A 144,179-nucleotide genomic window follows, 5' to 3' on the forward strand; every position below is an offset into this window, starting at 1 on the left:
ATGCTTATGGGGAAGGACACTCAACGAACACAGCACTTACACAAATGACTGATGATTGGCTGAGAGAAATTGCTGATAAAATGATTGTGGGGGCTGTCTTGTTAGACTTCAGTGCAGCTTTTGACATTATTGATGATTGTCTGCTGCTGGAAAAACATATGTGTTATGGCTTTACACTCCCTGCAATAATGTGGATGAAGAGTTACTTGTCTAACAGAACACGGAGGGTATTCTTTAATGGAAGCCTCTCAAATACAGTCCAGTTAGAATCAGGAATTCCCCAGGGCAGCTGTTTGGCCCCTTGCTTTTTTCAGTTTTTACTAATGACATGCCACTGACTTTGAGTTAAGCTAGAGTGTCTATGTATGCGGATGACTCAACACTATACACGTCGGCTACTACATCGGCTACTACCGCGACTGAAATGACTGCAACACTCAACAAAGAGCTTTAGTTAGTTTCAGAGTGGGTGGCAAGGAATAAGTTAGCCCTAAATATTTCTAAAACTAAAAGTATTGTATTTGGAACAAAACACTCACTAAACCCTAAAACATCAACTAAATATTGTAATAAATAATGTGGAAATTGAGCAAGTTGAGATGACTAAACTGCTTGGAGTAACACTAGATTGTAAACTGTCATGGTCAAAACATATTGATACAATAGTAGCTAAGATGGGGAGAAGTACACTGCTCCAAAAAATAAAGGGAAGACTTAAACAACACAATGTAACTCCAAGTCAATCACACTTCTGTGAAATCAAACTGTCCACTTAGGAAGCAACACTGATTGACAACAAATTTCACATGCTGTTGTGCAAATGGAATAGACAACAGGTGGAAATTATAGGCAATTAGCAAGACACCCCCAATAAAGGAGTGGTTCTGCAGGTGGTGACCACAGACCACTTCTCAGTTCCTATGCTTCCTGGCTGATGTTTTGGTCACTTTTGAATGCTGGCGGTGCTTTCACTCTAGTGGTAGCATGAGACGGAGTCTACAACCCACACAAGTGGCTCAGGTAGTGCAGCTCATCCAGGATGGCACATCAATGCGAGCTGTGGCAAGAAGGTTTGCTGTGTCTGTCAGCATAGTGTCCAGAGCATGGAGGCGCTACCAGGAGACAGGCCAGTACATCAGGAGACGTGGAGGAGGCCGTAGGAGGGCAACAACCCAGCAGCAGGACCGCTACCTCCACCTTTGTGCAAGGAGGAGCACTGCCAGAGCCCTGCAAAATGACCTCCAGCAGGCCACAAATGTGCATGTGTCTGCTCAAATGGTCAGAAACAGACTCCATGAGGGTGGTATGAGGGCCCGACGTCCACAGGTGGGGGTTGTGCTTACAGCCCAACACCGTGCAGGACGTTTGGCATTTGCCAGAGAACACCAAGATTGGCAAATTCGCCACTGGCGCCCTGTGCTCTTCACAGATGAAAGCAGGTTCACACTGAGCACATGTGACAGACATGACAGAGTCTGGAGACGCCGTGGAGAATGTTCTGCTGCCTGCAACATCCTCCAGCATGATCGGTTTGGCGGTGGGTCAGTCATGGTGTGGGGTGGCATTTCTTTGGGGGGCCGCACAGCCCTCCATGTGCTCGCCAGAGGTAGCCTGACTGCCATTAGGTACCGAGATGAGATCCTCAGACCCCTTGTGAGACCATATGCTGGTGCAGTCGGCCCTGAGTTCCTCCTAATGCAAGACATTGCTAGACCTCATGTGGCTGGGGTGTGTCAGCAGTTCCTGCAAGAGGAAGGCATTGATGCTATGGACTGGCCCGCCCGTTCCCCAGACCTGAATCCAATTGAGCACATCTGGGACATCATGTCTCGCTCCATCCACCAACGCCACGTTGCACCACAGACTGTCTAGCAGTTGGCAGATGCTTTAGTCCAGGTCTGGGAGGAGATCCCTCAGGAGACCATCCGCCACCTCATCAGGAGCATGCCCAGGCTTTGTAGGGAGGTCATACAGGCACGTGGAGGCCACACACACTACTGAGCTTCATTTTGACTTGTTTTAAGGACATTATATCAAAGTTGGATCAGCCTGTAGTGTGGTTTTCCACTTTAATTTTGAGTGTGACTCCAAATCCAGACCTCCATGGGTTGATAAATTGGATTTCCATTGATTATTTTTGTGTGATTTTGTTGTCAGCACATTCAACTATGTAAAGAAAAAAGTATTTAATAAGATTATTTCATTCATTCAAATCTAGGATGTGTTATTTTAGTGTTCCCTTAATTTTTTTGAGCAGTGTATATCGATAATAAAGCGCTGCTCTGCCTTAACACTATCAACAAGGCAGGTCCTACAGGCCCTAGTTATGTCGCACCTTGACTACTGTTCAGTCGTGTGTTCAGGTGCCATAAAAAAGGACTTGCAATTGGCTCAGAATTAGGGCAGCACGGCTGGCCCTTGGATGTACACAGAGAGCTAATATTATTAATATGCATGTCAATCTCTCCTGGCTGAAAGCGGAGGAGAGATTGACTTCATCACTACTTTTAGTTATGAGAGGTACTGACATATTGAATGCACCAAGCTGTCTGTGTAATCTACTGGCACACAGCTCTGACACCCATGCTCCACAGTCCCCAACTGACTATGGGAGGAACACAGTACTACATAGAACTCTATTCCACATAAAAACATTTTTTAACCTTTATTTAACTAGGCAAGTCAGTTAAGAACAAATTCTTATTTTCAATGACAGCCTAGGAACAGTGGGGTTAACTGCCTTGTTCAGGGGTAGAACGACAGATTTTTTTAACCTTGTCAGCTCAGGATTTGATCTTGCAACCTTTCGGTTACAAGTCCAACACTCTAACCACTAGGCTACCTGCCACCCCAAGTAACTGACGCAAGTAGTAAAATTAGATTTAAAAAAACAGATAAAAAAACACCTTATGGAACAGCGGGGACCGTGAAGCAACACAAACATTGGCACAGACACATGCACATACACACACACGCACGCACGCACACACACACACACACACACACACACACACACACACTCACACACACACACACACACACGATAACATAGGCATTGTACATACACATGGATTTAGTACTGTAGATATGTGGTAGTGGTGGAGTAGGGGCCTGAGGGCACACAGTGTGTTGTGAAATCTGTGAATGTATTGTAATGTTTTTAAAATTGTACAAACTGCCTTAATTTTGCTGGACCCCAGGAAGAGTAGCTGCTGCTTTGGCAGCAGCTAATGGGGATCCATAATTAATACAAATGCAAAACATATAGCATAGTAAGGGCTTGCTTACACTTATCCAGACCCTTTAGATTGGCAGACATGGAAGGTATAGATGCATGAGGGTTGTTTTTTCCATAGGGAATCACTTTTTCTCACACCTTCAGTAATAGTATCTCTCCAATTTCCATGTTATTTGTATTAGGTGGGTTACATCGACCTCAACCTGTCTGAGTATGCAGGCTCTGGGTGTGTGACCCGACACTGCCTCCTAGAGGGATATATGAACAAGGACAACAAGCTGGACAACTCCCTTCTCAAGATCAGTCACAATTATTTAGGTCCAAATGGGACCCTACTCCCTTTATAGTGCACTCCTTTTGACCAGACCCCCTTAGGTCCTGGCCAAAAGGAGTGCACTATAAAGGAGAATAGGAAAAGTAGATTGTCCTCAGACAGCAGAGCTTAAGTCATAGTGAAAGAACAAAAAGTGGGTGCTCTTAGAGTAATGGAAGTTTGCAGTTGATAAGTACATTTGGTGAAAACAAAGTCTTGTAACAAAACCAATCCTGTGTAACATGTTTGATTTATTGGTTAGACTTAGACTTGTGTGGTTAACCTAACGATCTCTGTTTAATATGCTTGTACTTATCAGGCAAACACACCAACTCAAAGAGATGCACCAATTAACTATCCTCATCAAACTGCAACCACCAACTGCTTCATCGCCAACTGCAACCACCAATTTGAAGTGAACCCCACAATGTATTTCAGGTTCATCAGAGGACACCCTGAGAAGGCAGCTGGCGATGAAGCGGGGGCTGCTGCTGGATGCCATGCTCAGTTAGAACCCGGAGGCAAAGGAGAGAGCCAGAGTTGCCGGTCAGTTGACTCGGGTCGGGAACACACGGCTGGATGGCCAGGATGTGTTTGAAAATCTCTGCCTGGAGAGCTTGGGCTCAGTATTTGAGCTCCCTCCTCCCATGGAGGGTACTTTGAACTTGATGCTGGTTTCAAGAACACAGATTAATCCTAGCCTATGTAGGATTAAAAACATGACATATTACTCAATAGAGAATGCTAATGCTTAGTATCTATATCTATTACAGAAGCTGGACTTGCACTCTTTGTTGGTCAGGATGGCAGCACAACCCTTGGTGTCACTCACATACAGAACAGGTAGCCTCTTGAAGATGGATCTCAACTGATCCTTTAATTGTCATATGTTGATTCCAATGTAATGAGATTCTGATTCTAAATTGGATTTCTAGTGATGCTCAACGGGGACTCCCATGCTGAAAGTTAAGAGAATGTCATCATAATGAAATAAATATATTGAAATAAAGATGTTTCGCACCCAAACCACAAGAAAATATTATTTTCTTTGCTCCTAATACTATATCAGAGACCTACTGTAAATGACTATTGTTTTAATGCAAATGCACTCATGAAGAATATTAATAACACTTTAGTCAAATTGGAAGCTCTTATTTGCTTATTAATTGTGAGTGCATTTGAACACTTTTCTTGCTTTGATAAACTAAGCGGAAAAATCGGCAACAAGGAAGTGTCAAGATGGCTCCAAGCGGACTGAAGGCGGTAGTCGGAGAGAGTAAGTCAAGAAACTTGTTCATTTTATAACTATCAAATCTCTATTGTTCGATGGTAGAAATATTGAATGTTTTATACCATCAAGCTTTTAGCTTGTTGTCACGAAAATTAAGAACAGAAAACATCCAAACAAACTGCCTGGTTTAGTTAGCGATACATAGTTTTCGTCACTCAAGCAAGTTGCTTCCTAGTAATGCCTGGCCGTGGTTGATAGCTAGCTGTCATCAGGCTATTTACAATTGAAATATAAAATGTGACTGGGAAGAGTATGCCTTATCACTAGTTGTAGTATTTCAAGCTCTAGAACCTGAGGGTTTTGCTGACAAGAAACGTTTGGTCATACGCACATCCTTAAAAACATAGGTGCTGGGCTAATGAAGAATACTAAGTAAAGAACAAGAAGTCCCGCACACTGTTAAAGCTCCCAATTCACAGATTCGAAACGGATCCTCGTCATGTCGAACAAACTGAGTGCTCACATCCCAAAATATACAAATTTCATCTCACATGACCATTGCGGACATGACGCATGGTGGATGCAAAATAATTTATCTCTAATAATTTAATAACAATGAGATGGGTACATGTAGTAGTTCCAGAAAATAATATATATGACCTGGAAGGCAAGACAAATCAAAATGGCATTCATGTAAAAAAATGGTCTGATATCAAACTCCTGGTTCAGACCTCTAGGAGACATCAAGTTGGGTGTAGCTAGTTGATTGTGGGTTGCCTTGTGATCAACTATGCATGTGAAGGAAGTCAATGTGTACCTACTACCTGTATAAGTTCCTTTGCCTTTTACTACCCAATTAGTTACTGTTTGACACTGGATAACAAATGCCATCTGAAAAAACATAGATCAATTGGGTCAACTTTAAGAGATCTCTGTATGGAACCAGGAAAAAAACAGATTCCAGACCCTAGACTACTGTTGTCTATTTCCTTATTTTTTTTGCCTCTTGCCAGGCCGTCATTGTAAATAAGATTTTTCTTAATTGACCGCCCCCAGGTAAAATAAACACCACTACGTATTCTAAATCTAAAATGCAACAGAGTTGTTGGACACATTTCAGTTTTGGTACTGTAATATTTCATAGTTCCTTTGTCTGTCTTTCCTCATCTCTTAAGAAATCCTGAATGGAGTTATCAAAAGTGTGAAGAAGGATGGAGAATGGAAGGTATTGTAAAAAGTATTTAGTGTTGCTCTGAAAAGATCCAGGTCAAAATGCATAATGTCTGACTCTGTCAAATTGTCTATCATGATAGCCTAATGATCAATTGAATATTAATTGATAACGGCCATCTCTGTTTGTCCAGGTGCTCATTGTGGACCACATCAGCATGCGAATCCTGTCCTCCTGCTGCAAGATGTCAGATATCATGGCAGAGGGGGTGACTAGTAAGTGTTGGGATGGCCAGTGGGATAGGCTACTTGTATTTGTCAACAACTATTTATTATATCAAGGGACACCCCAGGCATCATTCTAAACTAGGGTCAGAGTAGACCTGGGTTGAAACAGTGTTTGTTTTCTTTCAAATACTTAAGCTGTGCTTGACTGAGCTTGTCTGGTGCAATGGAATAAAAAGCCCCAAAAGTACAAACCCAACCCCTCCCATCTGGCACTCGAGACAGGCTCAATTAAACGGTATTTGAAAGAAAAACTATTTGAACCCCGGTATGGGTCATAGTGTGAGGAAGTGAGTGTCTGTGGAGGTGTTCTTCAGTTAGGATGTACAGTGACTAACTTATCTTCCTTTTCCTCCCACAGTTGTGGAGGACATCAACAAGCGCAGGGAACCCATCTCCAGCCTGGAGGCCATTTATCTGATCTCTCCTTCAAAGAAGGTGAGAAGTGTTTCCCCTGTCATTCCCACTTTCACTGTCATCAACTGCCATATCCTGTACTGCTGTAAAGCCATCTCACACTCTTCATCTTCCTCTTTTTCTCTTTCTCCTGTGTGTGTGTGTGCGGATGTTCTCAGTCAGTTCATGCGCTTATCAATGACTTCAAAGAGATTGCATTCACCTACAAAGCAGCGCACATCTTCTTTACAGACAGTAAGACCTTTTGTTTTAAAGTATTATAAAACTTCATTTAAAACTATACTCTTCCCTCGTCTGATACAAAAAATGTAGTGTTTTGTCATTCTGGTCATGTCTCTCTTGAATGAGATTTTAAATCTTAATGAGATGAACCTTGTAAATTGACTAAAAGCATGAATGTTTAGCAAACTGTTGGTTTTGTGACAATCACCTATCCTGCAGATTGCCCAGATGCTCTGTTTGCTGACATTGGCAGGTCCAGAGTTGCCAGAGTCATCAAGACTCTGAAGGAGATCAACGTGGCTTTCCTGCCGTATGAATCCCAGGTGGGTACCTACCTACAGCACCTTCTTTGAACTTCACTCAACTCTGGTCGCATGGCCAAATTGGAAAAAGTCTCATCTTGCCGCCTCCCATTGAAAATGACACATTTTATGGTAGTTTGATCGCTCTAAGGAGTATCCAGTGAAAATGCCCAGTAATTGTAAGCTCTCGGTCTCACTCCTTCATGCCCTTCCTCTCCCTTCACTATTCTAGGTATTTTCCTTGGACGATCCCAGCTCCCTGCACTTCTTCTACAGTCCAGTTGGAGATGGGAATAAAGACAGAATGATGGAGACTCTGGCAGAGCAAATCGCCACCCTCTGTGACACCTTGAAGGAGTACCCTGCCATCCGCTATCGCAGGTACCTATACACACCATACCCTAACTTAGACATGTTGGATAAATACAGGCATGCAAGTGCTACCAGAGGTTTCAGTGGCAATTGGGTGCTCATCTGAGTAAAGAGATACTTTTGTTCTCCAATAGTGGAAAAAGATAGCAATACCCCAAATCGATCGCGAATTGTCACTTTTTCAAAGCTCATCACACAGGTCTTAAATAGAGAGCCTGTCTTCAATGGTCTTTTTGCACGTCTTTTTCTCTTGGGTAAAGTGGCTTGCAAAAGTATTCATCCCTCTTGGCGTTTTCCCTATTTTGTTGGATTTCATGTAATGGACATACACAAAATAGTCCAAATTGATGAAATCAAAAAATTATCAAATTCAAACAAATAAAAAACAGAAAAGTGGTGCGTGCATATGTATTTGCTATGAAGCCCCTAAATAAGATCTGGTTCAACCAATTACCTTCAGTAGTCACACAATTAGTTAAATTGCATGCAGGTGGACTAAGTGTCACATGATCTTTCACATGATCTCAGTATATATACACCTGTTCTGAAAGGCCCCAGAGCCTGCAAGGGGCACCACCAAGCAAGTGGCACCATGAAGACCAAGGAGCTCTCCAAACAGGTCAGGGACAAAGTTGTGGAGAAGTACAGATCAGGGTTGGGTTATAAAAAAATATCTGAAACTTTGATCATCCCACGGAGCACCATTAAATCCATTATTAAAAAATTGATAGAATATGGCACCACAACAAACCTGCCAAGAGTGGGCTGCCCACCAAAACTCACGGACCAGGCAAGGAGGGCCTGGTCCGTGCCAACAAAGAGACCAAAGATAACCCTGAAGGAGCTGCAAAGCTCCACAGCGGAGATTGGAGTATCTGTCCATAGGAACACTTTAAGCCGTACACTCCACAGAGCTGGGCTTTATGGAAGAGTGGCCAGAAAAAAGCCATTGCTTAAAGAAAAAATAAGCAAACACGTTTGGTATTCGCCAAAAGGCAGGTGGGAGACTCCCTAAACATATGGAAGAAGGTACTCTGGTCAGATGAGACTAAAATGTAGGAAAACGCAATGTCTGGCGCAAACTCAACACCTCTCATCACCCCGAGAATACCATCCCCATAGTGAAACATGGTGGTGGATGCATCATGCTGTGGGGATGTTTTTCATTGGCAGGGACTGGGAAATGAGTCAGAATTGAAGGAATGATGAATGGCGCAAAATACAGGGACATTCTTGAGGGAAACCTGTTTCAGTCTTCCAGAGATTTGAGACTGGGACGGAGGTTCACCTTCCAGCAGGACAATGACCCTAAGCATACTGTTAACCAACACTCAAGTGGTGTAAGGGGAAACATTTAAATGTCTTGGAATGGCCTAGTCAAAGCCCAGACCTCAATCCAATTGAGAATCTGTGGTATGACTTAAAGATTGCTGTACACCAGTGGAACTCATCCAACTTGAAGGAGCTGGAGCAGTTTTGCCTTGAAGAATGGGCAAAAATCCCAGTGGTTAGATGTGCCAAGCTTATAGAGACATACCCCAAGATACTTGCAGCTGTAATTGCTGCAAAATGTGGCTCTACCAAGTATTGACTTTGGGGGGGTGAATATTTATGCATGCTCAATGTTTCATTTTTTTGGTCTTATTTCTTGTTTGTTTAACCAATGAGTATTTTGCATCTTCAAAGTCATAGGCATGTTGTGTAAATCAAATGATACAACCCCCCCCCCAAAAAAATTTAATTCCAGGTTGTAAGGCAACAAAAATAGGAAAAATGCCAAGGGGGATGAATACTTTCGCAAGCTACTGTACTTGAGTGTGTCTGCTAGTTCAGTTGCAAGTTACCCTCTCTTTCTTTCTCTCCCTCATAGCGGTCCTGATGAGAATGCCAGACTGGCTGAGGAGGTGTATCAGCGTCTGAACACCCATAAAGCAGACAACCCCAGCATGGGAGAGGTGAGGGGACACCAACGCCTCACCACCTCTCGCAATACACAACACTTCTTTACAGTACTAATAGTACCATGTCTGCTTGGCTCAAAATGACCATTCACTCCCTGAAAATACACTGCATTGAATGACTTCTATCTGAAACCATCAAATGATTTGTCTTTGTGATACTAGTCTTATGATAAGATTATTGAAACATTTTGAAAGTCTTACGTCCTATGGGAGTTTCTCATAGCTACTTCTACTTTCTCACTTGATTTCCTGTTAATTATCTTTCACACTCTCTGCTCGGCTGCTTTTTCTCTCCTTTTCTGTCTTTCCTAGCTGGCATTTCCTTAAGCCTGTGTTGGACTTCTGAAGGCATGTATTCATTTGATATCATTTCTGCTCTTATCTTCTCCATGGTGTCTCTACCCAGCACAGTAATACCATTTTCACACTATCGTGCAGAACCGTACGGTTTATGTTTTTTTCACAACAAAATATCCACTGTGGTGGGTGCATAAGCAGGCCAGCGCAGTACAGTGTGAGAAGGGTATTAGAATACACAAGGAATATATATTTTCTTGTTATTGTGGTTGTACTTTAGAAGAAGAAGAACTATTCTGAATGTGGTAAAGTCTGATAGTGGCACTAACTGGGTGACTTGTTGGTTAAACCTGTTACCCAAAAGCATTCCTGACATTCTATTGTGGAGCTAGAGGCAATAGATTTGATATAAAACAATATGTCCTTTCTGCCAAAGCAAGGAAGTGGTTAACTGGTAAATAATAAGTTACATTTCTAGGTATCATTTCTTGCCCTGACATGAAATGTCTGATGCGTTTTCAGGGTCCTGACAAGGCCAGGTCACAGCTATTAATTGTGGATCGTGGCTTTGACCCCATCTCTCCCATTCTGCACGAGCTGACTTTTCAGGCCATGGTCTATGACCTTCTGGACATCAAACAGGACATCTACAAGTAGGCTTAGTTTGGCAACCTATTCCCAATATAGTGCACTACTTTTGACCAGGGCCTATGATGAACATATGGAAAATGCTATACAGATACTCCTGACCTGCAAAACGATTCTTCATTTCAGAATTGGTTAAGGGTTAGTTTTACATTTCGGTTAGTCATTTTACAGGTATAACCTTTCTCCGACATTATTATTGTTAATGTAGCTATACATAGTATGAATGTATACTTGCCTTCTTCTACTTATGGTATGATCTGTATCTGTCATATGGTATCCCTGTATAATACAATCCCTGTGTGTTGTAGATATCAGACGACTGGGATCGGGGACTCCAAGGAGAAGGAGGTTCTCCTGGACGAAGATGATGAGCTGTGGATCCAGCTGAGACACATGCACATAGCTGACGTCACCAAGTAAGACACACAATCATTAAGATTGCATACAACTAGTGTTTTTAACTAATCTAACCTCAACCAATAAGAGATGATATGATCCAGAGTTGGTTGAGGTAAGTTTAGTGTTCTATTCAGGAAGTGAATTATAAAAATTAATATTGTGAATACGCTTTCTTAATTGAACACTGAATTGAACCCAACCCTGGTATAGTCTTTGTCAGATGTTGATGCTCATTGTTCGTGTTCCAGGAAAGTGACGGAGCTGCTGCGTGTGTTCTGTGAGAGCAAGAGGATGTCCACTGATAAGGCCAATATCAAAGACCTGTCTCAGATGCTGAAGAAGATGCCACAGTACCAGAAGGAACTCAGCTTGGTGGGTATTCCTTGTCTTTCCATCTAAAATCAGTCGATTGGTTGAGACTGGCATTCATGTCTCTTTAGTGATCACATACTGTCCGTCTAAATGTCAACACGTGTTCTATTCCCATTAATAGCATATAGAAAAGCACCTGGGTGTTTTGGCAAAGACATGGGCCATGTTCCAATGTCCATACTAGCAAACAGTATGTTCTTTACCTGCAACGCTGAAAGCATAGTGCAAGCTACTGTCGTGTCTTGACTATCATTAATGTGTTCGGCTGTTATTTTATAAAATGATTACGTACCACGTTCAATTATTACGCGATTAAATTAATCCTATAACAATTAAGTAGTAGTCTGGGGCACCACGGAAAGTTATTTAACGCGTTACTATCTCCCGACTAAACTCTAAAGATATAAATATCTCTTACATCAGTCAGTCAGTTCATTAATTCTTATTTACCGTCAGTCTCGTTCTGAATGTCGCCTATGATCCTCACCCAAAAGGGCAAGTCATTGTTCTCGGGCGTGAGCTGCACGTAAAAAAGCAGTGAATTTTACCCTCAAGGGGTGCGAGCCTGATTTTAATTTAAATGAATAGGAGAGTATTACCCTCTGCAAACGTTGCGCATCCAGTGTAGCAGGCCACTTTTATAATGCATGTCCAGTAGTATTTCTTCATTCTACTGTGCCTTCAGAAAGTATTCACACTCCTTGACTTTTTCCACATTTTGTTTTGTTACAGCCTGAATTTGAAATTGATTAAATTAATGTTGTCACTGGCCTACACACAATACTCCATAATGTAAAATTGTGTTGAATCAATAAGTATTCAACTTCTTGGTTATGGCAAGCCTAAATATGTTCAGGAGTAAACATTTGCTGAAGTTACACAAGTTGGATTCACTCTGTGTGCAATAATAGTGTTTATGAATTTTGAATGATTACCTCATCTCTGTACCCCACACATACAATTATCTGTAAGGTCCCTCAGTTGAGCAGTGAATTTCAAACACAGATTCAACCACAAAGACCAGGGATGTTTTCTAATGCCTTGAAAAGAAGGGCCACCTATTGGTAGATGGGTAAAAAAAATAAAGAATACAGACACTGAATATCCCTTTGAGCATGGTGGTTATTAATTACACTTTGGATGGTGTATCAATACACCCAGTCACTACACACATACAGGAGTCCTTCCTAACTCAGTTGCCGGAGAGGAAGGAAACCGCTCAGGGATTTCACAATATTACAGAAATGATTGGCTGTTTATAGAAGAAAATTAGGGATGGATCAACAACATTGTAGTTACTCCACAATATTAACCTAATTGACAGAGTGAAATGAAGGAAGCCTGTTCAGAGTAATCTTTAAGGACTGGGTAATTTTTCAGGATACAACAATAAATGGAATGGAGCTAAGCACAGGCAAAATCCTAGAGGAAAAGCTAGTTCAGTCTGCTTTCCACCAGACACTGGGAGGTTAATTCACCTTTCAGCTGGACAATAACCTAAAACACAAGGCCAAATCTACACTGGAGTTGCTTACCAAGAAGACAGTGAATGTTCCTGAATTGCCGAGTTAGTTTTGACTTAAATCTACTTAAATCTGTCAAGACCTGAAAATGGTTGTCTAGCAATGATCAACAACCAATTTGACAGATTTGTTAAATAATAATTGGGAATTTCAGATTTGGAAAGCTCTTAGAGACTTACCCAGAAAGACTCACAGCTGTATAATCAAAGGTGCTTCTACAAAGTATTGACTCAGGGGTGTGAAAACTTGTGAAAATGAGATACTGTATTTCACCCCCCACACACAATTAAATATTTCTTAAAACATGTTTTGATTGTGTCATTATAGGGTAGTGTGTGTGTGTAGATGGATTAAATTCTAGTTTCTCATCCATTTGGATTTCAGGCTGTAACAACAAAGTGGAGTATTATTATAGTGTGGAGTGATGACATCAACTTTTTATTAGTTAATAAGTCATGTTTGATTGCAGTACTCCACTCACCTGCACCTGGCTGAGGCCTGCATGAAGAAATTCAAAGCCTCTGTGAACAAGCTGTGTGAGGTGGAACAGGTCAGTGTTACTACAAAAGTCCCAAATGGTACCCTATTCTCTATATAGTGCACTACTTTTGACCAAGACCCACAGGGATCTGATCAAAAGTAGTACACTATATAGGGTGCTGTCAAGCTCCCTCCCTCCCTCTCTTATGAAACCATATGCAAATGACCTGGCAGGTACTCCCAGGAGCATGTTTTTGATTCTCGGAAGTGTAAAACACAGCATGTTTTTATTCAACCTTTTAACCAGCAAGACCCTTGAGATGAATCATCTGTTTTTCAAGAGCGACCTATAGCATTTTAATTATGTTTGTGTTCTGTGATTTTTTTTTCCCATCTTTCCTTACATCCGTTCTACACTGAAATGTTTATTTTCCCAAACCGATATCCTCCTCCTTCCTTATATATATATATATATATATATATTTTTTTATATATATATATATATATATTTTTTTTTATATATAGAAAACAATCTTGAATAATCACATCCCTGGTTGTTAGCCTTAGGTGGTTAAACCATGAATGACCAGGTCACCATGATGTTGTGTAATATATTTTAATATTTAGAACTATCGTGTCATATAATAATGCTCGCCCACTCACCCCATCTAGCCTCCACTGGGGTGCTGACCCCCCCCCTCCCACATTCCCATCTCTATTTTTACCTCTGAGTCTCATAAAAGCTTCATAGGCTGCTTCTTCCCAAATGGCACGCTATTCACTAGTGCACTACTTTTGACAAGCGCTTACTTTTGACCAGAGCCCTATGTGTCCTGGTCAAAGGTAGTGCACTATATAGGGAATAGGGTGCCATTTGAGACTCAGACATTGTCTGATGCTTTCTGGCGGCCTAGTGGGCATCCACTTCACTAATGTTGTGTAAAGGGCTTGAGACGAGACGTGTCGCACACCTGGATCAACTGTCCCTCTCTGAACCTACAGTAATGCACAGGAAGCTGTTATGTCATGCCTAGTCTTTTAAAGACCATTCATGTTGCCAGGCTGTTATTACTCCATCCATCCATCCATCCACGTCTTCCAGAAATCTTACACCATAAGGCATCAAACATCTGACTATAACCCCTTTCCCTTCCTAGTTCCCAGAACAGCTCCTACTTTCTCCCTCAACACAATTACTACATCTCAAATGGCACCCTAGTCTTTATTTAGTGCATTACTAATAGCGTGCCATTTGGGATGCAAGTATTTTTTTGGTCTTAATAGTTCCAATAGCTCCGCACAGGTTTGTTTTTGATAGTCTGTAATATAGTAGGTTTAGTGGTCGATCATTTGAGACATTCCTAGCATGACCAGGAGTGATGTAATCTGGGTCTGGTTGTGGGATTATGATCTGAAGTGTTAATGCATTGATGTAGATGAGGAGGACCTAAAAGCATCATTCTCTGATTGTTGTTTTCCCCTTATATGTTTCCCAGGACCTGGCCATGGGGACTGATGTAGATGGGGAACCCCTGAAGGATGCCATGAAGAGCATCGTCCCTGTACTCCTCAACACCGACATCGAACCCTACGACAAGATCCGCATCATACTGCTCTATATCTTCCACAAGAAGAAGGGTAGGTCAACAGAATGGCACTGGCTGCATGATCCCACTGTGTCTGCTTTCTGTCAGTGCATTGTCAAGATACACACAGCAGGTACAGCAATATGAGTGTTTCTAATATGATACGACACAGCTACTACACCACATGACTGCTATTGAAATTAAAGAGGAGCAGATGGTGATCTTTAGGTTGAGCACTTGGCTCTACTCTGTATATAATGTTGGTCTCTGTAAGGATATATGTGGTTACTGTTGATCCTCGTGGAATGACAACAGGCTAGCTAATGAATCAGTTTTGATTAGGTTAACTTGGTGATGAGTCGTCATTACCTTCTCCAGCTCTACTCTGTATAACAGTGGCCTCCTCACACACAGGCATTGGAGAGGAGAACCTGACCAAGTTAATCCAGCATGCCAACGTGCAGGCAAACAGCAACATCATCACCAACCTACAGCACCTGGGCTGCCCCATCATCGCTGGGGTCAGTAGGGCTCTGTCTGTCCGTCCCTCTCTCGCTCCTCCAACTGTCTCTCTGTTGCTCTCTCTCACACATTGAACAATTGCATCTCTTTACAGTGAAGCCTTTTTTCCCTTGTTTATATTTGAATGATGTGAAATGTTGTTTCAGGCTCCCAATGCTGGGAAAACACTGCCTGAGAAGAAAGAGCGCAAGGAGAGCACGTACCAGCTCTCCCGATGGACACCCACCATCAAAGATGTGATGGAGGTATGGAAGAGAAGGATAGACAGACAGTGTGGTAGAGGACTTCACGTGTCCAAATTGTTGGACCTGTTCCGAAATGGGCCTGGGGCTTTCCCACCCGGACCCGATATATATATATATATTTTTTTATACATATAGAGACACTTAACGAACGGACCCGGGACAAGTAGACCCGTTCCATATAGACCTGGTCGGATCCAGACCCGGTCCGATCTGAATGAGGGAAGCAGCAGAAAAGTACATTTTTAAGATACTTTATTAACCAGAGCTGATAAAGTGTGAGGAAGAGAGGTGGCTGTCTAGCAGGGGCCGTGCTGTGTGTCTGAACTGTGAGAGCGAGGGAAGGAGAGACTCCAAGAAAGACTTGTGCTATAGTAGACCAATAGCTGCTATAGTTAGGTTATTTATTATTCAATATGATTACATAGTGCCTGTCTTGACTGCATCAAACATGAAGCTAGTCTAATTGAGGCTGCATGCACTTTCTTGTCTTACACAGTTACAAATAACACCATTCAGATTATTACGTAGCAGCCTACCTCTTGGTTGTTGTAGCCTTTCGTTCTCCTTTAACAATTAATTCCGTCATTTTAATTCCATTGATTTATATATCTCCTAACTTTTGCCAGACACGGAGGCTCTGACTGTAGCCTATTGCCGCTTTGATTACTTATGCTTGGCCAACAACAAGCTCCAAGCGCCGCTCTCGTGAAAAGCAACATATATTATACAATTTCTCTCCCTCCCTCCTGCAGCCGTCGCATTTGGACCTGTATGAGTCCTTCTGGACAAGTCCGTTAAAATTACATATACCGTGACAATAATATAAGACGCGGGACATTATTTAGAATTCTGGATCCAGATCGGGTATTTTGGTACAGGTGGATCCGTGAACAGCTGACTTAAGCCAGGACTGCCGGGCAGTCCGTTTTGGCGGTAACATGGACTCTAAACAAAGTGATTAAACTTTGTTGCTCCTTGCTGAAACATGCAACAAAAACACCCCCCACAATGCAGCAGCACACAGAAATAGAATTGGCTTGGAACCTATAACCCTGGCAATTTGACTGGTAAACTCATGGGTACACTCGCAATGGCTTTCTGATATAGAACCAGTCAGTATTAGATAGAACGTCACGACCCTGCCCGTCTGTGGGGAAGACGACCTGTGGTTACCCCAGTGGCTCACAGCAAAAACTGTTTTCAACCACAATTTCCTTGTTTTAGTCAATTACAAAAATACATTGAAGAGAAGTACAGGTCTAAAGATTACGTTTCAACGTTGCCTACTCTCTAGCATTCTCACTACTTATTAAAAAAAAACCGCAAGGCTTCCCACATCCCCCTTTTCTGTTTGCTTGAGTGAGCGTGCTAGCTACCGACTGGAACATTAAGCTAGCCAAGACCAACAACACAAACAGACTATACAAGTAGTGAGTGGAGTTAGAAACGGACTGTACTAAACAAGTTAAATGTCAAACACATAGCTATGTGTAGCCTACTTTTTGACCTGGCTACCTGTATATTAACAACACAGCAGCTTTTCTGCATGTTTTGTTGTTTCTGTATAACCAAAAAAATCTATCACAGTTTCCTCTACAATGGGGAATAACAGGAAAGAAGGTTGGTTTTCCCCAATTTGTGGGCGTGGTCGAATTCCTTATTACATGAGAACTGACTGGGACTATTGTGAGGCAATATTTCTATGATAATAAAGAATATTCATTCAAAAAATGTTAACTGATGTGGCTTATGCAATGGAATGTGTTTTTGTAAGGTCAGTTGAGTTGAATCAACAAATCACAGCACATATTGATGGGTATACTTCCTGCTTTGCTTCTATGGGTACATTCGCAATGGCCGCCAATCCACCCATTATGCCATCATTGACTTGAATAGGGACGCCTGTTCTATTCATTCTATTTCTATGGCAGCACATGTAGTCAGGAGGAGTGTATTAAAAGTATTTTTTTATGTTTTGCTATTTGAAAGGTTATTACGAAGACTGCGGTCATTTCGCTTGGCAATTACTGTCATCCAAAATTCCATGACTGTCACAGCTCAAGTCTGACCAACCCTGTCTGTCTATTTTCCCAGAATGCCATAACAGACATGCTGGACAGGAAGCAGTGGCCATTCATCTCTGACCCTGCCCCCATTAACACCACGCAGATGACTGTCAGGTGTGTATACTGTATACACCACGGAGGGGAGGGGGGGGGCGCAACATGGAAGGGGTGGGGCTGAACCAGAGACAGAAGGGTCACATACATTAACACTTTAACCTCACTTGTCATCTTGAAAATAGAGCTTTGTTGTAGTTATGTGAGCTGGAGAGGTGAAAAGTTAGTTGATCCAAGCTGCCATTAGACAGCCTGTGAATAATCTCCCTTGCCCCATACCAGGAGTTATTTTATTTTTAGTTTGTTGACATAGCTTGTTCATGTTGTTCAGTGCATTTGGAAAGTATTCAGACCCCTTGACTTTTTCCATATTTTTCTAACGTTATAGCCTTATTCTAAAATGTATTAATCAAAACATTTTTATCATTCTACACACACACAATACCCTAAAAGGACAAGGCAAAACAGGTTTTTAGAGATGTTTGCTAATTTATAAATAAAAAAAGACTCCTTATTTACATAAGTATTCAGACCCTTTGCTATGAGACTTGAAATTGAGCTCAGGTTCATCCTGTTTTCATTGATCATCCTTGACGTTTCTACAACAAATGCTGATGCTCCAGATACTCAACTAGTCTAAAGAAGGCCAGTTTCATTGCTTCTTTAATTAGAACAACAGTTTTCAGCTGTGCTAACATACAGTTGAAGTCGGAAGTTTACATACACTTAGGTTGGAGTCATTAAAACTCGGTTTTAAACCACTCCACAAATTTCTTGTTAACAAACTAAAATTTTGGCAAGTCGGTTAGGACATCTACTTTGTGCATGACAAGTAATTTTTGTTTACAGACAGATTATTTCACTTAATCACAATTCCAGTGGGTCAGAAGTTTACATACAGTAAGTTGACTGCCTTTTCAACAGCTTGGAAAATTTCAGAAAATGACATCATGGCTTTAGAAGCTTCTGATAGGCTAATTGACCTCATTTGAGTCAATTGGAGGTGTACCTGTGGATATATTTCAAGGCCTACCTTGAAACTCAGTGCCTCTTTGCTTGACATCATGGGAAAATCAAAAGAAATCAGCCAAGACCCCAGAAAAATAATTGTAGACCTCCACAAGTCTGGTTCATCCTTGGGAGCAATTTCCAAATGCCTGAAGGTACCACGTTCATCTGTACAAACAATAGTACGCAAGTATAAACACCATGGGACCACGCAGCTGTCAAACCGCTCAGGAAGGAGACGCGTTCTGTCGTTTAGAGATGAACGTACTTTGGTGCGAAAAGGGCAAATCAATCCCAGAACAACAGCAAAGGACCTTGTGAAGATGCTGGAGGAAACAGGTACAATAGTATCTATATTCACAGTAAAACGAGTTCTATATCGACATAACCTGAAAGACCGCTCAGCAAGGAAGAAGCCACTGCTCCAAAACCGCCATAAAAAAGTCAGACTACGGTTTGCAACTGCACATGGGGACAAAGATCGTACTTTTTAGAGAAATGTCCTCTGGTCTGATGAAATAGAAGTGTTTGGCCATAGTGACCGTCATTATGTTTGGAGGAAAAAGAGGGTTGCTTGCAAGTCGAAGAACACCATCCCGTTGCTGCAAGAGGGACTGGTTCAGAAAATAGATGGCATCATGAGGCAGGAAAATTATGTGGATATATTGAAGCAACATCTCAAGACATCAGTCAGGAAGTTAAAGCTTGGTCGCAAATGGGTCTTCCAAATGGACAATGACCCCAAGCATACTTCCAAAGTTGTGGCAAAATGGCTTAAGGACAACAAAGTCAAGGTATTGGAGTGGCCATCACAAAGCCTTGTCCTCAATCCTATAGAAAATGTGATGGCAGAACTGAAAAAGTGTGTGCGAGCAAGGAGGCCTACAAACATGACTCCATTACACCAGCTCTGTCAGGAGGAATGGGCCAAAATTCACCCAACTTATTGTGGGAAGCTTGTGGAAGGCTACCTGAAACATTTGACCCAAGTTAAACAATTTAAAAGGCAAAGCTACCAAATACTAATTGAGTGTATGTAAACTTCTGACCCACTGGGAATGTGATGAAAGAAATAAAAGCTGAAATAAATCACTCTACTATTATTCTGACATTTCACATTCTTAAAATAAGGTGGTGATCCTAACTGATCTAAGTCAGGGAATTTTTTGTAGGATTAAATGTCAGGAATTGTGAAACTGAGTTTATTTGGCTAAGGTGCATGTAAACTTCCGACTTTAATTGCAAAAGGGTTTTCTAATGATCAATTAGCCTTTTAAAATGATACACTTGAATTAGCTAACACAACGTGCTATTGGAACACAGGAGTGATGGTTGCTGATAATGGGCCTCTGTATGCCTTTGTAGATATTCCATAAAAAATATGCCGTTTCCAGCTACAATAGTCATTTGCAACATTAACAATGTCTACTCTGTATTTCTGATAGACATTTTTGTCCATTAAAATAACAAAATTTAAGTGACCCCAAACTTTTGTACATGTTTTTATTTTGCCGCAGCAGGTAATTTGTACATAATTAGGAATGTACATGTTTTATTATGTTAACATTTATATCATACTGCAGCAGTGCTCGGTTTGGACAATGGCATAAGAACAAGTCTCCAACGGAGTATCGTTCCGGCCCTCGGCTCATCATCTTCATGATCGGAGGCGTGTCCCACTCTGAGATGCGCTCCGCCTACGAGGTCACTCGAGCCACCGACGGAAAATGGGAGGTCCTGATTGGTAAGGAACACAATAGTTGGACTGAACCTTAATAGTGTACACTTTTATATTTCATTTAACATTTTCTTTAACCAGGCAAGGCAGTTAAATTAAAAAAATTATTTACAATGATGACACACCATGTACCCTTGTTTGGAATTCCCCTGCTGGTGGCGCTAAAAGATCCTATAGTGCCTTCAGAAAGTATTCATACCCCTTGACTTATTCCACATTTTGTTGTGTTACATGTAATCCATCTTGAATTCAGGCTGTTTTTTTTCTTCTTTAGACACAATACCCCATAATGACAAGGTGAAAACATGTTTTCAGACATTTTTGCAAATGTATTGAAAATGAAATGTATAGAAATACTTATCTAATTTACGTAAGTATTCACACCCCTGAGTCAATACTTTGTAGAAGCACCTTAATCCTCTGGGTAAGTCTCTAAGCGTCTTCCACACCTGGATTGTGCATTTTGTACGTTTATTCTTTTCCAAATTCTTCAAGCTCTGTCAAATTGGTTGTTGATCATGGCTAGACAACCATTTTTCAGGTCTTGCTGTAGATTTAAGTCAAAACTGTAACTCGGCCACTCAGGAACATTCACTGTCTTCTTGGTAAGCAACTCCAGTGTATATTTGGCCTTGTGTTTTAGGTTATTGTCCTGCTGTCAAGTTGAAGCAGACTGAACCAGGTCGGGCACAAAAAGCTTATTTTGTTTACATCCCTGTTAGTGAGCATTTTTCCTTTGCCAAGATAATCAATCCATCTTACAGGTGTGGCATATCAAGAAGCTGATTAAACATGATCATTACACAGGTGCACCTTGTGCTTGGGATAGTGAAATGCCACTAAAATGTGCAGTTTTGTCACGCAACACAATGCCACAGATGTCTAACGTTTTGAAGGCGTGTGCAGTTGGCATGCTGACTGCAGGAATGTTCACCAGAGCTGTTGCCAGAATTTTGTTAATTTCTCTACCATAAGCCGCCTACAACGTCATTTTAGAGAATTTGTCAGTACGTCCAACCGGCCACACAACCGCAGACCATGTGTAACCACGCCAGGACTTCCACATCCGGCTTCTTTACCTGCGGGATTGTCTCCGGCCAGCCACCTGGACAGCTGATGAAACTGAGGAGTATTTCTGTCTCTAATAAAGCCATTTTGTGGGGGAAAACTCATTCTGATTGGCTGGGCCTGGCTCCCAAGTGGGTGGGTCTATGCCTTCCCAGGCCCACCCATGGCTGTGCCCAAACCCATTCATGTGAAATCCATAGATTAGGGCCTAATTAATTTATTTCAATTGACTGATTTCCTTGTATGAACTGTATCTCAGTAAAATCTTTGAAATTGTTGCATGTTGCATTTATTTTTAATCAGTACACAATGTTGTTGATCCATCCTCAATTTTATCCTATCACAGCCATTAAACTCTGTTTTAATGTCACCATTGACCTCATGGTGAAATTCCTGAGCGGTTTCCTTCCTCTTCGGCAACTGAGTTAGGAATGACGCCTGTATCTTTATAGTGACCGGGTGTATTGATACGCCATCCAAAGTGTAATTAACACCATGCTCAAAGGGATGTCTGCTTTTAAAAAAATATATATATTTTTTTACCCATCTCCCAATAGGTGCCTTTCTTTGCGAGGCATTGGAGAACCTCTGGTCTTTGTGGTTGAATCTGTGTTTGAAATTCACTGCTCAACTGAGGGACCTTACAATTATCTGTAAGTGTGGGGTACAGAGATGAGGTAGTCATTCAAAAATCATGAAGAACACTTATTGCACACAGAGTGAGTCCATGTGACTGATTTTTACTCCTGAACCTATTTAGGCTTCCAATAGCAAAGGGGTTGAATACTTATTTACTCAAGACATTTCAGCTAAATATTTTTAATTTGGAAACATAAAAAAATAAAAATAATAATCCACTTTGACGGGGTATGGTGTGTAGGCTAGTAACAAAACATCTCTAAATTCAGGCTGTAACACAACAAAATGTGGGAAAAGTCAATACTTTCTGAAGGCACTGTATATCCCCCAGCATGCATGTTTTTTTATTTTATCTTTGTCTGGTAAATGCACCGCTAAGTCTGTCTCTCTCCATACATTTTTGTTGTGAATCTTCACAACGAATATATGCCTCCTTGGGTTTCAGAAAAGCACTACTATTGTGTTAATGTTTCTGTATTGCCTGTTCACCTTCTCTCTATAGGTTCGTCTCACATTGTCACACCCACCAGCTTCCTAAATGACCTGAAGAAGCTGGACCTGGATCCAACTCCTGAAAGCTAGATATAACCCTCCCTTCACTCCTCGGCCTGGAAGGGAGCTGGCCTGAGTCTGCAGGGAGAATGGCTCTGAACACAAACCTGGATTCAAATTGTGCTTGTTTTCTTTCAAATATGTTGAGCGAACAAATACTATTTGAACCCAGGTCTGCTCATTATGAGACGCTTGTGTACTCGTCTAACTGTAAAACAAAGTGCCGTTTTTAAGATGTAGTCATCATTAAAGGATAGTGTCTTTTGATTCTCAATCTTTTATTGAATTTCTCTTTAGTTACGGTTGAAGTAAAATAAATTATGTACATACGTATTAATGTAATGCTGTGATGGACATTTTTTTTTGCTCTGAATATTAAATTAAAACAGTCCTTATATTATGAGGATCATTTTAAGCTGTCTCTGTCTCTGTCTTCAACTGTAATTGAGTTACAAATATGGGCTGCATCTCAACAGTCTAAAGTAGCTTCCTCTCCTTTTGTCCTGTTAGTGCAGATGAACTAAAGGACATAAGGAGCAGTGGCCTCTTTAGACTATTGAGATGCAACTTTTGTGTGGGGAGCATTAAATACTTGTGCCTTTCTCAAGTTACAATTGTTTTCATATGTCTTAATGTCTTTACCACTGTAGTGTGCCTCGGAAATCATGCACTTTCATGTTTGGGCCTTTTGTCTTTTGTATTTTAGTCAATTATGAATAAACAATATGCATACATTTTACTTTTTGTACATTGTGTCTTATATTGCAATGTCATATGTTCTAGCTGCCATGAGAATGCCTAGAGAATCTCTGGTGTTGAAGCCAGGAGAAAACAATACTAGTCTGGGCACCGGGTGCAGATTAAGCCTGGAAAAACACTTTAAATTGAGATTATTTTTAGTCCAGGACTAGGCATAATATGTGTCCAGGAAACTGTCCCTATATTTATTGCATACATTAATTCTAATGTCCATTTCTATGGCAAACAAGCATGCTTTATGTATTGTAGCATGTATTCTAATTTCCATTTCGATGGCTTTCACAATCGATGCTGAAGGTCTTTGTTTAATGTAATTGACATTGACCATAAGCCTGTTTAGAATTAGAGACCTTAGGACACTGAGCTTAATTACTTATGCATGCTTAACCTCACCTCTTAGTACTGCATTGTCTCAGTCTGAATAGCAAATATTTGTCCCACTTGTTTTAATGTATAAAGGCTTAGAGCATTCATGAGGTCTTCATAAACACCACATGATTCTCAAGTCATTTATAGCATTTCTAATTAGATAAAGGGGATATAACAGGCCTATACATCTGGCTTTACATCTGGCATTTGCTATGGTCCACTGTAGCTCAGCTGGTAGAGCATGGAGCTTGCAATGCCAGGTTTGGGGGTTCGGTTCCCGGGACCAACTCTTTGTTATTGTCCAACAGGGAGCACCAGCTGAGCAGGACAAGTTCCTCACCATGATGAGTCAAATCAAATCAAATCAAATTTATTTTTATATAGCCCTTCGTACATCAGCTGATATTCTCAAAGTGCTGTACAGAAACCCAGCCTAAAACCCCAAACAGCAAGCAAAGCATGTGAAAGAAGCACGGTGGCTAGGAAAAACTCCCTAGGAAAAACTCCCTAGAAAGGCCAAAAACCTAGGAAGAAACCTAGAGAGGAACCAGGCTATGAGGGGTGGCCAGTCCTCTTCTGGCTGTGCAGGGTGGATATTATAACAGAACATGGTCAAAATGTTAAAATGTTCATAAATGACCAGCATGGTCAAATAATAATAATCATAGTAGTTGTCGAGGGTGCAACAAGCACGTCCGGTGAACAGGTCAGGGTTCCATAGCCGCAGGCAGAACAGTTGAAACTGGAGCAGCAGCACGGCCAGGTGGACTGGGGACAGCAAGGAGTCATCATACCAGGTAGTCCTGAGGCATGGTCCTAGGGCTCAGGTCCTCCGAGAGAAAGACAGAAAGAGAGAAAGAGAGAATTAGAGAGAGCATATTTAAATACACACAGGACACCGGATAAGACAAGAGAAATACTCCAGATGTAACAGACTGACCCTAGCCCCCCGACACATAAACTACTGCAGCATAAATACTGGAGGCTGAGACAGTCAAGCCCAACGTGGTCGTATGGAAGAGCAGCACTGTCTTGAACCCTACCGGGACCACTCCCTCTACCCCCAAACACACCACTACTATACCCTCAGGTCAGTACTGTACTAACCTAACGTAGCAGGCGTTAAAGAAATACCCTTGCAGGATCCTCACATCAGATTGGTTCTTTAACCTGTTGGCCAACACCCAGGGGCATCGGTTTGACGACCTGCAAGGGACCCTTCCCTTGTTGCCAGGGATACTGCTGGTCATCAGGATGGGGTGAAGACAAAGGCTGGACCCGGTCCATTTGTCACACCTCAGGTAGGCCCTATTCTGACTTCCAAATCAACCCCTAGCCCAGTGTTTTTCTTCCCAAAGGGGTGCACATTTTAGCATCTACTTCCAAGAGGTAGGAGGGGGACAAGGAGAGCAGGTAGCTGACTATTGGTGGCTATTTAGCAGCCTGATGGTCTGGGGGTAGAAGGTATTGGCCAGTCTGTTCGTTTTAATCATAATAATCCTGTACTGCCCGTGTCTGAGTGATGGAAGCGGGGAGAACAGGCCGTGGCTCGGCTGAGGAACCTGATGATCTTCGTGGCCTTCCTGCAACACCTGATGTTGTAGGTGTCATGGGGGGCAGGCAGTGTGCACCCAATGGTGCATTCGGCTGAGCATACCGCCCTCTGTAGTGCCTTGTGGTCAGCTGCAGTGGAATTGCCGTACCAGGCTGTGATGCAGGCCAACAGTATGCTCTCGATGGTGCTCCTGTAGAACACTATGAGGGCCCTCGGGGACAGGCAACATTTCTTCAGCCTTCTGAGGTTAAAGAATCGCTGTCGTGCCTTCTTCAACACAGTATGGTTTGACCATTTCAGCTCCTTGGAGATGTGTACGCTGAGGAACTTGAAGTTTTTGACCGTCTCCATGGCGGTCCCATTGATAAGGATGGGGGCGTTCTTGAATTCCACAATCAGCTCCTTTGTTTTGCTGACGTTGAGGGAGAGGTTGTTTACCTGGCAACCTCCTCCCTGTAGGCTGCCTCGTCGTTGTTGGTAATCAGGCCTACTACTGTTGTGTCATCAGTGAACTTGATGATGGAGTTGGAACTGTGTGAGGCCACGCAGTCGTGGGTATACAGGCAGTACAGGAGGGGACTGAGGACGCACCCTTGTGAGGCCCCCGTGTTGAGGATCAGTGTGGAGGAGGTAATCTTGTCTAACTTCACCACCTGGGGTCGGCCCGTCAAGAAGTCCAGGACCCAGTTGCTTCGGGAGTTCAGTCCCGGAGCTGTGAGCATTGTGACGAGTTAAGACACGATGGTATGCATTCCTCTTGTCCAGGTGGGTGAGGGTAGTGTGCAGTGCAATGGTGATTGCGTCGTCCATGGATCTATTGGGTGGTAGGCGAATTGGAGAGGGTCGAGTGTGTCGGGGAGGGAGGAGGTGATGCAGTCATTCAGTTCAGTTACTTTCCCTTTCTTGGGCACTGGGAGGATAGTGGAATTGGGGATAATGGCCTGGGCTAGAGAAAGATTGAAAATGTCTGAAAACACAACAGCTGTTCATGCTTTGAGGGCGCGCCTTTCCTGAACCAGCAGACTCCCAGAGAGACACACCAAGGTCAGCCTCCTTTAGCCCTGGCTCTGAATAGACCATAAAGGATCCCCCAGCTCAAGTAAATATATTCACTTGAAATGTTTATTGCTTTTGTGGGATAACATCACATGCACATTTAAAACAAAAAGGAAAACAAATTCAGAGGTATTCATATGTGTGGTAGACAGGCAAGTCACTACGCAACAGGGAAAATCAAGTAAATATATTAATGTTTTTATTTGTTTTCTTATATTTCATTTTCATTATATATTTTAATTCTCATTTTGATAAACAGATGTCTATTGATTATGGATGCATGTTGATTTATTCACTTGGCTTCTTATACATTCCCACCATCAGACGCTTGTATTTTGAAAGCATGATTAAATCAGTTTATTCTATGCTTGCTTTACTCAACATCTGAACTCTGAAAGAATCGTTTTATTGTTGTCTGTATTGTTTTTTAATGACAATAACTGTGATATTTTCTCCCTGAAGGTAACATTGAGGTTGCTCATGTGCTTCACTCCACAACAGGTAAGCTCATGCATGATGTTGGTGACAGTCTGCTTGTTTGAAGAATGTGGTCATACAGTATGTCAGTATTGTGGTCAACAAGTAAAATGTCAACCTACAACACTGTGTTGATTACTCATTTGGGAACTCATAAAGGCAGTTACAGAATGCAGTTATATAAGACTAAGAACGCAATAGAATTCACATTACAATTAGTTTTCCGTTTCTTTCACTCAGGGACGCAAGGTCAACAACAAATGCCATGCTCCTTACCAGAAATGTTCTTCGATTTGGGACCCCCAGGAGAGGCTCTGGTGGTCACTCTGAGCTTAACCCCAGGAAGACCCCTATCCCTCAACATGGATCCAGAGAGTGAGCATTGCACAGCTCCAGAAGGGTCTGGGACTAGTGGGGGAGAGGAGATCTAGAGAAGGGAAAGGTCAAAGAGGATCAAGGAAGGGGGGTGGAAGAAAAGACAGGAAGGAGGGAGGTAGGAAAAGATAGTTGGCAATCAAATGTGGAATATCTGGAGATGTGATAGGTTGAGCTGCAGTACAGAGATGACAAATTGCAAGTTGTTTTTGCAGGGGTTGATATAAATACAATCTTTGTTCATTGTTTTTTATTTATCATTGTCTGTTATTGTTGTTTCTGTTTGTCTTTGCGTGAAAGTGAAATGGGCCAAGCAATTCCTGACTTTGTCATGCTCAGGGAGGTAAAGTTAGGGTGGAAAATGGGTCCGTTCCAGGTCGTGTTTATTGCAATCATGTTGCAGATGATCATATCTCACAAAGCCTGGTGAAGTGTTCCTATGTGTTTTAATCTTCCAAGATGTGTATCCCCATTGAAAAAAATGGCTGTCTGGAACAACACCACCATATCAAAATCTCAAATGTCTTGCAAATGTTTTATGATATATAGTCATATTTTTCAGCCATGTTATGTATTTTATGATGAGCTGCAGGCGAGAATGCAGCATTATGTGAAACTTCTTGTTTTGAACAGCAAGTTGAAGTTGTAAGTCAGTGTAATTCTTGTTAATAGCTATTCAATAAAAAAGACATGATTGGTTGAAATTCTATTGCTTCTCATTGAATTTTGAATTCATGTCGAGTCCTTTTTGAAGAATGTCCTAGTGTGTATTCAGTCATGTGAAATGTTCAGAACATTGCAGATAATGGCTTTGGTTCAGTCTGCAGCATCACAGTCAAAGACCAAATGTGCCATGGAAGTCTCTCAATCACCAATGGGAATGGAGAAAAGCAGAATAGCACACAATTGAATCACTAGTTGAAATTGAGACCAAAAATGCTAACTTTATTCAGAATGTTGAGAAGATAATTTTCATTCCCATCATAACAGGTCAACATTAGCTCTAATCTATACAGATCACTTCTGTGGTCGGGTTTACGTAGGCCTGGATTTGGGCTGTCCGGATCCAGCATCCCAGCCAATTAAATGCGTCCCACTGTGGATTTATAAAAATAAAATAAAAAATGAGCGTGGCTGCCAACAAGATACAGAATGCGACCCTTTATAGAAACACATGCACATAAATAACCTGTCTGCTATTTGCGGTTGGTAAACTAACTAATGGGTAATGGATACTACTGTGCTGATTCCATAATGCAATGCATTTGTCCTGAAGGGCTGTTCTCCTGTCCAATGTTGGTTAGAATGCACCTCAATCTTCTGATACCATAACCCATACAAGGCATTGTCATGTTGCATTCTCCTTCTTGTGAACACTCATGTGCCTTCTTTGGGATTCAAGCGCGTACCGCAATCAGTGCACACATACGGTCATTCCTCCTTGTGCATTGTCTGGTGCTTATTCAGTGAAGCTAACGTGGCAAAACATTTATAGCATTCAGAACACATATACGGTCTCTCCCCTGTGTGAACTCTCATATGCACTTTCAGGTTATCTCGTCTGTTAAAACCACGATGGCAAACCGGGCAAGGAAACGGTTTGTCCCCTGTGTGAATCCTCCTATGCTTTGTCAGACAATCACTCGACCTGAAGCCTTTGCCACAGTCACTGCAACAACGGGGTCTTCCCCCTGTGTGTATCATCATATGTCTTTTCAGATTACTAGTCCAGTTGAAACATTGACCACATAAGAGAAAAATATTTTTTGTGTGAGTTTGGAGATGGTCTATAAGAATTTCTTTGGACTCAAAGTGTTTTCCACAGACACCACAAAGGCAATCTAGGTCTATATCATCTGTGTGTTCTCGTGTATGTTTTATTAAAAAACTCAGTAACATTTATTTCCACACACACCACACCAACAGGGTGTGGCTTTGACTGTTTGAGGCTTTGACTGTGTGGGCTCAAATGGAATGACTGTGGATTTCCTTCCTTTTTTCCAGATGCCGGAGATTTGGCTTGTTATTTTCTGTGCCTTCTTTGATTTGAGTGGCTTAAACCTAATCCAAGGTTCTGTTTCCTCTTCTTTGACACCTTCCCTGTATTCACTTGGGATTGGAGAACAGTCTGGATTTACTGCAGAGAGGGGCTGAGAGCCACTCGTTAGCTCTAATACTCTGTAGCCCTCTACATCAGGTTCAGCTTTGATCTGTTCCGATGAGGGGCTAGGTAGAGAGGCTCCCTGTTCATATTCCTCACTTTGGGTTTGGTAAAGATGTGAGGGCTGACATAAATCCTCATCCTGATCATAGTCACTTTTCACAGTCAGAGCTAATTATGAAGGTGTCATTATGAAACTCTTCCTCCTGACTGGTCCTGTGTTGCACCTGTTGTTCCTCTAATCTGTGTGGGCTCTGGGTCTTCTTTCCCCAGATTGGGGCTCCACTCCTGCTCACAGTGTTGCTGTTCAGGGGGAACCTCCTCTTCGAAGACAGTGAGAGAGAGCTGCTGAAGGTCTGGAGAGGAGAAAGGATTCAACAAAAAAGTAAAAGCTGACATGAGACCATAATTACATTTCCATGTATGCAACATTATACAAAATGTGTCCTTCAGCAAGACATGATGTGTATCGTGCTCGAATGTAATAAAAAAAGATGGCCAATGTCGCATAATATTGATGTCAACAGGAAAAAATGTAATAGCTAATGACAAACCTGTCCTATGTAATTGTATCTCTGGTGGTTTGAGAACGATATAAAGCTGCCTCTGTAGACGGCCATTCTCCTCTTTTGGACACACTTCTTCCAGGTACTCTGCTATCGTTTTCTCAACAGCCACAAATGTCTCCTCAGCAGCTGATGTTAAACGCTGGTTGAGAAACATTCTCAACAACTGTATTTTAGCCATTTGAAATAATCCAATTGGATAGTCTGTTGAGTGGCTAGTCTGCGCCTGGCTAGCGCTTTTGTGTTTGTCGACGTTTTGATAACCTTTCACCTATAGGTTTGGCCATGCACGAGCATATCAGATTTTCCACTGTCGCCACCTGCTGGGCTGGAGTGCTAATAATATGCTGTTTTCTTTGTGACTAATGATTGGATAGTCTGTTGAGTGACCGTTGTACTACCCAATAATATTTCCACATGGGGCGGGGTTTATATTCTACGTTCTGAACACGTTGGAGGAGTCAGGACGTTTAGTAACAATACATACATTTTTGGGAACTTTTGACACTACGGGCATTTATTTTGGTCTTAAAATCAAAAATGCCGTCTCTAAATGGGAAACCGGACGTCATGTTTGTAAGTTATTTCATGAATATTGATATTTTCTTGTGGAATTCTCTCAGCATGCTGTAATATTTATGCGGCCTCCTCGACCTCGGCTGTGTCGATTTGAATGCCCCGGCAAACTGTTCCGTCTACTGTGTGTGAATTTACAGCATATTGTAGCCCTTTCTATTCTTCGAGAAACGTTACACTAGTTTTGAGAATAGTGCAGTGTTTTTCGAATGAGAGAAAAGTGTCCAACGTTCGAAGGAGAGAAGGCTTCCTGTTGACTGTTTTGCTGGGTTGGTGATGGTATTTTTCAGGAGGAAGATGACTTGCCTTATGAGGAGGAGATCATCAGGAATCCGTACTCGGTCAAGTGCTGGATGCGTTACATCGAGTTCAAACAAAACGGCACAATGTCCATCCTCAACATGATATATGAACGAGCTCTGAAAGAGCTACCTGGCAGGTAGAGGCAACGTTTCTGCATCTAGATGGCTGCAGTGTTTCCCAATCCTGGTCCTGGGGACCCAAAGGGGTGCCATACATTATTTTGGGGCAAAAACAAAACTCACCCCCCTTGGCCCCCAGGGCCAGAATAGGAATACACTGCTAAAGGTTCATGGAAAATACTGTAGTGTCCCAGACTGTTTGTAGTCTGTCTCTAACCAGAGACAGGAACATTTTCACAGACAGTTACTGTTGCACATACACTGTTGAAGTCGGACGTTTACATACACCTTAGCCAAATTCATTTAAACTCAGTTTTTCACAATTCCTGACATTTTAATCCTAGTAAAAATTCCCTGTCTTAGTTCAGTTAGGATCACCTCTTTATTTTAAGAATGTGAAATGTCATAATAATAGTAGAGAATGACTTATTTCAGCATTTATTTCTTTCATCACATTCCCAGTGGGTCAGAAGTTTGCATACACTCAATTAGTATTTGGTAGCTTTGCCTTTTAAATTGTTTAACTTGGGTCAAATGTTTCAGGTAGCCTTCCACAAGCTTCCCACAATAAGTTGGGTGAATTTTGGTCCATTCCTCCTGACAGAGCTGGTGTAACTGGGTCAGGTTTCTAGGCCTCCTTGCTCGCATACACTTTTTCAGTTCTGCCATTACATTTTCTATAGGATTGAGGTCAGGGCTTTGTGATGGCCACTCCAATACCTTGACTTTGTTGTCCTTAAGCCATTTTGCCACAACTTTGGAAGTATGCTTGGGGTCATTGTCCATTTGGAAGACCCATTTGCGACCAAGCTTTGACTTCCTGACTGATGTCTTGAGATGTTGCTTCAATATATCCACATAATTTTCCGCTCTCACTGATGCCATCTATTTTGTGAAGTGCACCAGTCCCGTCTGCAGCAAAGCACCCCCACAACATGATGCTGCCACCCCCGTGCTTCACTATTGGGATGGTGTTCTTCGGCTTGCAAGCGTTCCACTTTTTCCTCCAAACATAACAATGGTCATTATGGCCAAACAGTTCTATTTTTGTTTCATCAGACCAGAGGACAAAAAGTACAATCTTTGTCCCCATGTGTAGTTGCAAACCGTAGTCTGGCTTTTTTATGGTGGTTTTGGAGCAGTGGCTTCTTCCTTGCTGAGCAGCCTTTCAGGTTATGTCGACATAGGACTCATTTTACTGTGGATATAGATACTTTTGTACCTGTTTCCTCCAGCATTTTCACAAGGTCCTTTGCTGTTCTGGGATTGATTTGCACTTTTCGCACCAAAGTACATTCATCTCTAGGAGACAGAACGCGTCTCCTTCCTGAGAGGTATGACGGCTGCGGGGTTCCATGGTGTTTATACTTGCGTACTATTGTTTGTACAGATGAACGTTGGTACCTTCAGGCGTTTGGAAATTGCTCCCAAGGATGAACCTGACTTGTGGAGGTCTACAATTGTTTTTCTGGGGTCTTGGCTGATTTCTTTTGATTTTCCCATGATGTCAAGCAAAGAGGCACTGAGTTTGAAGGTAGGCCTTGAAATACATCCACAGGTACACCTCCAATTGACTCAAATGATGTCAATTAGCCTATCAGAAGCTTCTAAAGCCATTACATTATTTTCTGGAATTTTCCTAGCTGTTTAAAGGCACAGTCAACTTAGTGTATGTAACTTCTGACCCACTGAAATTGTGATACAGTGAATTATAAGTGAAATAATCTGTCTGTAAACAATTGTTGGAAAAATGACTTGTGTCATGCACAAAGTAGATGTCCTAACCGACATGCCAAAACTATAGTTTGTTAACAAAAAATTTGTGGAGTGGTTGAAAAACAAGTTTTAATGACTCCAACCTAAGTGTATGTAAACCCCCGACTTCAACTGTAGGGCCGATTTCCAGGACACATCTTAAACTAGCCTTTCAAAGAATCCGAGAGTGGAAGACTCCTCTTTCTTGTCTCCAACATATAGGCTCACTTTTGTGACCAGTCCCATCACAAGTCAGACTGTTGAATAAACTTAATTTGAACCTGCTTGACCTGTTGTCTGCTGATTTTGTCTTAATGTAGGAGTTACTCTGAGACAAAATATCCAGAGTAGTGTTATTAACCCGACTTTCAGTACGCTGGTCTGTATGTCGGTTTGTAATTCTGTTTTGTATTTTCAATGCTGACGCAATTTGCACGCAACTTACACAATATGTCAACAATGGCCGAGTTTAACCGAAGCACAGACCAAATGTTGTCCCACGCAAAGAGCTGGCAAATTTCACAAGCACTTCCAGCTGACTGCGAGGGAACGCGCTTTGGTCGACAACATTCGGTTACATTCGGCTATTGTTTACATATTGTGCATCGCGTGAAATGCATCAGGAGATGGAAAATGCAAGCAACAGAACCTTCTGGCCCTGCAAAAAGTGAGGTAAACAACACTTTCCTGTGGTTACCCTATCTCCACTTCCTACCACCAAAAGAACCAACAGCATGGACAACCGGTAAAGTATGTTAAAATATCATTGTATTCAACATTCTGGCTTGTCGAGACTATTGCGTCTTTACAGCAACTTCTTTCAGACTGATATCCATGGAGTAACCATGGTAACAGTCTGATGTTTAGACAAATCTTAGACCTAGTCCTGGACTAAAAACATTTGTCAATCAGTCTCTGGAAAATCGGCCCAAAATCTAGGCTTATTTGAAAACCGTACAATGGTTGTTATCGAATACCATACCAGTGTCTGGGCTAGGGTTTTAGGCATTGCTAAATGTTATGACTGGGTGTTCACGGATTGTTCATACGTGACCTTGCAGTTACAAGTTATGGTACAACTACCTGCGAGAGAGACGGAAACAGGTCAAAGGGAAGTGCATCATGGAGCCAGCCTACGAGGAGATCAACAACTGCCATGAAAGAGCTCTGGTTTTCATGCACAAGGTAGGCTTATGCTTATGCCATGTCTGTCCATCCCCTGTTAAGAGAAAATACTCACACAAACTCTGAGGAATATTATTGTCCATTCATTGGCACAGACTATCACAGAGTACGTTTATGTGTGAGAGTATTTTTTACTTGGAAGTAGATTTTGTCGTCTGAGATGTTAGGAATAGTATCCCACATAACTTGTTCTTCCCGTGGCTGTCCTAGATGCCGAGGATATGGCTAGACTACTGCCAGTTTCTGGTGTCTCAGTGTAAGATCACCAGGAGCAGACGCACATTTGACCGAGCGCTCAGAGCCCTTCCCGTCACTCAGCACCCTCGCATCTGGCCCCTGTACCTCCGCTTTGCCCGGAACCTGCCCCTGCCTGAGACCGCCATCCGTGTCTACCGCAGGTACCTCAAGGTAAGAGGACATTTTTAGAAGATTTGCTCCTCTGTGATTGAACTACAACCAAAGCTGAAGCCACACTTTATGGAAGATAGTCACAGGATTAAAAAGGAAATAAAAACAAATCAGAATACACATTAATAAACACTATTCATTTTCAACAATGGTGATAAGACTTTGTCTTAGTTATGAGATTATAACAACACCAACCACACATCACATCAGAAACCTACAAGATATCACTTAACATAGAAGGTAGGCCTGGAATAGATGACAGTGCTACCAATAAATGTGTGAGCAGAAAACTATTAAAGGAAGTGTGAGAAGCCCACACGTGTGCATTGGCCCTTAGGCGTAAGTAGACCTGATCTCCCACCTCCAGCTGTAGAGTAACTGCATTACCCCCATCTAGACTTGTGATCAGATGTAATAGGCATACACTCTTCATTCTTGAACAGGGATGTGTGGGAGTCTTCATATCCTCCAGCATGAAAGAAGAAGCTGAAGTAGTAGACCCGTCTTACAGGGGCTGTAGCATGAGGGTCAACATGTAGCATGAGTTCTATAGTTCTGCAGCGCATTCCACTTCATGTTCAGTCATTGGGGTGTCGTCCTGTGCCATAGACAGACTTCAGCTCAGAGACACCATCAGAAATGCAGTAGTTTTCATCCTTCACCTGGGTTCTGATACCTCTCTGAGTAACCTGTATTGGTCGGCCTAACCTTTTTTTGATTCCAGAGTTCTCTCAGCTTCTTTTCATACAGCCAGGTTTGACGCAATCCAGTTCACTGGAAGTTAGTCCTTGTTGGTTTTATAGTTAACTATTCAACCTTATAGTCCATAAGTCAGACCCCCAAATTTGATCTGTCGGTACCATCTGGGGCTGTGATTTTTTTGGTTGTTGATTTGTCTGTGATTTTGTACCCAGAGTGTGCTGTTCTGGCTTGGACAAGGCTTACTTACTGGCCCTGTCCCTAGAGTTGCCTAACGTGTGATAACATTGCAGCAATGGTAGCTTTGTATGTGTTATCTCCAAATCATGTATCATTAGAAATCTGAAACATTTCCTGAATATTTGGGTCAAGAGTCCTCTGACCTCTAGGGTTCATATTGGAATTACCTGTATGCATTACCCTGATAACCCTAGATATTTATTTAGCTCTTGTAATTATTTGAAGGAATGGACAGGACAATATACATGCGTTCAAAAGATTTTGTCTCTGCTTAATACGTTTTCTAGTCTTCCACACAAGCAGCAGTGTGGTATTCCAGAATTATTCTACATTGAGCCCTTTTTTCTCCCCAATTTCGTGGTTTCCAATTGGTAGTAGTTATAGTCTTGTCTCATCACTGCAACTCCCGTACGGACTCGAGAGAGAGAGGCGAAGGTCGAGAGCCATGCGTCCTCCGAAACGCAACCCAACCAAGCCGCACTGCTTCTTGACACAATGCCCATCCAACGCACCAATGTGTCGGAGGAAACACCGTACACTTGGCGACCTGGTCAGCGTGCACTGCGCCCGGCCCGCCACAGGAGTCGCTAGTGCGTGATGAGACAAGGATATTCCTGCCAGCCAAACCCTCACTAACCCGGACGACGCTGGGCCAATTGTGCGCCTCCCCATGGGCCTCCCGGTCGCGGCCGGCTGCGACAGAGCCTGGACTTGAAACCAGAATCTCTGGTGGCACAGCTAGACCACTGCGCCACCCGGGAGGCCCATATTCCAGAATTATTAGATACATGGTTGATAAAGAAAGCTATATATTGGTTGTCAAGTGCCAAAAGTCTATATTTCTCAAAATGACAAAGTTATTTCTGCAACAGCCCCCTGGATTTGACTATCCCCCTCTTTCTCTGCAGCTGTCCCCAGAGAATGCAGAGGAGTACATAGATTACCTGCGTTCCTGCGGCAAGCTGGATGAAGCAGCAGTACGTCTGGCAGCCGTTGTCAATGATGAGAGCTTTGTGTCCAAGGAGGGCAAGTCTAACTACCAGGTAAGACCACGTCTGGCTCATCCTCCTTATCCCCATGTTGTTGTGTGGTTGATATCTAATGTTATCCCCGTGTTGTTTGGTTAATATCTAACAGCTATGGCACGAGCTGTGTGACCTGATCTCTCAGAACCCAGACAAGGTGAACTCTCTGAATGTTGGGGCCATCATCCGTGGAGGCCTCACTCGCTTCACAGACCAGCTGGGCAAACTCTGGTGCTCCCTGGCTGACTACTACATCCGCAGTGGACATTTTGAAAAGGTACTGGTCTGGATAGATGCATCCCAAATGGCACCCTATTCCTTTTGTAGTGCACTACTTTTGACCAGCGCCCTATAGACAATGTCATCTTATAGTCCACTTTTGACTTTGTCGTCATGCATCAGGGTCATTAGAAATGATGTAGGATTATAGGGTACCTCACCACCATAACATTGTCATAATATATATTTGACACGTTTTGATTAGCTATCATGCATGTTATGAAGCTTTACAACATTGTTATGTAGTGCAAGTAAAGTGTTAGTAAATATATTCACCGTTTTTGGGATGCACACACACACAGACTAATTTGAATGCTTGTGTGTTGTGGCCCACCAGGCTCGGGATGTGTATGAGGAGGCCATCTTAACGGTGGTGACGGTGAGAGATTTCACCCAGGTGTTCGACAGCTACGCCCAGTTTGAGGAGAGCATGATTGCTGCCAAGATGGAGACTACCTCCGAGTTGGGGAAAGATGAAGAAGGTGGGTGCATCTCAATAGTCTAAAGTGTCTTACTCTCCTTGTCTCCTGCTCAGATCTCAAATAACTCTATTAAGGGAAATCGATTCCTGATCTAGGTATCCATGTTACTGTTTTCCCAATCCTGGCTGGCTGCGACTTTGAGTAAAAAAAATCAAATGTACACAGTTTACAGAAATGCTTGTGCTCTAGTTCCTTCAACATAAATGTAACTGAAGAGAGTAGTCTTGGGAAGCCAGCCATTTTAGAGTATTGAGATGCACCCAGTGTGTCTGGATTGTAGAGTATCACAATCTCTCGCAAAAATAGATTTGATCTCAACGAGAATAACCTGTGTAAATAAATATTACAAGGGGGGAAAAAATCACAGCCGCAAGTCAATGCTTTGCCTTTGTCGTCATGCTCAACTCGTGTTCCCTTTCCCTCTCAGAGGACGTAGACCTGGAGCTGCGTCTGGCCCGCTTTGAGCAGCTGATCGCCCGCAGGCCCCTCCTGCTGAACAGTGTGCTGCTGAGACAGAATCCCCACAACGTCCACGAGTGGCATAAGAGGGTCAAACTGTACGAGGGGAAACCACGACAGGTAGCAGAAACCAGAAGTGGGCACGTAGTAGAAGTGCTGACCCAGGATCAGTTTAGTCTGAATATGATTATATGAACAGATGGGACCAGATCCTAGATCAGCACTCCTACTCTGAGACCCTTTGTGGATACAGGCCCTGAACTCTTAGCCCTAGTCTTACTTGTGCCATCTTTTTGACACTGTCTCTAATACCCATTTTATTCTACTGAACTGAGGTGTACTGCCCTGGCCTGGTTCCGCTCTACTGTTGTAGCTGGAACCGTGATATGAAATGAAAATATCCGAGCCAGCGCAGTACTGTTCAGGTTGGAATTATAATGTGAAAAGGGTTTGAGAAAAATCCGAGCTAGTTTACATCTGTGTTATTGGTAGAGAGTAGCAATTAATACATGTTTACAGATTTCACATTTAACATGGTTTCTTAGTCTTTCTAGCTGGCAATAGGTACCTTGCATGCTCTTCCTCACATACATGTACAGTGTATAGAATGTGTGTCTTAACCCCTTTTTCAGATCATCAACACCTACACAGAGGCAGTTCAGACTGTGGACCCTATGAAGGCTACAGGGAAACCCAGCTCTCTCTGGGTCTCCTTCGCCAAGTTTTACGAGGAGAACGAGCAGCTAGACGACGTGAGTCTCAAACTAAGGTTTCCCCATCACACGTGGGTTGAAATTGTATTTTAAACCTTTCAAATCCTTATTTGAGCCTGCCTGGAGTGCCATATGGGTAGAATTTGCACGTTTGGGACCATTCCATTGCAAGCTCAATCAAGTCTTCTCCCTACTTAGGGTAAAAACAACATAGATTTACTCCTTCAACCCAAGAGGAAGTTAAGTTTTAATTATTATTTTAAATGTTCTTTTTCCACTTTTCCCCACTATCAGGCGCGGACCATCTTTGAGAAAGCCACCAAGGTGAACTACAAGCAGGTTGACGACCTGGCTGGCGTGTGGTGTGAATACGGAGAGATGGAGCTACGCCATGAGAACTACGAACAGGCGCTACGTATACTGAGGGTGAGACGGAGACACAGGCACAACAAATACTGACCCACTGTCTGTCACACACTCCAAAGACATGTACATTTTGTTTTTACTTTTCTGTCATCCTGAATTATTTCTTATGCGTTTAAACTGCTACACATTGCTGTGTGGGCGGCTGACATGTACTTGCTTTTTTAATGTATCTATTTAATAACTTCAATAAATGAATACCGTGATCTAATCTCAAATTCTATGATGCAGACTGCTCTTCTCATAGTTTCAAATATTCTTTCTATAGATGTACATTTTTTTTATTTTACCAGGTAAGTTGACTGAGAACACATTCTCATTTACAGCAACGACCTGGGGAATAGTTACGGGGGGATGAATAAATACTGGATGCATGTCTGTGCAAATATCCCTTGACTTTCTCTCTTTCCAAATGTGTAGAAAGCAACTGCCATCCCGTCCAAGAAGGCGGAGTACTTTGATGTGTCAGAGCCCGTGCAGAACAGAGTGTACAAGTCTCTGAAGGTCTGGTCCATGCTGGCTGACCTGGAGGAGAGTATGGGAACCTTCCAGGTACTTTCTTCATGTTTCTCTCTACGGTGTCTGTCTTCGTTGTATTTCAATTGCACTGATTTAGAAAGGAAAAGAAGGTAGCTTTGATGCAACACATCTAAGGCTGCGTTTACACAGGCAGCCCAAATCGGATCTTTTGCCCCATTATTGGCAAAATATCTGATCTTATTGGTAAACAGATCAGAATTGAGCTGCCTGTGTATACTCAGCCTAACAATAGTCAACTAACGTTTTGGCTGCAAGAAGCTTTCATTTAAAAACAAAATATGTAACATTTATTTAACTAGGCAGGTCAGTTAAGAACAAATTCTTATTTACAATGACGGCCTACCCTGGCCAAACCCGGATGACCCTGGGCAAATTGTGCGCCGCCCTATGGGACTCCCAATCATGGCCAGATGTGATACAGCCTGGATCCGAACCAGGGAGTATAGGGACGCCTCTTTCACTGAGATGCAGTGCCTTAGACTGCTGCGCCACTCGGGAGCCCAAAAATCCTTCATTAGGGTTTCTGGATTGGATTGATTAACATTGTTTAGGTTTGTACGGTTTATGTATTCCGTGAGCTCTTCTTCTCTCAGATGAAATGTTGTTAGAATAGGAGAACCTGAAAATTGCATCTTGTGCATAGTGATGACCCAGTTTTAGGGACCAAACATGTAACAACAATGCATGTAACGACCATACGATGTAACTAACAACCCTACCTTTTGTCTTGGTCGTTTCTCCCCGTCAGTCCACCAAGGCAGTGTACGACCGCATCATTGACCTGCGCATAGCCACGCCCCAGATAATCATCAACTATGCCATGTTCCTGGAGGAGCACAACTACTTTGAGGAGAGCTTCAAGGTGACACCAACCACCTGCCCTGCTGCACACATCTCACTAGCCTGGTCCCAGTTCTGTTGTGCTGTCTTGACAACTCTTATTGCCATTGTCACGATGCCTGAACTGGGACCAGTCTAACATTTCACAGCCTAGCATATAAACTCTAACTCATACTGCGTTCAAACTGTTACTTTACAACTGGGTCATGTTCAGGGCCGAGTTCCCTACTGAACACGACCCTAACCATACCTTCACCCTTAAAACTACAGCATTTTGATCAGGTCTAAATCCCTGTTGCTGATGGTCTCCATGCGCTCTCTGCAGGCGTACGAGCGCGGCATCGCCCTCTTCAGGTGGCCCAACGTCTATGACATCTGGAACACCTACCTCACCAAGTTCATCGACCGCTACGGGGGCAAGAAGCTGGAGAGGGCCCGGGACCTGTTTGAGCAGGCGCTGGATGGCTGTCCAGCCAAGTTCGCCAAGAGTAAGGGACATTGTTGTCTACGTGACTTCTTTATGTCTAATGCATGTTTGTGACGTATGGCATGTCTGTCTAAGCTGACATGCTGTACGATGAAAAAATAATTTCCTGACTGATACAATGAAGTCATCATCATCACAGTTGCTTTTTAGGTACTGAGAAGCACCAAGGAAAATACAATCCTTTTCACACTACGAAAACAAGCTGTACTGTGCTCAGTACGGTTCAGGTTGGCATGATCGTATGAAAAGGGTGTTCAAGTATCTTTCAGCCTCTGTTAGTTTTTATAATCAGTTTGCTGCTGGGTTCTATTTGTAATAATGGCCTTATTTATGTGGTACTATCCCCCCAGCTACAGGAATGACGAGTGATACGTTAACTATTTTATGTTGTGATTGACAGCCATCTACCTGCTCTACGCCAAACTGGAGGAGGAGTTTGGGTTGGCGCGTCACGCCATGGCGGTGTACGAGAGAGCCACGCAGGCGGTGGACAACACGGAGAGGCATCACATGTTCAACATCTACATCAAGAGGGCTGCAGAGATCTATGGCGTCACCTACACCAGAGCAATCTACCAGAAAGCCATCGAGGTAAGAGTGTAGTGTCTCATTTTGTTATGCACACACACACACAGGTGCATCTCAATAAGCTAAATCAGTGGCCCGTGAGGGGCGTCCAATCCGGCCCGTGGGTGGTTTGAGTACATATAAAAAAATATAATATACACATACATACAGTGAGGGGGAAAAAAGTATTTGATCCCCTGCTGATTTTGTACGTTTGCCCACTGACAAAGAAATGATCAGTCTATAATTTTAATGGTAGGTTTATTTGAACAGTGAGACAGAATAACAACAACAAAAAATCCAGAAAAACGCATGTCAAAAATGTTATACAATTGATTTGCATTTTAATGAGGGAAATAAGTATTTGACCTCTCTGCAAAACATGACTTATTACTTGGTGGCAAAACCCTTGTTGGCAATCAGAGGTCAGACGTTTCTTGTAGTTGGCCACCAGGTTTGCACACAATCTCAGGAGGAATTTTGTCCCAGTCCTCTTTGCAGATCTTCTCCCAGTCATTAAGGTTTCGAGGCTGACGTTTGGCAACTCGAACCTTCATCTCCCTCCACAGATTTTCTATGTGATTAAGGTCTGGAGACTGGCTAGGCCACTCCAGGACCTTAATGTGCTTCTTCTTGAGCCACTCCTTTGTTGCCTTGGCCGTGTGTTTTGGGTCATTGTCATGCTGGAATACCCATCCACGACCCATTTTCAATGCCCTGGCTGAAGGAAGGAGGTTCTCACCCAAGATTTGACGGTACATGGCCCCGTCCATCGTCCCTTTGATGCGGTGAAGTTGTCCTGATTTCTTAGCAGAAAAACACCCCCAAAGCATAATGTTTCCACCTCCATGTTTGACGGTGGGGGTGGTGTTCTTGGGGTCATAGGCAGCATTCCTCCTCCTCCAAACACGGCGAGTTGAGTTGTTGCCAACGAGCCAGAAATCTTTCTGATTGAGAGGGGGTCAAATACTTATTTCCCTCATTAAAATGCAAATCAATTTATAACATTTTTGACATGCGTTTTTCTGGATGTTTTTTTTGTAATTCTGTCTCTCACTGTTCAAATAAACCTACCATTAAAATTATAGACTGATCATTTCTTTGTCAGTGGGCAAACGCACAAAATCAGCAGGGGATCAAATACTTTTTTCCCTCACTGTACATACACAGTTGAAGTCGGAAGTTTACATACACTTAGGTTGGAGTCATTAAAACTAGTTTTTCAACCACTCCACAAATGTCTTGTTAACTTCTTACATCTAGGGGTTCCGCTGCCGATTTTGCAGGTTTTCCTACTTACAAAGCATGTAGAGGTCTGTAATTATTTATCATAGGTACACTCCAACTGTGAGAGATGGAATCTAAAACAAAAATCCAGAAAAATCACATTGTATGATTTTTAAGTAATTAATTTGCATTTTATTGCATGACATAAGTATTTGATACATCAGAAAAGCAGAACTTAATATTTGGTACAGAAACCTTTGTTTGCAATTAGAGATCATACGTTTCCTGTAGTTCTTGACCAGGTTTGTACACACTGCAGCAGGGATTTTGGACCACTCCTCCATACAGACCTTCTCCAGATCCTTCAGGTTTCGGGGCTGTCGCTGGGCAATACGGACTTTCAGCTCCCTCCAAAGATTTTCTATTGGGTTCAGGTCTGGAGACTGGCTAGGCCACTCCAGGACCTTGAGATGCTTCTTACGGAGCCACTCCTTAGTTGCCCTGGCTGTGTGTTTCGGGTCGTTGTCATGCTGGAAGACCCAGCCACGACCCATCTTCAATGCTCTTACTGAGGGAAGGAGGTTGTTGGCCAAGATCTCGCGATACATGGCCCCATCCATCCTCCCCTCAATACGGTGCAGTCGTCCTGTCCCCTTTGCAGAAAAGCATCCCCAAAGAATGATGTTTCCACCTCCATGCTTCACGGTTGGGATGGTGTTCTTGGGGTTGTACTCATCCTTCTTCTTCCTCCAAACACGGCGAGTGGAGTTTAGACCAAAAAGCTCTATTTTTGTCTCATCAGACCACATGACCTTCTCCCATTCATCCTCTGGATCATCCAGATGGTCATTGGCAAACTTTAGACGGGCCTGGACATGCGCTGGCTTGAGCAGGGGGACCTTGCCTGCGCTGCAGGATTTTAATCCATGACGGCGTAGTGTTTTACTAATGGTTTTCTTTGAGACTGTGGTCCCAGCTCTCTTCAGGTCATTGACCAGGTCCTGCCTTGTAGTTCTGGGCTTATTCCTCACCTTCCTCATGATCATTGATGCTCCACGAGGTGAGATCTTGCATGGAGCCCCAGACCGAGGGTGATTGACCGTCATCTTGAACTTCTTCCATTTTCTAATAATTGCGCCAACAGTTGTTGCCTTCTCACCAAGCTGCTTGCCTATTGTCCTGTAGCCCATCCTAGCCTTGTGCAGGTGTACAATTTTATCCCTGATGTCCTTACACAGCTCTCTGGTCTTGGCCATTGTGGAGAGGTTGGAGTCTATTTGATTGAGTGTGTGGACAGGTGTCTTTTATACAGGTAACGAGTTCAAACAGGTGCAGTTAATACAGGTAATGAGTGGAGAACAGGAAAAACAAACAGGTCTGTGAGAGCCGGAATTCTTACTGGTTGGTAGGTGATCAAATACTTATGTCATGCAATAAAATGCAAATGAATTACTTAAAAATCATACAATGTGATTTTCTGGATTTTTGTTTTAGATTCCGTCTCTCACTGTTGAAGTGTACCTATGATAAAAATTACAGACCTCTAGACATGCTTTGTAAGTAGGAAAACCTGCAAAATCGGCAGTGTATCAAATACACTGCTCAAAAAAATAAAGGGAACACTAAAATAACACATCCTAGATCTGAATGAATGAAATAATCTTATTAAATACTTTTTTCTTTACATAGTTGAATGTGCTGACAACAAAATCACACAAAAATAATCAATGGAAATCCAATTTATCAACCCATGGAGGTCTGGATTTGGAGTCACACTCAAAATTAAAGTGGAAAACCACACTACAGGCTGATCCAACTTTGATGTAATGTCCTTAAAACAAGTCAATGAGGCTCAGTAGTGTGTGTGGCCTCCACGTGCCTGTATGACCTCCCTACAACGCCTGGGCATGCTCCTGATGAGGTGGCGGATGGTCTCCTGAGGGATCTCCTCCCAGACCTGGACTAAAGCATCCGCCAACTCCTGGACAGTCTGTGGTGCAACGTGGCGTTGGTGGATGGAGCGAGACATGATGTCCCAGATGTGCTCAATTGGATTCAGGTCTGGGGAACGGGCGGGCCAGTCCATAGCATCAATGCCTTCCTCTTGCAGGAACTGCTGACACACTCCAGCCATATGAGGTCTTGCATTAGGAGGACCCCAGGGCCAACCGCACCAGCATATGGTCTCACAAGGGGTCTGAGGATCTCATCTCGGTACCTAATGGCAGTCAGGCTACCTCTGGCGAGCACATGGAGGGCTGTGCGGCCCCCCCAAAGAAATGCCACCCCACACCATGACTGACCCACCGCCAAACCGGTCATGCTGGAGGATGTTGCAGGCAGCAGAACGTTCTCCACGGCATCTCCAGACTCTGTCATGTCTGTCACATGTGCTCAGTGTGAACCTGCTTTCATCTGTGAAGAGCACAGGGCGCCAGTGGCGAATTTGCCAATCTTGGTGTTCTCTGGCAAATGCCAAACGTCCTGCATGGTGTTGGGCTGTAAGCACAACCCCCACCTGTGGACGTCGGGCCCTCATACACCCTCATGGAGTCTGTTTCTGACCGTTTGAGCAGACACATGCACATTTGTGGCCTGCTGGAGGTCATTTTGCAGGGCTCTGGCAGTGCTCCTCCTTGCACAAAGGCGGCGGTAGCGGTCCTGCTGCTGTGTTGTTGCCCTCCTACGGCCTCCTCCACGTCTCCTGATGTACTGGCCTGTCTCCTGGTAGCGCCTCCATGCTCTGGACACTACGCTGACAGACACAGCAAAGCTTCTTGCCACAGCTCGCATTGATGTGCCATCCTTGATGAGCTGTACTACCTGAGCCACTTGTGTGGGTTGTAGACTCCGTCTCATGCTACCACTAGAGTGAAAGCACCGCCAGCATTCAAAAGTGACCAAAACATCAGCCAGGAAGCATAGGAACTGAGAAGTGGTCTGTGGTCCCCACCTGCAGAACCACTCCTTTATTGGGGGTGTCTTGCTAATTGCCTATAATTTCCACCTGTTGTCTATTCCATTTGCACAACAGCATGTGAAATTTATTGTCAATCAGTGTTGCTTCCTAAGTGGGCAGTTTGATTTCACAGAAGTGTGATTGACTTGGAGTTTCATTGTGTTGTTTAAGTGTTCCCTTTATTTTTTTGAGCAGTGTACTTGTTCTCCCCACTATACATACATACATACATACATACATACATACATACATACATACATACATATTGTACAAGTCCAAAGTTTGGACACGCCTGCTCATTCCAAGATCTTTCTTTATTTTTACAATTTTCTACATTGTAGAATAATAGTGAAGACATCAAAACTATGAAATAACACATGGAATCATGTAGTAACCAAAAAAGTGTTAAACAAATCAACATATATTTTCTATTTCGGATTCTTCAAAGAAGCCACCCTTTGCTATGATGACAGCTTTGCACACTCTTGGCATTCTCACAACCAGCTTCATGAGGTCACCTGGAATGCATTTCAATTAACAGTTGTGCCTTGTTATTTTGGGGAATTTCTTTCCCTCTTAATGCGTTTGAGCCAATCAGTTGTGTTGTGACAAGGTAGGGGTGATATACAGATGGTAGCCCTATTTGGTATAAGACCAAATACCTATATTAGGGCAAGAACAGCTCAAATAAGCAGCGAGAAACAACCATCCATCATTACTTTAAGACATGAAGGTCAGTCCGGAAGATTAAGAACTGTGAAAGTTTCTTCAAGTGCAGTTGCAAAAACCATCAAGCGCTATGATGAAACTGGCTCTCATGAGGACCGCCACAGGAAAGGAAGACCCAGAGTTAACTTCTGCTGCAGAGGATAAGTGGATGAGAGTTTACATTTACATTTAAGTCATTTAGCAGACGCTCTTATCCAGAGCGACTTACAAATTGGTGCATTCACCTTATGATATCCAGTGGAACAACCACTTTACAATAGTGCATCTAAATCTTTTGGGGGGGGGGGGTTAGAAGGATTACTTTATGCTATCCTAGGTATTCCTTGAAGAGGTGGGGTTTCAGGTGTCTCCGGAAGGTGGTGATTGACTCCGCTGTCCTGGCGTTGTGAGGGAGCTTGTTCCACCATTAGGGTGCCAGAGCAGCGAACAGTTTTGACTGGGCTGAGCGGGAACTGTGCTTCCTCAGAGGTAGGGAGGCGAGCAGGCCAGAGGTGGATGAACGCAGTGCCCTTGTTTGGGTGTAGGGCCTGATCAGAGCCTGAAGGTACGGAGGTGCCGTTCCCCTCACAGCTCCGTAGGCAAGCACCATGGTCTTGTAGCGGATGCGAGCTTCAACTGGAAGCCAGTGGAGAGAGCGGAGGAGCGGGGTGACGTGAGAGAACTTGGGAAGGTTGAACACCAGACGGGCAACTCTGGATGAGTTGTAGGGGTTTAATGGCACAGGCAGGGAGCCCAGCCAACAGCGAGTTGCAGTAATCCAGACGGGAGATGACAAGTGCCTGACTTCTGACTTCAACCCAATTGAGATGGTTTGTGAAGAGTTGGACCACAGAGTGAAGGAAAAGCAGCCATAAGTGCTCAGCGTATGTGGGAACTCCTTCAAGACTGTTGGAAAAGCATTCCTTGTGAAGGTGTTTGAGAGAATGCCAAGAGTGTGCAAAGCTGTCATCAAGGCAAAGGGTGGCTATTTGATTAATCTAAAATATATTTTGATTTGTTTAACACTTTTAACACTTATTTTATAGTTTTTATGTATTCACTATTATTCTACAATGTAGAAAATAGTAAAAAGAAAGAAAGATCCTTGAATAAGTAGGTGTGTCCAAACTTATATAGATAAAAAAAAAAATGGGGGGAGACGACAAACTCAATATACTTTCAAATTACTAAAACCAAATAGAAATGTTGTAAAAATGATAAGGGACCTATATTCATTCCATTTCTTGACTGTCTCCAGCTCGCTAATAATCACTGAAATGAAAGCTAGACAGTCAGTGAGCATAAAACATTTCCCAAAAGATGGATGTTGGAAAATATTTTGCTAATTCTGACGGCGAAGAAAGATAACACATTTTCTGTTTCGGACCTCGTTCAAGAACGAATGCAGCCCCCATGGCAAAATGAGTTAGACACCCCTAAATTAATCATGTGATTTTTATTTATTGAGATGGTGTATATGGTTATGCAACTAATATATTCCAATATATAATATCATATGTTGTTTTCTTCCAGGTGCTTCCAGACGAACACTCCAGGGACATGTGCCTGCGCTTCGCAGACATGGAGAGCAAACTGGGCGAGATCGACCGGGGCAGAGCCATCTACTCCTACTGCTCTCAGATCTGTGACCCAAGGGTGAGCTCTCACACTCTGACCCAGGGTCCTCTTCATTAGTGCACACTAGAGCTGGGCAATATGAACAAAAATCCGTATTGCAATAAATTGCCTCAATTGATGTGATAACAATAAATAGAATGATACGTTTATAACATTAATGTGCTACCACTACTACTAGTTTGGTGGTTGTAGCCACAAATTATGCCATTAACAATCACTCGGCAAACTTATTTAATTTCAAACTTCACATTTCTCTAGTGTAGGCTACTTATCATAATTAATAATATAAGCAAAATGCCTGCGCTAAGTTATTGGTATGGTCAGTGTCGATAATTTGTAGTTTATCGTCCCCGCTGTAACGCACACCGTAGGAAAATGTTATTGAACAGAAAGCTAGCTGTTCTTATTGGACAATCCACGTACTCCTTCCCTGTTTCAGTCCTTTCCTCAATTTGTGGAAACACAGGTTTGTGCACAGTAGCGATAAAAAGTTTTACTTCCTGTGTGTGTGTGTGTTTGCTTCAGATGACGGCCACGTTCTGGCAGACGTGGAAGGAGTTTGAGATCCGCCACGGGAACGAAGACACTATCCGGGAGATGCTGAGGATCAAGCGCAGCGTCCAGGCCACGTACAACACACAGGTCAACTTCATGTCCTCACAGATGATGAAGGCCACCACCAACGCCACCAGTAAGAACACACACACACACACGCATACAAACATATACGCACCCACACCTTCGGTCTCTAATGACACAATCTTGTAATCAAGCATGACATGTTTTTCCTATAAGTGATTGATTAATTGATTAATCTTCCATGTTGATTTTTAACATGATTTGGAAGTGTCATGCTTACAGCTGTAAATGTTTTTCATGAAAAACACAGGCCAGATGGGGCTTGGTTAGGGTGTACCTCTGTATCGAACTCTGTTATTCTGTGTCTGTGCAGTCTCAGACCTTGCCCCGGGCCAGCTGGGGCTGGATGATATGAAGCTGTTGGAGCAGCAGGCCCAACAGCTGGCCGCCGAGGCTGAACAGGACAAACCCAAACTCAAAGAGAAGATCCTCTTCGTCAGGTCTGTCATCCATCCACCCACCCATTTAGCATCCTTTCCATTGACCTCTGAAAACCCAACTGCAGACCAGGGCCCGTATTCACAAAGCGTCTCAGAATATTAGTGCTGATCTAAGATTTTAAATTATAATGAATAAGATAATATGGACAGATCCTAGATCAGCACTCCTATTTTGAGATGCTGTGTGGATACGGGCCCAGTAAGTAGCCAGTCATTTAATATAAATACAACAATGCAGAAATGGTTCAATACTGGTCTTAACCACTCTGTGTCATTGTGAATCTGTTTGTTTAGGAGTGACACATCTCGCAGTGAGCTGGCTGAACTGGCCAAACAAGCCAACCCTGATGAGATTGATATTGAGGATGAGGATGAGGATGGTGATGATGAAGACCAGGGCCCAGAGGGTGAGTTACAACACCACCAGGGGGCGCTGTTCAGGAGGGAGCAATGCTACAGAACATTCACATAGAAATGGACTGTGTAGATTACAGAAAAGTATTCTGTCATATAATATAGAAGCATGACAACTCTATACATTACATTTCTATCTGCAATGTTTTGAGTGTTTCACTTGATAGAATATGTTCCAGCTGTTTTCTTGACAACCCTAATAAAAAAAATATTAATAAATATATAAACACCCCTTCAAATTAGTGTATTTGGCTATTTTAGCCACACCTGTTGCTGACAGTTGTATAAAATTGAGGATACAGCCATGCAATCTCAAACATTGGCAGTAGAATGGCCTTGCTGAAAAGCTCAGTGACTTTCAATGTGGCACCGTCATAGGATGCCACCTGTCCAACAAGTCAGTTTGTAAAATTTCTGTCCTGCTAGAGCTGCCCCGGTCAACTAAGTGCTGTTATTGTGAAGTGAAATCATCTAGGAGCAAAACGGCTCAGCCGCGAAGAGGTAGGCCACACATCTGTCCTCGGTTGCAACACTCACTACTGAGTTCTAAACTGCCTCTGGAAGCAACATCAGCACAAGAACTGTTGTTGGGAGCGTCATGAAATGGGTTTCCATGGCCAAGCAGGCGCACACAAGCCTAAGATCACCATGCGCAATGCCGAGCATCGGCTGGAGTGGTGTAAAGCTCGCCAACATTGAACTCTGGAGCAGTAGAAATGTGTTCTTTGGAGTGATGAATCACGCTTCACAATCTGGGTTTGGTGGATGCCAAGAGAACGCTACCTGCCCGAATGCATAGTACCAACTGTAAAGTTTTGTGGTGGTGGAGGATAAATGGTCTGGGGCTGTTTTTCATGGTTTGGGCAAGGCCCCTTAGTTCCAATGAAGGGAAATCTTAACGCTCCAGCATGCAATGACATTCTAGACGATTCTATGCTTCCAACTTTGTGGCAACAGTTTGGGGAAGGCTCTTTCCTGTTTCAGCATGACAATGCCCCCGTGCACAAAGCGAGGTCCATACAGAAATGGTTTGTCGAGGTCAGGGTGGAGCCCTGACCTCAACCGCATCAAACACCTTTGGGATGAATTGGAACCTAATCGCCCAACATCAGTGCCCGCAGCAATGTTCCAACATCTAGTGGAGCGCCTTCCCAGAAGAGTGGAGGCTGTAAATAGCAACAAAGGGGGGGACCAACTCCACTAGATGTTGGAACATTGCTGCGGGTACGGATGTTGGCTGATTAGGTTCCAATTCATCCCAAATGTGTTTGATTTTGGAATGACATTTTGGAATGAGATGTTTGACGAGCAGGTGTCCATATACTTTGAGAGAGCAAGAGCGAGAGATGCCTTGCAGCACAGCGTGATGGCTGCAACAAGCATGTGACCTGTTTACTTTGAGAGTGGTGCCAATGTTCCAAATGGCACCCTATCCCCTATATGAAAAATGGTAACCCTGTTTTTAGTTTCCAGAAAATAACCGAAGCAGAGGTTCTAGCTGCCCTGTGTGCCATTGATACTAAGAAATCCTTAGGCGCTGACAATTTAGACCCGTACTTACTTAAGTTACATTTACATTTAAGTCATTTAGCAGACGCTCTTATCCAGAGCGACTTACAAATTGGTGCATTCACCTTATGATATCCAGTGGAACAACCACTTTACAATAGTGCATCTAAATCTTTTAGGGGGGGGGTTAGAAGGATTACTTTATCCTATCCCAGGTATTCCTTAAAGAGGTGGGGTTTCAGGTGTCTCCGGAAGGTGGTGATTGACTCCGCTGTCCTGGCGTCGTGAGGGAGCTTGTTCCACCATTGGGGTGCCAGAGCAGCGAACAGTTTGGACTGGGCTGAGCGGGAACCGTGCTTCCTCAGAGGTAGGGGGCCAGCAGGCCAGAGGTGGATGAACGCAGTGCCCTTGTTTGGGTGTAGGGCCTGATCAGAGCCTGAAGGTACGGAGGTGCCGTTCCCCTCACAGCTCCGTAGGCAAGCACCATGGTCTTGTAGCGGATGCGAGCTTCAACTGGAAGCCAGTGGAGAGAGCGGAGGAGCGGGGTGACGTGAGAGAACTTGGGAAGGTTGAACACCAGACGGGCTGCGGCGTTCTGGATGAGTTGTAGGGGTTTAATGGCACAGGCAGGGAGCCCAGCCAACAGCGAGTTGCAGTAATCCAGACGGGAGATGACAAGTGCCTGGATTAGGACCTGCGCCGCTTCCTCTGTGAGGCAGGGTCGTACTCTGCGAATGTTGTAGAGCATGAACCTACAGGATCGGGTCACCGCCTTGATGTTAGTGGAGAACGACAGGGTGTTGTCCAGGATCACGCCAAGGTTCTTAGCACTCTGGGAGGAGGACACAATGGAGTTGTCAACCGTGATGGCGAGATCATGGAACGGGCAGTCCATCCCCGGGAGGAAGAGCAGCTCCGTCTTGCCGAGGTTCAGCTTGAGGTGGTGATCCGTCATCTACACTGATATGTCTGCCAGACATGCAGAGATGCGATTCGCCGCCTGGTTATCAGAAGGGGGAAAGGAGAAGATTAATTGTGTGTCGTCTGCATAGCAATGATAGGAGAGACCATGTGAGGATATGACAGAGCCAAGTGACTTGGTGTATAGCGAGAATAGGAGAGGGCCTAGAACAGAGCCCTGGGGGACACCAGTGGTGAGAGCGCGTGGTGCGGAGACAGATTCTCGCCACGCCACCTGGTAGGAGCGACCTGTCAGGTAGGACGCAATCCAAGCATGGGCCGCGCCGGAGATGCCCAACTCGGAGAGGGTGGAAAGGAGGATCTGATGGTTCACAGTATCAAAGGCAGCAGATTGCTCTCATCCTTCTAGACCTGAGGAGAGAGAGTTAGCTTTAGCAGTGCGGAGAGCCTCCGTGACACAGAGAAGAGCAGTCTCAGTTGAATGCCCAGTTTTGAAACCTGACTGATTAGGATCAAGAAGGTCATTCTGAGATAGCAGGAGAGCTGGCCAAGGACGGCACGTTCAAGAGTTTTGGAGAGAAAAGAAAGAAGGGATACTGGTCTGTAGTTGTTGACATGGGAGGGATTGAGTGTAGGTTTTTTCAGAAGGGGTGCATCTCTCGCTCTCTTGAAGACGGAAGGGACGTAGCCAGCGGTCAAGGATGAGTTGATGAGCGAGGTGAGGTAGGGGAGAAGGTCTCCGGAAATGGTCTGGAGAAGAGAGGGGATAGGGTCAAGTGGGCAGGTTGTTGGGTGGCCGGCCGTCACAAGACGCGAGATTTCATCTGGAGAGAGAGGGGAGAAAGAGGTCAAAGCACAGGGTAGGGCAGTGTGAGCAAGACCAGCGGTGACGTTTGACTTAGCAAACGAGGATCGGATATCGTCAACCTTCTTTTCAAAATGGTTGACGAAGTCATCCGCAGAGAGGGAGGAGGGGGGGGAGGAGGATTCAGGAGGGAGGAGAAGGTAGCAAAGAGCTTCCTAGGGTTAGAGGCAGATGCTTGGAATTTAGAGTGGTAGAAAGTGGCTTTAGCAGCAGAGACAGAAGAGGAGAATGTAGAGAGGAGGGAGTGAAAGGATGCCAGGTCCGCAGGGAGGCGAGTTTTCCTCCATTTCCGCTCGGCTGCCCGGAGCCCTGTTCTGTGAGCTCGCAGTGAGTCGTCGAGCCATGGAGCAGGAGGGGAGGACCGAGCCGGCCTGGAGGATAGGGGACAGAGAAAATCAAAGGATGCAGAAAGGGAGGAGAGGAGGGTCGAGGAGGCAGAATCAAGTGTGCTGCACCTATCATTGCTGGTTCAGTGACACACATTTTTAATCTAACATTAAGCACAGGAAATATCCCTAAGGTGTGGAAAGCAGCTTTTGTTCTGCCATTACATAAGGGAGGTGACGGTAGTGAATTGGATAACTATCGACCCATCTCTAGGCTCCCTTGTCTGGCAAAGATCCTAGAATCTATAGTCAACAAACAGTTACAGTCTTTTCTTTCTGCTAACAGTATTATTAGCACCAATCAATCTGGTTTTAGATCTAAACACAGTACCACATCGGCAACTATGCTTGTTGTAAATGATATTGCAAATGCCTTAGATGATTGAAAGCACTGTGCTGCGTTGTTTGTAGATTTGTCAAAAGCTTTTGACACTAGACCATGCTATCCTTTTGAGTAAGCTGTCATCTATAGGACTGGGCACTGATGCCTGCCGATGGTTTTATGACTATCTTAAAGATAGAACTCAGGCTGTCATGGTCGACGGGGTCAAGTCTGACCCCTTACAGTTACTTAAAGGGGTCCCTCAGGGTTCAATAATTGGCCCACTATTGTTCTCACTTTATATAAACAACATTGGTGATGATGTCAGATATTGTAAATTCCATTTATATGCAGATGCCACAGTGATGTACTCTATTGCTCCAACAGCGGACCAAGCTTTAACCTCTCTGGGCTAGGCGGGACGAATTCGTCCCACCTACGTAACAGCCACTTGAAGCCTGTGGCTCGATTTTCAAAACCTTAAAAATCCTATTACTTCAATTTCTCAAACATATGACTATTTTACAGCTATTTAAAGACAAGACTCTCGTTAATCTAACCACACTGTCCGATTTCAAAAAGGCTTTACAATGAAAGCAAAACATTAGATTATGTCAGCAGAGTACCAAGCCAGAAATAATCAGACACCCATTTTTCAAGCTAGCATATAATGTCACAAAAACCCAGAAGACAGCTAAATGCAGCACTCACCTTTGATGATCTTCATCAGATGACAACCCTAGGACATTATGTTATACAATACATGCATGTTTTGTTCAATCAAGTTAATATTTATATCAAAAACCAGCTTTTTACATTAGCATGTGACGTTCAGAACTAGCATACCCCCCCGCAAACTTCCGGCGAATTCGCTAACATTTTACTAAATTACTCACGATAAACGTTCACAAAAAGCATAACAATTATTTTAAGAATTATAGATACAGACCTCTATGCACTCGATATGTCCGATTTTAAAATAGCTTTTTGGTGAAAGCACATTTTGCAATATTCTAAGTACATAGCCCAGGCATCACGGGCTAGCTATTTAGACACCCGGCAAGTTTAGCACTCACCATAATCATATTTACTATTATAAAAGTTTGATTACCTTTTGTTGTCTTCGTCAGAATGCACTCCCAGGACTGCTACTTCAATAACAAATGTTGGTTTGGTCCAAAATAATCCATCGTTATATCCGAATAGCGGCGTTTTGTTCGTGCGTTCCAGACACTATCCGAAATGGTAAAGAAGGGTCGCGCGCATGGCGCAATTCGTGACAATTTTTTTTTAAATATTCCATTACCGTACTTCGAAGCATGTCAACCGCTGTTTAAAATCAATTTTTACGCCATTTTTCTCGTAGAAAAGCGATAATATTCCGACAGGGAATCTCCTTTTCGGCAAACAGAGGAAAAAATCACAAAGGCGGGGGCGGTCGGGTCACGCGCCTAAGCCCAGAGTCCCTTGATCGGCCACTTGAGAAAGGCGATAATGTGTTTCAGCCTGGGGCTGGGATGACGACATTCAGGTTTTTCCCGGGCTCTGAGCGCCTATGGACGACGTAGGAAGTGTCACGTAGAGCAGAGATCCTTAGTAAAAGATAGAGATGGAAAAGAAGTTCAAGAAATGGTCAGACAGGCCACTTCCTTAAAAGGAATCTCTCAGGTTTTGACCTGCCATTTGAGTTCTGTTATACTCACAGACACCATTCAAACAGTTTTAGAAACTTTAGGGTGTTTTCTATCCATATGTAATAAGTATATGCATATTCTAGTTACTGGGTAGGAGTGGTAACCAGATTAAATCGGGTATGTTTTTTATCCAGCCGTGTCAATACTGCCCCCTAGCCCTAACAGGTTAATGCAGTTGGAGTCTGATTTTAGGATACTACAGGGGTCTCTTTTACAGCTTAAACTTGTTTTAAACGCTAAGAAAACAAATGTCATGTTTTTTTCTAGGTCTAAACTCTCAGTTAGAAACACTTTTGTAATCACTAGCTTGGATGGTACTCAAATCAAACAGGTCTCTGCATATAAATACTTAGGGGTATGGTTATATGATAGGCTTTCTTTTAAAGAACATGTTACTGAATTGGGAAAAAAGCTCAAATTCAAGATAGGGTTCCTTTACAGAAACAGGGCTTGTCTGTCCTCCGTAAATAGAAAACAAATTGTGCAGGCTACTTTTATGTCCGTTTTAGATTATGGTGATATTATCTATATGCATGCATCGGCAAACACATTAAAACCACTGGATGCTATTTACCATTGTGCACTCAGGTTTATCACGGGTGATAGTTACAAAACTCATCACTGTATCATATATCAACATGTGGGTTGGGCCTCTATCTGTGAGGCTTCTTTTAAAACTACCTCCATATATATCATCATTAATTTCCACTAGATATACTAATTTTAAAACCAGATCACAGATGTGGATTACATTAGAGACTCCTGCGGTCTCCACAGAGTTGGGTAGGACTGCCTTTAGTTCCTTTGCACTTTATTTATGGAACAAACTGCAGATCCAACTTAAGTTAGACACTCTGGTGTCCCTTGCCCATTTAAAAAATGTTATGGAGGATCAATATGATGTTGTCTGTGATTGTTTCTGTTGAATTGTGTCTTTGTTTTGTATGTTTGAAATGTTCTTGTCTGTATGCCTAAAACTGTACATGTCAACATGTTTACACACGGCACAGCCATAAAAGAGATCCAGGTCTGTCTGTTTTCCCTGTTAAAATAAAGATATATAGTGCACTATATATAGTGCACTATATATAGTGCACTACTTTTGATCTTGTCAAAGGTAGTGCATTATATAGAGGACAGGGTGCCATTTGAGACACTGCCATGGTGTTTATGTAAATGTGTGCTTTGATTATGTTTGTCTCCAGAGGTGCAGCTGGAACAAAAGACTGTCCCCACTGCTGTCTTTGGAGGGCTGAAAGAAGGAGAAGATTGAATACAGAATGTTGGGATGGTATCTGTCCCATAGACATGGCATCACAGACGAGCTCCATGGTCTACGAATGGAGCCTTTTCAACCCCTGTAAAATGTATGATGAAAATAGATTGTATGGAATGTGAACTTTGTCATTGATCTTTTCTACAGTGGCAAGAAAAAGTATGTGAACACTTTGGAAATACCTGGGTTTCTGCATAAATTGGTCATAAAATTTGATCTTCATCTCAGTCACAACAACAGACAAACACAGTCTGCTTAAACTAATAACACACAAACAATTATACGTTTTCATGTCTATTGAACACACCATATAAACATTCACAGTGCAGGGTGGATAACCTCAACCAAATGTTTTCTGTAGTTGCGAATCAGACCTGCATAACGGTCAGGAGGAATTTTGGACCATTCCTCTTTACAAAACTGTTTCAGTTAAGCAGTATACTTGGGGGGTGTGAACTGCTCTCTTGAGGTCATGCAACAGCATCTCAATCAGGTTGAGGTCAGGACTCTGACTGGGCCACTCCAAGAAGGCGTATTTTCTTCTGTTGAAGTCATTTACTTCTGTGTTTTGGGTCGTTGTCCTGTTGCATCACCCAACTTCTGTTGAGCTTCAATTGGCGGACAGAAAGCCCAACATTCTCCTGCAAAATGTCTTGATAAACTTAGGAATTCATTTTTCTGTCGATGATAGCAAGCTGTGCATTCCCTGAGGCAGCAAAGCAGCCCAAACCATGATGCTCCCCCACACACAACACTATGTGTGGAGAAAAAAGGCACAGCACACCAACATCAAAACGTCATCCCAACTGTAAATACTTTACAGTTGGGATGACGTTTTGATGTTGGTGTGCTGTGCCTTTTTTCTCCACACATAGTGTTGTGTGTTCCTTCCAAACAACTCAACTGTAGTTTCATCTGTCCACAAAATATTTTGCCAGTAGCGCTGTGGACCGTCCTGGTGTACTTTTGTAAACTTCAATGTGCATGAATTATTTTTTTTTTTGGACAGCTGTGGCTGCTTCCATGGTTCCTTCCATGAACACCATTCTTGTTTAGTGTTTTACGTATCGTTGACCCGTCAGAGATGTTAGCATGTTCCAGAGATTTCTGTAAGTCTTTAGCTGACACTAGGATTCTTCTTAACCTCATTGAGCATTCTGCGCTGTGCTATTGCAGTCATCTTTGCAGGACGGCCACCCCTAAGGAGAGTAGCAACAGTGCTGAACTTTCACCATTTATAGACAATTTGTCTTACCGTGGACTGATGAACTCAAGGCTTTTAGAGATACGTTTGTAACCCTTTCCAGCTTTATGCAAGTCAACAATTCTTAATCTTAGGTCTTCTGAGATTTTTTTATATTTTTTTATATATTTTTTTACTACAACTACTAGGGCTTTTTCTCAATGGTCCTAATGGAAGGTACCACTCCACCATGATCAACGAGGGTCCTGATGGAAGGCACCACCCCACCATGATCAACGCGGGTCCTGATGGAAGGCACCACTCCACCATGATAAACGCGGGTCCTGATGGAAGGCACTGAGATCTCTTTTGTTCGAGATCACTTCTGAGATCTCTTGTTCGAGGCATGGTTCACATCAGGCAATGCTTCTTGTGAATAGCAAACTTTGTGAGTTTTTTTTATAGGGCAAGGCAGCTCTAACCAACATCTCCAATCTCGTCTCATTGATTGGGCTCCAGGTTAGCTGACTCCTGACTGCAATAGCTTTTTGAGAAGTCATTAGCCTAGGGGTTCATATTTTTTCCAACCTACACTGTGAATGTTTAAATGACGTATTCAATATAGACAAGAAAATACAATCATTTGTGTGTTATTAGTTTAAGCACACTGTTTGTCTATTATTGTGACTTAGATGAAGATCAGATCAAATTTGATTACTAATTTATGCCGAAATCCAAGTAATTCCAAAGGGTTCACATACTTTTTCTTGCCACTGTATGTTGTCGACTGTAAGTGTTTTGCTCTACATTCATAAATTGTCAAGTCTGCACTAGATCAGTGAATAAAAATGAGATTTGTGAATAAAATTTAAATACTCCTTATTCTAGAAACAATGTAAATGCTCCATTTCCTTCTAAACATGAGGACCAAGGCACACTTCATAAAGTTAAAATGTTTAAGTTACGGTGGCATGTTCAATAGAACAAAATTGTAAAAACTTCTGACGTGTTTTGGCACAAGTTTTGTCAGGTACTGTAGTTTTTAAGATTTTCTATTGAACATGCTCTGTATGAGGGCCTTGGTCCTCCTTGTTCTTTATGTCAAATTAACCCCTTAACCAAAGAGCGCCTTCAACGTACAAAGATCTAGTAGTGCTCCTTCTTGATGTAGTGATGCATTAAAGCAAAACTAGCATTGGCAACACGGTGGCACTCTTTCTACTGTTGAAATTACTGTTTGCTACAGTATTGTATTTTTATGGATCCCCATTAGCGCAGCTACTCTTCCTGGGCTCCAGCAAAATTAAGGCAGTTCATAGAATTTTAAAAGCAAAACAATGCATTCACAGATTTCACAACACACTGTGTGCCCTTAAGCCCCTACTCCACCACTACCACCCCACACTTGTGCATATTTTTGAGTCTGTTGTATGTCTTGGCATTGCGATTATTTCAACCCGCATGACATTTGAGTCTGTTCACAATGGTTCTATGAAATTGATGTGTAAACTGCTGACATAACTCTTACTGTAAGTCCAACACCATGACTGACAGGATCTGTGCAGTAGTGCTTTGCTGCAGAAAGAGAAAGAGGAGTTTACTGCCCTAGAAAAACAGAGGGATTAGTTACGCTGGGTGAATAGGGAATATTTAATTGATACTGGAACTGGGAGTTGTAGTAAGCAACAAGAGCCATATTTTACAGCCTTGTCATGCTCCCTGGTTTATTGTTTTTGATTAAAAACTGTTTAGCACTCGCTCTAGCGGGCATTCAAAAATTCTTAGGAATTAGGAAAACACGTCGCATCTAAGACTGGATCTGAGCAGTATGTTGTGTATTCTAGCCCAAAGTTATATAGTTTAAACTTCTGCCTAAACTAATCCTTAAGCCAGTTTTTTACTGATTAGTTTGTATTGTTATGGAGGGAAATGAATAACCCTAGAACGGAAAAAGAAATAGACCTAGCATTCTCTTCCATCTTCTGTTTTTAGTGATCGATTAGTTATTCAGAGAAGGGAATAACCCTGGAATGGAAAATAAATAGGCCTTAGCATTCTTCTCTACTATAATTAGATTAAAATAGTTGAGGTAATCCTCTCACAGGCTACGTCCCAAATGACACCCTTGTCCATACATAGTGTTTTACTTTTGATCAGAACCTTATGGGCCCTGGTTGAAAGTAGTGCACTATATAAGGAATAGAGTACCTTTTGGGACACAGAACAATGTGACTGCTGAGGGATGCTGAAAGAGCTCTTGGAACTTTCAAGGCCGTGATGTGATTGGGAGATCTGTGTGCCTGCTGAGAATTCTGTGTTTTCTGTGTGGTTTGCAAAGCTTGAGCGTTGACTGGAAAGTGGAAAGAAAAGAAATCAAGGCATAGTCTCCTATTTCACATGTTTATTTTAGTACAATGTTTATTTTAGTACAATTTTGGGGTTTGTGGCAGTCCATGTGTTTTATTTTGATAAAAGTTGCTTATTTGATGGGCTACTTTTTGTTCAACACCCCACAGAGTAGGCCTACTTGCATTATAATTTATCGCACCTAGGCCAATTATGCACCTGTTTAATTAAAACGTAAAAGCCTACATGGCATATAATTCTAAAAATGCATCGTTGTTGGCGTTTTCTTTTACCTGTATGGTATGTTTCATGGTCAGAGGACAATATTAGGAGACAAGTGTATGAAAACCTCCTGTAGCTAAAACCTCCTGTTGGCTACTTGCTCAACTCAACACGGCAAGTTTCACCAACCTAATGCACCTGTCTCGAGAGCTGTCATCATACCTCTACCTGCTGGTCGCGTTCACACGACTAAGATCCCGCCCCTTCACTCTTCCTCAAACACGATTGGCCAGTGGGCTGAGTGAGTGATGCCATTGTGGAGCACCTGGAAATCAGTCATCGGCCGGGCTCTGTAGCCTACTGTAGAGCGCTAACCAAAAGTTAGCAATGCGGACGGCGAAACGGGAAATAATATGCTTTTTTTTAAAAAAATGTATAACCCGATGTGTTGGGAACTTCTGTAGGGCTTTAAGACCGCGCGCGCCTTCATTTTATGACCATTTTTTTTTGTCTGGAATCAGGAGAGAAACGGGATATATCCTGAGCTGGGGCCCATAGTGTCAGGATAGTTCCTGAGAAAACGCTTACCCACATCCTCAGCCCCAGTGTTATGAAATAGGAGAAATAAAATAATGAATGCTTGATTTGAAGCTTATTTCGCCACCAACTATTTTTCTAGGTCTCTATCCCCCTCCCATTATCACGGCCTGTCTGCGGACTTGCTATGGTGGACTCCAACGCGACGAGGAAGACTTTTGTAGTCCCGGACATAAAACCTTTGGATCTGTATGATTGTACCAGGGCAAAAATATGCGCAAGTGTGGGATGGCTCTTGGCTATATCTTACGGCAATGCAGGTATGTGGCCTAGGCTATTGTAGCCAAACGTTTATAATGTGTTGTTCTATGTTTTTCCTACATCCCCTCCCTCCTATGTAATCCAGCATTGTTCCCTGACTGTCAGTGTAATGAAAAGCGTGTGCGTGAAGGTGAACTGACTGCGCGCTGTGTAAACTCAGCGATTTTGGCCACACAAAGAGTAATAGCCTACAGTACATGAGGTGGGACAGCGCGTGTGTGGTATGTAGTCCTATTCAGCACCCCATTTAACCCGAATAGCGGTCCTTCCTCAGATTCACGTGTTATACCTGAATATTGTATAACTTCGAAAATATATCCTTACAACATCCTAAAAACAGACGCACTGTTTTGTTTGGATCACAGCAGCCTATTTGATCTACAGTAGTTGATTTAAGCCGATTTAAGATCCAGCTCGCTGCTTGCCAAATTCGACTGGTGCATTGAGGCCCCCCCCCCCTAGCGAATGGTGATGAGGCATCGGTTTTGACAGCTTGCCTAATTTCAATCACAAATAATGTATCGAACCAATTTCATTTTGGCTGGCGAGCAACTCAGGGACTGGGCTGTAAAATATCCTGACCTGAACCGAGTGTTCACCACTGACAAACGCATAGGCTATTGTCAGGTCAACTGCTGAACAAATAACGTGAGATTTTAATAATGTATCCAAATATAATATAACAGGAGGTATAGAGGAGGGTCTATTTCTCTATAATAATGGTAGTAGACTGGGAGCGTGGAGGCTACTGAAACCACCCGTGCGATTTCGATGACGCGCATACACACCCACTTAAAGACAATCCTTTTGTTGGATTTACGCCTACTACACAATTTAAACGAAACCCGTTTTAGTTTCATTATGTTTTATATAGGCCGCCTACCCTCCCCTGAACAAAAATATATAAACGCAACAATTTCAACGATTACAGTTACAGTTCATATAAGGAAATCAGTCAATTGAAATAAATTCATTAGGCCCTAATATATGGATTTCACATGACTGGGCAGGGGCGTGGGCCTGGGAGGGCATATGGAGTACTCTCTCTTACTATACATAAGCTCTCTTATTGGTCAAACCTAGCCACAGCCCAGGACACTTGATTAATTCATAAGGCATAGTCCTACTACACAAGACATTTTACTACACATAGTAAACAGTGAAGAACCAGGCCCATCTTGGTCAAAAATGGCTTCATTTGGAAACCATGTAACGATGACCTTCCTTCACATTCCTTAAATGTAAACAAAGGTCCCCGATTCCCCGGCTAGCCAGGGATAATGAAATGAGCTTGGGAGTACACACACACAGGGCTTAAATTTGGTTATGGAATGACACACACAAGCTTGATTGTACTTTAGCAACATGGCGTATGTGTCATGTGTTCTGCAATCTGTGGCCTTGGGTACAGGTTGAGGCTCCTGCTGCACTGTTCTGTTTGTCTCTCTGCCTCCTCTTCATGCATCAACAGCCAGCCTGCTCAACCAACCAGCCACGCCCTCCCACCCTCTGGTCAAAGTCACACACACGCACTCTTGACTGTGTTCCCCAAGGCTGGATGGGGAGCCTGAGTGAAACAATTTGGGAACCCCTGATTTAACCTGCTGATTGGTAGAAAGGCTCCTCTGGCTCACTGTTCACGCAATGGCTGCTCAAGTTTGTGTGTGTGTGTCTGCAAGCAGCTGAGGTTTGACGAGTTCATAATCCCCGACGTACCCTGACTGAATTAATGCCAATAAGCGCACACACACACACACTAAGATGTCTATAGTTTTGTCGGACATCTAGCAAACTATTGATATCTGTTCTCTCTGTAAAAATTGAATAATAGCTAAATTAGTTTGTGTACAGAGGGGTCATATCATACAAGAGAGCGAGAGAGCAACTCACTGGAATGGGTGAACAGAGAGCATGGGGTTTTGTCTTTCAAATCTATGTCAAACTCAATGTGACTTCCCTGGTTAAATATGGAATTCATGAAAAATATTGATTAGCCTACTTCTGCTTTCCTCTCTCTCTCAGAATTCCTAAGATAAAACAGAGATCCCAGTGAACAAAGGTTATAAAAACATATCTTGTTTGTTCAGTGCGCTTGAAACCTGTCGCTGCTTTATAGCTCTGTAATTCTGCCTTACTAGAGCTGGGGCCTGTTCATAATTATGACTCATGTTCTTCTCCTCAGTGTGTCTTGGGTTGGGTGTGAGACTGAGTCAATAGGTGTGGAGGATCTAGCGCTGCATCCTGACTCTCTACCCTTCTGCCCTAAGTGTGCACTTGCCTCTAGCTAGCACATGCTTACACCATGTAAATGCAGGGTTGTGTTCAGTGAGGTTGAAAATGTTTTCAAACACAATAAAACAAAGTGCTACTACCTGAACTTGGCCAAACAGACCGATTTTCATTTTCCGTTGCAAAACATTTTGCTACGGTGTGCCCTACTGAACCTAACCTTGGTCTATGATGGGAAGGGTATTCATGTTAAAGCTTAGGATGTCATTATGCTGTGGCTCTGTGGGCACTTATAGGTCAGTAGATGATCCCTGCTGTGATCTGTTCTGGGATGGCCCCTGGTCCACCATAGTCCCTCTCTCTTTCTGTCTCTGTCTGAGGTAACTGTTGCACACAGATGGTAGAATCAGGACCACCTACCTACCCGTTTTACAGATCCTTCATGAGCTATACAAAATCAGGTCATAGCATTTATCTAAAGCGACTTACTGAACTCCTGACATTCACACTATACAGTGCATTCGGAAAGTATTCAGACCCTTTGACTTTTTCCACACTTTGTTAGAGCCTTATTCTAAAATGGCCTAGAAAAATGTTTTCTTCTCAATCTACACACAATACTCCATAATGACAAAGCAAATAACGGTTTTTAGAAATTTGCAAATTTATAAAAAATAAACTATCACATTTCCATAAGTATTCAGACCCTTTACTCAGTACTTTGTTGAAGCACCCTTGGCAGCGATTACAGACTCGAGTCTTATTTGGTATGACCCTACAAGCTTGGCACACCTGTATTTGGGGAGTTTCTCTCATTCTTCTCTGCAGATCCTCTCAAGCTCTGTCAGGTTGGAAGGGGACCGTCACTGCACAACTATTTTCAAGTCTCTCCAGAGATGTTCGATTGGGTTCAAGTCCGGGCTCTGGCTGGGGTACTCAAGGACATTGAGAGACTTGTCCAGAAGCCATTCCTGCGTTGTCTTGGCTGTGTGTTTAGGGTCGTTGTCCTGTTGGAAGGTGAACCTTCGCCTCAGTCTGAGGTCCTGATCATCAAAGATCTCTCTGTACTTTGCTCTGTTCATCTTTGCCTCCATCCTCACTAGTCTCTCAGTCCCTGTCATTGAAAAACATCCCCACAGCATGATGCTGCCACCACCATGCTTCACCTTAGGGTGAAAAAGCAGGCTGTCATGTGCCTTTTACTGAGGAGTGGCTTCCGTCTGGCCACTCTACCATAAAGGCCTGATTGGTGGAGTGCTGAAGACATGGTTGTCCTTCTGGAAGGCTCTCCAATCTCCACAGAGGAACTCTGGAGCTCTGTCAGAGTGACCATCGGGTTCTTGGTCAACTCCCTGATCAATGCCCTTCTCCCCCGATTGCTCAGTTTGGCCAGGCGGCCAGCTCTAGGAAGAGTCTTGCTAGTTCCAAACTTCTTCCATTTTAAGAGTGATGGAAGCTACTGTGTTCTTGGGGACCTTCAATGCTGAATACTTTTTTTGGGTACCTTTCCCCAGATCTGTGCCTCGACACAATCCTGTCTCGAACCTCATTGCTTGATTATTGCTCTGACATGCACTGTCAACTGTAGAACCTTATATAGATGGGTGTGTGCCTTTCCAAATCATGTCCAATCAATTGAATTTACCACAGGTGGACGCCAATCAAGTTGTAGAAACATCCCAAGGATGATCAATGCAACTGAGCTCAGTTTTGAATCTCATAGCAAAGGGTCTGAATACTTATGTAAGTAAGGCATTTCTGAATGCACTGTATGTGTGTCTCATAACTGATGCTTTCAAAGCTTGGTGGATGTATATCAAAATTGTTATATTCAAACCCCAAATGTAAAATTTCTTTCCCAGTGATAGTCTTTGAATGTAACATTTTTATTTAAATGTATTCCTTAACCAGGGATGTCACATTGAGCTTGACGTAGAGCATGGCGCCTGCAATGCCAGGATAGTGGGTTTGATTCCCGGGACCACCTGTGCGTAAAATAACTAAACTCATGACTGTAAGTCCCTTTGGATAAAAGCGTCTGTTAAATGGCATATTATCTTTTTCAGTACGCCGTAGTTTTAACAATTGACAAGAATGCTGTTTACCCATGATGTCTGAAGTGTGTTTAGTTAACCACAACCTGTAGACATCAAGGCCCTGAGGTCTGGAATTATTTCGAAGGGTGTTTCAGGCGATCAGCATATCAACCTGAACCAGAGAGGGGTCATGTGGAACATTAGCCTAGGCCACAGGATAACAACATGTTCACCATTAGTCTTAAAACAAGGCTTGTCTTTGTCCTAAAAACAGAGCATTTAATCAGCCTGCTAGGTCTCTCCCACTGTATGATGAAGGTTTTAATATCCCTCCATAGCATGTTCACAGGAATATCACCACAACAACGGATCAACAATTGTCGACAACAACATGTTGATTCATGTTATATAAATTATTTTGATATGTTCAAGGATAATCGTTGTAAGTACATCTTACGAATTTGGAAGTTCTCACTTAAAGCAGACATCTTACCATGTGCTTCCTCCCTCCATCCCTCTCAGTGCTTACCTTGCACAGTTGAGCATATGAGTTCTTTCTGAAACACGTGTTCCTGAGGGTTCTTCGCAGGCCAGCCTGAGTACACCGGGCCCTGACCCTAATCAGAAAATGTATTGGCCTCTCTGTTTCTGGCAGCTGCTTCGCTCAGCCTTTAATTAAAATAAAGTGGTCTTAATGTGTAACGCTGGTCAGCCAGTCAGCTTGTCAGCCAGCTAGCCAGCCAGTACTCTACCTGGTCTACAGTAAACTGGAATGGAGAGGGACAGAATTTGATCCTTACAGATTCTTACCCACAATGATGGTTCGATTGATACATTGCCCAGCCTCTGTGTTTGTGTAGTCCTATTTCAGCGTTTAATTTGTCTGTCCATTTGTGACGGCCACATATCTGATGTTTATGACAAGACTGACCGAGGCGGGCTAACTCAACCGATCAACTATTAATAGGATTACATGGCCTCGGCTCTGGCGCGTCCCCTTGCCACTCCCAGTCAGTAGGGGGGATGGTGGCAGAGCTGGAGTGTAGTAGACAACACACAGAGCAGAGCTCTTTTATATTCCACTCCATCACTATCTTTACCTCCAATTTACCTTAGTTTTATTCACTTATGGTGCTTGTGTAAGTTGTTTGAGCCTTTGTGTATTTCTCACCAAATTTGCATAATGTTTTGTTACAACCCAGCTCCCACAATTCCCTTGGTGTGCAGCACGAGTATGACCTTTGACCCCTCACCTAGACCAATAGATATGCCCTGTCCTGTTAGGCTGCTTCCCTGTTGCCCTGTTAATTTTTATTTCACCTTTTATTTAACTAGGCAAGTCAGTTAAGAACAAATTCTTATTTACAATTACGGCCTAGGAACAGTGGGTTAACTGCCTTGTTCAGGGGCAGAATGACATTTTTACCTTGTCAGCTCGGGGATGTGATCTAGCAACCTTTCGGTTACTGGCCCAACGCTCTAACCACTAGGCTACCCACCGTCCCAAATACACTCAGTTTACACAAAGACGGACAGGTTAGTGTTTGCTATCAAAATACTATCCTCTTGAGAGGGTATGGATATCAATGTCCTGGTGACATTGTTATCCTCCATTTACTACTGACTCATTACCCAATTCCTGCTTTCCACTCGCTCTTTTTTTGTCTCTCATATTCAATTTCCTTTCTGTGTCCTAAGCATTTTTTTCTAACAAAGTGTGAATGGTTGTGTTGTGTTACTTGAAAGAGAGCAGGTGTGCTGCAGACCTTTTTAAAACTGCGGTTCCCAATACCTGAAATCCCATTTGCAAAATGTCTATTTCTAGCCATTGCTGCTCCCCTGTCTGTCTGTTTCAACCTGGTGATGTGTGTGACACAGACTGGTCATTCATTTTGCTGGACCGTCCCACAGGGAAATGATGCTTGTATCGACGGCATCCATCTTGCTTTGCATCCTACTTTGCATTATGCTTTTTTTCCCCCCTCCACGTCCTATAGTGACTGCATGGTGGAACTGCATGGAAAAGCCTCATTATTATTCCTTGTGCGGTGTCTGAAAATTCCTTGTGTGTTCCATGCGGTATCTTATGTTGCAGTTCAATAGTCTAGCAACTTGGCGGGTCAATGTGTTTCCTTCCATCAGTCCAGTTATTTTGAATCAGAGTGGATGAGAGAAAGGAGATGAGAAGGTCAACTGCTTTAGACTATTGAGATGCTCCCGTAGTTTACCTCCCTCACTTGGTCAGTCAGTTTGCCTGAAATGTTTATACGGCTAACAATGCTCTGTAGTTTAAACACAATGGAACATTCACACACCCCAATGTAATCTTTCTCTGTTTGACACACTAGTATTCTACACCAGGGTTGTGTTCAGTTGGGAGAAAACCTTTTGAGAAACAGAGTGGTACTTCATGACTTGTCCCATAAGAGCGCAGATCGTTTTGTTTTCTGTTGCAAAACATTAGTTGTGAAGTCAGTGAAAGTACAGAAAGCCGGAGAGAGGTATATGGAATGTTGTTTTTGGGAAAAGTATCCCATGCTATTGTGTGCCCTAAATATAACCATTAACTTAATTCAAGGAACCGTAATGATAAAACGACAACATGGTCGGGTGACTCCCTTTATCCTTCAATCTTCTCTGATCTTCTTATGAGTCGGAGTTCACCACTGAGAGAGCCATGTGATGTCCCTTTAAGTCTCCTTTCAGATACTAACCTAACTGTTCCTTTTTAATTGGTTTCAGCCGTCCAACTGTTTACTGTGGTGTTTGAAAATGGGTCTGTGTGTAGGCTACGTTTACTGTCCACGAATAGGCCTAATGGGCCATGTGGGTCTCATCTAGGGCTGTGGCAGTCATGACATTTTGTCAGCCGATGATTGTCAAGGAAATAACTGCTGGTAATTGACCGTTAATTATAAAATAAGGGAAAGCCGCACACTCTAAGAGCTCAGATGCAAAAATTGAATAACCAACGTTTCGACAGCAAAGCTGTCTTCATCAGGGTATCATCACAAACACTCGCAGTGTTTGATGATACCCTGATGAAGACAGCTTTGCTGTCGAAACGTTGGTTATTCAATTTTTGCATCTGAGCTCTTAGAGTGTGCGGCTTTCCCTTATTTTCTAGTTTTCTACTCCGCTAGCCAGCACCTCACCTTTATAGGTGTGCGTTTATTTTTTCTAAATTGACCGTTAATTAACATAAACACATTTTAGAATTTCCTGGCTTCCACACACAGCCTACAAGCCACTAATGCACACATTTGGAACATCTACATTTAAACAGTTTAATAAATCCATATAATATAGCCTACACCATCACAATAAATCCATTAATTTTAAACCGGTGTAAAGAAACATGATATGAAGAAAATGTAGTCTATTTCAGAAGAACAGAATAGCATACGCTGAGTTGTCCTTATGTTAGGCCTTGATCTTGCTATGCCATATGGCTGTTAATTAACACTAGTTCATTTAGCAGTCAAGATTTTCTTTGAATACCGTGCTATTAATTTATATAATTTATTTCATATAAGAATATATGAAGAATACAATTGAACATAGCTTAAGAAAATAGAAAGGATATTTTCTCCAAACTATTTGAGGGAGTGCGCACATGTGGCTATTCTGTGTTCAGCAGTTAACAAAGAAACAGACCTATGCTTAATTTAGAGTTATTTATGTAACTTTAGTTGTGATACAAAGGTTGGGCTATATGTTTTGATTTTTAATACCTTCTAAGGCTGCATGATGCGACTCTAATGATGATTTGCATGAAAAAGTTGCATGAAAGTCATGAGCTCTGCTTTATTTGCGCAGGCTGTACACACTTCATCAGTCTCTCATTCACAATTTCACAAGCACTTGATTATGCCTCGAATTTCCCAGCTGCATCCCCTTTGTGTGGCTGTAATACCCCCTAAAAAAATCCTGCAAATGTCCTTATCCAATTCCGAGGCATACATTTAAGATATTGGAAGAACTGTCCACATTTACTTTTCGTCAGCCAACAAGATGAGTAGGCCTAACAAACAGCAAAAACACTAGCCTATCAACTTTTGTACAATGGGGGATAGTAGATTGACATAGCAGCGTATGTCAATCTACTATCCACCATAGTACAAAAGTTGACCTATTCTGTGTGAGAAAGTAATATTCCAAACATATTCTGGGACAGTTGTGGGATGCGATAGATCCCAAATTAATACTACCACTAGCATCCCAAAAACGTTTACAACTTTTTTAAGCAATTAGGCTGATGCAACAGATCAGAATGTTTAGCTTAAAATGTTGATAAACTATTAGGCTATTTCTTCACATAAGCGCAGCAATGCGCACACGGCAGTAGGCTATAAGGGTGAATGTTCCATAATGCAATCAATTAACAGGAAAACACCCTTCTCAAAAGGTACCGCAAATGTGATTATGCATGTTATGCTTTTATTCTAAAGGTGCATTTTTATGGTGAAAATTATTTTCCCCAAACTTGAATCCATGCCAGTTAAGCTCTACACCTGTTGTAAAGCAGATGAATGTGCTTAATTTTAAGAAGTTATTTGGCCACTTTTTAGTTGTGATACAAACCTTAATAAAACATTTAGGCCAATGGGTTAGGCTACATGAGGTGTGCGACTATGATTTGAAAAAGGTGCAAAAAAATAGGCATGTGCTGTTTCTTGCCTCGCTGGGCATCATTCATAAGTGATAATATATCATTCACAAGTGATAGGCTAATGTTGTCACCCATCAGACTGTTCCTGATTTAATCTTGTCTTTACATATACTAAATAATATATGTGAAATTTGTTTTGATTTAGAATGGACCATTATCATGCAACTGTCTCGAAACAGGCAGGGGGAAGAAAATGCATGACATCTATGCACTTAAATAGCGAATGGAGGACGCTTTTCCCGTGATTCATTTTCATGCCAGCCAGGCTTTACTCCTGTTGTAAAGAGAAGCAATGTGCTTAATATTAGGAAAGATAAGAAATAAATATAGTCGGCCTAGCCTCTAGAAACCTGATGGGATCCTCCTATTTTTAATAGAGGCCATCACTCTATTTTCTCTCGCAATTGCGTAGCCTATAGAAATGTTGCGCAACATGAGCTCATGGGCTCTCATGAAGTGTTTGATTAGATTTTCGATTACATTTGCATTGATGTCAAAATGATTAGAGGGACAATGGAGTGCTGAGTACCAGGCAGTTAGCAAGTTCAGTAGGCTACGCATGACCATCAGCAGCATCAGACCTCGTGATTTAAACGGTCTCGTGGAATTTGACTACAGTCATGACTCGTGACCGCCGGTGTGGCAGTAATAGGGTCACCGTAACAGCCCTAGTCTTTAAAAAAAATTGCTAGTTACAGTCTTGTCATATGGCTGCAAATCCCATACGGACTTGGGAGAGGCAAAGGTCGAGAGCCGTGCGTCCTCCGAAACACAACCCAACCAAGCCGCTCTGCTTCTTGACACAATGCCCGCTTAGCCCGGAAGCCAACCGCACCAATGTGTCGGAGGAAACACCGTACACCTGGCGATTGTGTCAGCGTGCATCGCGCCCGACCCTAACCCGGACGAGGCTGGGCCAATTGTGCGCCGCCCCATGGGTCTCCCGGTCGCGGCCGGCTGCGACAGAGCCTGGACTCGAACCAGGATCTCTAGCTAGCACTGCGGTGCAGTGCCTTAGACCACTGCGCCCCTCGGGAGGCAGAGCTAGTCAAAAGTAGTGCATTATAAAGGGAATATGGTGCCATTTGGGATGCAGCCAGTGTTTTGGTTTGCCCCTTCACAAGGTTCAGGTTACTTTCTTGTCTTAGCTGCTCTGGAAGAAATGTGCCACAAAGCATAGGTTTCCATCAACTCTGTCCAGAAGTCGCCTTAAAGATAATTTCCCACAGACTACCTTCAGCTAAAAATAAAACACCGGGGTCGTGTTCATCGGGGCACACAATGGAAAATGAAATTGAGCTTTTCTTAACCTCTATGGGCTAGGTGGGACGCTTGCACCGCAGTGCTAGCTTGCGTCCCACCTACTCAACAGCCAGTGTAATCCCGTGGCGCGATATTCAAATACCCTAGAAATGCTATTACTTCAATTTCTCAAACATATGACTATTTTACACCATTTTAAAGACAAGACTCTCGTTAACCTCTATGGGCTAGGTGGGACGCTTGCGTCCCACCTACGTAACAGCCACTGCCAGCCTGTGGCGCGATTTTCAAAACCTTAAAAATCCTATTACTTCAATTTCTCAAACATATGACTATTTTACAGCCATTTAAAGACAAGACTCTCGTTAATCTAACCACACTGTCCGATTTCAAAAAGGCTTTACAACGAAAGCAAAACATTAGATTATGTCAGCAGAGTACCAAGCCAGAAATAATCAGACACCCATTTTTCAAGCCAGCATATAATGTCACCAAAACCCAGAAGACAGCTAAATGCAGCACTCACCTTTGATGATCTTCATCAGATGACAACCCTAGGACATTATGTTATACAATACATGCATGTTTTGTTCAATCAAGTTCATATTTATATCAAAAACCAGCTTTTTACATTAGCATGTGACTAGCATTCCCACCGAACACTTCCGGTGAATTTACTAAATTAATCACGATAAACGTTCACAAAAAACATAATTATTAAAAAAATTATAGATACAGAACTCCTTTATGCACTCGCTATGTCCGATTTTAAAATAGCTTTTCGGTGAAAGCACATTTTGCAATATTCTGAGTAGATAGCCCGGCCATCACAGGCTAGCTATTTTGACACCCACCTAGTGTGGTACTCACCAAACTCCGATTTACTATTAGAAAAGTTTGATTACCTTTGCTGTTCTTCGTCAGAATGCACTCCCAGGACTTCTACTTCAATAACAAATGTTGGTTTGGTTCCAAATAATCCATAGTTATATCCAAATAGCGGCGTTTTGTTCGTGCGTTCAAGACACTATCCGAAGGGTAAAGAAGGGTGACGCGCCCGACGCGTTTCGTGACAAAAAATGTCAAAATATTCCATTACCGTACTTCGAAGCATGTCAAACGCTGTTTAAAATCAATTTTTATGCGAGTTTTCTCGTAAAAAAGCGATAATATTCCGACCAGGAGTCGTTGTTTTCGTTCAAAGAGAGAGAAAGTAAACATGGTGTCGGCTCGTGCACGCGCCTCCAGTCTCATTGTCCTCAGATCGACCACTATCCAAATGCGCTAATGTTTTTCAGCCAGGGCCTGCAAAGCCACCATTCATCGTTCTGGCGCCTTCTGAGAGCCTATGGGAGCGTTAGAAAATGTCACGTTATGCCAGAGATCCCCTGTTTTGGTTAGAGATGATCAAGAAGGCCAAGAAATAGTCAGAGAGCGCTTCCTGTTTAGAATCTTCTCAGGTTTTGGCCTGCCAAATGAGTTCTCTTATACTCACAGACACCATTCAAACAGTTTTAGAAACTTTAGGGTGTTTTCTATCCAAATCAAACAATTATATGCATATTCTAGTTACTGGGCAGGAGTAGTAACCAGATTAAATCGGGTACGTTTTTTATCCGGCCGTGCAAATACTGCACCCTATCCCCAACAGGTTACTTGATAGGCCAAGGTAGTCCGTTTTCTGCCGTTGATGCCTAATGAACACAACCCTGGTTATCTATCAATACGACAGGGCTCTGGTCTGGTAATTGTCATATGTTAACCGCTAAGGCTAACCTCTAGGCATGGATGTTGTGTAATTTCACTCCTCTTGACACAGACTGATAATGTGGTTCCATACTGTCCGCATCCAAAATGGCCCAGGTAGTGCACTATATAGGGAATAGGGTGCCATTTGGGACGCAACCACGGACGGACTGACTGACATGTGTGGTGTGGGGTTTGAAATGGAATGCACCACAGTATCGTTCCCGTGGGGGGAGAATGACACTGTCACCATGAGACCTGAACTGCCGAAAGAACATTTAGACAGGGAAATGGAGGGAGGAGTTGATACTAGCCCCCAGAAAATATCAAATTGTAACCAGTGTATCGTGCCTATATCTGTAACCTTATGACTCCTGCAGGCCCTATGATTGGCTGGTTGGATTTGCTGTGAAAAACACAACACCGAGACGCACGTCACACGCACACACAAATGCACGACAAGCGCACACAAACGCACATACATGTACCCTGCTCAGCTCATTCACTCAGATGATTGTAGTTGCTTAGGCAGATGCCTAGCATTGCCTATCCATATCTAACTATGCCCATAGTACTGTCAAGGTAACCAAATGCTATACCTTCACTATACACTGCATGTACAAAACATTAGGAACACCTTCTTAATATTGAGTTTCACCTCCTTTTGCCCTCAGAACAGCCTCAATTTGTCAGGGCGTGGACTCTACAAGGTGTTGAAAGCATTCCACAGGGATGACGGCCCATGTTGACTTCAATGCTTTCCAAAGTTGTGTCAAGTTGGCTGGATGTCCTTTGGGTTTGGACCATTTTTGATACGCACAGGAAAAATCCCAGCAGCGTCGGAGTTCTAGACACACTCAAACTGGTGCGCTTGGCACCTACTAACATACCTCGTTCAAAGGCACTTAATGGCACACATACACAATCCATGTCTCTTGGCTTAAAAATGCTTCTTTAACTGGTCTTTTTCCCTTCATCTGCACTGATTTTGAAGTGGATTTAACAAGTGACATCAATAAAGGATCATAGACTGACCAGGTGAATCCAGGTGACAGCTATGTCATAGGAAGAGCTAGTGTTCCTAATGTTTTGTATAATTGATGAGGAAACACCCACTTCTTTGTTTGTTTCTATTAGATACCTAGCGATAAACAGAATGTGTGTTTATTTGACAATAGGACTTTAAACTGTGTTTTGTCAATGATCTTGTTAGGACTTTGAACGGCGGGTTTCGTTGATGTTTTGTGTAACCTATATCCACAATACCCTGCTGAGAGATTGTGGTTGCATCTGAAATGGCACACTATTCCTTTTAAAGTGCTCTGGTATTAACCTCTCTTGGGTTAACCTCTCTCTTTCACCTCCGGATGAAAAGCATGCCCAAAGTAAACTGCCTGTTACTCAGGCCCAGATGCTAGGATATGCATATAATTGATATATTTGGATAGAAAACACTCTAAAGTTTCTAAAACTGTTAAAATAATGTCTGTGAGTATAATAGAACTGATATGGCAGGCGAAACCCAGAGGACAAACCATCCAGGGGAGAAAAAAGATTGAGGTCATAGGATCTTCCATTTGTTTTCTATGGGATACCCTTATTATTAGGAACCTGGTTGCAGTTCCTATGGCTTCCACTAGCTGTCAACAGTATTTAGAAATTGTTCGATGTTTTTCTTTTGAGAAATGAAGAAGTAGTGCTATTCATTGTAAGTGTCACTCCAGGTGGACTCTACTGTTTTGATAGGCGTGAACTATAGGGCGCTTCACGTTGTCTTTATCCGGTATTGGAAACAGTTTATTCCGTCTTAAATTTGATCAATTATTTACGTTTTAGGATACCTGAGGTTGGATTAGGAACGTTGTTTGAAATGTTTGGACCAAGTTTACAGGTAATTTATTAGATACTTTGTAGGCATGTTGGGCAAGTTCAAACCGGCGTATTTCTCAATCAAACGTGCCAAATAAATGGACATTTTTGGGACATAAGGACATTATTGAACAAAAGGACCATTTGTGATGTTTCTGGGACATTTTGGAGTGCCAACAGAAGAAGATCTTCAAAGGTAAGGCATGAATTATATCGCTATTTCTGACTTTTGTGGCGCACCTGCCTGGTTGAAATATTATTTTCATGTGTTTGTATGCGGGGCGCTGTCCTCCAGATAATCTCATGGTTTGCTTTCGCCGTAAAGCCTTTTTGAAATCTGACACAGCGTCTGGATTAACAAGAAGTTAAGTTTATTTTGATGTATAACACACACATGTGTGTAAATATTTGAATTTGGTATTTTTGAATTTCGCGCTCTGCAATTTCACCGGATGTTGGCCAGGTGGGACGCTACCGTCCCATCTGCCCATAAGAAGTTTTAAGGGTGTGAAATGTTAAACGTTAAAACGAAATTGGGATCCTTAATGTTAAGAAAAATCCCTAACCTAATTATAATTGTTTTTGTAAATGCAGAAAGTAAACAGCATAGTGGGTACATTTTTGCAACAACTAAGAGCGTTGGTACCCTTGCTACCACACTGTGAACAGCTTGAAGTGAACCTGTGCACATGCGCAGATACTTTGTATTGCATCTTGCTCATCTCAATATCCTAGCCTATTCATTGATGATAGGCCCTGATTTATTGAAGTTACGAGACATGGCAAGCCAAGAAATCTGCGAGATACAGTATGCCAGTGTGGGATACAGCTTTTGATTGCAGATAGTCCACGGTTCTGACTCTGTCTGGCTGGTAGCCGACATGCCCATTTGGGCCGGGATTATACCAGTATCGCAATATTTTTGTTCCATATCAAAAATGTAAACATGAAGCAGATCAAACTGAGTGGAGGCTGTTATAGCAGCAAAGGAGGGACCAACTCCATATTAATGCCCATGAATTTTGGAATGAGAAATTCGACGAGCACGTGTCCACATACTTTTGGTCATGTAGTGCATCATGATAATAGTATCGTTCCCGGCCCTACTGCCTGTATTGTGCCCCTTCCTTCATTCTCCGTCCTCGCTAGCATGCTATGAAAGATGCGAGTGTTTGATTAGTTGCTGTACTTCGAAGAACTTCGTACTTCTTTCCAAAAATACTGAATCCTACCGGAATCGAATCTTGACACTCAGAAATGGGAGTCAACGTATAAGGAGCCGTGCAAGGAGTCTACTCTCCACGACTAAGTCATTGTCGTTAACAGTTAGAAAATGGCAGCTGTGAAGTCCTGTATGGCAACACTTTGAGAAGTTAAATGAGAATGAAATACAAACTTTCCGAGGTGGAATTGAGGTACAGTAATGGTGGTACAGGTGCGATGCTTAACCATCTGAAAGCGACGCACCGTGAAACCCAAAACGTTGCATGCAGCAGCACAGCTGCATTGTGAATTCACATGTATATTGGATGCAGTCTGGGTAACTTTTTTTTGTATTTTCTTCCTCAGTGGAAACACGTTCTATTGATGCGCTTGTTTTGCCTATTAATAGTGTACTCGTCTCCCACAACATGATTATTTCACTCACTGTTTTTGTCCCTCTTCTCCGTCCGTAGAGCATGTTCCAGTGGAGTTGCGGGAGCCCTTCTACTGTGACCAGTATGAACAGGAGCACCTGAAGCCCCCCGTCACACGCCTCCTGCTCTCCTCTGAACTCTACTGCCGCACTTACGGTCTGCTGCAGGGGGACCAGGGGGGGGCAGGGGCCCCAAAAGACAACGCCAACCTGCTGCAGCTCCTCGCCAACAGGGGCATGGCCCCCAAAGATCAAGACGTCCCCGTGTCTGATGTGGACCTCCGGCATATACCAATCAAAATGGTAAGAGGTGGGTGTGGCATATGGCATGTTGACATGGTTTAGTCCATTGTGATTTTGGGTAATCTTGGCGCCCAGAACCAAGTCTCGTGTTATGTTTGGTCTGACATGTGAGACTATGGTTCGAGTTATGGAAATATGTAAAAGGAGGAGGATTTCTGTTTTACTGTTGGCCACCAGTCTCCCAGTATTAGTAATGCCCCTGGGATGGGATTGGGCTGACTGCCACAACACACAGGTTCAATTGAGGGAAGATCGAAACTGCACTGGAAACTGCCACTGGATCGGTCCTGGTGTCACAATAATCCATCCAGCAGTGATCGATCTGGGCATACGGTCTGCCTCATAGGGACACACACAGGCATTGTCTGGTCACCCTCAGCCATGACTGCTGGCCATGGGGGAGTGGGGATGTTAAAGCTGTGGAGGTGATTGGGGTGTAGGACTTGTTTATGCTTTGATTCCACGGATTAGACGACATTAAAAAATACCCCCTTTCTGGACCCATTCCCTGGTCCTTCCCAACCCCCCCCACCTTCACCCAAGCCGATCTCCTGAAGATGAGTGGATCCAGCTGTGAGGACCAGGGGGACGTCAGAGCAACTCCAGGGGGGATTCAGTCTTAATTCTGGGGGTAGCATGGTAGGGGTGGGACTGGGAGGGAGGGCTTGGAGGCCTGGAGAAGGTAGTGTTTACTAGACAATCAGTGGCTTTGACTAGGCCTTAGATTAGAACAAAAGGCAAACTGCGCAGCACCAGTGACACCAGAGCTCCCTGTAGCTGGCTGTCAATGCAGCTTCTGAAGCAAGAGGAACTGGTTTGTCATCTCTAGCCATTCACAATGAATCTTTCGTTCTCATTCACTCACCACGTTTCTGTCCACTGTATTTATGCCAGTAAAGTCATACCGAATAAATAAAAAAAAATTCACGACAGCTGTGATGGAAACAGGAAGTTTCGGTACAATTTTATAAATGCCAACTGATACTTTGTTCATTTGACATGGTGGGATTTGTTTGTGTCAATAAAATGTGTTATGTGAGAAACAGTGGTGGAAACACCTTTATGTGCAAATATTGATATAATTTTACATTTACATTTTAGTCATTTAGCAGACGCTCTTATCCAGAACGACTTGGAGTATGCATACATTTCATACATTTTTTTTCTCCGTACTGGTCCCCCGTGGGAAATGAACCCACAACCCTGGTTTGGCAAACACCATGCTCTACCAACATCATATCGAAGTAAACATGGAGTCACACAATGATGTGGTCCTCCCACTACGACTCGGGAAACCATGCAGTTTATTAGACTACAGATGCAATACAGAGCTTTCAGAAAGTGTTCACACACCATGACCTTTTTCCACATTTTGTTGTGTTACAGCCTGAATTCAAAATAGATTAATATGAGATTTTGTGTCACTGGCCTACACACAATACTCCATAATGTCGAAGTGGAAATATGTTTTTAGATATTAAATGTTTTTTACAAGTTAATTACTAAAGCTGAATTGTCTTGAGTAAATAACGGGGTGGCAAGTAGCATAGTGGTTAGAGCGTTGGACTAGTAACCGGAAGGTTGCAAGATCGAATCCCCGAGCTGACAAGGTAAAACTCTGTTGTTCTGCCCCTGGTCAGGGCAGTTAACCCACTGTTCCTAGGCCGTCATCGAAAATAAGAATTTGTTCTTAAAACTGACTTGCCTAGTTAAATAAAGATTAAGAAAATGTATAAGTATTCATTCTCTCGTTGACACAGGTGTGAGTGTCGACAAGGCTGGAGATCACTCTGTCATGCTGATTGAGTTCGAATAACAGACTGGAAGCTTTAAAAGGAGGGTGGTGCTTGGAATCATTGTTATTCCTCTGTCAACCATGGTTACCTGCAAGGAAACACGTGCCGTCATCATTGCTTTGCACAAAAAGGGCTTCACAGGCAAGGATATTGCTGCCAGGAAGATTGTACCCAAATCAACCATTTATCGGATCATCAAGAACTTCAAGGAGAGCGGTTCAATTGTTGTGAAAAAGGCTTCAGGGCGCCCAAGAAAGTCCAAGCGCCAGGACCGTCTCCTAAAGTTGATTCAGCTGCGGGATCGGGGCACCACATTTTACATTACATTTTAGTCTTTTAGCAGACGCTCTTATCCAGAGCGACTTACAGTAGTGAATACATACATTTCATTTTCATTTCATGCATTTTTTTTTTTTGTACTGGCCCCCCGTGGGAATCGAACCCACAACCCTGGCGTTGCACACACCATGCTCTACCAACTGAGCCACAGGGAAGGCTGTACAGAGCTTGCTCAGGAATGGCAGAAGGCAGGTGTGAGTGCAAGACCTTTGGAGGATGGCCTGGTGTCAAGAAGGGCAGCAAAGAAGCTGCTTCTCTCCAGGAAAAACATCAGGGACAGACTGATATTCTGCAAAAGGGACAGGGATTGGACTGCTGAGGACTGGGGTAAAGTCATTTTCTCTGATGAATCCCCTTTCCGATTGTTTGGGGCATCCGGAAAAAAGTTTGTCCAGAGAAGACAAGGTGAGCTCTACCATCTGTCCTGTGTCATGCCAACAGTAAAGCATCCTGAGACCATTCATGTGTGGGGTTGCTTCTCAGCCAAGGGAGTAGGCTCACTCACAATTTTGCCTAAGAACACAGCCATGAATAAAGAATGGTACCAACACATTCTCAGAGAGCAACTTCTCCCAACCATCCAGGAACAGTTTGGTGACGAACAATGCCTTTTCCAGCATGATGGAGCACCTTGCCATAAGGCAAAAGTGATAACTAAGTGGCTCAGGGAACAAAACATCGATATTTTGGGTCCATGGCCAGGAAACTCCCCAGACCTTAATCTCATTAAGAACTTGTGGTCAATCAAGAGGCAGGTGGACAAACAAATACCCACAAATTCTGACAAACCCCAAGCATTGATTATGCAAGAATGGGCTGCCAACAGTCAGGATGTGGCCCAGAAGTTAATTGACAGCATGCCAGGGCGGATTGCAGAGGTCTTGAAAAAGAAGGGTCAACACTGCAAATATTGACTCTTTGTATCAACTTCATGTAATTGTCAATAAAAGCCTTTGACACTTATGAAATGCTTGTAATTATACTTCAGTAACATCTGACAAAATTATCTTAAGACACTGAAGCAGCAAACTTTGTGAATTAATATTTGTCATTCTCAAAACCTTTGGCCACAACTGTACATTAATAGTGTTTAACATACTTTTTGAATGACTACCTCCTCTCTGTACCCCACACATACAATTATCTGTAAGGTCAGCTGAGCAGTGAATTTCAACTACAAAGACTGGGGAGGTTTTCCAATGCCTTGCAAAGAAGGGCACCTACTGGTAGAAGGGTATAAAACAAAGCAGCCATTGAATATCCCTTTTGAGCATGGTGAAGTTATTAATTACACTTTGGATGGTGAATCAATACACCCAGTCACTACAAAGATACAGGCGTTCTTCCTAACTCAGTTGCTGGAGAGGAACAAAACCACTCAGGGATTTCACCATGAGGCCAATGGTGACATTAAAACTGTTTTTAATGGCTGTGATAGGATAACATTGAGGGATGGATCAACATTGTAGTTACTCCACAATAGGAGTAAATGACAGAGTGAAAAGATGGAAGCCTGTACATGCATCCTGTTTGCAAAAAGGCACAAAAAATGCCAAAGAAATGTGCTTCATGTCCTGAATACAAAGACTTGTTGGATTTTCCCCAAACATAACACTGAGTACCACTCTTAATATTTTCAAGTATGGTCGTGGCTTCATCATGTTATGGGTATGCTTGTCATCGGCAAGGACTACAGAGTTTTTAGGATGATAAAAATAAACTGAATAGAGCTAAGCACAGGCAAAATGCTAAAGGAGAACGTGTTCAGTCTGCTTTCCAACAGACATTGGGAGACAAATTAACAATAACCGAAAACACAAGGCCAAATTTTTGGGTTGCTTAACAAAACGACATTGAATGTTCCTGAGTGGCCTAGTTACAGTTTTGACTTAAATCGTCTTAAATCTATGACGAGGCTTGAAAATGTCGATCTACAACCAAATTGACAATGCTTGAAGTATTTTTAAACGAATAATGTGCAAATATTGTACAATCCAGGTGTGCAAAGCTCGTTGACTTACCCAGAAATACTCACAGATGTAATCATGCCAAAGGGGATTCTAACATGTATTGACTCAGGGGTGTGAATATTTATGTAAATTGGATATCTCTGTGTCTTTATGGACTATTGTGTGTAGATGGGTCCAAAAAAAAATGTAATCCATTTTTAATTCAGGCTGTAACTTTCTGAAGGCACTGTAAGTTATGATGAACTTCACAGGGTGGTGAAAGTGCAAGGTGATGAGTTTGATGATCGATGCTTGACTGCTGTTTGACATACAAATATTCTGACTCTTATCTATAATAATCTCATCATATAGACTAGGCTACCCGCACTGTAACTACGAGCTGTTGGCTGGTGTGCACATGCCAAGACCTGATTGCGCACTTTTGCTATTTAACTCAACTGTTTTTGTTAAAGAAAACTTTGTGGTAGAGTTGAAAATGCAATGGAAACATATTGAAATGTTATTCGGTACATGAAAATTTAAGTGAAAAATAAAAATGTGTGCACTACGTCATCATGCACTGATTTTTATGCGCAACAAGTCTTTATGCAGATTTTAGAATATTTGCAAGAAAATCTGTAGCCAATTGGATGGAAATCTAGCTATTGCCTGTTTCTGTCTGTCTGTTTCTCTCTCTCTCTTGCATTGTTATGTGGTCATTGAAGCTTGATCATGTCTGTTCCGTCTGAGAACCATATTCCCATTCAATTGGCCAAATGATCTCTCTCAACAGCCAATTAGAAGAAGGGGAACCCGCATGGATCCGGAGGCCTGAGCATGTTCAAATAGGAACAGATGTATTACAGCTTAATTTCTCTGAATTCACAGTGACCCAATTTAACGAGTCTGTGTAACATTACTGTCTAACTAATTAAATATTATACCTTCTCGATTAAAAAAAAAATATCTTAATGAGATATAGAAGATTTTGTAAACAATTAATGGAATTCCAACTTGCGTTGAACCTCAGCTCTTCAGCACTATAGACATCATTGAATTCTTATTATACATCATGGAAGTGCTGTAGTCAAAGGCTACATTTTGGCTGCATGAGCATACTTTGACATTCTGAAAATGTTTACAGTGTGGCTTTAACAATATTACCCCCCCTATACTGTATATAATCTTCACTACAACATCTATGTTCTCACCCCCAGCCAGCCCAACTCCTCTAGCAGACACCAGCCCAACCGACACCGGCTCTGTGATTTGAATGCCCTGAAGTCTGTTTCTGGAGATCCTGTGTAGCTGTTCGCAGGCGTGTTTCCCTCATAGTCAGTCAGGTGAAAAGTAGAGTGTCCATTACCCCTGCCTCCGCCTCTCTCTAACTCCACCTCTTTCTCTGCTTCTCTGCCTGGTGCCTTTGCCTCTCTGCTTCTACCTCTACCTCTCTGCCTGTGCCCCTGTTTCTGCCACTAACTCTCCCTGACAGGGGAGCTACACTGGGCTGTCGAGTCACTTTATGAAGTGTTCTCGGCTGTGAGCAATTCTTGAAAATAGAACCAGAGTGTAATGTTATGCTGAGCAGCACACGCCTCTTCGCGAAACTGCCTGGAGCTCTCTACCTGTTGGCCAGGGCACCTGGTGGTGTCGCTGTCTGCAGGTCCTTGTACTAATTGGACCAGTGGTGTGTGAGGGGAGAAGTGTGCTGTGCTGTCTCATCCAGACCTAGGTTCAAATAGTATTGACTTTCTTTCAAACACTTAAGCTGCGATCAATTGAGCTTGCCTGGCTGGCACAGTGGAACCGATGGAATAGTGGAGGTGAGAGTTGTTCTCCAGTGTGCTGTGCGTGCTGTCTTTGCTCAGCTAGTACTGTCTGTGCTGTGTTCTGTGGTCAGCTAGTACAGTGTGTGCTGTGTTCTGTGCTCAGCTGCTGCTGTCTCAGCTCCGCGCTGGTGATGGTGTTGCTGCCATGCCGCCAGACCTGGGAGGCTGCCTCAGCCTCAGCTGGCCAAGAGCTGATAGTGACACTCACTGCTTGGCTGTCACTGTTAGGCTGCTGCTACTGCTGCTACTCAACTTGCACTTGTAGTGCTCTCTGAGCTTGAGCTTTGGGACAGTGCTGCTGTCTGAGCTGGGCCACCGCTGCCTGGCTCTGTCAGGGGGGAAAGTGGGTCATGCCACACGCACGCACAGCATTAAGAGGATGGAGCAATGTGGGCCTTGGCCAGTAAACAGCTTTGAAGCAACAGAAAATCTGCTGCTGTAGTGTGCTGCTTTATATTAAAGCTCATCTGTGTCATACACGCATGCATGCAGTCACGCACACACAAAGCATGTTCACACAGCAACCAAAGCACACACACGTAATCAGTATTGTTTCCGTCTCTCTCCTTGCCCCTAACCTGGGCTCGAACCAGGGACCCTGTGAACACATCTACAACTGCCTCCCAAGACACATCGTTACCTATCGCTCCACAGAAGCCGCAGCCCTTGCAGAGCAAGGGAAACACTTCAAGGTCTCAGAGCAAGTAACGTCACCAATTTGAAACGCTACTAGCGCGCACTGCTAACTAGCTAGACATTTCACACCAGACACACGCGCACACACACAGCAAGTGTAAACAGAATATATTATTGTTTACTTACAGATAACATCTGTATTGCCTTTTTAAGCTGTTTCACTGTGTGATATTGACCACTCTTCTCTCTGGTTATGTCCCAAATACCAAATAGAACCCTATTTCCTATGGGCCCTGGTCAAAGTAGTGCACTATGAAAGGAATAGGGTGTCATTTGGGAGGTAGCCTCTTTTCAATAACCTCACAGCTTACATCATCAGCTCTAAATGAAGCTTGGGCAAAAAAAAGCTACATTTAAATAGATATTCTAAATAGGATACTTTCTCTAGCGCGCCACACCCTCGAACGGCACTGTCACTGAAGCCTTCTAGATCAGCCAGTCTTGCTATACTACACCTGGTCTTGGGCCTGTGTCCAAAATGGCGCCCTATTCCCATCAAACTCAACTCTGGAACTCAAAGCCAGTTCCACTTTGTTTTTTTAATTGTTCCCCTCTAATCAGGGACTGATTTTTAAACCTGGGACACCAGGTGGGTGCAATTCATTATCCGGTAGAACAGAAAACCAGCAGGCTCTGGACCCTGTAGGGTAGAAGTTGAATACCTCCGCTCTATATAGTGCACTACTTTTGACCTGCTCTGACTCATACCACACACACAGTATATATTATATATCATCGTCAGGGGTGTATTCAGTGAGCTGAAACATTTCAGAATGTTGCAGATAAAAATATACTGAATAGGGCTGATGTGATTCCCAACTCTACCTGACAGACAATCCTATCTGAGCGTTCTGTAACGTTGCACCCTCCTGAACAGACCCCGGATATCATTGTGCACCGTGATATTGATGATGCATTACTAATAGCCATACTCTGTATTTCATATGTAGTTGCTGTGTATCAGTCAGACAAGTGTTTTTAAATGGAATCCTTGTTTATGTTACATTTACGTTTTGGTAATTTAGCAGACACTCTTATCCAGAGTGACTTACAGTTAGTGAAGTTCATTCAAATGTTATGTAGCCTACATATGACAAAGGCATGAAATGTACTTTGGGGGAGCAGTGGGGGGGGGGTCACAGGATAGCCCTGTTCCAGAAATCCCTGCCTGTGTCTATGTTTGGTTTTGGTTAGTGAGTCGCTGACACGTTGATTTAAGTCATACTGCTGGGTACGCAAGTTTTCGCTCAAGATAGCATCCGTCTCGAGCTCAGTAGGTATTAGAAGTGGCACAGGCTGTTTACCAAATGGTACCCTATTCCCTATTTAGTGTACTACTTTTGACCAGGCCTCAGTAGTGCACCCATAGGGCTCTGGTCAAAAGATGTGCTCTATATAGGAGATAGGGTGCGATTTGGGACAAAGACGGAATGCTGCTGAACATCATTTGGCCCGTCACGGGACCTCCTAGGCCTGCCAAGGGGAGAAAGAACATTTTAGTTTTTCTTTTCTTTTGTTTGTTACAGAGAAGAGTCAACAAAGGAAAGCTGCCAGGGATCGCAACATTGATCTTGTAATGTGTTTTTTGTTGGGGGGGGGCGCAACAGTGTTTTCCAGATGGGAGGGTTGTAAAAAGCTGGAACAGCACAGATTGTTGTGGTTTTGCTGCTGCTTCAGTATTTAGTATCTAACTTGACATGTCAATATTCAGAGAGCCATGTGCTGTCGGAGGGGTGCTGGGTAGCGCACCAGCTCCACCCAACCCTGCCGCGCTGCACCCCCGACTGATCCCCACACCGACCCCAAGAGCACTCCCCACCCACCAACCCCACATATCCCCCAGACCTGGCTGGCTGTTTGGTCCTTCTGTTTGTCCCTCTGTCTAACCCTGGATTTCATGGGGGCTGTGGCTGGGGCGGAGGGGTTGAGAGGGTTAAGTCATATTTCAGATATAATCAGATTTAATCTCCTTTGGTGTTTGTTTTCCTCTTGTTGTTATTATTGAAATGGATGATCGTCGCAGTATTCCCAAAGCAGCAATTAATGACTTCCTTATAGACAGGTTAATATATAGCTTAATATTATAGTATTTAATTATTGGAGGATATGTTATGTCCGGTCCGCTCAGGAGGATTCTGAGCAGAGTGACCCGGTGTTAAGCCGGTGAGGGAGTAGAGCACCACCGCCACGCCCAGGATTGTGGGTGCTGAGGAGCATTGTGGGTCAGATTGTTGGTTGTTATGGTGATTTGGCTGGCAGAGTGTGCCCTATGTTCCAGGTTTGCACCTCTCTCTCCTTTCTCATTAAGGTGAACTTGTGATTTGGCTTAGCGAGCTTCGCAGGGTCAGGACGGGAAATATGTGACCCCAACCCCTCACCTCTTCCTCTTTACTCTGCTCTCATTCCACGCTTTTGTTGTGAATGACCCTGTAGTCTACTCTCTCCTGAATGATCACTGTATTACACCACAGTGAAATAGTCCCAGCCCCACCAGTTCAGGACTTATTCTCACTGAATAGAGTTATCTGTACAAAATGTTGATTTACATAATATGTACATGCACTTTTCAATTCACATTAGCTACGGGAATATCACGAGCCGAGAGGATTTGGTTGACTTTCTTGCTTACGCAACAATTCGCAAGCATGTGCAGACAATTTAAAGGGTTTATTTTGTCTTCTGTACACTCATTACATTTTTGTTTCAAGACAAAGCTAGCCAAAGCTAAAATGTCTTCATCAAGTAACATTAGATTATCAAAATGAACGATTACCCCTCTAATACGAATATAAAAGTACAGTAGGCCTACCTTACAAAATTACAACAAACCATGCTTCATTTGTATAAATATCATGCAAATCATTAGGCTACATGTGGTAAAAGAAAATTGCGATTGAAAACATTGGAATAATTCACTGGGGAGTTGTTGAGCTGTTTTATATGGAAGCCCATTCCTGCCACCCAAAAATAAAATGCATATAGATCTTACATATAGGTTATGTTTCTTCATTTGTAGCATTGTGTGGCGATTTCAATCTATCCATGTTGCAGAGATCAGCACAGCACGTCCTCCGGCAAACCCGTGGCAACCTGGTATTTGCCCCAGCACTTTTAATTAGGTTTAATACAAAATATTGACACAAAGTGTTGAAAAAAAGAGGGACAAAATAACGTTTTATTTTTCATTTATTCTCCTCATTATTTGTTTGACAGGATTTTAATGTTTTCATTCTCCAGGAGTTTTTCCATTAGTTTTTTTTAAACCATATGATCTGATAAGAAAAAATCTGGTCCTATCATAGTTGTATTTTTTTTTACAGCTGATTTATTACTATGTCATACCCAGAGTTTTACCTGGTTAGGTTAGAATACCAGACTAAGAACAACTCTGGGCCCAGGAAAACAATTCCCCCCCACTCTGGGACCTGTGGTGCCACCTCCGAAATCACCACACAATGTACAAATGAAACAACATTTATTCTATTTGTATGATCTATCTCAAAAATGATGACTTGTGCAAGTCAAACTACATATCGCAACATTTTGTAGACATATACTTTTTTTTATGGTGGTGGGAATGGGCGCCCATAGTTTTGTGGCTCAGCAGGCAGCTGCTACTGCGACAATTTCAGAATGGAACAGGCAATTTAAGGTAAAAACGAAGTAATATATTTAATGTAAACTCAAATATAAGGAACATTTCAGCCGTTTCAAAAACATTGCTCTGCTATTACCATTTTATACTGTTGGAGTGTTGAGCGCAACGAGACAATTGTTTACACTGCCCTGCTAAGAGGGGGGGAACTGTCAAGCGTGACCTTCGGAGGTAGCGCTCGCGACGTGATAAGTATTGTCGCTTGAATTAATACCTCTCGAATGTCCCTTTGCTATCGTCTGTGAAACCAGCCTCCGTCTCCTCCTCCTCCCATTCTGTCCCTCTCTCACATTCCTCTCTGTCAGTCCTTCTCTCTTTCTCTCTCTGTCCAAAATACCACACTCTGACTCTCTAATTTTAACATGAATGTTATGTTAATGGTCCTTTTGTTTGTGAACTGTGTCTGAGTCTCTTTGGATGCTTTACTGCATTTCCCTCTACTTTTTGTGTTATAAATTGAACTCTTGAAAAGGCAGCCAATGCAGCTACATGATGGCAAATGGCTCAGCTCCACATCCATTCCAGTCACTCATCAGTGTCAGGGACTGGTGTTCTGACTGAATAAGTGTGACTGAATCTCTCTCCCCATTAGAGAGAGCTGCTGGCTGGAAATGGCATCCCCATCCCCCCTCAGACAGCCCAGCTCAACCCAGACTATGCAGACATCATGACAGCTTTATCCCCATGCTACCCTGAGTGCTCTCAGCCCTTGTCTTTCCTCTCTCTCCCTGGCCCTGCACTGACTGTGCTACCAGATTGCCCCTCAGCCCCTGTCTCTCCCCTCAGCCCCTGTCTCCGTCTCTTCCCTCAGCCAGTCTCCCCTTGCACTACACTGCAGACAAGACGTATACATCAAACAGACATGTCTTAGCTCACAGATAAGCTAATAGTGTGACCCTGCCTCCATTGAGCACAACACACATTTTTACATTTTAGTCATTTAACAGACGCTCTTATCCAGAGCGACTTACAGTAGTGAATACATACATTTCATACATTTTTTTTTTTTTTTGTACTGGCCCCCCGTTGGAATCGAACCCACAACCTTGGTGTTGCACTTTGAGATATCAGCTGATATAAAAAGGGCTATATAAATAAAAATAAATTTCATCCACCTCTGGCCTGCTGGCCCCCCTACCTCTGAGGAAGCACAGTTCCCGCTCAGCCCAGTCAAAACTGTTCGCTGCTCTGGCACCCCAATGGTGGAACAAGCTCCCTCACGACGCCAGGACAGCGGAGTCAATCACCACCTTCCGGAGACACCTGAAACCCCACCTCTTTAAGGAATACCTAGGATAGGATAAAGTAATCCTTCTAACCCCCCCCCCCTTAAAAGATTTAGATGCACTATTGTAAAGTGGTTGTTCCACTGGATATCATAAGGTGAATGCACCAATTTGTAAGTCGCTCTGGAGAAGAGCGTCTGCTAAATGACTTAAATGTAATGTAATGTAAATACATTTGATTTGACTAGCATCTCAAAGCACTTTATGATGACAAAAGTGAGTGCTACGGGGCGGTAGTCATTTAGTACAGTTATCTTTGCCTTCTTGGGTACAGGAACAATGGTAGCCATCTTGATGCATATGGGGACAGCAGACTGGGATAGGGATTGATTGAATATGTCCGTGAACACACCAGCCAGCTGGTCTGCACATGTTCTGAGGACGCGGCTAGGGATGCCGTCTGGGCCAGCAGCCTTGTGTGGGTTAACGTGTTTAAATGTTTTACTCACGTCAGCCACTGAGATGGAGAGAGGGTGACGTCGGTATCCGTGACTTGTTTTTGTAGTCCGTGATTTCCTGTAGACCCTGCAGGCCCTCTCGTGTCTGAGCTGTTGAATTGCGACTCCACCTTTTCCCTGTACCGGCATTTCGCTTGTTTGATTGCCTTGCGGAGGGAACAACTACACTGTTTATATTCAGCCATATCACCAGACCTCTTTTCATGGTTAAATGCGGTGGTTCGCGCTTTCAGTTTTTCACGAATGCCGCCATCCATCCACTGTTTCTGGTTAGGGTAGGTTTTAACAGTCACAGTGGGAACGACATCTCCAATGCACTTATTTATAAACTCACTCATCGAGGAAGCGTATAGATCAATGTCGTTCTCTGAGGCTGACTGGAACATATTCCAGTCCGTGTGATCAAAACAATCTTGGAGCGTGGCTTCCGATTGGTCAGACCAGCGTTGAATGGTTCTCGTCACTGGTACGTCCTATTTGAGTTTCTGCCCATAAGCAAGGACTAGCAGGATGGCTTTGTATGCATCGCGGAAGTTAGAGGAGCAGTGGTTGAGAATATTAGCCCTTCGTGTCATGCAATCAATATGTTGATAAAATTTAGGTAACATTGATCTCAAATTTGCTTTGTTAAAATCCCCAGCTACAATAAATGCAGCCTCCGGGTATATAGTTTACATGGTCGAGTGAAGTTCCTTGAGGGCCGTCTTGGTGTTCGCTTGAGGGGGGGGATGTACACAGCTGTGACTATAACTGACGAGAATTCTCTTGGTAGATAGAATAGCCTGCATTTGATTGTAAGAAGTGCTAGGTCGGGTGAGCAGAAGGACTTGAGTTCCTGTGTGTTGTTATGATCACACCATGAGTTGTTCATCATAAAGCATGCACCCCCGCCCTTCCTGTTCCCGGTGGCTGGACCGATTCCGATAACATATCCCGAGAGAGCCATGTTTCTGTGAAACAGTGAATGTTACAATCTCTGATGTCTCTCTGGAAGGCAACCCTTGCTCGAATTTCGTCTACCTTGTTGTCAAGAGACTGGACATTGGCGAGTAGTATACACTAAAATGTTTATTAAAGAACACTTGTGGGGGCAGGACTAAAGCTGGTAAACCAGACTAAATGCTGTGCTTTCCAGGCTAGACTAACACTGCCTGGCTGTCTGCACACTGAGCTGTGTGTTTCTTTCTGTGTCTGACTCTGCCCTGCTGTCTGTTTTTTGGTCTGTCTCTATCTGTCCTTGAGACCTACTGAAAACCCTAAGAGCACTTATTTAAATCCAACCCTCTAGACTCACTAACTTACACTCTCCTTCACCAGCCCTGATTTGATTAGGTCAGAGCATTGTGTTTCTGTGAACAGTTCTAGACTTTACCACAGATGGAACGATGAGACATATTTCACCAGATGTATAAATGTGAAGCATCCCCTTAATGTTTCCACTCACTACCAAATATGGTAGTGAGAGGAAGCCCACTGGCCAACTGTGAGAGAAGATGGAATGAGATGGTTTTGGGGGGGACATTCTGCACATTTTCTTATCGATGAAACATTTGATTTCAATACAGTTTTCTGTTCCCAAAACTAGAATTTGTTATGAAAAGAGTGGACTAAGTTTTGTAGACTTTACCCTTTGCAAAGGTTTTTAAAAATCTTGTTGTTTAGGAGTGCAAAGGCGAAAAGAGTTATTGCACACGCGCACTTCACAGAGTAGGTGTTCCCTTACGGAAATATGCAGATGTCTGCTAGAACTCACCAATAGGATCTCGCTAACTCATGCTTGGCTCTGCCCACCTCCTTGCTTGTTCTGGTCAATATGACTCATTTGTTCCCATTGGAAATGACAGATGACAACCTATCTTGGTTTAGTTATACAAATCTTTGACTTTACTAACTGGGTCAAAGGCTGTTCTAGTAACCGGTGGCGAGCAGTGGAGGTTACATATACCTCTATAGGCCGACTTCTCAGAACCTGTTGTGTGTGCGTCTGTGTCCCTGAAAGATTTATTAAGAACACTTATGGGAGCAGCAAACAGTAAGCAGGCATTACCTTATTGCTTCAGTTTGTTTTTGTCCAATTTGAATGTTCATAAATACTCTTACCTCAATCCTCCTCAGCCCCACTGGTAAATGCCTAGAGGCAGAGATCAGTGTTTCCCCTAGTTTTTATAATGTTAAGGGAAACACTGTATGAGAGGAAGCATTTACATTATATTGTGTGTTTACGGACGTATTCAATCAATCCTTATCGCAGTCTGCTGTTCCCACATGCTTCAAGAGGGCCACCATTGTTCCTGTTCCCAAGAATGCTAAGGTAACTGAGCGAAATGACTATCGCACCGTAGCACTCACTTCCGTCATCATGAAGTGCTTTGAGAGACTAGTCAAGGAACATATCACCTCCACCCTACCTGACACCCTAGACCCACTCCAATTTGCTTACCGCCCCAGATCCAATAGGTCCACAGACGACGCAATCACACTGCACATTGCCCTAACCCATCTGGACAAGAGGAATACCTATGTAAGAATGCTGTTCATTGACTACAGCTCAGCATTTAACACCATAGTACCCTCCAAACTGTGCAACTGGGTCCTGGACTTCCTGACGGGCCGCCCCCAGGCGGTGAGGGTAGGAAACAACATCTCCACCCCGCTGATCCTCAACACTGGGGCCCCACAAGGGTGCCTTCTCAGCCCTCTCCTGTACTCCCTGTTCACCCATGACTGCGTGGCCATGCACACCTCCAGCTCAATCATCAAGTTTGCAGACGACACTACAGTGGTAGGCTTGATTACCAACAATGATGAGACGGCCTACAGGGAGGAGGTGAGGGCCTTCAGAGTGTGGTGTCAGGAAAATAACCCCACTCAACGTCAACAAAACAAAGGAGATGATCGTGGACTTCAGGAAACAGCAGAGGGAGCACCCCCCATTCCACATTGAGGGACAGCAGTGGAGGTGGAAAGTTTTAAGTTCCTCGGCATACACATCACGGACAAACTGAAATGGTCCACCCACACAGACAGCGTGGTGAAGGAGGCGCAGCAGCGCCTCAACCTCAGGAGGCTGAAGAAATTTGGCTTGTCACCAAAAACACTCAAACTTTTACAGATGCACAATCGAGAGCCTCCTGTCGAGCTGTATCACCGCCTGGTACGGCAACTGCTCCGCCCACAACCGTAAGGCTCTCCAGAGGGTAGTGAGGTCTGCACAACGCATCACCGGGGTAATCTACCTACCCTCCAGGACACCTACACCACCCGATGTCACAGGAAGGCCAAAAAGATCATCAAGGACAACAACCACCCGAGCCACTGCCTGTTCACCCCGCTATCACCCAGAAGGCGAGGTGAGTACAGGTGCATCAAAGCTTCTATCTCAAGGCCATTAGACTGTTAAACAGCCATCACTAACATTGAGTGGCTGCTGCCAACATACTGACTCAAATCTCTAGCCACTTTAATAATTAAAAATTGGATGTAATAAATGTATCACTAGCCACTTTAAACAATGCCACTTACATAATAACTTCTTTTGACATGAATAGGGTGGACCAAAGTTTGACTTTTAGTTTTAACCATTGTCTGTATTCATATGTGATTTTGGCATATTTTACTGGGGTTTCTTGGACAATGTTTAGAAATTAAGTGTTTGTATTTTACTGGGGTTTCTTGGACAATGTTTATAAATTAACATGTCTTCTTCTATATGTGAAGGGAAGTATTTAAACACTTGCTTAGGTCCAACCTCTGATCTTTCCAAGCATTTTTTATATGCTAAAACAGGATAAAAATTGTAAGAAAACATATCAAATCATTCTACTGTATGTAAACGTTACTCATCTCATATGTATATACTGTACTCTATACCATCTACTACATCTTGCCTAAGCCGTTCGGCCATCGCTCATCCATATATTTTTATGTACATATTCTTATTCATTCCTTTACACGTGTGTGTGTGTGTGTGTGTGTGTGTGTGTGTGTGTGTGTATAAGGTAGTTGTTGTGAAATTGTTAGATTACTTGTTAGCTATTGCTGCATGGTCGGAACTAGAAGCACAAGCATTTCGCTACACTCGCATTAAGATCTGATAACCATGTGTATGTGACAAATAAAATTTGATCTGTATGTTCAAGTCACAGTGTGCAGGTGTAGACATAGAGCATTGCCCAAACTGGCAGCCTTTTGAAGGCCCTCTGGTCAATTTCCCCCAAAAATCAGCAGTTTTTCCTAATGTCAGTCACTTATAGTCAGTCAATTAGCCTATGTCAGTTAAACATTTTTTGATTGCTAAATTAGTTTAGCGGCCAGCTACGTAAACTTGTTATCGTGGTTGAATTACAGGTTGGGGGGGCCCCCAATTGATTTTGTTAGTCTCATTCAGATATCATAAACTCAGCAAAAAAAGAAACGTCCTCTCACTGTCAACTGCGTTTATTTTCAGCAAACTTAACATGTGTAAATATTTGTATGAACATAACAAGATTCAACAACTGAGACATAAACTGAACATGTGCCATAGACATGTGACTAACCGAAATGGAATAATGTGTCCCTGAACAAAGGGGGGGTCAAAAGTAACAGTCAGTATCTGGTGTGGCCACCAGCTACATTAAGTACTGCAGTGCATCTCCTTCTCATGGACTGCACCAGATTTGCCAATTCTTGCTGTTAGATGTTACCCCACTTTTCCACCAAGGCACCTGCAAGTTCCCGGACATTTCTGGGGGAATGGCCCTAGCCCTCACCCTCCGATCCAACAGGTACCAGACGTGCTCAATGGGATCCGGGCTCTTAGCTGGCCATGGCAGAACACTGACATTACTGTCTTGCAGGAAATCGCGCACAGAACGAGCCGTATGTCATGCTGGAGGGTCATGTCAGGATGAGCCTGCAGGAAGGGTACCACGTGAGGGAGCAGGATGTCTTCCCTGTAACGCACTGCGTTGAGTTTGCCTGCAATGACAACAAGCTCAGTCCGATGATGCTGTGACACACTGCCCCAGACATGACGGACCTTCCACCTCCAAATTGATCCCGCTCCAGAGTACAGGCCTCGGTGTAACGCTCATTCCTTTGACGATAAACGCGAATCCGACCATCACCCCTGGTGAGACAAAACAACAAGCTCAGTCCGATGATGCTGTGACACACTGCCCCAGACATGACGGACCCTCCACCTCGGTGTAACGCTCATTCCTTGACCGAATCCGACCATGACCCCTGGTGAGACAAAACAACAAGCTCAGTCCGATGATGCTGTGACACACTGCCCCAGACATGACGGACCCTCCACCTCCAAATCGATCCCGCTCCAGAGTACAGGCCTCAGTGTAACGCTCATTCCTTTGACGATAAACGCGAATCCGACCATCACCCCTGGTGAGACACAACCACAACAAGCTCAGTCCGATGATGCTGTGAAGAGCACTTTTTGCCAGTCCCGTCTGGTCCAGTGACGGTGGGTTTGTGCCCACCGTTGTTGCCGGTGATGTCTGGTGAGGACCTGCCTTTACAACAGGCCTTCAAGCCCTCAATCCAGCCTCTCTCAGCCAATAGCGGACAGTCTGATTACTGATGGAGGGATTGTGCGTTCCTGGTGTAACTCAGGCAGTTGTTGTTGCCATCCTGTACCTGTCCCGCAGATGTTATTTTCGAATGTACCGATCCTGTGCAGGTGTTGTTACACGTGGTCTGCCACTGCGAGGAAGCTGTCAATCCTGTCTCCCTGTAGCGCTGTCTTGGCGTCTCACAGTACGGACATTGCAATTTATTGCCCTGGCCACATCTGCAGTCCTCATGCCTCCTTGCAGCATGCCTAAGGCATGTTCACGCAGATGAGCAGGGACCCTGGGCATCCTCCTTTTGGTGTTTTCAGAGTCAGTAGAAAGGCCTCTTTAGTGTCCTAAATCTTCATAACTGTGACCATAATTGCCTCACATCTGTAAGCTGTTAGTGTCTTAACGACCGTTCCACAGGTTTATGCTCATTAATTGTTAATGGTTCATTGAACAAGCATGGGAGTCAGTGTTTAAACCCTTTACAATGAAGATCTGTGAAGTTATTTGGATTTTTACGAATTATCTTTGAAAGACAGGTTCCTGAGTTTATAAAACAACTGCAAACATTTCTCTCCACCCTGTTGCAAAATGAGTAGAATTGCATTGAGAGAGTTATAAAATTGAAAAATCTTCTCTCCCCATGGCAAAAATGTGTAGAATTTTAGCAAACTTGTTTTAAAACTGCAACATTTTCACTACACCCCATGGAAAAATGTGTAGAATTGCACCCCTTATGAGTTCAGACTTTTTTGGACCCTGACCCCATCAAAGTTGCCCATCCCTGACCTAGCCCCATGGTAAGCATGGAGGGAGGCAGCAGTAGACCGATAACGAGCTAACCCTCTTATGGGCGCTATAAGGAGCTCTCCTCTGAGTGAGCTGATCATGTCGTTGGTGTGTTTTAATGGGCTCTTGCCATGAGAGCGCAATGTAATTGGTTTGGCCATGAGAACTAAAGGTACTAATAGGTTTGGCTATGAGAAAAGGTACTGGGGCTCTAGCTAGCTTTTGAGAAACGGAACTATCATGATTTTGGGCTATGAGAGAAGGAGAGGAAGAGAAGCAATGCACCCTGCACTGGGGGTTGGTTGAAAATACCCCAGTTTCAGTTAGGGATGTGTCAAGGGAAGCTATTGTTGTGCCCTTTTTCATGTTGTGTAATTTGATACACTATATTGTATGGTTGTGTTGGTGTGAACAGGGTTTTGAGTGTATAGTTTTGCTCTCTCTCTCTCTCACTCACTCACTCACACACACACTGTGCCACAGGATTCCTGGGGTTTGTGCTGCTCCCTCACTGAGCCATCCCTAGTGAGTTGATTACAGAACAACACTGTACAGAACCAAACTTTATCCTGCAACTTGTCATCCATGAGTCATGCTGCCATATCTCATAGCAGAGAGGAGAAAGAGGGAGAAACACACACACACACACACACACACACACACACAATGATTAGAAGGAGGAGGAGGAAGAAAGAGAAAGTATACAGTGAAGGGGCAGAGAGGAGAAAGTACACAGAGTAAAAAGGGCTGTTATCGTGATAGCACAGATGTTCCAAAGTTCACTCAGACAAGCTCTCACTTCTTCTTTCAATTTTTCTCTCTCTTCTTTACTCCTCTCCTCTCATCACTACCACGCTTTCTGCTGACTCAGAGCTGGGGTTCTTGGAGTCCCCTAGTGGCTGGATGTGGTTTTTGACCGGAGCACATTGCAGCCTGGTGTGATCTCATCTCAATAGCTCTGCCACATTAACATGGACCATGCTTTCTCAGAGCAGTCTGAGTCTGTGTCCCAAATGGCACCATATTCCCTACATAGTGCACCATTATTACATTAGCCATAATGCTGTAATAAATGTCATGAGTTTGGTGGCCGGCCAGCCAATCCCGCAGCTACCTCCCCTGACTGTTCCAATGCTGACAGTTTCCTGTTCTCTTTGCTGTGATTGGTGCAGAGTGCCCACCTGGCGGTGATGGATGCCCTGATGTCGTTGGGCGCCATGGAGATGGTGAGCGCAGTGAGGATGTCCGGTGCGGCGGCGGGGGAGGAGCTTCTGGATGGAGTTGGAGGAGCCAGCTGGGAGAACACCCTGCTCCACTGGGTGAACAGGGTAAGGACAAGGAAGACTCACTCTCTGTCTCTCTCGTTCTCTCTCTCGCTCTCTGTCACTGAGTCATGATTTCATAACACAATTTATATGCGAGTACAAAATATACATACTTATAACATGTGGCTTTCCACCATCCCATTTCCCCCCCCAGTTGAATCAGAGGCTGAGAGAGAAAACAGAGGGTGCGCAGGGTGACCCATCTCAGGACAACACAGAGCCACAGCCTGTTCAGCCTTCAGTAAGTATTACACTACACATGTACTACACAGTGTCTGTGTCAAAAATGGCACCCAGGGATCACGTGACTTTTGAACGAGATGGCCGCATGAACTAAGAGCTCCGCACAATTAGTTTCCAATTCTTAATCTTACCTCCACTTCAAGTTAAAACTCCTTTAGCTTTAGTCAAAAAGTCATGGCGACTACAAAAGATGACACTACAGGTGACATTTTTACCCGGACTCGAGCATTAGCGGCGGAAAAAGCCTCCAACAAACAGCTAGCTTCAGGAAAAGCTAGCGCCATTAGCCAGGAGCAAGAGGACCCGTCCCCCCCAAGGTCCAGCAAATGCCAACCTCGCACTCTGTCGAAGACATCATTTCTGAGCTGAGATCCCAACGTACAGAATTCAACAGATGGCATTAACTCTCAGCTCAGTGCGATAGGGGTCAAGGTGACAACCCTGGAAAATGCTTTGCCTGTTATCTATAATAAGATTGCCTCATCCAGGCGCCCTGCGTTGATGGTTGAATCCTATCCATGGAAAAGTCACTGACAGACGCCATGGAAACAATAGCATATGTTAAAAAGAAAAAAGAGCATCTGGAAAAGAAAACAGAGGACCTGGAAAACAGGGGGCGAAGGAATAATTGTGTTCTATTAAATCTGGGCGAAAAAGAAGAGGGAAACATGCCACTGATCCGCTACCTGCAAGACAAACTTCCCGAGTGGCTCCACCTGTCCACTGACAGGCCCATAGAACTCGAGAGAGCTCACTGAGCACTGAGGCCCCCACCAGCAGCCAGACAACCACCGCGCCCAATCACCATACGTTTCCTGAGATTCACCGACAAGGAACGAGTCGTACAGGAGGAGAAAATCAACACCATTACAGTGGGAAACGCCAAACTCTCTTTACACCAGGACCTGTCAGCTGGAATACGCCGAAAGCGGCGAGAGTTTTTCAAGTTGAAGAAATACTCCATTGACCGAGGCATCTTAGGGGATTCAAATACCCAAACGAGCTCAGGATTCTTTACCAAGGATCCCTGCGACACTTCAAAACTCTCGAAGAGGCAAAATGTTTTTTGAACGACAATCCTGGTCACTGAGAAATGGACCAATGTCTAAAAGCGATTACTGTTATTACTAAAGGAGGTAAGACAACTTATAGCCGCCATCCAAAGAACCACCCGCCCCGCTAAATGTCATATTATAGCCATCTAATTTATATTTATTTTATTTTAGCTGAGAGGGATAGGCTTTATAGCCTACTAACGTTTCAGCCTACTTTTATTTCCCTTTTTAAAAAAATGATTTGTAGTTATCATTTTCACATAGGCCTCCACCATTTATAGGCTGTCGATTACGACACATTTACAGACCTAACGAGAAGCTCAATGTGTCAATTTTATGCCTATGGCCTTCTTGTTGATATGACGTTTTAATAAAAACAAACAACTTATCATATAGATCCCTCTTAAGGATTTGCCCCAACATTTCTGTTTTATTTGGTCCAAACAATTAGCCCTATGTCCTTTGGAGGAGGTATATGTAGGCTGGGCTATTGATTTTATTTTCTCCCTCTTTTTTAATGTGGTCTGGACGGGGGCTACGTTGTCACTTACTCAATGCGGGGCGGAGAGGATGAGGCATTTCTTTGGTGGGGAGGGGGAGACGTTGTGCGTTGCTAACTGTTCCCGTTTTTTCTTTTTTTTTCGGAACGCAGAATTGAGACTGAGCGTGGGGGTAATAGATCCTGCGGGATATGTCGAGTTGTTTGTGAACTCGGCTGGGGTGTTCAGATGTACACCATCTTTTATGTACACCATTTATTTTTATTTTATGTGATCGCAACTGTAACTATTATCCACCTTTACCCAGAGATGACTTGCACTAGAGTTCGATTACTGTTCGATGACGTAGACTAGTACCTTAAATCTATTGACATGGAACTGCCATGGTCTAGGTCATGCAATAAAATGGAAAAAGATACTATGTGCTCTAAAAAAGGAAAAAGCAGACATTGCTCTATTACAAGAGATACACCTCTGTGATGCCGAACATGCCAAACTCCGCAGAGCTTGGCTGGGACAGGTGTATTTCTCATCTTTCAAATCAAACAGTAGAGGTACAGCCATACTTATCCATAAGAATGTTCCATTCATAATTGACAAAAACATATCTGATCCAGAGGGGAGATTTATTTTGATAACTGGGTCACAGTAATTGGTAGCCCATACAATCTTAAACATATACACCCCTAACACAGATACTCCTGCTTTCATGTCGAAAATGGTAACCCTGTTTAATGAGCATTGTGTTTCCTTTGGAGTGCTGGCTGGAGATTTTAATTGTACCCTCAACCCAACCCTGGATAAATAAATCTCAAGTCCACTCCACAAATCCTAGATCTGCAAAGATGTTGAACTCTCTTACTAAAGACATGGGACTGATAGATATCTGGAGAGAGACTAATAGCTCATCTATGGACTATACATACTACTCTGTCCGTAACACCTACTCCCGTATAGATTACATTTTTATCCAAAAGATTTTCATAAATTCAGCCACGTGTACAATTGGACCCATAGCACTTTCAGATCACGCCTTTGTCCACCTCCGCTTTGACCTCTGCAAAAACATTCCGAGGTCAAAGAGCTGGAAATTCAACACCTCCATGTTATCAAACGAAGCGTTCCATACATTGGTAACTACATGGTTAGACAACTACACACAAGACAACAAAGACTCTCCTGTTTCTCCGGCCACAATGTGGGACACTGCCAAAGCCGCACTGAGGTCATGTAATTGCATATGCTTCCTCTAAGAATAAAGCAATGGAAGCACACAGGCTAGATATTGAGAGGGAGCTGGAACACTGTGAAAAAGTACATAAACAATCCCCAGACAGCACCTCCTGGAGTCAACTTAAAGCAGCCAAAGCCAAACTGAACTTGGACTATACTCGGGAGAAAAAAAAAAAGTTTTTCTTTACTAAACAGAAATACCATGAGTATAGCAATAGGCCTAGTAGATTGCTTGCTTACCAATTTAAAAAAGAGCAGTCAGCGTACAATCATGGCTATCCGAACGGCAGAGGACGAGGTCACATATGACCCCAAAAAGATAAATGTAACTTTTCATGATTTTTACTACAAACTATATACTTCTGAGAGAAAACATACGGCGGCAGAACTCCATTCCTTCCTAGAGTGAATCTCGCTACCTAAACTATCAGAGACTGACCAAGAAGATCTCAACTCCCCCTTCACTCCTGAGGAGGTCCTGGAGGAAATTATCTCCATGCCACCTAATAAGTCCCCAGGCCCAGATGGATTCCCCAGAGTTCTACAAAGCTTTTTGGCCCCAGCTTAGCCCTATTTTCATGCAAATGCTGGATGATTTTTGCAAAAATGGAGCTCTCTCAGACTCTAGGCAAACAGCTCGCATTACAGTGTTGCTCAAAAAAGACAAGCACCCTCTATCCTGCTCGTCCTTCCAGCCCATAAGCTTGTTGGATTTCGACGACAAAATAATTACCAAATTGCTCGCCACTCTTCTTCCCAAAATAATAAAAGCGGACCAAACTGGATTTATTACAGACCGGTACTCTTCTGATATCATTCGCCATCTTTTTGATATTATTGATCAAGTAAACGCTGGCTTCACTGGATGCTGAGGAGGCATTCGACAGGATAGAGTGGAGCTTTCTGTTCTCAGTCTTAGAAAAGTTAAATATGGGCCCAAACTTTATTAAATGGATTAACCTGTTGGGTCTAGGGGGCAGCATTTGCACGTCTGGATAAAAAAAATGTACCCGATTTAATCTGGTTACTAATCCTACCCAGTAACTAGAATATGCATATACTTATTATATATGGATAGAAAACACTCTAAAGTTTCCAAAACTGTTTGAATGGTGTCTGTGAGTATAACAGAACTCATTTGGCAGGCAAAACCCTGAGACATTTTCTGACAGGAAGTGGATACCTGATGTGTTGTATTGACTTTAAACCTATCCCATTGAAAAACACAGGGGTTTAGGAATATTTTGGCACTTCCTATTGCTTCCACTAGATGTCACCAGCCTTTACAAAGTGTTTTGAGTCTTCTGGAGGGAGATCTGACCGAACAAGAGCCATGGAACGGTGATGTCCCATTAGACACCTGGCGCGCTACTTCATGTTGGGTACCCTCGTTCCAATACGTTATAAAAGGCTATGCATTCGTCCACCTTGAATATTATTCATGTTCTGGTTAAAAAAGGCCCTAATGATTTATGCTATACAACGTTTGACATGTTTGAACGAACGGAAATATATTTTTTCCCCTCGTTCATGACGAGAAGTCCGGCTGGCTTACATCATGTGCTAACGAGACGGAGATCTTTGGACATAAATGATGAGCTTTTTTGAACAAAACTACATTCGTTATGGACCTGTGATACCTGGAAGTGACATCTGATGAAGAGAATCAAAGGTAATGGATTATTTACATAGTATTTTCGATTTTAGATCTCCCCAACATGACGTCTAGTCTGTATCGCAACGCGTATTTTTCTGGGCACAGTGCTCAGATTATTGCAAAGTGTGATTTCCCAGTAAGGTTATTTTTAAATCTGGCAAGTTGATTGCGTTCAAAAGATGTAAATCTATAATTCTTTAAATGACAATATAATATTTTACCAATGTTTTCTAATTTTAATTATTTAATTTGTGACGCTGACTTGACTGCCGGTTATTGGAGGGAAACGATTTCCTCAACATCAATGCCATAGTAAAACGCTGTTTTTGTATATAAATATGAACTTGATAGAACTAAAAATGCATGCATTGTCTAACATAATGTCCTAGGAGTGTCATCTGATGGAGATTGTAAAAGGTTAGTGTATCATTTTAGCTGGTTTTATGGTTTTGGTGACCCTGTCTTTGACTTGACAAAACATTACACACAACTCTTGTAAATGTACTGTCCTAACATACTCTAAATTTATGCTTTCGCCGTAAAACCTTTTTGAAATCGTAAAACGTGGTTAGATTAAGGAGATGTTTATCTTTCAAATGGTGTAACATAGTTGTATTTTTGAAAAATTTGAATTTTGACATTTATTTGGATTCAAATTTGCCGCTCTTGAAATGCACCTGCTGTTGATGGAGTGCACCACAGGTGGCACGCTAGCGTCCCACCTAGCCCCAAGAGGTTAAGTCCCTATACTCTCGTCCAAATGCCATGGTGACTACTAACGGACTGAACTCTGACAGATTCCCTTTGGGATGGGGCACAAGACAAGGGTGCTCGCTGTCCCCCCCTGCTCTACTTGTTGGGGGGCGGAGCCTCTGACAGAGTTGATAAGGAGCAATCCAAGTATTATGGGTGTTTCTGCAGGCGGCCTGCAGCACAAGATTTCGCTCTACGCAGATGATGCCTTGCTCTACATACCCAACCCTGAGATATCCCTCCCTCCCATTTTAGACACAATTGCTCAGTATGGCAAGTTTTCAGGATATAAGATAAATTTGAACAAATCCACTGTTTGCCCTCTCAATTTTACACTTACCAGCTCTATGAAGACACTCTGTCTGTTCCAATGGAAGACACAGGGGTTTCAATACCTTGATCTTCAAAACACCAAATCTGAATAGCCTTTTCAAGGAAAATTATCTTCCACTCCTGGATCGAATCAAGAACGATCTCCAAACCCTGAATCTCTCTCCCAATTAGCTTAGTCGGAAGAATTAATGTCATCCGTATGAACATCCTCCCTAGATTGAACTATTTATTTCAGATGCTCCCATGCTAACTCCCAGTTTCCTTTTTCAAATCAACTAACCAAAGCATCACCAAATTTATATGGGGCAATAGAAATCCTAGGATCAAGTTCTCCACTCTATTGAAACCTGAATCTAAGGGTGGTCTTGCCCTTCCCTCCCTTCAATTGTACTACTGGTATGCCCAAATCCGCAACATGCTAACATGGATCACAAACAGACAAGTCTCAACGTGGATTCAGATAGAAGCCCAATCCTGTGGTTTATTGCCCCTAAACTCAATTATATTCAATTGTATTCACATATGAATATTGCAATTAATAACTTGTGAAGTGGGCAACATAGCCAAAACCTTCCAGCGTGGAGTGACTGTAAGAAGTACCTCTGCATTTCTTCCCAAATATGTTCTCACTCGCCTATAGTATGCAACCCAGACTTGCCAAAAGCCCTGAGTCATGTCAACTTAAATCTTTGGGTGATTAGGGAAATGAGCAGATGCATGTTGTGTAAGGTGCTGTAAAATCGAATTACTTGCTTGTCGTCTCAGCTAAGGCTGGAAATGGCTAATAAGAACCTTGATAGTGCTGCGGCAAGTTTTTTTAATTTTTTTTAATCTTTTTTTATTATTGTTATATTATTTATTTTTTAAGTCTGTCACATCTGTGAATGTGTTTTGTTGGTTGATGGAAAAACAAGAACTTAACTTTTTAAATTGAAAAAACAAAAAAATGTCCTGTGAACAAGCATGCTTTATACAGTGTGCTTGTAAGATATGTATATTTTATTGTGAACATTAAGTTTATAGTCTCCTACGCACACACTATACATGCAATCTCCCTAGTACCCTGGTGCTTATACAGGTAACTACCAAAATAAAGGAAACACGGTGTTGGGCCACCACAAACCGCCAAAACAGCTTCAATGCGCCTTGGCATAGATCGTAGACGTTTGGAGGGATGCGACACCATTCTTTCATGAGAAATTCCATAATTTGGTGATGGTGGTGGAAAACGCTGTCTCAGGCACCGCTTCAGAATCTCCCATAAGTGTTCAATTGGGTTGAGATCTGGTCACTGAGACGTGCACACACACACACACACACACACACACACACACACACACACACACACACACACACACACACACACACACACACCCTTTAAACCCCCTATTCTCCTTTGAGACCCCCTTTTCAAAGTAACTGAGGTCTCTTCTAGCCATGATAGCCAGAATAACTGGTTGTATGATTTTTAGGCTATATATAATATATACACTGCTCCAAAAAATAAAGGGAACACTTAAACAACACAATGTAACTCCAAGTCAATCACACTTCTGTGAAATCAAACTGTCCACTTAGGAAGCAACACTGATTGACAATAAATTTCACATGCTGTTGTGCAAATGGAATAGACAACAGGTGGAAATTATAGGCAATTAGCAAGACACCCCCAATAAAGCAGTGGTTCGGCAGGTGGTGACCACAGACCACTTCTCAGTTCTTATGCTTCCTGGCTGATGTTTTGGTCACTTTTGAATGCTGGCGGTGCTTTCACTCTAGTGGTAGCATGAGACGGAGTCTACAACCCACACAAGTGGCTCAGGTAGTGCAGCTCATCAAGGATGGCACATCAATGCGAGCTGTGGTAAGAAGGTTTGCTGTGTCTGTCAGCGGAGTGTCCAGAGCATGGAGGCGCTACCAGGAGACAGGCCAGTACATCAGGAGACATGGAGGAGGCCGTAGGAGGGCAACAACCCAGCAGCAGGACCGCTACCTCCACCTTTGTGTAAGGAGGAGCAGGAGGAGCACTGCCAGAGCCCTGCAAAATGACCTCCAGCAGGCCACAAATGTGCATGTGTCTGCTCAAACGGTCAGAAACAGACTCCATGAGGGTGGTATGAGGGCCCGACGTCCACAGGTGGGGGTTGTGCTTACAGCCCAACACCGTGCAGGACGTTTGGCATTTGCCAGAGAACACCAAGATTGGCAAATTCGCCACTGGCGCCCTGTGCTCTTCACAGATGAAAGCAGGTTCACACTGAGCACATGTGACCGACGTGACAGTCTGGAGACGCCGTGGAGAACGTTCTGCTGCCTGCAACATCCTCCAGCATGACCGGTTTGGCGGTGGGTCAGTCATGGTGTGGGGTGGCATTTCTTTGGGGGGGCCGCACAGCCCTCCATGTGCTCGCCAGAGGTAGCCTGACTGCCATTAGGTACCGAGATGAGATCCTCAGACCCCTTGTGAGACCATATGCTGGTGCACATGGCCCTGGGTTCCTCCTAATGCAAGACAATGCTAGACCTCATGTGGCTGGAGTGTGTCAGCAGTTCCTGCAAGAGGAAGGCATTGATGCTATGGACTGGCCTGCCCGTTCCCCAGACCTGAATCCAATTGAGCACATCTGGGACATCATGTCTCGCTCCATCCACCAACGCCACGTTGCACCACAGACTGTCCAGGAGTTGGCGGATGCTTTAGTCCAGGTCTGGGAGGAGATCCCTCAGGAGACCATCCGCCATCTCATCAGGAGCATGCCCAGGCGTTGTAGGGCGGTCATACAGGCACGTGGAGGCCACACACACTACTGAGCCTCATTTTTACTTGTTTTAATGACATTACATCAAAGTTGGATCAGCCTGTAGTGTGGTTTTCCACTTTAATTTTGAGTGTGACTCCAAATCCAGACCTCCATGGGTTGATAAATTGGATTTCCATTGATTATTTTTGTGTGATTTTGTTGTCAGCACATTCAACTATGTAAAGATAAAAGTATTTAATAAGATTATTTCATTCATTCAGATCTAGGATGTGTTATTTTAGTGTTCCCTTTATTTTTTTGAGCAGTATATATATATATATATATATATATATATATATATATATATATATATATATATATATATATATATATATATATATATATATATATATATATCCTCTTCAAAACTGTTTTTTTCCCTCTTAACTATCCTACTAAAGTAACCTTAATACCGACACTCTTCTCTCCTCCTGTCTTCTCCTTCCCCACTTTCCTCTTTCTCCGACCTCCTTTCCTTCACTCTTTCCTCCTCTCTGACAGTGTCCCACTCACTGGTACTGGAAACTTGTTCCTGTAAGTTCCTCCTCTTTCTTCTCTGATGTGTCATTTCTTGTCTTTCTCTCCATCTTCATATTTTCTCTATTAGATTTTCAAATTAAAGGTCTGTTCTGTTTTTCTCTCTCTGCCTCTCCCCCTGTTGGAACAATATAATAATGCAGGCATACTGCTTGTCTGTACATTTCCTTGGGCTGATGTCACAGGGGGTGGCAGAGAAGGGTAGGGTGTTGTTGGATGTAAATCACATGTAATCCACTCAGGGCTCTGGAAATGTGAAAAAACGTTCATTCTAGAAACCATTCCCTCTGGTCGGCTCTGTCTTAAAAAGGACCTTGTGTGAGGGAGGTCGTTGTCTAATACCTGAATAGTCTCACCTTCGTCAGGTTGGGTTAAATATCTTCCACCGATGACTCTCTCTCCTGGCCTACTTTCCACTGACAAAGCCCTCGCTGTCTCTGGACTCATTCTAGGGTTGCATCCAAAATGGCACCCTATTCCCTTTTGAACATGGCCCTAGTCAAGAGTAGTGCACTATATAGGGAGTAGGGTGCCATTTTGGACGCAGCCATTCTCTCTCTCCCCATGGCTTCTGGTGTCTGGCTGACTGGTTGGCTGCACCTTTCTCTTCTCCACTTCCATGGCATGTTATCTGTTCTCTCTCCACCTCCATCCCTTTTATTCTCTCTTTTCTCTAGGAGCACATTGTTGGTCACGTTATCCTCGAGTCTGATGGGTGGTGTTTGTATGTGTGTGTACTGTTTGCGCTGTATGTCCACCTGTGTTTTTTAAGAACATTGGCCTTGAACGAGCTCTCCAAATGAAAACATCAAAGGTATTGCATTGAACTCGCATTGAACTGTACAGCCTGGACATCTCCCTAACTCTCCCATACTCCCTCAATTGATGTCCCTCTTTTCTCTCCTCTCTCTCTCACACACACACACACACCCCATCTAAGATCCGCTACAGAAAAGATAAGACGCTGTCTAAACAGAAGCCTACGTTTCCGGTGGTGACTGAAGTCAAAGACCTCTCCAACGGTTGTGCCATCGCTGCTGTTGTACACTATTACTGCCCCAGCCTGTTGCGACTAGAGGGTACGTACATACATAAAACCACATGATAAAAATGAACTTGACAGTATTTGATATGCAAATACAAATTAAAAACACTGGACTAGTGTACAGTTGTCTAATATAATATAGCACATGCCTGGGGGTTTGTCTAAAAAGCCTAGCTTACTATGTCACACAAGGTTCCAATTAGGTTTAAACCACACTACCTTTAATACAGTAACATACTGTGTGCAGTGTATCATAACACTTACTGTACTACCCTCTCATTGTCCTGTGTTAGATGTTTAGACTCCATGACCTGACTAGCTGCTCATTGTACCGTTCCTGTGTTAAATTGGTGTCGCAATATGGCTTCCCTGTGCCCTAGCCTATCCAACCTGTATGTGTGACTTTCGGAGGGGTTGGGATAAAGCGGAAGTCGAATTTCCATTTGTCACCCGTGGATAATAAAGTAATCCTTGTTTTCTTCTTCAGATGTGTGTATGAAGGAGTCCATGGCGGTGGCAGACAGCCTGTACAACCTGCAGCTGATCCGAGAGTTCTGTGACAGCTGTCTGAAGAGCTGCTGCCCCCTGGTGTTGGAGGACCTGCTCTACACCCCACAGGCGCTCCAGGTACTACACCCCCACCTTATTGTAGGCCCATATAGCCACATCTACATCAACCCTTTTCCTGGAGAGTTACCTTCCTGTAGGTTTTTGCTTCAACCCCAGTTGTAACTAACCTGATTTTAATTTGGCTTATTATTAGGTGTGCTAGACTAAGGTTGTAGTACAAACCTACAGGATGGTAGCGCTCCAGAACTCTGATCTACACATTGTCTTGCCCTCAGAGCCATGTATTTAGAAATATATGGCTAAATATATGTCACTGAGTGTTTGGCGAACTGGGGCTGGATGCCATTTTTGTAATAAAACTATTAGAGCATATAACTTTATTGATACCCAGGAATGATTTGTTATGGAGATCGAAACGCCATTACAGGGGCCCTTTAACTGTTTCTCTGGTATGTTCAGGTCAACATGATGAGTTTCCTAGCAGAGCTGCTGGGTTGGTTTGAGGTACGGAGGCCAGAGTTTGTTCAGCCACTGAACACCACTGGTAAGTGTTTTGATGGGCCATGTTCAGGAGGATGCAATGTTACAAAACATTAAAATCAAATCAGTTTATTTGTCACGTGTGCTGAATACAACACCTTACAGTGAAATGCTTACTTACAGGCTCTAACCAATAGTGCAAAAAAGGTATTAGGTGAGTAAAGAAATAAAACAACAGTAAAAAGACAGGCTATATACAGTAGCGAGGCTACATACGGACACCGGTTAGTCAGGCTGATTGAGGTAGTATTTGCATGTAGATATGGTTAAAGTGACTATGCATATATGATAAACAGAGAGTAGCAGTAGTGTAAAAGAGGGGTTGGTGAGTGGTGGGTGGGACACAATGCGGTTAGCCAATGTGCGGGAGCACTGGTTGGTCGGCCCAATTAAGGTAGTATGTACATGAATGTATAGTTAAACTGTGCATATGATAAACGGAGAGTAGCAGCAGTGTAAAACGAGGGTTTGGGAGGGGGGCACACAATGCAAATAGCCATTTGATTACCTGTTCAGGAGTCTTATGGCTTGGGGGTAAAAACTGTTGAGAAGCCTTTTTGTCCTAGACTTGGCACTCCGGTACCGCTTGCCATGCGGTAGTAGAGAGAACAGACTATGACTGGGGTGGCTGGGTTCTTTGACACATAGAAATGTGTCCTATAGAACAGATGGTCTGTCAAGTTGAATAGGGAATTATGTCAGCTCTAGTTATTACCTTTCTATCTGCAATATTCAAAGCGTTTCGCCTCACTGAATACACCCCTAGGCCTATATTCATAAAGCGACTCTGAGTAGGAGTGCTGGTCTTGGATCAGATCCTCTCTGTCCATATAATCTTATTCATTGTGATGATAAAGGCAAAACTGATCCTATATCAAGCACTTCTACTTTTAAGATGCTTGATACATTCAAGCCCAGGTCTTATATGTGATTCCTGCGTAGGCCTAAATGGCAGTGTCGATATTTGACTAATGAGACCGTTTGTTTTATTCCAGATGCTTCTGTACCGCTCAAGCCAACCAGTTTGAGCAATAACAGGTACAGCAGCTCGCACAGTCTTAATCACTAACATTACCACTAATATAGAAAATATAAAGTCATCTATTTCAGGAATGGTATCTTTAGAGTGAAAGTTTATTGTGAGAGCTGGTGAGTGAGTAGATTCCCAATGTATTTATTACATATGGCAAATGAACTTGACCTTGAAACTTGAATCAAATTTTTGTCTGTATTTAAGCGGCTCTCCTTCCATCTTCAAGAAGCCATTCCTGCCCATCTCCTCACCAGTGTCGCCAGGGTCTGCGCCAGGTGAGAGCAGGGCAACGCCATCCCATCATTTAGGTCTGGCACGCTTCTGTTCTCTGCAGAACATCCGGATTCAAATAGTATTTGTTTTATTTACAACAAAACAACATAATTATACATAGTACATATAATACAAAACTGATTGATTGATGAGCTTGCCTGGCACAATGAAAGCAATGGAATAGTCCCGAAAGTGCAAACCCCGTTCATCTGCGACCACAGGCAGGCATGCTCAGTCAATTGCTCCTCAAAGTATTTGAGGGAGAACAGATAGTTAAGTTTACACCCAGGTCTGGTGAGGATGCCATTGCATCTTTTGTAACTGTGTGGTCTGCATGTGTTTATCAGTGGGTCCATATAAAGCTTTTTCTGTCAGTTTTTTTTGTGCTTTTTTGTTGTTGTTGGTGTTTGTGCATCTTTGCATGCTCTGACGTGTGTGTGTGTGTGTGTGTGTGTGTGTGTGTGTGTGTGTGTGTGTGTGTGTGTGTGTGTGTGTGTGTGTGTGTGTGTGTGTGTGTGTGTGTGTGTGTGTGTGTGTGTGTGTGTGTGTGTGTGTACGTACAGGATCTCTGACTCAGTCTGCCTCCATGTCTCATGTAGAGGGAGCTGGGAGAACATGGACCAAGAAGCCTTTCAGGTAGGCCCCATCTCACTGTTGTTCTCTCGCTCTCTCTCTCGCTCTCTGTTAGCTCCATATTTCAGTTGTATCTCAATACAGAGGTTGGGGTCAATTCTATTTCAATTAAGTCAATTCAGGAAGTAAACTCTCTCTTCCTGTCTCCCTCCATCTCTGTCAAGTCGTCCCCTGTCCTCAGCCGTGTCATTTAGCATTCCCTTCGGCCTGGACAGAGACGTGGACGTCGTGATGGGCGGAGCCATCACCCGCTCGGTCAGCTCTGACAACGTGGCCCCCGGCCAGACTGTGACCCGCGTGCCCTACACCCCCCCAGAGGACCTTAGCCACCTGCTCAGCAAGCCTCCCGCCACCCCCGGCTCCCACAGAGGCTCCTGGGCCACCCAGAGCTCCTCTGTGGTGCCCGTGCTGCTGAAGCAGAACGGCCTGGGAGAGAGGGATGGGGACGGGGGGGGGGAGCTGCCCACCATCGAGGAGGCCCTGCAGATCATCCACAACGAGGGCAAGATGGAGCCCCGGCTCCACCCTGACGGGGCGGCCGACGGATTCTTCCTGCACTCGCCCGATGACCCGGCCAGCGCCAGACACAACGGCCGCGCCACTCACCCCTCCCACCCGCCTAACCCCATACCCCTCAGCTGCTCCGCCCCGTCCCGCTCTGGGATGATGTACCACCCCCACCTCCCCATGGAGGGCAAGACGCAGGCACCCAGGGAGCAGCCCTCCTCCCGTACCCGACACACCTCGGAGGGCTCGCGGGACGACGACTCGGTGCTGAGGGACGGGAGCATGGACTCTGACGCCTCTGAGGACCTCCTTCTCCTCCCCAATGCCCAGTCCACGCCTGCTGTCCACACCAGAGGCCGTGGAGGGGACGACGACGCGCCGGACAGTGGCGTGAGGATGACCAGTTTTGCTGAGCTCAAGAAGAAACCGTCGACAGTGGGCGACTCACCTAAAAGTGGCGGCGCCAGCAGCAGCGAACCCGTCGCCCCGGCAGCAATGGCTCCGATGACCAGCTGGGTGGCCCAGCCCCAGAAGTCGACAGAGGAGAGCCCCAGTAAGCGCCCTGGACTGACCACCGAGATGTCCGAGCTGGGAGCCCGGCTGGATGAGAAGAGGAAGGCCATCGAGGCCCAGAAGAAACGTATTGAGGCCATCTTTGCCAAGCACCGCCAGAGACTGGGCAAGAGCGCCTTCCTGCAGTTAAAGAAGGAGCAGGGAGAGGGGGAGAGAGAGGAGGAGGGCGGCCAAGTCAGCGCCTCCTCCACAGAGGAGGACCTCAGGGGGCTGACGTTAGAGGAAAGGCTGGCTCGCGTGGAGGACGAGGAGCAGCAGGAGGCGCAGCAGCAAGAGAACCGGCGCCCCTCAGTGGAGCAGGAGGGGAACGTCAAACCTTCATCATACCTGGACAACAAGCAGGCCTCCTTACCCATAAGGGAGAAGGGTGCAGGGGCGGCAGGGCCAGGAGGAGAGCAGGTCGGGGTGGTAGGGCATCAGCCAGCGCCCTTGGGGGATTACAACAACGCCGTGTCAAAGCTGAACGCGGCACTAAGCTCCCTGCAGAGCGACATGCAGCGCCTCTCTGAACAACAGAACCAACTCATCAGGAAGAAGCCCGTCGCTCCCGCCAGCAACAAGTCCTGGGTGATCCTGCCTAGTCTCAAATCCTCGGCCCCTCCCTCGACCCGCATGTCCCGCGCGTCCACCCCCCGTGACCCCGCCTCTGCCTCCTCTTCCCCCTCATCATCCCGCCGCAACGCCCCCGGTCCCGCCAGAACATCCAAGTCGCCCCAGGTCCAGCGCCGGGCCCAGTCGGTGCCTCCCAAGAGCCCCAAGCACCAGGCCACCCACTACCACCACGCCCGCCCCCAGGACCTCAAAGTGCTGGGCCTGTCGCGCGTGCTCACCCCCCCGCAGAATGTGGACACTATCCCCCACCTACGCCGCGCCTCCCCCTGGCAGTGCCGGGACCAGAACTCTTCCACCTTCAACATCAGCTCTGCCCCCAGCCCTTCCTCCGCCCCAACCCCCACCCCCCGAGCCCTGTCACTGGCCCTGGATGACAACATGTCGGACGCCGGCTCAAACGAGGACCAGAGCATCTTCATCATCGACCTGGATACCACCACATCTCAGGCCTCGGGGAGAAAGGAGCATGTGGGTTGTGGGAGCTCGGGGGCGCCCTCAGAGTGCTCGTTTGAGAGTGATGTTCCGGCGGCGGGGGTGTTTAATGGCAAGCGCAGCAGCCTGATCGAGATTTCTCTATCGGCCTTGCGCGGGTACGAGGATGACCTGAGTGTCATGGACGACTCCATGAGCGACGTGACCGAACCCGAGATGAAGGGAGGGGTCGGCTTCTTCTTTAAGGTTAGTCGGACTGTGTGTGTGTTTGTTTGTGTTTAAGCCTGACTAATCCTGTATCTGTATGTGTGCGTTTGTGTCCGCCATCAGGATGACAAGGTGCGGCCGGAGGACGAAATGGCCCAGAGGAAAGCAGCCCTGATGGAGAAACAGCAGAAGAGGGCGGAGGAGATGAAGAGACGCAGACTGGAGCAGGAGGAGAAGAGCGAGAAAGAGCATGCGATGTGCGTTGTGTTTTCAAGCCACTTACAGTACTGCATTGTCCAATAGTCGACTCTCTGAATCAACTAGATGGAGCTGCTTATGTTTCTTGATTTGATTGATTAATTGGTTACCCCCCCCTCTCTCTATACCTGTAGCCGACCTGAGTGGTTTAACATCGAGGGCTGGGGAGACAAGAGTGGCGGTGGTGAGGACCAGCCCCGGACCCCCGGTACCCCCTCTTCGGATAGCACGACCCAGCGGAGAGACACCTTCACCAGGCAGGAATACGAGCGGCGGCAGCAGCTGAAGATCATGGAGGATCTGGACAAGGTGTTGCGGCAGAAGCCCACCACGGTGCGTGGCGTGAAGAAGCGGAGACCCAGGACCATGTTCCGGGATGACTCTGTGCTTTCCCGCAGCCCCACCAAGGGATTAATGGGTAGATATAAACTCCACCGCCAGCACTCCCATTGCTGAGTCAGTCCTGGGCCGTTCATTGTCATTTTTTTGTTTTGTTGCTGCGTATCTCAGAAGATTGCGATGTCATATTAATGTTTTTTTTCTGTGTGTTTGTGTTTCTCTCACTCTCTCTCTCTCACTCACTCACTAGGCTCCAAACTCAACAAGGTCTATTCCCACTCTTCCATGAACCTGTCCTCAATGGCTAACGACACTGGCAACAGCGGGACACTGACCGTCAGGAAATCTTCCAGGTAACTAACTGTCAATCATAACAAGTTGTATTTTACTGCACTGCTATGGTAACTGTACCGCACAGGTAGCTATGGTTAACCATAACGAGTTGTATTTCCCCCCCACATGGACCTGTAGCTGCCCAACTATGCTCCCGTCCTCACTATTGGCCTGTTTTTTTTTAAACAAATGTGTGATTCAGTGTCTGTCTGTTTTATGTACCAGTATATAGATTGTTTTGTTGTTATGCTTCACAACAAATTTCCTCTCCTCCCTACAGCCGATCTCACTCCCCCTCAAGGCTGATGTCACCAGGACGAATGGCCAATCAGAACGGAGAGAAGGACTGGGAGAATGCCTCCACGGCCTCGTCTCCCGCCTCCATTCCAGAATACACCGGTACGTTTACCTTACGTTACTGCTTACTGTTAACCATCACTCGGGGTCCATGACTGTGACATACCCTCTTCCAATATTCCTGTTCCAATAATATCCACACTAGCATTCATCAATAATCTTACTTAATCCAGAACTAAAGTCTTGTGTAATTGGCCAGATGCTCGATTAAGAAAGAGAACCGGAACGAAGAGCTCTCTCTTTGAATGTTCCCTCCTCGCCCGAATATTGAAGACCTGCAAAATCGTGATTTGTCCAAAGTACCAGAACTAATGCTGCTCGTTATCTCACGCATCCCTTTGTATCATGACAGATCTACGCTACCATTTATGTTTACGATAGATTACTTTATCATAAGTGGAATGCTAGTGTGGATATGGGAACAGAGCCTATACTGAGAATACGATGTCATCATAAGTGTCTGTTTGAACCAATCCACCACATATTAATAGAAAGCCCATATTGGAACGTACTTGGTCTTTGATATATGGCATGTTATTTGTATTGATTGTGTTTTGGTGTTGATTTGTGTTGGCTTCCAGGGCCCAAGCTGTACAAGGAGCCCAGCTTCAAGTCCAACAAGTTCATCATCCACAACGCCATCTCCCGCTGCTGCCTTGCCGGCAAGGTCAACGAACCGCAGAAAAACAAGATTGTAGAGGTCAGAAATCTTTAAATCAACAACTCCCCCTAGATCCTTTTAAATCAATGTGTGCATCCCAAATGGCACCGCCATAATCCATTATAGTGCACTTAGGGAATAGGGGTGCCATTTGGGATGCAATCAACCCCTGTTAGAGCCCTATAAATCAACAACCTTGCTAACCCCCTCTCTGCTCCGCTGGCTGGACTGGCTGTCAGAGTCTACCTGGTTGGAGCCTCCCTACTGCCACTGTTCATATCCCGTTTACCTCCTCTCTCTCAATTCAATTCAAAGGGCTTTATTGGCATGGGAAACATATGTTTACAAAAGTGAAATAAACAATAAAAGGTGAACAGTAAATATTACAGTTCCAAAATAATAGACATTTCAAATGTCATTATGTCTATATACAGTGCTGTAACGATGTGCAAATAGTTAAAGTACAAAAGGGAAAGTAAGTAAAAATCAATATTGGTTGTATTTACAATGATATTTGTTCTTCATTGGTTGCACTTTTCTTGTGGCAACAGTTCACACATCTTGCTGCTGTGATTGCACACTCCACCCAATAGATATGGGAGTTTATCAAAATTGGATTTGTTTTCGTATTCTTTGTGGGTCTGTGTAGTCTGAGGGAAATATGTCTCTCTAATATGGTCATACATTTGGCAGGAGGTTAGGAAGTGCAGCTCAGTTTCCACCTAATTTTGTGGGCAGTATGCACATAGCCTGTCTTCTTTTGAGAGCCAGGTCAGCCTACGGCAACCTTTCTCAATAGCAAGGCTATGCTTACTGAGTCTGTACATAGTCAAAGCTTTCCTTCATTTTGGTCAGTCACAGTGGTCAGGGCCAAATGGCATTGTAGTTTGCTCATCTTTTTTGTTCATTCTTTCCAATATGTCAAGTAATAATTTTTTGGTTTTCTCATGATTTGGTTGGGTCTAATTATGTTGCTGTCCTGGGGCTCTGTTTGTGAACAGAGCCCCAGGACCAGCTTGCTTTGGGGACTCTTTCTCTCTGCCCCTCTCTCTCAATTCAATTAAATTCAATGCTTTATTGGCATGGGAAACATATGTTAACATTGGCAAAGCGCTCTCACTCTTTCTAATGTGTATTTGTATTGAATTTGTTGAATTGTCATTGTTAAAGTGTTTTTAACATTGTTTTATCTTCCCCTCTCCTTCTATGGTTCAGGAGATGGATAAGTGCCAGGCCAACCACTTCCTCATCCTCTTCCGTGACTCCAGCTGTCAGTTCCGGGCCATCTACATCATGAACCCAGAGACCGAGGAGATGGTGCGCTTAACGGGCATCGGGCCTCGTGTCATCAGCCCTGCCATGGTGGAGTCCATCTACAAGTATAGTTCGGACCGCAAACAGTTCACCACCATCCCATCCAAGACCATGTCCATGAGCGTTGATGCCTTCACCATCCCCGGGCACCTGTGGCAGAGCAAGCGCCCGGGGACCCCCAAGAAGCTGGGGACCCCCAAATAATAATGACAACATCTCAATGATGGAGGTGGTGATGGGCGGGGGGAGGAAGGAGGTGGACATATCTAAATCAGGGGCCCCTCTTCCCCCAGTCAACCCCCTCCTTTCTCTTATATTGGTTTGGTCCAGTGTTGGCTGTAGATTTGGAGACTGCTTTAGCTCAGTAGGCTGGTCAGTTAGACCGCCGGAGGGATCTGAAAGGAATAAATGACACTGGTGCCTATACAAACCGCCTGTCCAACCGGATGGTCTCTGCCCCTTTAAGACCAACCTGGGTCGTATTCACTGGGAAGCAAACGGACCAAAACAGGGAGGGACTACCTGAATGTGTCCAATGAGAAACGCTTGTTTTTCGTTGCAAATGTTTTGCTACGGTGTGCACTAATGAATATGACCCTTATCAGCTCTGTGTATGGGGGACATTGGTACATGTCATGTGACAAGGGGGCAAGCTACAGATAATCACTACTATTAAAGCCATTCATAGGGCTCTGTCTGTCACACACTACACCCCGTAGGGGGCCTCTGACCCCCCCCCCAGCCTGATCTACCTAGATTGTAAAATAATAATAATAATGTTGTGATAGGACTGGAATGAACAAGGCTTCTTCCCACTGTACTGGGCCTATCACCCCCAGGGCCTGGCTCCCCCAGCCTCCTACTGCCTTCCCTTCTCCCCCTGACCCTACCTGCCTTCCCACTGCCTCCCCTTTACTAACCCCGTCCACAGTCATCCATTGTGACCTTAAACACTCGGTGGTGAGCGTGAGAGAGTACATCTCACATACTGCCGCAGCTCTCTGAACAGAACATGGGGGGAACAGACCTGCAATCTCCCTCTTTTTCTCTCTCTCTTCTTTTCATTTCATCTGACCTTTCTTCTTTAATTCCAGGACTCTTTCTCCTCCTGTCCGCTGCTTTTCCGTGCAGATGGGACAGAAGAACCCAAGCTGAAAGAAATCCGACTTAGCAAACTGCTCTCTCATGAATGTAGGGCGCACCCGAACCACTCTGCTCCCCCAGTTTTCATTCGCCAGTCAAGTACTGGGAGGTACTGTATTGGGCGGGTCCGCCGAGGGCTCAAGCACTCTTGACTGGCTGCCATGCCTGTCAGTCAGAGCGGTATAAAGGGCTCCGCCCGTCTCCAGCTGTAGACATCTGGATGTTTTTTTTACACCACTACTTTTGACATGTGCTGAGTGAATCGCTTCAGCCTTCGCGAGCAGAAATGAGAACTCAACTCTTTTTTTTTTACTTGCCTTATTTCCTATTTCAGTACGAGAGGAGGAATGAAAATAGCGTAATACCGTTGTACATGATTATCTTGATTAATAATATTGGAAAAAATGAAGGACTTTATACTCTGTTTAGCATTACCCTGGATTCGCATTGTGTGGAGAGAAAAAAATAAACGAAAATGAATGACAATTTAATATGTATGAATGTTGTTTATCGCTAATTACTTTCATTTTGACAATGATTTGTACAAACAAGTTGAACTATGAATAAGCTAACCTGCTGCTTTACCATTAGTGAGGTGTGTGTGTGTGTGTTTGAGAGAAGAGCGTGCAAGTGAGTGAAAGAACGAGTGAACGAGTAGAAAAACTGTCTAACAGACACTTAGCGGACTATCCACAATCTGAGAAATAAACCGAGAAGGACAAAAATGAACAAGACGTGTCATTTGAGATCACACACACAGTATATGTTACCTGTGAATGAAGGATAATCAGGACTGTATCAGCCCTAATTTGGTCCCTCTGCAGGTTATGGTGTGGTACTATATGCAGTTTTGGGTAAGCCTAGACCCCATAGGGGACACAAACGGTGTTTCTGGTGTAACCTGTAGGCTCCAGTGGGTTCTGATCTCCTCTTGGCTTCATTTAGCACTACATCAGCTGATGTAGGTCAGCTGTCATCTCTCCTGTCTTGTTATACATCACAAACTGCCTCCAACAACAACAAAATGTTCCTGTCGTTTTGACTGAATTTCAAATGGAGATCTGAGATTTTTTTTGTCTCTCTAAATCAGCATTTATGAAATGAAAGCGTGACAATGGGTTTGTATGTTCGGTGTATATTGCAAGGATTGTGTGACTGTTGGTGTAATGTGTATATCTGTTTGTAAAGGAGAGTACGTATGTGATCGTCGAACTATAATTGGATTCTGTGCAATTCTCCTGTAGACAGACAGTCATGTAACCCTGTGTTTATTGGGTAAGGATTGTTTTAGTTTCAAGATTATTTTTTTCCATTAAAGTGATGATTCACGTTCATTTCATAGAAGTCATGTCCTGTATGTTGTCTTTTCATTTTGCTCTGTTACCACCGTGTCAATGTGGGCTGAGTATTTGTGTTCCTCTCAAATTGTTCTTGATTACAGATCTATCCCAGGTAACTGGACCAGGCTAATAAAATCCTTTTAAAAATCACCATTACCCCTTTAAGTTTCTGTCATGCTCATCCTTAGTGTTTCTGGACCCACCTTAAATTAACAACTTTAAAAGCTTAACAAAGCCTTCATGAACCAATTATAGGGCGACATACAGTAGGTGCTTCACAAATAATTTAGAAGCCTAATTGTACTATATAAAAAAATTCTAACATCTAGCGCTTATCCAAATGTGACAGATCTTATTTCACATATACAGAATGGTCTTTGCTAATAAATGATTTCTAAAGCATCTACCGTATGGAAGCCTTAGTGTTTATGAAAGCTTCATAAAACCTTTTAAAGTTACATTGCCTATCAGTTCCACATTTTTAAAGTTTGAGAGAATTTCTTGCCTTTTAGGTCTCTTTTTCCCCTCACTTCATTTTGATTTTTAGTTTAAGTCCGTACTATCACTGTCAGCATTAGCAGAATTGCACTGTGACTAAGAAGACTGTTTTGCTAAATGCCATGTGTTTAACAAACTCGTACCCTCTATGGCCCATGTCAACAAAAAAGTGTGTGGAAATGGTTGAGCGCCTTCTTGCTTGCACACACGAGGATTCCACTTTTCACAATTCTTGTTTATAGGGGCGTCATGCACCCCAAAAATATGAGGGGGAACAAAGTGAGGATGGCTGGCAGGTGGTTCGGAGGTGGACTAGGTCCCCCGTCTGGAAGTTGGCGAATTTAGCATTTTTCAAACACCTGAAACCGCTTTTTCCTGCAATCTAGAACCATAATCATTATGCTTAATTAACACATATACCTCTTGAGCAGTCTGTATCCTCCTGAGTGTTTGTTCTTTTAATGAAACGAAATATACTCAAATCTGGGTACAAGATTAAAGGAATGTGAATCTTATTCAGTACATTTAGTAATTGCTTGCCTTTCTAAAGTCTACCAACCTTGCCAGCAGGCACGCCAGCTAACATAGACAAGCTAGCTACTAACTTGATTGATAGCCTGAAATGGCTTCTTGGTAGCTAGTTGGGAGATGGCTAGCCCAGATTGGGAACCTATAACCAACTTCATAAAATTGCGAGTAGAAAGTGGCGAGTAGTATTACAGAGAAGGAACAACCAAAAATTCATAAAATGTACAGGACATCTCTGCTTGTATATTTCAAACAGGTCTTGTGGTAAAGGGATGACATACCTTTCTCCAGATTTTATCTGACATAAAAATATAACACAGCATTAATTGTCTTGTCAAATGATATATGTCGTCTGCATAATGGGTGTACAGGAGAAGAGGAGGGAGCATATCCTCTTACATCTAGACGTTCCGCTAGCGGAACACCTGCTCCAATATCCAATGATAGGCGTGGCGCGAATTACAAACTCCTCAAAAATACAAAAACTTCAATTTTTCAAACATATGACTATTTCACAGCATTTTAAAGATAAGACTCTCCTTTATCTAACCACACTGTCCGATTTCAAAAAGGCTTTACAACGAAAGCAAAACATTAGATTATGTCAGCAGAGTACCAAGCCAGAAATAATCAGACACCCATTTTTCAAGCTAGCATATAATGTCACCAAAACCCAGAAGACAGCTAAATGCAGCACTAACCTTTGATGATCTTCATCAGATGACAACCCTAGGACATTATGTTATACAATACATGCATGTTTTGTTCAATCAAGTTCATATTTATATCAAAAACCAGCTTTTTACATTAGCATGTGACGTTCAGAACTAGCATACCCCCCGCAAACTTCCGGCGAATTCACTAAGAATTGACTAAATTACTCACGATAAACGTTCACAAAAAGGATAACAATTATTTTAAGAATTATAGATACAGAACTCCTCTATGCACTCGATATGTCCGATTTTAAAATAGCTTTTTGGTGAAAGCACATTTTGCAATATTCTAAGTACATAGCCCAGGCATCACGGGCTAGCTATTTAGACACCCGGCAAGTTTAGCACTCACCAATATCAGGTTTACTATTATAAAAGTTTGATTACCTTTTGTTGTCTTCATCAGAATGCACTCCCAGGACTGCTACTTCAATAACAAATGTTGGTTTGGTCCAAAATAATCCATCGTTATATCCGAATAGCGGCGTTTTGTTCGTGCGTCCCAGACACTATCTGAAATGGTAAATCAGGGTCGCGCGCATGGCGCAATTCGTGACAAAAAAATCTAAATATTCCATTACCGTACTTCGAAGCATGTCAACCGCTGTTTAAAATCAATTTTTATGCCATTTTTCTCGTAAAAAAGCGATAATATTCTGACCGGGAATCTCCTTTTAGCTAAACAGAGGAAAGTAAACAAAGCTTTCGGTCGACGCGGGCACGAGCCTGAGTCTCACAGTACTGTAACCAGCCACTACCCAAAAGCGCTACTTTTTTTCAGCCAGAGCCTGCAAAGCCACGATTCAGCTTTTTACCGCCTTCTGAGACCCTATGGCAGCCGTAGGAAATGTCACGGGACAGCTAAGATCCTCACTCTTCAATAAACAGAGACAAGAAGATCGACACCTTGTCAGACAGGCCACTTCCTGCCTGAAACCTTGTCAGGTTTTTGCCTGCCAAATGAGTTCTGTTATACTCACAGACACCATTCAAACAGTTTTAGAAACTTTAGGGTGTTTTCTATCCATATGTAATAAGTATATGCATATTCTAGTTACTGGGTAGGAGTGGTAACCAGATTAAATCGGGTACGTTTTTTATCCAGCCGTGAAAATACTGCCCCCTAGCCATAACAGGATATGGCAGTGTTTTGGTTCCTACTCCCATCTGAATGAATACTGACTAACTCGGGGTTTCAAACAAATGATCAATTGGAGATGTGTTTAAATAATTTAATACTTATCTGAATAACCGGTAATGATTACTTGGGAGGAAACACACAAAGTAGATGGATGTTGTTACTAACCACAGGTCCTGGATCAGATGTTAATGTCTTATCCCCTTAATGGTTGTGGTGGGGTCATCTGGGCCCAGCTTTTCAAAAATGGATTTCAGCTATCGGATAGGAGTAAATGCATGAAATACAGAAATAAACAGTTTTTCATAAACAAGGTCTAAATCATGTTTGAGTCACTCTGTAAGTACCATTTTTGGTGTACTGCTTAATCCAGATGATAGGAAAACTGTTGACACTTTTCAGCAAGTTGCAATCATGAAATACAGAAATAAACAGTTTTTCATAAACAAGGTCTAAATCATGTTTGAGTCACTCTGTAAGTACCATTTTTGCTGTACTGCTTAATCCAGATGATAGGAACAGTGTTGACACTTTTCAGCAAGTTGCAATCATGAAATACAGAAATAAACCGTTTTTCATAAACAAGGTCTAAATCATGTTTGAGTCACTCTGTAAGTACCATTTTTGCTGTACTGCTTAATCCAGATGATAGGAACACTGTTGACACTTTTCAGCAAGTTGCAATCATGAAATACAGAAATAAACAGTTTTTCATAAAAAAGGTCTAAATCATGTTTGAGTCACTCTGTATGTACAATTTTGCTGTACTGTTTAAACTCGATGATAGGAACAGTGTTGACACTTTTCAGCAAGTTGCAATCATGAAATACAGAAATAAACAGTTTTTCATAAATAAGGTCTAAATCATGTTTGAGTCACTCTGTAAGTACAAATTTGCTGTACTGTTTAAACTCGATGATAGGAAAATGTTGACACTTTTCAGCAAGTTGCAATCATGAAATACAGAAATAAACAGTTTTTCATAAACAAGGTCTAAATCATGTTTGAGTCACTCTGTAAGTACCATTTTGCTGTACAGTTTAAACTCGATGATAAGAACACTGTTGACACTTTTCAACAAGTTGCAATCATGAAATACAGAAATAAACCGTTTTTCATAAATAAGGTCTAAATCATGTTTGAGTCACTCTGTAAGTACAAATTTGCTCTACTGTTTAAACTCAATGATAGGAACAGTGTTGACACTTTTCAGCAAGTTGCAATCATGAAATACAGAAATAAACAGTTTTTCATAAACAAGGTCTAAATCATGTTTGAGTCACTCTGTAAGTACCATTTTGCTGTACAGTTTAAACTCGATGATAAGAACACTGTTGACACTTTTCAACAAGTTGCAATCATGAAATACAGAAATAAACCGTTTTTCATAAATAAGGTCTAAATCATGTTTGAGTCACTCTGTAAGTACAAATTTGCTCTACTGTTTAAACTCGATGATAGGAAAAGTGTTGACACTTTTCAGCAAGTTGCAATCATGAAATACAGAAATAAACAGTTTTTCATAAACAAGGTCTAAATCATGTTTGAGTCACTCTGTAAGTACCATTGTTGCTGTACAGCTTAATCCAGATGATAGGAACACTGTTGACACTTTTCAGCAAGTTGCAATCATGAAATACAGAAATAAACAGTTTTTCATAAATAAGGTCTAAATCATGTTTGAGTCACTCTGTAAGTACCATTTTGCTGTACAGTTTAAACTCGATGATAGGAACACTGTTGACACTTTTCAACAAGTTGCAATCATGAAATACAGAAATAAACAGTTTTTCATAAACAAGGTCTAAATCATGTTTGATTCACTCTGTAAGTACCATTTTTGCTGTACTGCTTAATCCAGATGATAGGAACACTGTTGACACTTTTCAGCAAGTTGCAATCATGAAATACAGAAATAAACAGTTTTTCATAAATAAGGTCTAAATCATGTTTGAGTCACTCTGTAAGTACAAATTTGCTGTACTGTTTAAACTCAATGATAGGAACAGTGTTGACACTTTTCAGCAAGTTGCAATCATGAAATACAGAAATAAACAGTTTTTCATAAATAAGGTCTAAATCATGTTTGAGTCACTCTGTAAGTACAATTTTGCTGTACTGTTTAAACTCGATGATAGGAACAGTGTTGACACTTTTCAGCAAGTTGCAATCATGAAATACAGAAATAAACAGTTTTTCATAAATAAGGTCTAAATCATGTTTGAGTCACTCTGTAAGTACAAATTTGCTGTACTGTTTAAACTCGATGATAGGAAAAGTGTTGACACTTTTCAGCAAGTTGCAATCATGAAATACAGAAATAAACCGTTTTTCATAAACAAGGTCTAAATCATGTTTGAGTCACTCTGTAAGTACCATTGTTGCTGTACAGCTTAATCCAGATGATAGGAACACTGTTGACACTTTTCAGCAAGTTGCAATCATGAAATACAGAAATAAACAGTTTTTCATAAATAAGGTCTAAATCATGTTTGAGTCACTCTGTAAGTACCATTTTGCTGTACAGTTTAAACTCGATGATAGGAACACTGTTGACACTTTTCAACAAGTTGCAATCATGAAATACAGAAATAAACAGTTTTTCATAAACAAGGTCTAAATCATGTTTGATTCACTCTGTAAGTACCATTTTTGCTGTACTGCTTAATCCAGATGATAGGAACACTGTTGACACTTTTCAGCAAGTTGCAATCATGAAATACAGAAATAAACAGTTTTTCATAAATAAGGTCTAAATCATGTTTGAGTCACTCTGTAAGTACAAATTTGCTGTAATGTTTAAACTCAATGATAGGAACAGTGTTGACACTTTTCAGCAAGTTGCAATCATGAAATACAGAAATAAACAGTTTTTCATAAATAAGGTCTAAATCATGTTTGAGTCACTCTGTAAGTACAATTTTGCTGTACTGTTTAAACTCGATGATAGGAACAGTGTTGACACTTTTCAGCAAGTTGCAATCATGAAATACAGAAATAAACAGTTTTTCATAAATAAGGTCTAAATCATGTTTGAGTCACTCTGTAAGTACAAATTTGCTGTACTGTTTAAACTCGATGATAGGAACAGTGTTGACACTTTTCAGCAAGTTGCAATCATGAAATACAGAAATAAACAGTTTTTCATAAACAAGGTCTAAATCATGTTTGATTCACTCTGTAAGTACCATTTTTGCTGTACTGCTTAATCCAGATGATAGGAACACTGTTGACACTTTTCAGCAAGTTGCAATCATGAAATACAGAAATAAACCGTTTTTCATAAATAAGGTCTAAATCATGTTTGAGTCACTCTGTAAGTACAAATTTGCTGTACTGTTTAAACTCGATGATAGGAAAAGTGTTGACACTTTTCAGCAAGTTGCAATCATGAAATACAGAAATAAACAGTTTTTCATAAACAAGGTCTAAATCATGTTTGAGTCACTCTGTAAGTACCATTTTGCTGTACAGTTTAAACTCGATGATAAGAACACTGTTGACACTTTTCAACAAGTTGCAATCATGAAATACAGAAATAAACCGTTTTTCATAAATAAGGTCTAAATCATGTTTGAGTCACTCTGTAAGTACAAATTTGCTCTACTGTTTAAACTCAATGATAGGAACAGTGTTGACACTTTTCAGCAAGTTGCAATCATGAAATACAGAAATAAACAGTTTTTCATAAACAAGGTCTAAATCATGTTTGAGTCACTCTGTAAGTACCATTTTGCTGTACAGTTTAAACTCGATGATAAGAACACTGTTGACACTTTTCAACAAGTTGCAATCATGAAATACAGAAATAAACCGTTTTTCATAAATAAGGTCTAAATCATGTTTGAGTCACTCTGTAAGTACAAATTTGCTCTACTGTTTAAACTCGATGATAGGAAAAGTGTTGACACTTTTCAGCAAGTTGCAATCATGAAATACAGAAATAAACAGTTTTTCATAAACAAGGTCTAAATCATGTTTGAGTCACTCTGTAAGTACCATTGTTGCTGTACAGCTTAATCCAGATGATAGGAACACTGTTGACACTTTTCAGCAAGTTGCAATCATGAAATACAGAAATAAACAGTTTTTCATAAATAAGGTCTAAATCATGTTTGAGTCACTCTGTAAGTACCATTTTGCTGTACAGTTTAAACTCGATGATAGGAACACTGTTGACACTTTTCAACAAGTTGCAATCATGAAATACAGAAATAAACAGTTTTTCATAAACAAGGTCTAAATCATGTTTGATTCACTCTGTAAGTACCATTTTTGCTGTACTGCTTAATCCAGATGATAGGAACACTGTTGACACTTTTCAGCAAGTTGCAATCATGAAATACAGAAATAAACAGTTTTTCATAAATAAGGTCTAAATCATGTTTGAGTCACTCTGTAAGTACAAATTTGCTGTACTGTTTAAACTCAATGATAGGAACAGTGTTGACACTTTTCAGCAAGTTGCAATCATGAAATACAGAAATAAACAGTTTTTCATAAATAAGGTCTAAATCATGTTTGAGTCACTCTGTAAGTACAATTTTGCTGTACTGTTTAAACTCGATGATAGGAACAGTGTTGACACTTTTCAGCAAGTTGCAATCATGAAATACAGAAATAAACAGTTTTTCATAAATAAGGTCTAAATCATGTTTGAGTCACTCTGTAAGTACAAATTTGCTGTACTGTTTAAACTCGATGATAGGAAAAGTGTTGACACTTTTCAGCAAGTTGCAATCATGAAATACAGAAATAAACAGTTTTTCATAAACAAGGTCTAAATCATGTTTGAGTCACTCTGTAAGTACCATTGTTGCTGTACAGCTTAATCCAGATGATAGGAACACTGTTGACACTTTTCAGCAAGTTGCAATCATGAAATACAGAAATAAACAGTTTTTCATAAATAAGGTCTAAATCATGTTTGAGTCACTCTGTAAGTACCATTTTGCTGTACAGTTTAAACTCGATGATAGGAACACTGTTGACACTTTTCAACAAGTTGCAATCATGAAATACAGAAATAAACAGTTTTTCATAAACAAGGTCTAAATCATGTTTGATTCACTCTGTAAGTACCATTTTTGCTGTACTGCTTAATCCAGATGATAGGAACACTGTTGACACTTTTCAGCAAGTTGCAATCATGAAATACAGAAATAAACAGTTTTTCATAAATAAGGTCTAAATCATGTTTGAGTCACTCTGTAAGTACAAATTTGCTGTAATGTTTAAACTCAATGATAGGAACAGTGTTGACACTTTTCAGCAAGTTGCAATCATGAAATACAGAAATAAACAGTTTTTCATAAATAAGGTCTAAATCATGTTTGAGTCACTCTGTAAGTACAATTTTGCTGTACTGTTTAAACTCGATGATAGGAACAGTGTTGACACTTTTCAGCAAGTTGCAATCATGAAATACAGAAATAAACAGTTTTTCATAAATAAGGTCTAAATCATGTTTGAGTCACTCTGTAAGTACAAATTTGCTGTACTGTTTAAACTCGATGATAGGAACAGTGTTGACACTTTTCAGCAAGTTGCAATCATGAAATACAGAAATAAACAGTTTTTCATAAACAAGGTCTAAATCATGTTTGATTCACTCTGTAAGTACCATTTTTGCTGTACTGCTTAATCCAGATGATAGGAACACTGTTGACACTTTTCAGCAAGTTGCAATCATGAAATACAGAAATAAACCGTTTTTCATAAATAAGGTCTAAATCATGTTTGAGTCACTCTGTAAGTACAAATTTGCTGTACTGTTTAAACTCGATGATAGGAAAAGTGTTGACACTTTTCAGCAAGTTGCAATCATGAAATACAGAAATAAACAGTTTTTCATAAATAAGGTCTAAATCATGTTTGAGTCACTCTGTAAGTACAATTTTGCTGTACTGTTTAACCTGTTGGGTCTAGGGGGCAGCATTTGCACGTCTGGATAAAAAAAATGTACCCGATTTAATCTGGTTACTAATCCTACCCAGTAACTAGAATATGCATATACTTATTATATATGGATAGAAAACACTCTAAAGTTTCCAAAACTGTTTGAATGGTGTCTGTGAGTATAACAGAACTCATTTGGCAGGCAAAACCCTGAGACATTTTCTGACAGGAAGTGGATACCTGATGTGTTGTATTGACTTTAAACCTATCCCATTGAAAAACACAGGGGTTTAGGAATATTTTGGCACTTCCTATTGCTTCCACTAGATGTCACCAGCCTTTACAAAGTGTTTTGAGTCTTCTGGAGGGAGATCTGACCGAACAAGAGCCATGGAACGGTGATGTCCCATTAGACACCTGGCGCTACTTCATGTTGGGTACCCTCGTTCCAATACGTTATAAAAGAGTATGCATTCGTCCACCTTGAATATTATTCATGTTCTGGTTAAAAAAGGCCCTAATGATTTATGCTATACAACGTTTGACATGTTTGAACGAACGGAAATATATTTTTTCCCCTCGTTCATGACGAGAAGTCCGGCTGGCTTACATCATGTGCTAACGAGACGGAGATTTTTGGACATAAATGATGAGCTTTTTTGAACAAAACTACATTCGTTATGGACCTGTGATACCTGGAAGTGACATCTGATGAAGAGAATCAAAGGTAATGGATTATTTACATAGTATTTTCGATTTTAGATCTCCCCAACATGACGTCTAGTCTGTATCGCAACGCGTATTTTTCTGGGCGCAGTGCTCAGATTATTGCAAAGTGTGATTTCCCAGTAAGGTTATTTTTAAATCTGGCAAGTTGATTGCGTTCAAGAGATGTAAATCTATAATTCTTTAAATGACAATATAATATTTTACCAATGTTTTCTAATTTTAATTATTTAATTTCTGACGCTGACTTGACTGCCGGTTATTGGAGGGAAACGATTTCCTCAACATCAATGCCATAGTAAAACGCTGTTTTTGTATATAAATATGAACTTGATAGAACTAAAAATGCATGCATTGTCTAACATAATGTCCTAGGAGTGTCATCTGATGGAGATTGTAAAAGGTTAGTGCATCATTTTAGCTGGTTTTATGGTTTTGGTGACCCTGTCTTTGACTTGACAAAACATTACACACAACTCTTGTAAATGTACTGTCCTAACATACTCTAAATTTATGCTTTCGCCGTAAAACCTTTTTGAAATCGTAAAACGTGGTTAGATTAAGGAGATGTTTATCTTTCAAATGGTGTAACATAGTTGTATTTTTGAAAAATTTGAATTTTGACATTTATTTGGATTCAAATTTGCCGCTCTTGAAATGCACCTGCTGTTGATGGAGTGCACCACGGGTGGCACGCTAGCGTCCCACCTAGCCCCAAGAGGTTAAACTCGATGATAGGAACAGTGTTGACACTTTTCAGCAAGTTGCAATCATGAAATACAGAAATAAACAGTTTTTCATAAATAAGGTCTAAATCATGTTTGAGTCACTCTGTAAGTACAAATTTGCTGTACTGTTTAAACTCGATGATAGGAACAGTGTTGACACTTTTCAGCAAGTTGCAATCATGAAATACAGAAATAAACAGTTTTTCATAAACAAGGTCTAAATCATGTTTGATTCACTCTGTAAGTACCATTTTTGCTGTACTGCTTAATCCAGATGATAGGAACACTGTTGACACTTTTCAGCAAGTTGCAATCATGAAATACAGAAATAAACCGTTTTTCATAAATAAGGTCTAAATCATGTTTGAGTCACTCTGTAAGTACAAATTTGCTGTACTGTTTAAACTCGATGATAGGAAAAGTGTTGACACTTTTCAGCAAGTTGCAATCATGAAATACAGAAATAAACAGTTTTTCATAAACAAGGTCTAAATCATGTTTGAGTCACTCTGTAAGTACCATTTTTGCTGTACTGCTTAATCCAGATGATAGGAACACTGTTGACACTTTTCAGCAAGTTGCAATCATGAAATACAGAAATAAACCGTTTTTCATAAACATGGTCTAAATCATGTTTGAGTCACTCTGTAAGTACCATTTTTGCTGTACTGCTTAATCCAGATGATAGGAACACTGTTGACACTTTTCAGCAAGTTGCAATCATGAAATACAGAAATAAACAGTTTTTCATAAATAAGGTCGAAATCATGTTTGAGTCACTCTGTAAGTACAATTTTGCTGTACTGTTTAAACTCGATGATAGGAACAGTGTTGACACTTTTCAGCAAGTTGCAATCATGAAACACAGAAATAAACAGTTTTTCATAAACAAGGTCTAAATCATGTTTGAGTCACTCTGTAAGTACAATTTTGCTGTACTGTTTAAACTCGATGATAGGAACAGTGTTGACACTTTTCAGCAAGTTGCAATCATGAAATACAGAAATAAACAGTTTTTCATAAATAAGGTCTAAATCATGTTTGAGTCACTCTGTAAGTACAAATTTGCTGTACTGTTTAAACTCGATGATAGGGAAAGTGTTGACACTTTTCAGCAAGTTGCAATCATGAAATACAGAAATAAACAGTTTTTCATAAACAAGGTCTAAATCATGTTTGAGTCACTCTGTAAGTACCATTGTTGCTGTACAGCTTAATCCAGATGATAGGAACACTGTTGACACTTTTCAGCAAGTTGCAATCATGAAATACAGAAATAAACAGTTTTTCATAAATAAGGTCTAAATCATGTTTGAGTCACTCTGTAAGTACCATTTTGCTGTACAGTTTAAACTCGATGATAGGAACACTGTTGACACTTTTCAACAAGTTGCACTCATGAAATACAGAAATAAACAGTTTTTCATAAACAAGGTCTAAATCATGTTTGATTCACTCTGTAAGTACCATTTTTGCTGTACTGCTTAATCCAGATGATAGGAACACTGTTGACACTTTTCAGCAAGTTGCAATCATGAAATACAGAAATAAACAGTTTTTCATAAATAAGGTCTAAATCATGTTTGAGTCACTCTGTAAGTACAAATTTGCTGTACTGTTTAAACTCGATGATAGGGAAAGTGTTGACACTTTTCAGCAAGTTGCAATCATGAAATACAGAAATAAACAGTTTTTCATAAACAAGGTCTAAATCATGTTTGAGTCACTCTGTAAGTACCATTTTTGCTGTACTGCTTAATCCAGATGATAGGAACAGTGTTGACACTTTTCAGCAAGTTGCAATCATGAAATACAGAAATAAAACGTTTTTCATAAACAAGGTCTAAATCATGTTTGAGTCACTCTGTAAGTACCATTTTTGCTGTACTGCTTAATCCAGATGATAGGAACACTGTTGACACTTTTCAGCAAGTTGCAATCATGAAATACAGAAATAAAGTGTTTTTCATAAATAAGGTCTAAATCATGTTTGAGTCACTCTGTAAGTAAAATTTTGCTGTACTGTTTAAACTCGATGATAGGAACAGTGTTGACACTTTTCAGCAAGTTGCAATCATGAAATACAGAAATAAACAGTTTTTCATAAATAAGGTCTAAATGATGTTTGAGTCACTCTGTAAGTACAATTTTACTGTACTGTTTAAACTCGATGATAGGAACAGTGTTGACACTTTTCAGCAAGTTGCAATCATGAAACACAGAAATAAACAGTTTTTCATAAACAAGGTCTAAATCATGTTTGAGTCACTCTGTAAGTACAATTTTGCTGTACTGTTTAAACTCGATGATAGGAACAGTGTTGACACTTTTCAGCAAGTTGCAATCATGAAATACAGAAATAAACAGTTTTTCATAAATAAGGTCTAAATCATGTTTGAGTCACTCTGTAAGTACAAATTTGCTGTACTGTTTAAACTCGATGATAGGGAAAGTGTTGACACTTTTCAGCAAGTTGCAATCATGAAATACAGAAATAAACAGTTTTTCATAAATAAGGTCTAAATCATGTTTGAGTCACACTGTAAGTACAATTTTGCTGTACTGTTTAAACTCAATGATAGGAACAGTGTTGACACTTTTCAGCAAGTTGCAATCATGAAATACAGAAATAAACAGTTTTTCATAAACAAGGTCTAAATCATGTTTGAGTCACTCTGTAAGTACCATTGTTGCCGTACAGCTTAATCCAGATGATAGGAACACTGTTGACACTTTTCAGCAAGTTGCAATCATGAAATACAGAAATAAACAGTTTTTCATAAATAAGGTCTAAATCATGTTTGAGTCACTCTGTAAGTACAATTTTGCTGTACTGTTTAAACTCGATGATAGGAACAGTGTTGACACTTTTCAGCAAGTTGCAATCATGAAATACAGAAATAAACAGTTTTTCATAAATAAGGTCTAAATGATGTTTGAGTCACTCTGTAAGTACAATTTTACTGTACTGTTTAAACTCGATGATAGGAACAGTGTTGACACTTTTCAGCAAGTTGCAATCATGAAACACAGAAATAAACAGTTTTTCATAAACAAGGTCTAAATCATGTTTGAGTCACTCTGTAAGTACAATTTTGCTGTACTGTTTAAACTCGATGATAGGAACAGTGTTGACACTTTTCAGCAAGTTGCAATCATGAAATACAGAAATAAACAGTTTTTCATAAATAAGGTCTAAATCATGTTTGAGTCACTCTGTAAGTACAAATTTGCTGTACTGTTTAAACTCGATGATAGGGAAAGTGTTGACACTTTTCAGCAAGTTGCAATCATGAAATACAGAAATAAACAGTTTTTCATAAATAAGGTCTAAATCATGTTTGAGTCACACTGTAAGTACAATTTTGCTGTACTGTTTAAACTCAATGATAGGAACAGTGTTGACACTTTTAGGCAAGTTGCAATCATGAAATACAGAAATAAACAGTTTTTCATAAACAAGGTCTAAATCATGTTTGAGTCACTCTGTAAGTACCATTGTTGCCGTACAGCTTAATCCAGATGATAGGAACACTGTTGACACTTTTCAGCAAGTTGCAATCATGAAATACAGAAATAAACCGTTTTTCATAAACAAGGTCTAAATCATGTTTGAGTCACTCTGTAAGTACCATTTTTGCTGTACTGCTTAATCCAGATGATAGGAAAACTGTTGACACTTTTCAGCAAGTTGTAATCATGAAATACAAAAATAAACAGTTTTTCATAAACAAGGTCTAAATCATGTTTGAGTCACTCTGTAAGTACCATTGTTGCCGTACAGCTTAATCCAGATGTTAGGAACACTGTTGACACTTTTCAGCAAGTTGCAATCATGAAATACAGAAATAAACAGTTTTTCATAAACAAGGTCTAAATCATGTTTGAGTCACTCTGTAAGTACCATTTTGCTGTACAGTTTAAACTCGATGATAGGAACACTGTTGACACTTTTCAACAAGTTGCAATCATGAAATACAGAAATAAACAGTTTTTCATAAACAAGGTCTAAATCATGTTTGATTCACTCTGTAAGTACCATTTTTGCTGTACTGCTTAATCCAGATGATAGGAACACTGTTGACACTTTTCAGCAAGTTGCAATCATGAAATACAGAAATAAACAGTTTTTCATAAATAAGGTCTAAATCATGTTTGAGTCACTCTGTAAGTACAAATTTGCTGTACTGTTTAAACTCGATGATAGGAAAAGTGTTGACACTTTTCAGCAAGTTGCAATCATGAAATACAGAAATAAACAGTTTTTCATAAACAAGGTCTAAATCATGTTTGAGTCACTCTGTAAGTACCATTGTTGCCGTACAGCTTAATCCAGATGATAGGAACACTGTTGACACTTTTCAGCAAGTTGCAATCATGAAATACAGAAATAAACAGTTTTTCATAAATAAGGTCTAAATCATGTTTGAGTCACTCTGTAAGTACAATTTTGCTGTACTGTTTAAACTCGATGATAGGAACAGTGTTGACACTTTTCAGCAAGTTGCAATCATGAAATACAGAAATAAACAGTTTTTCATAAATAAGGTCTAAATGATGTTTGAGTCACTCTGTAAGTACAATTTTACTGTACTGTTTAAACTCGATGATAGGAACAGTGTTGACACTTTTCAGCAAGTTGCAATCATGAAACACAGAAATAAACAGTTTTTCATAAACAAGGTCTAAATCATGTTTGAGTCACTCTGTAAGTACAATTTTGCTGTACTGTTTAAACTCGATGATAGGAACAGTGTTGACACTTTTCAGCAAGTTGCAATCATGAAATACAGAAATAAACAGTTTTTCATAAATAAGGTCTAAATCATGTTTGAGTCACTCTGTAAGTACAAATTTGCTGTACTGTTTAAACTCGATGATAGGGAAAGTGTTGACACTTTTCAGCAAGTTGCAATCATGAAATACAGAAATAAACAGTTTTTCATAAATAAGGTCTAAATCATGTTTGAGTCACACTGTAAGTACAATTTTGCTGTACTGTTTAAACTCAATGATAGGAACAGTGTTGACACTTTTAGGCAAGTTGCAATCATGAAATACAGAAATAAACAGTTTTTCATAAACAAGGTCTAAATCATGTTTGAGTCACTCTGTAAGTACCATTGTTGCCGTACAGCTTAATCCAGATGATAGGAACACTGTTGACACTTTTCAGCAAGTTGCAATCATGAAATACAGAAATAAACCGTTTTTCATAAACAAGGTCTAAATCATGTTTGAGTCACTCTGTAAGTACCATTTTTGCTGTACTGCTTAATCCAGATGATAGGAAAACTGTTGACACTTTTCAGCAAGTTGTAATCATGAAATACAAAAATAAACAGTTTTTCATAAACAAGGTCTAAATCATGTTTGAGTCACTCTGTAAGTACCATTGTTGCCGTACAGCTTAATCCAGATGTTAGGAACACTGTTGACACTTTTCAGCAAGTTGCAATCATGAAATACAGAAATAAACAGTTTTTCATAAACAAGGTCTAAATCATGTTTGAGTCACTCTGTAAGTACCATTTTGCTGTACAGTTTAAACTCGATGATAGGAACACTGTTGACACTTTTCAACAAGTTGCAATCATGAAATACAGAAATAAACTGTTTTTCATAAACAAGGTCTAAATCATGTTTGATTCACTCTGTAAGTACCATTTTTGCTGTACTGCTTAATCCAGATGATAGGAACACTGTTGACACTTTTCAGCAAGTTGCAATCATGAAATACAGAAATAAACAGTTTTTCATAAATAAGGTCTAAATCATGTTTGAGTCACTCTGTAAGTACAAATTTGCTGTACTGTTTAAACTCGATGATAGGAAAAGTGTTGACACTTTTCAGCAAGTTGCAATCATGAAATACAGAAATAAACAGTTTTTCATAAACAAGGTCTAAATCATGTTTGAGTCACTCTGTAAGTACCATTGGTGCCGTACAGCTTAATCCAGATGATAGGAACACTGTTGACACTTTTCAGCAAGTTGCAATCATGAAATACAGAAATAAACAGTTTTTCATAAACAAGGTCTAAATCATGTTTGAGTCACTCTGTAAGTACCATTTTTGCTGTACTGCTTAATCCAGATGATAGGAAAACTGTTGACACTTTTCAGCAAGTTGCAATCATGAAATACAGAAATAAACAGTTTTTCATAAACAAGGTCTAAATCATGTTTGAGTCACTCTGTAAGTACCATTTTTGCTGTACTGCTTAATCCAGATGATAGGAACACTGTTGACACTTTTCAGCAAGTTGCAATCATGAAATACAGAAATAAACAGTTTTTCATAAATAAGGTCTAAATCATGTTTGAGTCACTCTGTAAGTACCATTTTTGCTGTACTGCTTAATCCAGATGATAGGAACACTGTTGACACTTTTCAGCAAGTTGCAATCATGAAATACAGAAATAAACAGTTTTTCATAAATAAGGTCTAAATCATGTTTGAGTCACTCTGTAAGTACAAATTTGCTGTACTGTTTAAACTCGATGATAGGGAAAGTGTTGACACTTTTCAGCAAGTTGCAATCATGAAATACAGAAATAAACAGTTTTTCATAAACAAGGTCTAAATCATGTTTGAGTCACTCTGTAAGTACCATTTTTGCTGTACTGCTTAATCCAGATGATAGGAACACTGTTGACACTTTTCAGCAAGTTGCAATCATGAAATACAGAAATAAAACGTTTTTCATAAACAAGGTCTAAATCATGTTTGAGTCACTCTGTAAGTACCATTTTTGCTGTACTGCTTAATCCAGATGATAGGAACACTGTTGACACTTTTCAGCAAGTTGCAATCATGAAATACAAAAATAAACAGTTTTTCATAAACAAGGTCTAAATCATGTTTGAGTCACTCTGTAAGTACCATTGTTGCCGTACAGCTTAATCCAGATGTTAGGAACACTGTTGACACTTTTCAGCAAGTTGCAATCATGAAATACAGAAATAAACAGTTTTTCATAAACAAGGTCTAAATCATGTTTGAGTCACTCTGTAAGTACCATTTTGCTGTACAGTTTAAACTCGATGATAGGAACACTGTTGACACTTTTCAGCAAGTTGTAATCATGAAATACAAAAATAAACAGTTTTTCATAAACAAGGTCTAAATCATGTTTGAGTCACTCTGTAAGTACCATTGTTGCCGTACAGCTTAATCCAGATGTTAGGAACACTGTTGACACTTTTCAGCAAGTTGCAATCATGAAATACAGAAATAAACAGTTTTTCATAAACAAGGTCTAAATCATGTTTGAGTCACTCTGTAAGTACCATTTTGCTGTACAGTTTAAACTCGATGATAGGAACACTGTTGACACTTTTCAACAAGTTGCAATCATGAAATACAGAAATAAACTGTTTTTCATAAACAAGGTCTAAATCATGTTTGATTCACTCTGTAAGTACCATTTTTGCTGTACTGCTTAATCCAGATGATAGGAACACTGTTGACACTTTTCAGCAAGTTGCAATCATGAAATACAGAAATAAACAGTTTTTCATAAATAAGGTCTAAATCATGTTTGAGTCACTCTGTAAGTACAAATTTGCTGTACTGTTTAAACTCGATGATAGGAAAAGTGTTGACACTTTTCAGCAAGTTGCAATCATGAAATACAGAAATAAACAGTTTTTCATAAACAAGGTCTAAATCATGTTTGAGTCACTCTGTAAGTACCATTGGTGCCGTACAGCTTAATCCAGATGATAGGAACACTGTTGACACTTTTCAGCAAGTTGCAATCATGAAATACAGAAATAAACAGTTTTTCATAAACAAGGTCTAAATCATGTTTGAGTCACTCTGTAAGTACCATTTTTGCTGTACTGCTTAATCCAGATGATAGGAAAACTGTTGACACTTTTCAGCAAGTTGCAATCATGAAATACAGAAATAAACAGTTTTTCATAAACAAGGTCTAAATCATGTTTGAGTCACTCTGTAAGTACCATTTTTGCTGTACTGCTTAATCCAGATGATAGGAACACTGTTGACACTTTTCAGCAAGTTGCAATCATGAAATACAGAAATAAACAGTTTTTCATAAATAAGGTCTAAATCATGTTTGAGTCACTCTGTAAGTACCATTTTTGCTGTACTGCTTAATCCAGATGATAGGAACACTGTTGACACTTTTCAGCAAGTTGCAATCATGAAATACAGAAATAAACAGTTTTTCATAAATAAGGTCTAAATCATGTTTGAGTCACTCTGTAAGTACAAATTTGCTGTACTGTTTAAACTCGATGATAGGGAAAGTGTTGACACTTTTCAGCAAGTTGCAATCATGAAATACAGAAATAAACAGTTTTTCATAAACAAGGTCTAAATCATGTTTGAGTCACTCTGTAAGTACCATTTTTGCTGTACTGCTTAATCCAGATGATAGGAACACTGTTGACACTTTTCAGCAAGTTGCAATCATGAAATACAGAAATAAAACGTTTTTCATAAACAAGGTCTAAATCATGTTTGAGTCACTCTGTAAGTACCATTTTTGCTGTACTGCTTAATCCAGATGATAGGAACACTGTTGACACTTTTCAGCAAGTTGCAATCATGAAATACAAAAATAAACAGTTTTTCATAAACAAGGTCTAAATCATGTTTGAGTCACTCTGTAAGTACCATTGTTGCCGTACAGCTTAATCCAGATGTTAGGAACACTGTTGACACTTTTCAGCAAGTTGCAATCATGAAATACAGAAATAAACAGTTTTTCATAAACAAGGTCTAAATCATGTTTGAGTCACTCTGTAAGTACCATTTTGCTGTACAGTTTAAACTCGATGATAGGAACACTGTTGACACTTTTCAACAAGTTGCAATCATGAAATACAGAAATAAACAGTTTTTCATAAACAAGGTCTAAATCATGTTTGATTCACTCTGTAAGTACCATTTTTGCTGTACTGCTTAATCCAGATGATAGGAACACTGTTGACACTTTTCAGCAAGTTGCAATCATGAAATACAGAAATAAACAGTTTTTCATAAATAAGGTCTAAATCATGTTTGAGTCACTCTGTAAGTACAAATTTGCTGTACTGTTTAAACTCGATGATAGGAAAAGTGTTGACACTTTTCAGCAAGTTGCAATCATGAAATACAGAAATAAACAGTTTTTCATAAACAAGGTCTAAATCATGTTTGAGTCACTCTGTAAGTACCATTGGTGCCGTACAGCTTAATCCAGATGATAGGAACACTGTTGACACTTTTCAGCAAGTTGCAATCATGAAATACAGAAATAAACAGTTTTTCATAAACAAGGTCTAAATCATGTTTGAGTCACTCTGTAAGTACCATTTTTGCTGTACTGCTTAATCCAGATGATAGGAACACTGTTGACACTTTTCAGCAAGTTGCAATCATGAAATACAGAAATAAACAGTTTTTCATAAATAAGGTCTAAATCATGTTTGAGTCACTCTGTAAGTACCATTTTTGCTGTACTGCTTAATCCAGATGATAGGAACAGTGTTGACACTTTTCAGCAAGTTGCAATCATGAAATACAGAAATAAACAGTTTTTCATAAACATGGTCTAAATCATGTTTGAGTCACTCTGTAAGTACCATTTTTGCTGTACTGCTTAATCCAGATGATAGGAACACTGTTGACACTTTTCAGCAAGTTGCAATCATGAAATACAGAAATAAACAGTTTTTCATAAATAAGGTCTAAATCATGTTTGAGTCACTCTGTACGTACAATTTTGCTGTACTGTTTAAACTCGATGATAGGAACAGTGTTGACACTTTTCAGCAAGTTGCAATCATGAAATACAGAAATAAACAGTTTTTCATAAATAAGGTCTAAATCATGTTTGAGTCACTCTGTAAGTACAAATTTGCTGTACTGTTTAACCTGTTGGGTCTAGGGGGGGCAGCATTTGCACGTCTGGATAAAAAAAAATGTACCCGATTTAATCTGGTTACTAATCCTACCCAGTAACTAGAATATGCATATACTTATTATATATGGATAGAAAACACTCTAAAGTTTCCAAAACTGTTTGAATGGTGTCTGTGAGTATAACAGAACTCATTTGGCAGGCAAAACCCTGAGACATTTTCTGACAGGAAGTGGATACCTGATGTGTTGTATTGACTTTAAACCTATCCCATTGAAAAACACAGGGGTTTAGGAATATTTTGGCACTTCCTATTGCTTCCACTAGATGTCACCAGCCTTTACAAAGTGTTTTGAGTCTTCTGGAGGGAGATCTGACCGAACAAGAGCCATGGAACGATGATGTCCCATTAGACACCTGGCGCGCTAGTTCATGTTGGGTACCCTCGTTCCAATACGTTATAAAAGAGTATGCATTCGTCCACCTTGAATATTATTCATGTTCTGGTTAAAAAAGGCCCTAATGATTTATGCTATACAACGTTTGACATGTTTGAACGAACGGAAATATATTTTTTCCCCTCGTTCATGACGAGAAGTCCGGCTGGCTTACATCATGTGCTAACGAGACGGAGATTTTTGGACATAAATGATGAGCTTTTTTGAACAAAACTACATTCGTTATGGACCTGTGATACCTGGAAGTGACATCTGATGAAGAGAATCAAAGGTAATGGATTATTTACATAGTATTTTCGATTTTAGATCTCCCCAACATGACGTCTAGTCTGTATCGCAACGCGTATTTTTCTGGGCGCAGTGCTCAGATTATTGCAAAGTGTGATTTCCCAGTAAGGTTATTTTTAAATCTGGCAAGTTGATTGCGTTCAAGAGATGTAAATCTATAATTCTTTAAATGACAATATAATATTTTACCAATGTTTTCTAATTTTAATTATTTAATTTCTGACGCTGACTTGACTGCCGGTTATTGGAGGGAAACGATTTCCTCAACATCAATGCCATAGTAAAACGCTGTTTTTGTATATAAATATGAACTTGATAGAACTAAAAATGCATGCATTGTCTAACATAATGTCCTAGGAGTGTCATCTGATGGAGATTGTAAAAGGTTAGTGCATCATTTTAGCTGGTTTTATGGTTTTGGTGACCCTGTCTTTGACTTGACAAAACATTACACACAACTCTTGTAAATGTACTGTCCTAACATACTCTAAATTTATGCTTTCGCCGTAAAACCTTTTTGAAATCGTAAAACGTGGTTAGATTAAGGAGATGTTTATCTTTCAAATGGTGTAACATAGTTGTATTTTTGAAAAATTTGAATTTTGACATTTATTTGGATTCAAATTTGCCGCTCTTGAAATGCACCTGCTGTTGATGGAGTGCACCACGGGTGGCACGCTAGCGTCCCACCTAGCCCCAAGAGGTTAAACTCGATGATAGGAACAGTGTTGACACTTTTCAGCAAGTTGCAATCATGAAATACAGAAATAAACAGTTTTTCATAAATAAGGTCTAAATCATGTTTGAGTCACTCTGTAAGTACAAATTTGCTGTACTGTTTAAACTCGATGATAGGAACAGTGTTGACACTTTTCAGCAAGTTGCAATCATGAAATACAGAAATAAACAGTTTTTCATAAACAAGGTCTAAATCATGTTTGATTCACTCTGTAAGTACCATTTTTGCTGTACTGCTTAATCCAGATGATAGGAACACTGTTGACACTTTTCAGCAAGTTGCAATCATGAAATACAGAAATAAACCGTTTTTCATAAATAAGGTCTAAATCATGTTTGAGTCACTCTGTAAGTACAAATTTGCTGTACTGTTTAAACTCGATGATAGGAAAAGTGTTGACACTTTTCAGCAAGTTGCAATCATGAAATACAGAAATAAACAGTTTTTCATAAACAAGGTCTAAATCATGTTTGAGTCACTCTGTAAGTACCATTGTTGCTGTACAGCTTAATCCAGATGATAGGAACACTGTTGACACTTTTCAGCAAGTTGCAATCATGAAATACAGAAATAAACAGTTTTTCATAAATAAGGTCTAAATCATGTTTGAGTCACTCTGTAAGTACTATTTTGCTGTACAGTTTAAACTCGATGATAGGAACACTGTTGACACTTTTCAACAAGTTGCACTCATGAAATACAGAAATAAACAGTTTTTCATAAACAAGGTCTAAATCATGTTTGATTCACTCTGTAAGTACCATTTTTGCTGTACTGCTTAATCCAGATGATAGGAACACTGTTGACACTTTTCAGCAAGTTGCAATCATGAAGTACAGAAATAAACAGTTTTTCATAAATAAGGTCTAAATCATGTTTGAGTCACTCTGTAAGTACAAATTTGCTGTACTGTTTAAACTCGATGATATGGAAAGTGTTGACACTTTTCAGCAAGTTGCAATCATGAAATACAGAAATAAACAGTTTTTCATAAACAAGGTCTAAATCATGTTTGAGTCACTCTGTAAGTACCATTTTTGCTGTACTGCTTAATCCAGATGATAGGAACACTGTTGACACTTTTCAGCAAGTTGCAATCATGAAATACAGAAATAAAACGTTTTTCATAAACATGGTCTAAATCATGTTTGAGTCACTCTGTAAGTACCATTTTTGCTGTACTGCTTAATCCAGATGATAGGAACACTGTTGACACTTTTCAGCAAGTTGCAATCATGAAATACAGAAATAAACAGTTTTTCATAAATAAGGTCGAAATCATGTTTGAGTCACTCTGTAAGTACAATTTTGCTGTACTGTTTAAACTCGATGATAGGAACAGTGTTGACACTTTTCAGCAAGTTGCAATCATGAAATACAGAAATAAACAGTTTTTCATAAATAAGGTCTAAATGATGTTTGAGTCACTCTGTAAGTACAATTTTACTGTACTGTTTAAACTCGATGATAGGAACAGTGTTGACACTTTTCAGCAAGTTGCAATCATGAAACACAGAAATAAACAGTTTTTCATAAACAAGGTCTAAATCATGTTTGAGTCACTCTGTAAGTACAATTTTGCTGTACAGTTTAAACTCGATGATAGGAACACTGTTGACACTTTTCAACAAGTTGCACTCATGAAATACAGAAATAAACAGTTTTTCATAAACAAGGTCTAAATCATGTTTGATTCACTCTGTAAGTACCATTTTTGCTGTACTGCTTAATCCAGATGATAGGAACACTGTTGACACTTTTCAGCAAGTTGCAATCATGAAGTACAGAAATAAACAGTTTTTCATAAATAAGGTCTAAATCATGTTTGAGTCACTCTGTAAGTACAAATTTGCTGTACTGTTTAAACTCGATGATAGGGAAAGTGTTGACACTTTTCAGCAAGTTGCAATCATGAAATACAGAAATAAACAGTTTTTCATAAACAAGGTCTAAATCATGTTTGAGTCACTCTGTAAGTACCATTTTTGCTGTACTGCTTAATCCAGATGATAGGAACACTGTTGACACTTTTCAGCAAGTTGCAATCATGAAATACAGAAATAAAACGTTTTTCATAAACATGGTCTAAATCATGTTTGAGTCACTCTGTAAGTACCATTTTTGCTGTACTGCTTAATCCAGATGATAGGAACACTGTTGACACTTTTCAGCAAGTTGCAATCATGAAATACAGAAATAAACAGTTTTTCATAAATAAGGTCGAAATCATGTTTGAGTCACTCTGTAAGTACAATTTTGCTGTACTGTTTAAACTCGATGATAGGAACAGTGTTGACACTTTTCAGCAAGTTGCAATCATGAAATACAGAAATAAACAGTTTTTCATAAATAAGGTCTAAATGATGTTTGAGTCACTCTGTAAGTACAATTTTACTGTACTGTTTAAACTCGATGATAGGAACAGTGTTGACACTTTTCAGCAAGTTGCAATCATGAAACACAGAAATAAACAGTTTTTCATAAACAAGGTCTAAATCATGTTTGAGTCACTCTGTAAGTACAATTTTGCTGTACTGTTTAAACTCGATGATAGGAACAGTGTTGACACTTTTCAGCAAGTTGCAATCATGAAATACAGAAATAAACAGTTTTTCATAAATAAGGTCTAAATCATGTTTGAGTCACTCTGTAAGTACAAATTTGCTGTACTGTTTAAACTCGATGATAGGGAAAGTGTTGACACTTTTCAGCAAGTTGCAATCATGAAATACAGAAATAAACAGTTTTTCATAAACAAGGTCTAAATCATGTTTGAGTCACTCTGTAAGTACCATTTTTGCTGTACTGCTTAATCCAGATGATAGGAACAGTGTTGACACTTTTCAGCAAGTTGCAATCATGAAATACAGAAATAAACAGTTTTTCATAAACAAGGTCTAAATCATGTTTGAGTCACTCTGTAAGTACCACTTTTGCTGTACTGCTTAATCCAGATGATAGGAAAACTGTTGACACTTTTCAGCAAGTTGCAATCATGAAATACAGAAATAAACAGTTTTTCATAAACAAGGTCTAAATCATGTTTGAGTCACTCTGTATGTACCATTTTTGCTGTACTGCTTAATCCAGATGATAGGAACACTGTTGACACTTTTCAGCAAGTTGCAATCATGAAATACAGAAATAAACAGTTTTTCATAAATAAGGTCTAAATCATGTTTGAGTCACTCTGTAAGTACCATTTTTGCTGTACTGCTTAATCCAGATGATAGGAACACTGTTGACACTTTTCAGCAAGTTGCAATCATGAAATACAGAAATAAACAGTTTTTCATAAATAAGGTCTAAATCATGTTTGAGTCACTCTGTAAGTACAAATTTGCTGTACTGTTTAAACTCGATGATAGGGAAAGTGTTGACACTTTTCAGCAAGTTGCAATCATGAAATACAGAAATAAACAGTTTTTCATAAACAAGGTCTAAATCATGTTTGAGTCACTCTGTAAGTACCATTTTTGCTGTACTGCTTAATCCAGATGATAGGAACACTGTTGACACTTTTCAGCAAGTTGCAATCATGAAATACAGAAATAAAACGTTTTTCATAAACAAGGTCTAAATCATGTTTGAGTCACTCTGTAAGTACCATTTTTGCTGTACTGCTTAATCCAGATGATAGGAACACTGTTGACACTTTTCAGCAAGTTGCAATCATGAAATACAAAAATAAACAGTTTTTCATAAACAAGGTCTAAATCATGTTTGAGTCACTCTGTAAGTACCATTGTTGCCGTACAGCTTAATCCAGATGTTAGGAACACTGTTGACACTTTTCAGCAAGTTGCAATCATGAAATACAGAAATAAACAGTTTTTCATAAACAAGGTCTAAATCATGTTTGAGTCACTCTGTAAGTACCATTTTGCTGTACAGTTTAAACTCGATGATAGGAACACTGTTGACACTTTTCAACAAGTTGCAATCATGAAATACAGAAATAAACAGTTTTTCATAAATAAGGTCTAAATCATGTTTGATTCACTCTGTAAGTACCATTTTTGCTGTACTGCTTAATCCAGATGATAGGAACACTGTTGACACTTTTCAGCAAGTTGCAATCATGAAATACAGAAATAAACAGTTTTTCATAAATAAGGTCTAAATCATGTTTGAGTCACTCTGTAAGTACAAATTTGCTGTACTGTTTAAACTCGATGATAGGAAAAGTGTTGACACTTTTCAGCAAGTTGCAATCATGAAATACAGAAATAAACAGTTTTTCATAAACAAGGTCTAAATCATGTTTGAGTCACTCTGTAAGTACCATTGGTGCCGTACAGCTTAATCCAGATGATAGGAACACTGTTGACACTTTTCAGCAAGTTGCAATCATGAAATACAGAAATAAACAGTTTTTCATAAACAAGGTCTAAATCATGTTTGAGTCACTCTGTAAGTACCATTTTTGCTGTACTGCTTAATCCAGATGATAGGAAAACTGTTGACACTTTTCAGCAAGTTGCAATCATGAAATACAGAAATAAACAGTTTTTCATAAACAAGGTCTAAATCATGTTTGAGTCACTCTGTAAGTACCATTTTTGCTGTACTGCTTAATCCAGATGATAGGAACACTGTTGACACTTTTCAGCAAGTTGCAATCATGAAATACAGAAATAAACAGTTTTTCATAAATAAGGTCTAAATCATGTTTGAGTCACTCTGTAAGTACCATTTTTGCTGTACTGCTTAATCCAGATGATAGGAACAGTGTTGACACTTTTCAGCAAGTTGCAATCATGAAATACAGAAATAAACAGTTTTTCATAAACATGGTCTAAATCATGTTTGAGTCACTCTGTAAGTACCATTTTTGCTGTACTGCTTAATCCAGATGATAGGAACACTGTTGACACTTTTCAGCAAGTTGCAATCATGAAATACAGAAATAAACAGTTTTTCATAAATAAGGTCTAAATCATGTTTGAGTCACTCTGTACGTACAATTTTGCTGTACTGTTTAAACTCGATGATAGGAACAGTGTTGACACTTTTCAGCAAGTTGCAATCATGAAATACAGAAATAAACAGTTTTTCATAAATAAGGTCTAAATCATGTTTGAGTCACTCTGTAAGTACAAATTTGCTGTACTGTTTAACCTGTTGGGTCT

General features: G+C 41.9%; 3 protein-coding genes and 2 long non-coding RNA genes across 9 annotated transcripts; 4 read left to right on the forward strand and 1 right to left on the reverse strand.

The window, feature by feature from the left end:
- Positions 1-4,634: 4,634 nt before the first annotated feature.
- LOC100380738 (syntaxin-binding protein 2) lies at positions 4,635-23,447 on the forward strand. Of its 2 annotated transcripts, none has more exons than XM_045720678.1 (18): positions 4,635-4,827; positions 5,958-6,007; positions 6,147-6,228; positions 6,599-6,675; positions 6,813-6,888; positions 7,096-7,199; positions 7,411-7,559; positions 9,421-9,505; positions 10,331-10,461; positions 10,765-10,872; positions 11,104-11,227; positions 13,220-13,300; positions 14,727-14,868; positions 15,231-15,337; positions 15,485-15,583; positions 17,678-17,763; positions 20,295-20,455; positions 22,659-23,447. In XM_045720678.1, the coding sequence occupies exons 1-18, from the start codon at positions 4,791-4,793 to the stop codon at positions 22,736-22,738; spliced, it is 1,779 nt and encodes a 592-aa protein (XP_045576634.1). In that variant the 5' UTR covers positions 4,635-4,790; the 3' UTR covers positions 22,739-23,447. The 2 variants fall into 2 exon arrangements, with proteins under 2 accessions (XP_045576634.1, XP_045576635.1); XM_045720679.1 differs by having other exon boundaries at positions 4,762-4,827; positions 20,298-20,455.
- A 4,776-nt stretch (positions 23,448-28,223) lies between these two features.
- Positions 28,224-30,308, reverse strand: LOC106607543 (uncharacterized). Its single transcript, XR_001329223.2, has 2 exons — positions 30,015-30,308; positions 28,224-29,816 (listed from the first exon to the last, which is right to left on the reverse strand). It is a non-coding gene; the product is annotated as an uncharacterized lncRNA (long non-coding RNA).
- A 150-nt stretch (positions 30,309-30,458) lies between these two features.
- LOC106607544 (pre-mRNA-splicing factor SYF1) lies at positions 30,459-56,437 on the forward strand. The gene is made up of 19 exons (XM_014204577.2): positions 30,459-30,602; positions 30,893-31,041; positions 33,841-33,964; positions 34,175-34,372; positions 36,220-36,354; positions 36,449-36,613; positions 36,953-37,097; positions 37,525-37,676; positions 38,189-38,308; positions 38,564-38,695; positions 39,113-39,244; positions 39,981-40,094; positions 40,398-40,560; positions 40,960-41,150; positions 47,554-47,676; positions 48,184-48,349; positions 48,611-48,737; positions 49,032-49,144; positions 56,054-56,437. Exons 1-19 carry the CDS (start codon positions 30,567-30,569, stop codon positions 56,119-56,121), a joined length of 2,553 nt encoding a protein of 850 aa, XP_014060052.1. The 5' UTR covers positions 30,459-30,566; the 3' UTR covers positions 56,122-56,437.
- Positions 56,438-56,874: 437 nt separating this feature from the next.
- LOC123743455 (uncharacterized) lies at positions 56,875-58,509 on the forward strand. Its single transcript, XR_006770258.1, has 2 exons — positions 56,875-57,544; positions 57,584-58,509. It is a non-coding gene; the product is annotated as an uncharacterized lncRNA (long non-coding RNA).
- A 1,672-nt stretch (positions 58,510-60,181) lies between these two features.
- On the forward strand, positions 60,182-117,602 carry LOC106607545 (calmodulin-regulated spectrin-associated protein 3). Of its 4 annotated transcripts, none has more exons than XM_014204581.2 (18): positions 60,182-60,732; positions 76,225-76,487; positions 96,018-96,173; positions 96,325-96,411; positions 105,247-105,279; positions 106,223-106,361; positions 106,815-106,954; positions 107,357-107,441; positions 108,433-108,475; positions 108,675-108,745; positions 109,343-109,379; positions 109,541-111,746; positions 111,831-111,964; positions 112,100-112,383; positions 112,555-112,657; positions 112,918-113,036; positions 113,576-113,694; positions 114,871-117,602. In XM_014204581.2, exons 1-18 carry the CDS (start codon positions 60,600-60,602, stop codon positions 115,171-115,173), a joined length of 4,455 nt encoding a protein of 1,484 aa, XP_014060056.2. In that variant the 5' UTR covers positions 60,182-60,599; the 3' UTR covers positions 115,174-117,602. The 4 variants fall into 4 exon arrangements, with proteins under 4 accessions (XP_014060056.2, XP_014060053.2, XP_014060055.2 ...); XM_014204578.2 differs by having other exon boundaries at positions 60,183-60,732; positions 109,307-109,379; XM_045720680.1 differs by lacking the exon at positions 60,182-60,732 and adding an exon at positions 81,789-81,914 and having other exon boundaries at positions 76,376-76,487; positions 109,307-109,379.
- Positions 117,603-144,179: the final 26,577 nt, after the last annotated feature.

The sequence above is a fragment of the Salmo salar genome, chromosome ssa06 (genome assembly GCF_905237065.1).
Source record: "Salmo salar chromosome ssa06, Ssal_v3.1, whole genome shotgun sequence".
Lineage (NCBI taxonomy): Eukaryota > Metazoa > Chordata > Actinopteri > Salmoniformes > Salmonidae > Salmo > Salmo salar.

Bases quoted from the DNA above. Each gene is read 5' to 3' on its own strand.
- LOC106607544 (XM_014204577.2), top strand. From the start codon at position 30,567: ATGCCGTCTCTAAATGGGAAACCGGACGTCATGTTT. The intron at 37,677-38,188 runs GTAGCAGAAACC...CCCCTTTTTCAG, and splicing joins ACGAGGGGAAACCACGACAG to ATCATCAACACCTACACAGA. The intron at 49,145-56,053 runs GTGAGTTACAAC...GTTTGTCTCCAG, and splicing joins TGAAGACCAGGGCCCAGAGG to AGGTGCAGCTGGAACAAAAG.
- LOC100380738 (XM_045720678.1), top strand. From the start codon at position 4,791: ATGGCTCCAAGCGGACTGAAGGCGGTAGTCGGAGAGA. The intron at 11,228-13,219 runs GTGGGTATTCCT...GTTTGATTGCAG, and splicing joins ACCAGAAGGAACTCAGCTTG to TACTCCACTCACCTGCACCT. The intron at 17,764-20,294 runs GTGTGTATACTG...ATCATACTGCAG, and splicing joins ACCACGCAGATGACTGTCAG to CAGTGCTCGGTTTGGACAAT.
- LOC106607545 (XM_014204578.2), top strand. From the start codon at position 60,600: ATGGTGGACTCCAACGCGACGAGGAAGACTTTTGTAGTCCCGGACATA. The intron at 105,280-106,222 runs GTAAGTTCCTCC...ACCCCATCTAAG, and splicing joins GGTACTGGAAACTTGTTCCT to ATCCGCTACAGAAAAGATAA. The intron at 112,658-112,917 runs GTAACTAACTGT...TCCTCCCTACAG, and splicing joins ACCGTCAGGAAATCTTCCAG to CCGATCTCACTCCCCCTCAA.